The 112,163-nt window shown below is 40.9% G+C and overlaps 3 protein-coding genes and 2 non-coding genes across 15 annotated transcripts; 3 read left to right on the forward strand and 2 right to left on the reverse strand.

The window, feature by feature from the left end:
• The first annotated feature begins 1,259 nt into the window (after positions 1–1,259).
• On the forward strand, positions 1,260–14,510 carry LOC133451871 (transmembrane protein 200C). The gene is made up of 2 exons (XM_061731020.1): positions 1,260–1,367; positions 12,204–14,510. Exon 2 carries the CDS (start codon positions 12,237–12,239, stop codon positions 13,779–13,781), a length of 1,545 nt encoding a protein of 514 aa, XP_061587004.1. The 5' UTR covers positions 1,260–1,367; positions 12,204–12,236; the 3' UTR covers positions 13,782–14,510.
• A 5,029-nt stretch (positions 14,511–19,539) lies between these two features.
• On the forward strand, positions 19,540–97,229 carry LOC133452449 (protein 4.1-like). 11 transcript variants are annotated; one of them, XM_061731768.1, is made up of 25 exons: positions 19,540–19,637; positions 49,623–49,771; positions 55,510–55,653; positions 62,026–62,130; positions 62,309–62,351; positions 62,459–62,534; positions 62,670–62,888; positions 63,469–63,556; positions 67,139–67,291; positions 68,550–68,647; positions 69,720–69,895; positions 70,891–71,090; positions 71,445–72,020; positions 76,328–76,378; positions 78,267–78,302; positions 79,789–79,977; positions 82,332–82,388; positions 83,413–84,108; positions 84,931–84,963; positions 85,139–85,216; positions 87,353–87,436; positions 89,516–89,614; positions 90,095–90,175; positions 90,548–90,663; positions 96,383–97,228. In XM_061731768.1, exons 3-24 carry the CDS (start codon positions 55,597–55,599, stop codon positions 90,656–90,658), a joined length of 3,306 nt encoding a protein of 1,101 aa, XP_061587752.1. In that variant the 5' UTR covers positions 19,540–19,637; positions 49,623–49,771; positions 55,510–55,596; the 3' UTR covers positions 90,659–90,663; positions 96,383–97,228. The 11 variants fall into 11 exon arrangements, with proteins under 11 accessions (XP_061587752.1, XP_061587747.1, XP_061587748.1 ...); XM_061731763.1 differs by lacking the exon at positions 19,540–19,637 and adding an exon at positions 19,814–19,913 and having other exon boundaries at positions 49,596–49,771; XM_061731764.1 differs by lacking the exon at positions 19,540–19,637 and adding an exon at positions 38,141–38,313 and having other exon boundaries at positions 49,596–49,771; positions 55,516–55,653; positions 96,383–97,229.
• Positions 97,230–102,339: 5,110 nt separating this feature from the next.
• trnal-uaa (transfer RNA leucine (anticodon UAA)) lies at positions 102,340–102,437 on the reverse strand. The gene has a single exon. It is a non-coding gene; the product is annotated as a tRNA-Leu (tRNA).
• Positions 102,438–106,669: 4,232 nt separating this feature from the next.
• trnal-uaa (transfer RNA leucine (anticodon UAA)) lies at positions 106,670–106,752 on the reverse strand. The gene has a single exon. It is a non-coding gene; the product is annotated as a tRNA-Leu (tRNA).
• Positions 106,753–108,563: 1,811 nt separating this feature from the next.
• LOC133451872 (zinc finger and BTB domain-containing protein 14-like) lies at positions 108,564–111,906 on the forward strand. Its single transcript, XM_061731021.1, has 2 exons — positions 108,564–108,693; positions 109,814–111,906. The coding sequence occupies exon 2, from the start codon at positions 109,837–109,839 to the stop codon at positions 111,007–111,009; it is 1,173 nt and encodes a 390-aa protein (XP_061587005.1). The 5' UTR covers positions 108,564–108,693; positions 109,814–109,836; the 3' UTR covers positions 111,010–111,906.
• Positions 111,907–112,163: the final 257 nt, after the last annotated feature.

Consider the following 112,163-nt stretch of genomic DNA (forward strand, 5'->3'; position numbering starts at 1 on the left):
TCATCCATGCAGGGATTTGGGGCTACCATGCAAGCAATTACAGCAATGTAGCCCAGGAGGAAAAGTAATGGATGAGGATGAATGTTATGTAAGAAATTATAAATCTGAGGTATATTAATATGCCTTTCTCTGACCTTGCAGTTAGGAATGCAGAACCGTAAGTGTTTATTTATTCATGCATTGCACTGGGCTTTTTTTTCTCCATATTCATTAGAAATGTACATATGTAAAAAAAAAAACCCTGGCCTTGCATTTTTGTTTAAAAACAAATAATCCCAGCAAGATGTTATATAAAACCTTTTAGGTTGGCAAAAGAAGCTCATTGAGCATAGTAGACTCTTGCATTTAGGCAGGGGCGAAAATCCCGTTTCATAGTTGGGGGGGACAATAAACAGTAACATTTTAGAGAATAAATCCAGGGGGGGACAAGGAATAAAAGTTTTAGCCTTCCTTTAATACAATATTTTGACATTTTCAACTCTATCTCGCAAACAGGCAGAAGACGTTTCTTAAGGTAAGGTAAAAGTAATACAAAACAATGGTATTAGGCGGAAGGTGGCAATAATACAGCACATCTGACATAATACACTGCAAAAACCCAAAATCTTAACAAGAATATTTGTCTTATTTCTAGTTAAAATGTCTCATTTTTAGTTAAAAAAAATCTCATTACACTTAAAACAAGACTAATCACTGGAAAAAACAACAATTTTCACCTGTTTCAAGTAGATTTTCACGTAAAATAAGTAGAAAAATCTGCCAGTGGAACAAGATTGTTTTGCTTATAAGATAAATCTTGTTGCACTGGCAGATTTTTCTAATTATTTCAAGTGAAAATTTACTTGAAACAGGTGAAAATTGTCAAATAACAAGTTATTTTTCTGATGATGACTCTTGTTTTAAGTGTAATGAGATTGTACTGTTTATTATTATTTTCGATTTCGGTTTCGGCCACAAATTTTCATTTTGGTGCATCACTACTAAATACTACTGCATTGTTCCAAAATTATTAATTCTGTCTCAAATTATTCTAGGGGGGGACAGCTTTACTAATGGGGGGGACTTGTCCCCCCTCTCCCCCCCGGGATTTTCGCCCCTGCATTTAGGTAGGTATCTGGTTTAAAAAATACATATATTTGGAACACGAAGCATTCATTTTAATGTTCCTCTCTTTTTTCCCCCCCACGTTGCCCAATAATCAGCAGCCGTAGAGATGCGGTCGGCCCGCCCCTGCCGGCTCTATTGTGAATCCGCGTTCATCTGGAAACCACTCTTCCATCCTCGGCACCAGAGTGGCGCACACCGCCGTGCACATCTGAGCAGGAGCGCGCCTTTGAAGATGCTCGATTGTCAAGACACAGTCATTGGTAAGAAAAAAAAACGCGCTGTTTCGTGATTTAATCTCTTTCCTCCTTTTGCATCTCGCTGTTTTTGCCAGCAGTTCCTGCGCTTTTACCTCCAGCTGATCACCAGGGCGCCCGCTTTTTACGGCCAGATATTAACATTGTTTCCAGGTGGAACCTATTTCGGAAGTCCTTCGATTTGCGCGACATTTTAGTTTGATAATATTATTTTCATACGGAATATATCGAGTTTTTGTGTCAGGAGGGCGTTGGACTTGAAGCCCTTCGCGTTGGAATCAATTTACTTTTTCCGTGTAATGGTTTTTCCTGGTTATTGTCGTGCATGTATAACATATAAACGTGGATCTTTTCATCCTGGCCAACTTTTTTGTAGCCGTCATTGCCGTTGGATACTTATTTCTAAGAAACTCGGGGGGGAAAGGACATATTTAGTGAATGATTTAGACAGAGGGGCCATACTATAGCGCACAGCCCCGAGTTGCAGTAGTAGTTATGGAAGCATGGGCTTCATCAGGCCGTGGGAGGAATGGATGTGTTTGTCATGTGTCTTCACCTTGTCAGCCGCCCCCCCACCCCTCCAAAAATAATAAAATAAAACTGTTAGTCTTTCAGCCGTCGCCGTGCATGGCTCTGGACATTTTCAGGGACACCTCCAGCTCCGCGGCGGCTTGTGTTTTTTTTTTTCTTCGCGGGATTTTCCAGCAGAAGGGAAACAGATGCGCCGTAATGTCAACAGACGATTACTCATGCAACACTGCGCAAAAAAAAAAAAAAAAAAAAAAAAAAAAAAAAAATGTGCGCCCCCGCAGCTCGGACGAGCTGAGCGTTAAAGGCTGATTTATGGTCCCGCGTTACACTAACGCAGAGGCTACGCCGTAGGGTTGCGCGTCGCCGCGTACCCTACGGCGTCGATTTAACGCAGAACCATAATTCAGGCTTTATCAGAGCTCCCCCCCATCCTCTGTCCAGGAAGACGGAGCGAGGGACGCGGCGGCTTCCTGCTTCAGCACCGCGGACAGAGACAGCACCACAGTCCACACCCACCTCCTCCACGCTGCGATGATGCCCCGCTCCCTCCACACACACAGCTCTGCCCACGCCTTAAGCCCAAATTATGGTTTCGCGTTAAATCGACGCAGAGCCTACGGCGTAGGGAACGCAGCGACGCGCACCCTACACCGTAGGCTCTGCGTTGGTTTAACGCGGAACCATAAATCAGCCTTTGTCAGCTCTAGTGCAGGTCCACTTGCTCTCGCCCAGGAGGCTTTTGAGTGCTTATTGGACGTGATATATAAAGAAAGTTGCTATAAACAGCACCTGAGTACCTGAGTACCTGAGTACCTGAGTACCGGTGTCGTGCCAAAAAGTGATTGCCTGCCAGAATCTGATTTCTCCCCTGAAAATGGGTCTACAGTTAATGAAAGGTTGTTTCTACCTAAATATGATTTGATCTCATTCTTGAGCTTCATAATACAAACACTACAGCTCACAGGGTTGCTTTTAACTCTTTTAAAGGACCATTACAACACAAAATAGGCATTTTCCCCTGCCAAAAATGGATTGAAGGCCAAATACAGTTAATGAAAAGTTGTTTCTGTCTAAATATGACTTGATCTCATTCTTGAGCTTCATTATCTGAAAATCTGATGTTTTAGCGCTATCGCTCAACGGGCTGCTGTGCGCGCTCCCACGGCCAGAAATCAGAAGAAATCAAATCCTGGCAGGCGATCACTTTTTGGCACAACACAGGTCCACTTGCTCTCGCCCAGGAGGCTTTTGAGTGCTTATTGGACGTGATATATATAAAGAAAGTTGCTATAAACAGCACCTGAGTAGCCTACCTGAGTACCTGAGCACCAGTGTGGTGTTTGCAGAAGCTCAGGTGCAGAACTCCATGTTATTATCCACTTTTATGTGGAAATGCGTGTCATAACTTCAATCATAAAGAGATTTCTGGGCCTTCGTCGTGATTGTTTTTGAGAGCTTAAAACCCCTCCACGAGTTCCCGCTTTGAAAATAGAATTGTGAAAGAAGTTAATTGTGAAACAAAAGCATACGTCAAGCACAGTTAAGTGAAATTAGTCAAATTAAACATCCAGCAACAGCACAATCAAGGTGGGAGACAGAGATCTTAACGTCGTGTGGCTGTAAATCATCTGCAGCTGTTTGTAATCATGCTCTAATGGAGAATCTTGGATGTTCTAAGTACGGGGGTTAGTATCTGTACATCATCCTTGCACACAATCCCTTTTCAGATAAGGTGTGTATACATTTAACCAGCAGCAAGTCGCATCTTGTTCAAACATTCTATGTAATTAAAATCTAAATCTTTGATAATAAAACTCCATAGCCCTTTTAAATGTATTTATACTGTGCATAGACAAAATAATAGGTAATTGTTTAGTAATAGATAGCGGCTGTTTCATATGGTGCTTTTCTTTTTAAGTCAGAAATCAGAAATGGGAATATTGTCACAAACACAGCATCAGACAGTGAGTCTTTCCAAATGTCAAACTAGTCATTGCTGCTGTTGCCATTGCAAGCAAAACTCAGTTAAAACAAAGTTGTATCAAGTATAGCACATGCAGTATAAAATAAATTCCACTGACACAAAGTAAATTACTATGTAAATAAAATAATAAAAACCTGGCGTAAACAGTGAAGTTTGCTGAATGTTTTTCTCTGTTGATTCAGGTAGCGGAGATATTAGATTCGGAGTGTGGGGTAGTTCAGGTTTGTCTAACTTTCCCACTTAGAACTCCAACTTCAGGTTGGAACTATACTACTTGGATCCAGTTGAAACTTCCAATTTAGAGTTCAGAGTTCTGAGTATAAATGGTATAAAGTGAATTAAATGTTTGTCAGACTTGAGCTGGGTAAATAAATGAAAGGCACCATGGGGATTTGTGACTTACCAACTAACTCCACGTCACCTTGGCCGTCATTGTTTGGGATAGAGGCTGGTCAGTCTCCACTCTTCCTTTTGCCGCATCATTCTTCTTCTGTAAGCTTTTGTGCCCTCGGGCTCTTTTATTTCATAAATGCCACCAGCTGTTTGAGTGTGGAACAGCTCAGTCCAGAATCCTCAGTGTATTTTTAGATAATAAGGAGTTGTAACCATTGTTAATGAATAAAACAACATCAGTTTTTGTTTTGAGGCCATTCATTCTTTTGGAGAGTGACAGCAGTTTGCTTAACACTGGTAGTCGACCTCAGCAGATTTATAACAAGGTGGTAGTGACCCAAAGGAGACGAAGTCCTTGTTCAGCCTTTTATGTACACTTATAAAGGTAAAATGACTTCAGGTTGTCTGTAGGGATGCTAGCCACAGCATCACTTACTGTAAGTGGAATGATAATGTTTTTGTCTTGTCAGAGGTTTAAAATAGCAGTTTATTTTGACTCGGGTATTGCTCTAAGGCCAAACGCTAATTGCTATTTTGCTGCAAATACATACTTGGTTCTCACTCAAAACTACTTCAATTCATGTTGTTTTGGACCTTTTTGAAAGTTTCCATCAAATAATGGACACAGGATTGTTTCCAAAATGTTCCTTTAAGGTGGAGCCAATCCCCCTGTGGCCCTGCCTCTAAAACCATTCAGGACGGTTGTGCTTCTTCCTTGTTCCACAGTTTTAACAGCATCGTCTAGTCTGAAATGAATAATCATAAAAAGCAAAGAAAAAAATGAAATGCAAAAATGAAATCTAACTAAAGCTGTTATGGTGTGTTGTTGAGTGGTTCATGGTTGCTGTTTTCCTGTGTAATGTGCTGAATGTGAATGACGCTGTCATCTTGAAGCATATCTGTGCTGGTTGATGGATTTGGGTGAAAATCAGGAAAGGGGACGGTTGGTAGAGTAAATCGGAGGGAGAACAGAGTCAGGAAGAGAAAGGAAGCCAGAGCGAGGTGGAGACAACATGCCTGCTGGCTTCTTGTCTGGACATATTACGTTTTCATGTGTTGATGAAACACCAGGATGCAACAAGATAAATGGCACTCTTGTTCTCTCCCTACAACATGGGTATTTTTCTCTGTTATTCCGTGCACTAATGTGCTTTCAGGGGGTTTAGTGCAAAAGCAAATTCTATCTGTTGAATAATCTCCGATACAGGGCTGGATAAAGCTGAGAGCAGCCCACTGGGCAATAAATAGCCAGTAAACCTCCCTCCCCCCATTTTTATATGCCATAATTAATTCATTTCATTATCATTTTAACCTTGTGATCACTATCATTGTTACTGTTTTATTCCTCTTAGAGATTTAATCATATTACAGTTTTTAAGACAAATGAAAATTGGTTGATAAGACACTCTCCTCAGTTCAATTTCATATGCTAATTTGCATTAACATTTGCATTTCATGGCTATAACACATTAAAAGATAGGATATGAGGGCAATTTTGTGCTTGTAAGTAGAAGAAAACATGATGATGTTACTTCAAAGAGATGATGTCAACAGGTGAATGTAATGATAAATGGGTACAAAAGCTGTATTCATGAAAGACTGCGTCTCTGAGGAGCGAAGATGGGTGTAGAGAATCTCCACTCTGACAACAAATGTGACAAAATCATTGAAATGCTGAAGGAAAATGTTCCTCAAAGAAATACTGGAAGGGATTCGTATATTTCTCTTTCTATTCTCTCTTCTATTCATCAATATAAACCGCATGAGCAGGCGATTGCTGTGGTAAACCTTTTGTCATACTCCATAACATTGGGCTGTATCCAAACATGGTACACAAAACTCTACCGACACAAAAGGAGCATTATGTGAACCTTTTCCAGGGGTAGCGTCTCTGGAGGCACCTGAGAGGAAGCGTGTATCACGGTCAGATAAATCATTATTCCAGATCGTTTTTGGAAGAAATGAGCACCATGTGCTCAGAGGAAAGAAGAAAAAAGGAGGTCCAGACTGTCCTTGGCAAAGCTCATCTGCACTCCCACCGCAACATTAATACAGTAAAGTACAATCAGAGTTTGAGGCAACATATGCTGCTTTCTAGCTGTTAACTGAGAACAGAAATTATTACCGTTGTCTCTGTAAATAACAAATGATGAGAAAGAAAAATAGGTTAATCTTGATGATAAGAGGCACACAATCTAGAAATATGGGTGAGGCTTAAAGCTTAAACAGTTCTTTATGATTATATGGACTTGCAGTGACATCATACTGGATGATTGATGACTTTGAAGGTAATGCAGATTGTTTTTTCTTTTCGACGCATATATGAATCAATCACACTGACTGCTTTTTTTATTAGTGGCTCCTGAACTCGAAATCCAGTGCTGAACAGGAACGAGTTAACAAGGATACGTCCATGACTTACAAATGTTGATGTTCTTGTAAACTCCAAATAGATACACATACACGAGGGAGATGTTCTTAAAATAATCCTTTTGTTTCCATTCAAGTAAACAACTGAATCCTACTTTTAAAGTGAACTTGTTCCAGGTTCAGGTCAGGTGGCAGCAGCTTTAGAAGAGAGTCCCAGACCTTGTTCCGGCCAGCCACTTCCTCCAGCTCCTGTGATCCCAGGCCAACCAAGAAATATCATCTCTGCAGCTTGTTCTGGGTCTGCCGCTGGGCCTTCTGCTAGTTGGAGATGGCTGAAACAACTCCCCGGGCGGCAGAATAACCCGAACCAACTCAGTCAACCCCTCAAGATGTGGAGGAGCAGCAGTTCCTCTCAGGGTCCTTCCTCGGTACCCGAGCTTCTCACCCTGTCTCTAAAGGCCCAACACACCAAGCCGACTGTCGGCCGCCGGGCCGTCGATGAGCGTCGGTGCGCGTCTGTCGGCCTCAGTGTGTCCCGCACGTCGCCACAGGTCGGCCGCCCGTCTGCAGCTTTTCAGCCGATTCGACATGTCGAATCGGCGTCGGCCGTCGGTCAAACAGCTCACTCTGTGATTGGCTGTTCAGGTAGCGAATCAGTGCACGAGAAGAGAAACGGAAGTGACGAAAGCAAACAAACAAACGGCGAAGGATAAGAGGACACACACAGATGGCTCTGCTCCCATGTAGTGCGGTTTCTTCTTATTTTTCGCCTCCGCCTCCTCTTTTCTTCTTCCACAAGCTGAAGGCCAGGCGAGGGCTGACAACGCCAGTGCCAATTCTTTATTCTTACGCATTGTGGTAGAGAGAGTGGTGTGGAAATGTGGTGTGAATATGAAGCCTATTTGTTTTGTTTACTGCTTCCCAGAGCTTCCGGTTTTCCCTTGTTTTTGAGTGAATACAGACTACCGCTGCCGGCTGGTATGGAGGGGAATAACCTCTCACGCATGCGCAGAACGTACGTGCTAGTTGGCCGTTGGGTGTCGTCTTTGCAGTGTGTCCAAGTGCTTCTTTTTGAGCCCGACACAGGCGACGCGAGGCAACACAGCAGTCGGCCGACAGCGGGCGACGTCGGGTTGCTGTGTCCTCGGCTTAAGGGAGAGTCCAGCAATCCTGCCGAGGAAAGCCATTTCGGCTATTCACAATTTCGTTATCTTAATCACTCCCCACAACTCCATAGGCAGAAACATAGAGCCTACCCTCACCTGAGTCTTGCCTTTTGGCTCAACTCTCTTCCCTACAACAGAGTCCATTCTACTATGGATGTAACATAAATCCAGCTATTGATCTCCATCCTTCCCTCACTTGTGAGCATGACCCCTCCATGTGAGTTTTGGAAGCCGAGGGTCAGCACGTTGTGGCCTACGCTTTTGACTGCCAATCAAACCACATGGAAGCCACGCCCATGCTCATCATTCGGACCGAGCCCTGCCAGATAAATATTTAGTGAAGGATTATATTAATAACATCTCACTATAACTGTATGTGCATGTATTTGGAGTTCACAAGAACATCAACATTTGTAATGACTCATTACAAAAGTTTACAAGTCATGAAAGTATACTTGTTAACTCTTTTCTGTTCAGCGCTGGGTTTGGAGTTCAGGAGCCACTAATGAATAAAGCAGTCAGTGTGATTGATTCAGATATTCGTCAAAAAGAAAAACCAATCTGCATAACCTTCAAAATCATCAATCACCCAGAATAATGTCTTGTAAATCACTGCAAGTCCTTGTAACCATGATGAATTGTTTAAGCTTTGAGCTTTGAGCTTGGAGCTTTTCCCGTTTTTCTAGATTTTGTGCCTCTTATCATCAAGAGTAACCTACTTTAGAACATGATTTAATCCACAAATCCATAAAACGAGAACATTTTGTAATGTTTAAGAGTTTAATGGCCATGCGATTACTAGCTTGTGTCGTTTACATCTTACTCAGATTAATTAGAAACCACTCATGAATAAAGTGATTTGCATTGATTCCCAGATATTCACAAACTAATTATCTGTCAAGCATTAATTAAGTAAAGGATCTCTCAGTTTGTTTTCTGTCAATCATCATTGCCTGTTACATATCTGTGATTTTTAAGATATTTCTTTAACAACCAATCCCTGCTAAGCAGTTCCCGTGGCCACTGCATTGTTTCTTAATAAACTGATCATTAACTAATGATAAGTTGATTAAAACTTGCTTAGGGGTTGCCAGGTAACAAATGAGGGACATCTTCTCACAGGGCTCTCGCTCGACTTCCGCTGTAGCTCACTGTGTGTAAGGAACAGAGCATGTTTGGTCTCCATTTCAGAAAAAGTAAGTCTGTTGAATTTGTGAAGCATCCCCCAGGACTGCGCTGAAGTTTAGTGACATGTACCAAACTGACACATGACGGTGTGTACGTTAATGGATGTTGACATCGCTGGGGTCGTCACAATGCTGAGCTCCTCATCTGAATGCCCATCAGCTGTCGAACCAACTTCAGTGAAAACATGTAGCCTTACTGCCTCCAAAGTTTACATAATTCAAAGTGAGTAGCGTTAAAGCCCTAAGAAAACTTGTGTTGTTCATTTAAAGGTAGGCTAAGCAATTTGTGGATGATGTCACATCTGTTGTTATTTGAACAAATCAACAGTGAAACAGGGCGAGCCAACTCCTCCCTCTCCCTCCTGTTTGTCACGGGTGTGGTTTGTTAAGGACCCAAATGCAGGAGAGCAGGAGGCAGGAGTTGCAAAAAAACAGGATTTATTTATCAAAAACAAGAACCAAAAACGCTGCAGAGCAGGATTAATAAAAACAAGAGAGCAAAAACCAAAAACCTGACAGGACACATGGAGGGAGGAAACAGTACGGACCGACATGGAGCAGGGAAAGACAAGACCAGATATACCAAGGGGATAACGAGACACAGGTGCGGACAATCAGGGCAGATGGAACACAGGAGGAGCAGAACTGAAAACACAGACTGGGGGAAATGTCAAACCCTGACACTGTTGCTCTCCAAGAAATATTGTCTGGAGCAATGTTTGTTATGGTTTTAGGGATTACGGTAATCCCTTGTTTTTCACGGGGGTTACGTTCCAATCCCCGTGATAGGTGAAATCCACAAAGTAGCAACCTTTGTTTTTTTTTATACAAGGCTTCAAATTGCGGAGATCAGCCCCGCCCCACCGCAACCCGAGTAATTGGATTTGAACGGGAGAAAATAAAAAATTATTAAGAAAAAAAAATACAATACGTACAGTAGGACAAATTGTGACTTGCGCGTATTTCACTGCTTTTTTGACTGCCGCTGCATCCTGACTCGCTCTGTAGCGTCTTTTTCTTCTAAAGCCCCTGATGCAGGTGTGTTTTTTCGAGAAAAGAAAATAGTTATGGGTAGTTGTTGTCGCTCTTTTTTCTTCTGGGGAAAAAGATTGACATGCCACCATTGGTTATATCAGAGACGTTCAATAAACGAGACAGCCCACTAAGGTTCGAGTTCCTGTATCAGTGTCACGTGACTGCCCCGCCCCTTTAGGAGACTAACAGCAGGTCCTGAGTCTATTGAGTCCTATGGGAAAAGTGAACGTGAGCACAGAGATTATTACCAATTCCCTCACCCCATAGTAACCTAAGTAAATATGGGACCCATTTTTCAAAAGCCACAAACCTTCTGAACATTCTGACACCAAAATGGCAATTTTCAGACCGACAGATTAGGAGAAAATGAACTTTGTTTGAGACCTGTCTCTGTCTGAGCAACGTACTCTCGCGAGATTTGGCTCTCATCGTTTTCCCATCGGATAAAATGAAGTTTAAAACTATAAAACTTGCTTCTTTGCCTAATAATACTGTTATTTTTATTATTTAAGTCTTTCTGGAAGAAAGTTGTACTGTACTGAAGTGAGGTCAGAGGGGCGACCACGCCCACTTAGGAGACAGGAAGTGTATACCATTTCATACCATTGGCAGTAATGGTAATGCGCTATGTTCTGTATAGAGGATCTTTGGTTATATTTGAGAACTGTAATGAACGATTCATCAAAGGGTCCCGTTCTTGAGCTTCTCGTTGAAGTTCATTGGCCATTTTCAGCATTGTTGCTAAGCGACCATCGTTATTGACACAGGAAGTGAAGAAGCGGGGAGACTGTTTAGCCAATCAGAATGCAGAACCTGATGCACAATGCAAATCCGTGAAGCAGTGAGACGGTGAAAGGTGAAGTGCGTTATAGCAAGGGATTGCTGTACACTCCTCGCATGCTGTTTCCAGTGCACCGAGATTTTTCTTTTTTTTGGATGTTGGGGGGATTTTCACCAAATGAGATAAAAGGTGTTCTGTTGTAAAACTTGTGTAGAATCGCGTACCCTACCTTTAATGTGCCTAAGTACAAAAGAAAGACACTGGCTGTTTTCAAAAATGCACACTGTGTACTGTGCAAACAATGCAGTATGAAATGTGTATTGCAAACTGGGTCATAGCTGTACACACCAAATGGTAGCAGTGCACTGCTTTATGAGACACAATATGCAAAGTAGTTATCTATTGTACATTGGATATTTTCCCAGAAGTAGACACCAGTGGCAGAAGACGCTAGTGCATACTACATGTGGCAAAATCAGTGTACACTGGCACTGTAATATGCGATTACTGTACGTTATTTTTGTTTCTTTTAGTCACAGTTCTTTTTGTCAAACAAAGAACATGATGCCCTTGACTGCTTAAGCTGAGCCAAGTGGGGGTTTGTTTTAAGAAATGGAGTCTAAACTTTACAGGCTTTTGGGCCAAGGCTCTTTTCCAGGCTCTCACCCACCAAGCTGGTGTTCTTTTTAAATCCCTTTTGTTCCCCGAGCTCCACCTGTAGGCTCACCGTCTATGGAGAAGGATTGAGTTATATTTGTTACACCCAGTATCTCTGTGTACATCTAGGGATTTATTAGATTGGACTCCAATGCAAAAGTTCAAGCGTTTATCATTAAGAAAACCTTAGACGTCTCCATTGCAAGAATTGTGTGACAGAAATAACAGTTGTATAGAACTGACAGGATATTGATATTCCCAAAAATGTTGTATTATTCCTTTAATACCTTCATCATTTTGATTAACACTGTGTTTCAGGGTGCAGAGTGCTTATTACCAATTGGATTTTCAACTAATCCAGTTACAACACGGTATTTCTTAGAGTGAACCCGGGGCCTGTGAGGGATGTGTGATTTAGCCGTTAATGTGGGATATATTTGCATTACATGCAGAAAATACAAATACATAGCCTCAGACCGTTTCAATCCCCTCGTGAGTCCTGAGTAAATCTAACATTCTTGGCACACACTCGATGTTTAGATAGGAAAAAGTTCTTAGTTAGATTGTGGCTTGGTGAGTTGGGCGTAATACTGGTTTGTTTTGGCTCGGATATGATAAGATGACACAATTCCCCAGTGTCCAAAAATGTAAAATGGAGCTGTTTTACTGTGGGTGACTGTGGGAATCTGCTAGTTTGCCTCCTGTGAACACCCTCCTCTCTGTTTTGTGTTCTCACAGACTGAGTGGAAAGCCTGCTGTCCAGTCGGCACCATGATCGCCACCGGGGGCCTGCTGCGCATGAACCGGCGCCAGGACTCCCTCCGATCCAAAAACCGGGCGGAAAACAAGCGGAAGCGGAAATCCAAGAAAAAAAAGAAGAACGATGTGGTGGTGGTGAAGGGGAAGCTCAATCTCTGCTCTCCGGCTGGTTTTGTGGCCGCCGTGGGCGTGGCGGTTCTCGTGGTGGGGATTACCATGGCGGTACTGGGCTACTGGCCCAGCCAGAGCCAGCAGGAGTACCAGGAACGCCGGAGAACGGGAGCTTCACACGGCAGCAGGACGAACTCCAAAAGTCCACCCGCGTCCACCAACGTGACCCTGGATAAGCTTTCCTCTGGCCAAGCGAATGCGTTCAACCACAGCCAGTCCAACAGCAGCGTCTCCGAACCCTCGTCCCGCTGCGGCTTCCTCTGTGACTTCCTGGATAACTACCTGTACTCAGACAATCTCAAGGTCTTGGGACCTCTGGTGATGGGAATTGGCATTTTTCTCTTTATCTGTGCCAATGCCGTCCTCCACGAAAACCGAGACAAGAAAACTAAAATCATTAACCTGAGAGACATTTACTCCACGGTCATAGATCTGCACAGCATTCGCTCGAAGGAATACTCGCCTCTGAACGGCCTGGTGAACTATTCTCAGTCCAGGAGTGCCGAGGACTCGTCGGCATCGTTCCCGGCCAGCGGGATGCTCACCCGCAGCTCCTGGCCTTCCACCGGACTCCATTTGAAGGGGGAGTCCAGCTCAGATGAAGTATTCAGACGCGCCTCGTTGGCCAGCAGGCCGCGCAGCTGGTCCAGAGACGTCCAGACCTTCACGGACACCGTCTACAGCATCTACAAAGACTACAGCAATAGCAGCGAGCAGGCCCCGCAGCCGCGGCAGTGGGAGACCACCTCCATCGTCACCTCCTCCGTGAACGCTTTCACCCTCCCCGTGATCAAACTCAACAACTGTGAAGTGCAAGAGTCTGGGGGAGCGGGGGCGGAGCGACGTTCGGAGGAAGGAGCTTCCGCTTCTGAGGCCGCTGCTGAAAACCTCGCTGAGGAAGGACAGACGAGCAGCAGACAGGCCGACGAGATGGGTGGCGAGCAGAGGGAAGCGGTGATGATGTGCTCCCCGCCTCCCCATCTGAGCCAGGACGACATAAGCACAGAGACAGTTAATCAACGGGAGGTGTTGCAGGCTCAGCTGTTCCCCCACGTACCTGTTGCTACGGCGATGGGGTCAAACATGTCACTCCACTCCCTCACGGATCAGCCGAGGCTGGCGCGCCGCTGCAGCCTCACGGTGTCGGGGGGTCGTCAAGGTGACAGAGCCAGGCGTTTCAGCTGCCCCCGTCTGGAGCGCTCCAACAGCAAGGGCTACATCAAACTGACTGATCTGGGGGGCGAGTCCTTCGAGGCCCCCGACACGCACTCTTCTTCAGCGGCAGCGGAACAGGAAGCAGCCGGCACGGACGCAGCGGCGGCGGCAGAGGAAGGAGCTCAGGGAGAGGAAGACCTGGTGACGCCCAGCACCTCTACAGAATCCTAGACTTTTCTTTTTTTTAGCTGAAGAGAAACTCTGACATCTTGTTCTTTGCTTCGTACCTTCTCCTGCGATCGGTGACGAGTAGCCGGTCACGAAACAGGAAAGGAAACACAAAGAGCAAGCAACTAAGGACTATCGAAACATAGCCATGAACGCTCCGGAGCGACGCTCTTTATAAATAAATCACATCCACTGCTCAACATCCAGATGTAATTTTTCTATATTTTCAATGTAGCAGGAGCAATACTAAAGACTTGAAGGGAGTTTTGGTAAAGATTTGTTTAAAAAGACAAAGAAAAAGACTAGGAAATCCAGTGTGATGAGTTTTAACATGTTTTTTGTACAAGAGTAGGGCAAACATTGTAGCTTGTACACCTGCCAAAACTCTCACTGAGACCCGCCGTCCGACGTGTTGTACTGTAGCATCTCACCAATGCCGCAGAAAACTAACTAGTCTAGATTTGTTTGCTCTTCATAGTTCTGTGAATACCACGTGGATAGGTGAACTGAACTGAATCTCAGGTAGAAGTTTGGTTTAGGACTGAGACCGTAAGGACGAGGTCTTCCCTACATGTGCACAGGTGTTTGTTTAAAACATGCGTGGTTGAATAAATCTGACTGTAACACCTCTGTCGGGTCAAGTGAGTGTCCTTGTGTGCTATTAGACTCAATGCAGAACAGGTTGCTTGCTCAAAATACTCTTACTTATGGCATGGAAATTTGAAATAAAAAAGCTGAATCAAGTTGGAGTGTGAGTGATGACGTAGCGAACGCACGGATGATGTCGTACTCCTCACCTGGAGAGCAATAGTTCATGGTATTGCCTGCATTGTTTTATTAGTGACATTTGAAGCATAGAAGAATCTGCTGATTTGAAATGGCTGCAAGTTAAAGTGTAAAGTTGTGTCTGTAAATCAGGGGGTCAGCGTTGGCTCTGGAGAGTGCTGTCAAACACCAAACCAAACCAATCTTCTTTGTCTGAAACATCATTTGCAAAACTGGAGTAATGCCTTTTGTACAGGTACATGCATTTTTTTTTCTTTATCTTCTTTTTCTATTACAATACAAGTTGTCTCTAAGTGCTTTCAGAGCCAGAACATGACCCCCATGCAATTATTACATTAACAATGTCAGGTAAAAACTCCCTTGGTGGGAGAATTACCTTAAACCAAACAGTGGCAAGGAAAAACTTCCCTTTAGGGCAGGACCTGGGTCCTGCCAAAGGCTAGTTGGGCAGAGCAGGAAAAGGGAGATAGGAAAGAGAGAATGAAGAACAGAGAGAGGAAAGACATAGACATACTGTCAGGATACAATACATTAGTATGAAGGCTGTCCCAATTGACCCCCTCGCCCTCGTTTTCTTCACTACCCCTAAATTTTGCGCGTTCCCGTGAGGGTAGTGGTGTCCCAAGTGAGGGGCTATGAAAATTTCCCAGAATGCTTTTCGTCGTCATTTGCGGACTGAATCAAAAAAAAAAACATGGTGGACATTTCTTAGTGAATAAATCAATATTTTGAGTTAGTTTCTGCATAAAAATGCGTTTTGATTACATTTCTTGCAACAAATGTATATTTTCCTTTAATAATATTCACTCAGTGAATGTACATAATCCCTTTTTTGTCCGTTGTTCGCGAAGAATCGCGCCGGAGTAAAGGCTGTTAGGTTACGCCGTAGGCTACGTAAGCTACGCCATAGGCTCTGCGTCGATTTGACTCGCCGACCGAAGGCAAACAGGCAGACTCATCTCGTGACCAAGGGAGCAAGCATTTTTTTGTGAGAAATAGAGAGAAATAATCCTGTGACTCGTCAGATTTGTTTTGGATGTTTCTGATATAATAGTTTTCAGAAACCACAAAGTAATCCAGCTGTTATCTGGGTAATTTACACACTTTCAGATAAAGTTGCCGAAGATCACGCCAGAATAAAGGGATTTATGGTTCCGCGTTACACCAACGCAGAGCCTACGGTGTAGGTTACGTGTTATTTGGATAAACTGAGCCCAGGTTGGGGATCTTAACGGTTACTTTTACGCCTGAAAAAATATTAAAACTTAATAAAGTGCCATATTAACAGCGCTACAGCTGAAATTAAAACAGCTTTTGGGTCTCAGCTTCCTGATCAGGGTAGGGATGAAAACGAGGGGGAGTAGGAGAAATGGGACAGGCACCTGGGCCAAGTGCCCTTGATTTCAAGTGCCCTAAAATCTCCCCCTTCTTTTTTAGGGGGTAGGGAAGAAAAGAAGGGCGAGTGAAGAAAAGAGGGGCGAGTGAAGGGGAATTGGGATTGGGCCTTACTATCCGTTAACTGGAGAACTAAGAACGTATGAGTGATACGTGGTTAGCTGGTGGACTACATACACGACTGTATAAACGGGTGTAAACAGCAGACAGTGAGGTGGTCAGGATGTTAGTAGATATCCAACAGAGACATCTATATAGACAGATGGAGGTAAACACGGGGATGGGCAGAGGGCGGGACTGCAGGTCAGGATACAGCTCTGGAAGCTCTGGCCTGTAAACACGTACTGAAGAGAAAAGGACGGGCAGACCATTATTCTACATATATACACATACACACACAATGTTTTCTTTTTCTACAGAGAAAGTCTTGCTTATTTAATCAAGGCCGCTCTAAACATAATTCTTATATATAATACTATATAATAAACATGGTGTATAATTGCACCAAACATTTAGAAACTCTTGAAAATGGTCAAATGTTCAGCCTCAGAAATGTAACAAATGTCCCCAAATGTGTTTTTGGAAAAAAAAAGGTGATGATTTGTGGTGGTTCTTTGCCCAACATTTGGTATCACGTTGTAGGCATCAACTTCAAAACTAGCAATAATAATTTCAAAAACATAAAACTTTCAATAATTGATATATTGCCATTATACTATTTAATCAAATAAAGGGGATTACTATATACATCTGCATTTTGTTAAATCTATCCAACAATCTATTAAACATCTATTAGGCTTCAACCAGAATAAAATAAGATTAAAATTAAAAATGTGTTTTCTTTGACACCTTGAGATGAGCCTTTCGGCCTTCTTTTATTTTACCCATAATACTTTTATTGGACCAACTGCTCTTAAGTGAGTGGAAGTTAAGTGCCTGTTTGCACTATAGTTTAATGATATTAATTAATGACTGCTTGTACATTTTTTTTCCAAACTTTATTGAAAAACTGCAGGCATACAGACATTAATTTTGTATGTAAAATAAAACATTTCTCAGTGTAGATATTTACAATTGGATAATACAAATATAAAAACATAAAAAAACATATAAATTAAAATAAAATAAGGCACAAAATATCTCCTTATTCTAGAGTTACTGAGAGTAAGCTATTAAAGTACAGCAGTGTTTGTTCACTTTTCTTATTTGACATTAGCTCTAAAGTGTTTATATAAAAGTTTAATTAAACCGTATATATATCAAAGTTTGGAAGGGATTTGGAGAACAACATCTTATGAAAATGAAATTTACCCATCAAAAGCATAAAATTTGTTATAAAGCATATTGGTTTGTCATCACATTCAAATTTCGAGATAATATATTTGGGTGTGATTGTGATGGACTGTCCAGTTTTATCACAGATACATTTTTCCATGTCCCTCCAAAATACTGTTGACAATGGGCAAACACAAAACAAATGTAGAATCGTCTCTGGCTCATCTCCACAAAAAGTGCAAATTTCATCCACTTCAGTAAACCTAGAAATTAACTTGTTACAAGTGTAAATACAATGCAAAATTTAAAAATGAACCTCTCTAATTTTATTTGAAATATAAAATTGAGAGGTACACAGCCATGTCTTGCACCAGTCTATACCGAGCAACTGTGAATCCCAAGAAAACTTCCCTCTGGGCGAAGTCTTATTACGTCTCTGTAATGATTTCCTTATATATGACTGCTTGTGCATAGAAAGTCCTCATTCATAGTCCATGGGCCAGAGCCCAAAATTTCACTTGTCAGTACAACTCAAGGTGACAAAACTTACTTATGATTTTTGAAAAGATCCATGTCTGTAGATCATTTTTTGGTATGATAACCCTTCCTGAGAAATCAGAAAAATCAGAAATCAGAAAAGGGTTTATTGCCAAGTTTGTTAACACACACGAGGAATTTGTTGTGGTGATTGGTGCAACACAATATAAATATAAAAACAAATATATAAGAGATAAAATAAAATGTATAAACAATACAATAAAATGTATAAACAGAAATGTACAATATGAGGTTTTAAAGTGCCGGATGAGTCTGTACAAAAAGTGACTTAGGATGACTTAGGACAGATAAAATGTATAGACAGAAATGTAAAAAAGAAAGTGGCAGCTGTATCATAGTTATCAACTCATGAAGTTACTCACCCCCTTCAGAAAATTACATGTTAGATGCTGGTGAATATCCTGGTTTAGACTCATGTACAGGATATCTGTCAATGTTTCACAATATTGTCTTTGGTATCATTTTAAAGGGGACCTTTTAAGCATTCATTCAAGCTAAGATGTGATACATTTCCTGAATCCTTATGGTCCTGTGAGTGTTACAGTTTTTGTATTTTGCGTCTCTGTTGTTCCTAGATGACACAGGGGTAGAAGATAGTATGGTATATCATTTAGGCGAAAATTGTGTAAAAATGTGCATTGTTTATAGTTTAAAGAGCTGCAGTGAGCTCTATGTTGGTCAGAAAGATTCACATCTTAGCTTGAATGAATTCTTAAAAGGTCCCAGCTGATAACCAGTACTCGAGTTGAGGGGGGATGACATCCACTGCAATAAAAACGGTCAAAATCATCCCCCCTGTAAAACTGCCATCCCCCCTTTCCATCCCTTATGCCATTTCATCAATTAATGTGGTTTTACTGCTATTTCAACATTTAGAGTCATCACCAGAAAAATAACACCAGAAAAATAACTTATTTGACAATTTTCACCTGTTTCACGTAAATTTTCACTTGAAATAAGTAGGAAAATCTGCCAGTGGAACAAGATTTATCATCTCATTACAAGCAAAAAAATCTTCTTACACTGGCAGATTTTTCTACTTATTTTAAGTGAAAATCTACTTGAAACAGGTGAAAATTCTTGTTTTAAGTGTAATGAGATTTTTTTTTACTAAAATTTGACATTTTACTAGAAATAAGACAAATATTCTTGTTAAGATTTTGAGTTTTCGCAGCCATCCATTTTACTTATCCTGTGAAGGACAGAGGCATATTGATAAGTTCGGAAAACTGTTTTTATTGTTGTGTTTTGATGTATTTGATGTAAGCCCAGTGGATATTTAAAGTTTACAGAAGGCTGCATTTAACTGCTGCTATGTCATTCCTGCAGTATTTCTGCAGGTTTTTTGGTCAGTGCTATTATTTGTAATATATTATATTATTTGTAATCAGCACAAATTATCTGTCCCCATATGATAAAATCCACCATCCCTGCTGATTTTTTTTTACAACTCGAGTACTGCTGATAACTATGATACAGCTGCCACTCAGGAAGGGTTATCATACCAAAATATCATCTACAGATATGGATCTTTTCAAAAATAAGCAAGTTTTGTCACCTTGAGTTGCTCTGATATCTGGTCTGGCCCATGGACTATTCAGCTGTCTGACCCGGCCACCTAGTGGTCATGTGACGTGAGGGCGGCTGTCCCACACCTGCCAGCAGGGGGCGCTGATTGGCTGCTCCAGGTGGAGGGGGCGGGGCCAGCCGGCTCCGCACTAGAGGAGCCCACAGGTGTCTGGTCCTTTCCACGCAGACACGCATCACGGCGGGGTTTCACGCTCCCTCCGGACTCTCTACCTGCTGACAGCTGCAGATCACCGGGGAGTTTGTTTCTCTCCTCAGGTAAAAAAGAAAGAAAGAAAGAAAGAAAGAAAATATTTTTACTTTTGCTTTCTCTGTCCTTTCATTTAACTTGTAAACTACCTTAAATACACAAGCAGTTTTGGCAGCATTGAAATAATTTTGACATAGAGACGGTGTAATTTTTAAAGCATAACACAATAAATATACAAAGAATAATATTCTGTTTTTCTTATTCATGTGCCTTTCCGTGGAAATCATCGGGATTTCCACTCAAATATGAGCCGCGCGCTTCCTGGTGACATGGACTGTTTAATGGTGAGTTCAAGTGTTCACGCACATAACTAGGAAATGTGAATTAAAAGTAGTAACACAAAATGTTGAAAACATATTCAGTACAAGTTACTTGTTTTCAGTCACAACAGTGACATCCTCTTTTTTTTTTTGTTTAGTTTTTATTTTATAAAGAGTAATAGAGCCATTGTATTTCAGTGTAATCTATTTAACAACAAAGCACATCATCACTGCTTTTAACTAGCCTCATTTTAACAATTTTAGCAGTGTAGTCTTTGGTTTAGCTGCTGTTCAGGACTTAAAATTATGTTCCCAGTGTTAAAAATACCGAGCAAATCCCTCGGCTATTCGGTTTGCAAGGTAACACTTTGAAATTAATTGTTTTTGAATGTGCTGATTTTGCTCTATTATGTCCATGAACTCTTGTCAGCATTTATTTTCTGTTAAGAAGCATTTCATCTCACTTCTTCTTATAACTGCTGAGAGAGCACAACTGGCTTTCCTTGGCAATCATGCACTTTTAAACACACAAAAGGTTTAAAGAAAGAAAAAAGACTGCTGGGCACAAGCTCTTTGGAAATGGGAAGTTGTCACAGCATGACATTTCCCTTTTATTTGGATAAAAATGTGAATGGGTGAAAGGAGAAAGAGCTCTGTGTTTTAGTCTTCTCTTTGACATGTTATGATGTTCACATTAATTATTTTAACACGGGACGCTGCACATTATGGGGCCTAATGGCTAATTTTTCAGCTCGGTTATTTTACCAGGTTTATGAAGTTAAATGATGAGCATGCAGGATGACAGATAATGATGGACAAAGTCCACGGGGCTTGCCATGATCTTTGGCAGCGTCCTATTTTGCTGACACTGGCGATCGTTTTAGTGGCTCTACCATGTAAAATTCACTTGTTTTATGTTAGGGAAGTAGGGTTTCATCATTCAATATTCATAGATAAGCCATAGCTTCCCAAGGATTGAAGATTTTTGTGTGTGAAAACTCAGGCGTCTGCATCTCCTGCCCTGGACTCTGCACACACTTTACCCAGCCAGCTTCCAGTGACAATGTGCAAAAAAATGTGGCATTGGACTTATATGGTCACAGAGCAGGTCCCGAGAGTTCACGGAGAGCGAGCATCTTTTCTGCTTGTCTCAGTGTTGTGGAAACGTCAAAGTACATGTTGTATTGATATCCATTAAAAAAACAGCCTCGATTACAGATCATGGCGGTTAATGCTTCAGTTTTTTTTCTGCTGCATGCAGACACTGTGTTCAAGTCAGAAACCTTGTCCTTCTTGATACGCTGTAAGAAAAAAAGGCTGAGATTACTTTTTGTGTCCACTCCTGGATATCTGGAGAATTTCCTGTACTTACTACTTGTCTTACTTGAATTGTCTTACTCTTCTGCCGTCTTGTACTAGCGCGTCCAGGCCTGCTTCTGGGTATTGTCCAGAGACCATGTGACAAATGTGCAGCCAGATGATATTATAATTGTATGTAACTTTCTGTGTGGTGAGATGAAACTAAAGGCAGTGGGTTCCCAGAGATAAGACATTTTGAATCGTGTTAATGATAATTTTTTGTCCTAACTGTCAAAGCCAGACACAAAAGCTCCTTCACTTAGAGGAAACACATTGCTTTTCACACACCGCAGCAGTCAGAGCCTCCTGAAATATTACAGGAGACGTATTGTTGCATTTTTCTCTGAATTTGACAATCTCCTGGGGTCTGAAATGAAATGTCTTTACCGCACGTCTTTACGGATCTGTTCATAGCAGATGGATTCAGGGGGTGCAGTGAAGCACTTCTCTCCCCTTCATTCCCTCTTTAACAGGATGTGTATCTTTTGAGTTTTGCATTGCAGATTGCACTTCCAAAGTACAGCCGATGCAGTGTGACGGAAGGTCAGATAGATGTAAAGATTGGGAGGCTGGGTAGTATCGGTCTGACCTCAGTTAGCAGCAACATGGGTCTGTGATGTACTGTGACATCACAGACCCATGTTGCTGCTAACTGAGTTGGTAATTGCTTCAGACATCCGATCACTTATTCTCTAGCACTGATAAACTAGATTGTTTTTTTTATATTCTCCCTTTTAAAATAGAATTATTGTTTTTATGTGAAATTTGAGTCAACAAAAATCTGTGTTTAACAGTTAAGTATTGCCCTCGATCATCTAATTGCTTATTTAGCTAGCCAGCATATTCATCCAATATCTATACACAGTCCATCTTATTTGGGGTCACAGGGGGCTGCCGGAGCTTGTCGCCGCTCTCTTCACACGAAAGCTGGGGTACATCCTGTACAGGTCTCCAGCATGTCCAACCTGACAATGTTAAGCCTATTATTCAATCTTATTTTCTTCCATTTGTGCTCACATTTATTTCTCAAGGAAGTGTCTTCTTTGGGGTTAATAGGCGGTTGCAAAATGTGTCTGTTTGGCCTTTGCTGTTGAGCAGATAGTTTATGTGCCATTTTAGGGCGGTTGAGCCGATAAATACTATGCAGGTTCTTTACCAAAGGCATCTCTTTCACACTGGTTCTGTTCAGACCCGGCTTTGACACGTTCCGGGAGAAATTACAACCTAAGTGCTGATCACAGGTTGCCAGCACTTACCGCATGTGTTTACACCTGGCATTGAAATATGTTTCTCAGATGATGTGTCGGGTGATTTGATCGGACCTTCCTGCTCTGTATGCAAATAAACATTTCTATGGAATCCATTTGTTTTAGCACTAAATGAATTGTTGTTTTTGTAACACCAGAGGCAGAAGATCGTAATAATACTGATGGCATGATGACTTTAGCTTTACAGGCCGTCCCTGAAGGGGGTCAAGGCACATTTTGTGTTCAGAATACTCATCCCCATTTATGCTCCCACTCATGAACACGCCACAAGGGGAAAACAACTATTAAGGGGAAAGAAAAGGAAACTGAAATGTACAAGTTTCAGTGTAACCTGCAAAGGTCCAAAAATTTGGAATGAGCTTGGTAGTGCTATAAAAGAGTCTGGATCTCTCTCAATTTTTAAAGAAAGACTAAAACAAAAATTGTTATTAAATTATGTCTCTTATTCAATTTTTTATGTACCAATACCTGATGTATTATTTGTATATGAATATATTTGTATCTAGGAAATCTGAGGAGGTCTCAGGGGTTTTTTTTTTTTCTTATTTAGGTTATAAGGTTATATATTGTATGTATATGTATTATATGTGTAATTTATAGTTGTTCTGCTGTGTGACTGGGGCCCTATTCATAAGCTACAGTTGCTTCTGGGGAGTCCCATTTTACAAACCTCAATTGATTATTATCTGTATTTGTGTTTTTTTTTTAATTATTTGTAAAATGAACTCTAAACTTAATACGGGAAGAATCTGGACACAAGTGACCCAGAGCGGCTACAAATGCGTCCTGAGATACAGATCTGAGTCCGTCCTGGGATGTGTTCACACCTTTCAATGCCAGGTCTGAATGGGGTCATAGTCACTTCTGCAATGCAACCCTCACTATCTCTGCTAATCCTCCCTTTGATTAATGGTGATAAAAAATCCACACAGTAATCAGATTTAACTCTGCTTCATGCATACAGTTATCTGACTTCCCACCTTTCCAGAGTCCCACATGTTTTAAACCTCTCAGAAGAACCAGATATACAAAAGTAAATCAGACATCGCCTACATTATTATATGACTCATATATGCTATCTTTGGCAGATTACAGTTGTTATCAATTCTAAGCCTTTTTAAGATGGATTTGAATAGGTGTTACTTACAAGATGTTTCCAAGATGCTCTTGTCTTACACCGTGTGAGTGGGCGTCATACTCTGGAAAAACTACCCTGTGAATTCAAAAGGGAAACTTTTCCTCTACGCGCTTGCCAGTAAACATTTTCATACATGCTGTAAATTATATGGTACGAGCTGTAATATGAAAAAGAGTGCCTAAATGTAGTGGGTGACTATTTTTCTTTTTTGGTATTTCAAGCTGGTCATCTAGCAACACAGGGAGGCTGTAATTACTGGCAAGCAGCCGGGAATCCCCAGATTTTGATTTGGAATGCAGCTTATATCTTCTATGAGCCACCAGGCATTAAAGATCTCATATGGTACAGTCGCTTAATCCAGCACAGATCAGCTGTTGAACTCTTTGCCCTTTTTCCTAGAATAAGTGATTGCATTCCTATCTATATACATGTTGGTTAATTTCTCACTGTCTGTTAGGCAAATCTGTACTTTATACAGGATGAAATAACAAGATAACATCTGATTTTTGCGGCTCAAAGAAAAAAGTCATTCACGTCAGGCTTTGAGGCTTTTAGGGGGCTCCGCAGGAGAGATTTGTTGCCGTTGTTTTGATGTCATGTAGCTGGTGATAAAGCCTGTCTCCAACTATTTATCTTAGGAATTCACATTGATGCTGCACTGTCAGTTCAGCTTATGATCAATAGCACTTGCTCTCCGGTGCTGTGACTCAGTGCTGTATGAGAAAAAACAGGAAGACTATGAAAGCATCACGAGCAGGACTCAGAAACAAGCAGCTGAAGGTTAAAATGAATAGTTGGTTCATGTCTGACATCATCATTATTTAGTAAAAGGATGGAGTAAGATGTGTGAATTATCAAGTCATTGGTAGATTTATAGGTTAATAAATATACCGAAAATAAATAATATCTACAGCAGGCCTACTGTAGATGGCAAATATTTAATAGTTTGATGATTTAAATCTATTCTACCCATCAAAATCACATAGTTTCATACAAATACTGATTCATTGTTTCATCCCATTATTTCCTCATTCATCTCAAATCAAGCTCTATAATGTGCAATAACTGTCCTATGTGCAATACTCCAGCACTTTATTCTTAGCACTTTATTACCCAGCATTTTAGTACCCCAGCATTTTAATTTTAAATCTAATTTTATTTCTAAGTTATCTGTTTGTTTTTTTATTGGATCTGTTTTTTATCTTTGTGTTGAATGCATGCACGAAAAATGCACTGATGCTGCTGATGTAACACCTTAATTTCCTGCAAAGGATTAATAAAGTATCTATCTATCTACCGGTATCTAACTGTGATCCGAGGCCTTCGTGTCTTAACCATGTGTCACTTTAAAGTGGCACAGAGGAACCTTTGCAGTTTTAAACTCAGACACAGCGACAAGTTTTGGTCTTGATTGGTCACTCTTTTGTTTTTTCTTTTTTATCGTTACTTTTTTGATTCTTTTCCTCTTCCTCGGCCGTGATACCCCCGGTGGGGTTGTGAGCTAGTTTCATCGTTAGTGATGTATGGCCAAACTGAAAACGGTTAACCACGTGTTCTTTGCCTCCAGGTTTGCAGCGGTACGCCGCTGTCAGTTGAAAGGAGTTGTAACTGACACGTGAGCGTGTTGGTGGTGTTGTCTTCTGGGACTGGAACAGATAACATGTATGACTCAATCTTGTAGCGCGGAGTGATAAGCTTGTTGGGAGGATCGTTATCTCGCACCCTTGCTGGAAGGCTTGAAAGTGAAATGCTGCCGTCTCGTATTTATTAAAAACGCAGCCCCTGGGCCGACGTCCTGACAGGATATTTATTAGGAGAGACCGTCGTGTTTCAGTTCCCTTCCAGATGGGATGTTGAGATGTTGCTTTTGTTTATTTGTTTTGTTGTGTTGTTTTTTCTTTCTTTTCAACCAAAAAATCTCTCTACTGTATAGGTAAAAATAAACAGTAACCTTCAGTACTTTACACAGATTCTAACCATCGTTTAATCCCCTTTATGTTTAAATAATGAACAGGACATTTTAGAGTTCCAGATACTTATGATAAAAACATGACTGAATTTCTATTTTATTCTAAATCTTTGAAATAAATAAGCAAACAAACAAAACATCCAACTTGTACGACGGAGTATTAGGGCCAAACTAAGACAAAAAAAAAAAAAGGAAATTACGTGAATAAAGTCATAGCCTAATGTTACGAGAATAAAGTCGTAATATTACGAGAATAAAGTCGTAATATTACGACTTTATTCTCGCAACAATATGACTTTATTCTTGTAATTTTACGACTTTATTTTCATAATATTACGACTTTATTCTCGCAACATTAGGCCATGACTTTATTCTCGTAATATTACGACTTTATTCTCGTAATATAACGACTTTATTCTCTCAACATTAGGTTTTGACTTTATTCTCGTAATTTTATGACTTTATTCTCGTAATTTCCAAATTTTTTTTGTCTTAGTTTGGCCCTAATACTCAGTCGTAAACTTGTTTGTGCTATTTTTTTTTTTTTTTTTTTTCATTTACCTGAGTTGGAAGACTTTGATATCAGAAGTAGAAGCCACAGACCTTTGTGTAAGTTGCCGTCGTCATTCAGTAACAGTTGTATTATATTAAGGTGAATTTGCTTTTCACATGAACATTGTTTTTTGTTTGTTAGTTGTTTTTTGGGGGGCGGCTTAGTGGTTAGCACTATTGCTTCGCAGCAAGGAAGTTTTGGATTCGACTCCCGGGCCTGTCGGGAGGTTTTCTACGTGCAGTTTGCATGATCTCCCTGTGCTTGTGTGGGTTTCCAGCTTCCTCCCACAGTCCAGAAACATGTATGTCAGCTTGATGGATGATTCTGACTTCAGAGTGGGAGTGCGGAGGGGCCCCTGCTCCTCCACATCAAGAGGAGCCTGATGAGGTGTTTCGGGCATCTGGTGAGGATGCCTCCTGGAAGCCTCCCTGGTGAGGTTTTCCCCCCAGGGGAAGACCTAGGACCTGCTGGAGGGATCGTGTGTCCCAGCTGGCCTGGGAACACCTTTGGATCCCCCCAGGTGAGCTGGTTGACGTGGAGAGGGAAGTCTGGGCTTCCCTGATCAGGTCACGGCCCCCACGACCCGACCTTGTAGGTGTAGGTGTAGCCTCTCGCCTGTAATGAGCTGGGAATGGCTCCAGCAGACCCCAGGACCCTGTACAGTAGAAAACGGGTCTAAAAAAATGGATGGATGTTTATTTGTTTTAAGAGTTAATTGTGTTAACTCTTAAAACAAATTGTTTCACAACTTTTCAGTCTTTAAAGCTGAACTAACTAGCTGTTAGCAACAGCTAACAGCAACAACAAATGTCCCTCTTGTCTGTCTTTGACCATACAGGACTGTCTCAGAAAATTAGAATATTGTGATAAAGTCCTTTATTTTCTGTAATGCAAAAATGTCATACATTCTGGATTCATTACAAATCAACTGAAATATTGCAAGCCTTTTATTATTTTAATATTGCTGATCATGGCTTACAGCTTAAGAAAACTCAAATATCCTCAATATATTTCAGTTGATTTGTAATGAATCCAGAATGTATGACATTTTTGTTTTTTTTAATTGCATTACAGAAAATAAATAACTTTATCACAATATTCTAATTTTCTGAGACAGTCCTGTACTGTCTGCTCAGCACTGGATTAATAGCGAAGACCCCCTGAAATATATTCTTATTGCTTTCTTTCTCATTGCCTCAACATACTTCATGTCCAAAGTCACCTGAAGGACAAAATCATTAGCCTGCAGCTTTCCAAAGGTTAGACAGGCACATCTCATTTATGATTCCTCCAGATAAGATGTGCTTCCTCCATGTGAAATTTGAGAAGGGAGTGCCCTTCATCATGTTAATTCCCTTTCACATTAATCTGCAACACAATGTGCCCTTGGATCTACATGAAAGAGCGCCGATGTTAGAAAGACTTTTCTAAAAGGAGATGTGGCGTGCTGACTTGGTGCTGAAGGTGGGGGGTTGATTTGGGAGCTTTGGCCCAGTCTGGGGTGTCGAAATCAGGCTCTAATTTGGCATGTATGCTTGCTGACCTGCAGCCCTTTAGCAGTGAAAGTGTTCACAGCTGAGTAGAGCCGGGCCGCAGGGGGATAATGGCTTTTCCCAGTTAGAGGTACAGTTAAAAGCAGAGTTGAAGCCTAAAATCATTTCGAGTTCATTCAGTTCAAAGTGATTCGCAGCTACAATTAACGCAATAATGATAAAGCCTCGGATATCTCTAATGCATGCAAATGAGCTTTTTTCTGATGGGATTGTCAGCCTTTATCTGATTGACAGAAGTCGGTGTAAATGCATGTTGATAACGCTCTTTAGTCTTTTCTTACGGCGGTTCTTTGTGTTTCGAAACCCAAGATAGAGAGAATAGAAATCTGATTGGGACACATCCGCTTACAGTAGTAATTATTTTCCTGCAAACCCCAGGGATGGCAGACAATGCTAGCCCGGCCTGGCCTTTTCTTTCCCCCTAAATTGGATCACATGGGTGATTTAGTAGGTACTGTGGGGGACACGCTGCCATATGATTATGTTTTGCTGAGGTGCCAGCTGCCTTGTTTTGGTCACAGACCTGGAAATTAGATTGCTCTAATGAGGTTCAGAAGTTTAACAATTTCAGAGGGTCTGAGGAAAATGTTTAGTTGTTTTTTTTTCTCCCCTAAAATATAAAGTTTAATATTTTTTAATACTTGCAAATGTGTAAAATTTTAAGTTGTTGTATGTGTTGCATTGATTTTTAATTGGAAAACTATTTCTATGAAAGCAGATGTATACGAACTAATATTTTGTAATATTGCCAATACTTAATAAGATTCTGAGAAAAGCCAAGGTTTCAAGAGTTCAAGGTTAGAGAGCAGACGAGCACAGGAACTAATTCTCGCTACACAGCAGAAAAAAAAAAGTGAAGAGTTAAGCAGCCACATAAGCTAAGTTGAGTCCAGAGATCACATGCCGTCTGTCTTGTATGGTATTAATCATTCTGCTGACCAAGCTCTCCTTTGAAGGCTCTGAGCAGTCGCACTTATTTGTGAGTCACTACACGTATAAAGAAGAAATAAACTCAGGGTATAACTTAATCCTGACATGTGCTCTTTGTAACTAGTTGCCAGAGTTTCCTGTGGCCTTAATGAAACGTCTGTGACTTGCTCCGGTGAAAACACTGCACATATGGCGTACCCCATCTTCCTTTTCAACAATACAGTTTCAGCTCTTTTCGTAGCAACTGGTTTTACTAGAGTGTTTTGCAAATTTGTATAAATCTTGTGAAGTATCATCAGGCAAGACTTCTTCTATGATCATAACTCTGCTCGAATGTTGTCCTGTGAGACTTCTTAAAGCAAAGAAGATCTCAACTTTGAAGGAGACAGACGGAAACATCTTTACTTTTGGACAAATGAACGCGCCTGACGCTACAGCTGTGGCAAAAATAGCCAACAGAAGGGAAAGGCGAAAGGATAATCATTTAAATGTCCATGTGGTCTGGTCATATGACCCAAAACGTCACATCCAGTGATACCGGAGACGTGCAAATGCGGAAAAAGTATTTACATTACACTTTTGCACTAAACTGGACTACGGATACGACCGTAAATCAACCTCATGAAAGCGTTAAAAGGTTTTTGCAACATTTGACTATTTAAATTTTTTTTTTTAGGTTTTTCCATTCCAGCTTTTTCTTTGCAATATTTAAACTTTACGCAAATCTAGTGGTAATGGAAATGAGCTCATCTATTTATGAGTTATAGATCATAAAGTGGACTTGTCATGCTTTTTGTGTGTTTTTAGAATTTTTTTTTTATTTAACCTTTATTTAACCAGGCAAGCAAATTAAGAACAAATTTTAGACATAAAAGGTCTAAATTGTGTCAATGATAAACTCTTACCTTATGTCATCATAAGCTCAGAAAAAGATGTAGGTGTGCTTTTGTATTTCTACGCTACATTTTCAACAGCACACCAAAAAAGGCGTGATCAGCTTCTGCTTTTCATTTACATTACATCTTGGAAGAAATGTGTATTTTCTTGTGAGAACACAACAAACATTTTTGCAGCTTTAGCTGGGTGGATTTTAGTCCCCAACAGACATGTGGACGTATAATCTTTGTTGGTCCTGTTCCAGATTCTGGCTCAAACATGCATGTCTGGATTTATGGACTTCTCATTGCGGAAGACATAATCAACCTCTCAACGTTTTGTTTATCATAACTTGGGTTGGAGCTCTGCGTTGCTGTTCACGATGGAAGCTCCGCCCCTCACCGAAAGCCTGCAGAAATTGAACCAATCAGAAGATCCTGATATTTTTCAAACAACATATATATATATATATATATATCCTTTATTTAACCAGGTAAAAAAAAACTCATTGAGATTAAAACCTCTTTTTCAAGAGTGACCTGGCCAAAATGGCAGCATAAAAAGAATACAACAATACATACATACGAACACAGACATAACTTTTCTATTTATTGTTCTACAGTAACAACAAATCGTTTGGAGGTATGGATGCAAGACTAATGTGGAAGTATCCCAGATAAAACAAAAGTTACTGGAAATGACCATCTGATATCCACTTTAAAGGGGACCTATTATGAAAAACAAGTTTTTTTTCTTGCTTTAACATACAGTGGGGAGAACAAGTATTTGATACACTGCCGATTTTGCAGGTTTTCCCACTTGCAAAGCATGTAGAAGTCTGTAATTTTTATCATAGGTACTCTTCAACTGTGAGTGACAGCATCTAAAAAAAAAATCCAGAAAATCACATTGTATGATTTTTAAGTAATTAATTTGCATTTTATTGCATGACATAAGTATTTGATCACCTGTCAACCAGTAAGACTTCCGGCTCTCACAGACCTGTTAGTTCTTCTTTAAGAAGCCCTCCTGTTCTCCACTCATTACCTGTATTAACTGCACCTGTTTGAACTTGTTACCTGTATAAAAGACACCTGTCCACACACTCAATCAAACAAACTCCAACCTCTCCACAATTACCAAGACCAGAGAGCTGTGTAAGGACATCAGGGATAAAATGGTAGACCTGCACAAGGCTGGGATGGGCTACAGCAGGGGTTCTTAACCTTTCTGACCTTGGGGCCCAATTTTTTCAGTACAGAGTGGCCCGGGGCCCGTTAAATATTAACACTGTATAGCAGCGAAGGTCCAGAACATCATAATATATATATATATATATATATATATATATATATATATATATATATATATATATATATATATATATATATATATATATATATATATATATTCAAGTAGCCTCATAGTTGTATCAACATCTGCATCTGACTGTTATATTAAAAAAGTACATATTTGCCCATTAACATGTGTAACTTCAATTACACATTTTTTTCTCTTCAAAATAAAATAAATAAATAAGATTTTATTTTATTTTTCAAATGCTATCTTATTTTATTTCTTTACCAGCAGTTTGAATTTCCCCTTTTCTTTGTTAATTGTCTCAACACATTTTTATAATAAATTAATATAAACACATCTTAGCAATTTAAAAGTTTTGCAGTTTTTCCTTTCTTCCCCTTAATCTTATGCCCCCACTTTCTGTCGTTCAGTGAGAGAACTGAGCTCTAATTTCTCCTGCCAGGACTTTAAATCTGGGCTGGATTGTGTCAGGTTCTCATGCACATGTGAATGTGCTCATTGATGAACCTGGAACGATATTTAGTTTTAATTATGTTCATTGTGGAGAAAGCTGCTTCACAGCTGTATGTGGACCCAAACATGTTTAAGATGGTCAGCTTATTTTCTGTGACTTCAGTTCAGACTTGAGTGGATATGTTTGATGAAAAACTTTGTGTTTTGTTTCAGTGGCGTTTTACTTTCGCACTTTGAACGCCACGGTCTCTGAACGTATGAGACACTGGTTTTGTCCCAGTGGGAAGACTGAACAGGATGAATCTGTCCATTCTGGGTTGAACTTCCCTTTCCACCTGTTAGGCTTCTCATCTCTGTAAGAGTCAAGCTAATTACTTACTAAGTTTTATTTACATTAATAAGTTGTCAGGACTGCGCGTGTCGGATTTCATCCGAGCCTGATCAGCTGAGACGGCCGGGCAGAACCCGCAGCTCTCTGGCCGCTGCAGCAGAGTCACTTTCCGATGCTTTTGCGAGCCCGAACAACAGTCCAGTCCAGCAGACACATCTACATGTACAATCCTTCAGCAGTAACGACGGAGCCCACCGCCCGAGCGGCACCGACCTCCCCGGCTGCGCGGACGAGTCAGGATAAATGATCCCGCCGCGCTCGCTCGCTCTGGGCGCAGACCCAAGTAATCGATCCCTGATCCTGGCGGATCTAAACCTACTCTGTGCAAAATGAAGGATTTACTCTGTAAATACACACCATTTCTCTTACTATTACACCTAGAGCTAGCTGAGGGTCTTCTTCTCCTCATTTGGTTGGGAGTTTCTATGCAGTCCCGCGGCCCCCGCGGCCCACACGTACAAAACTGAATTTTTTTCGCGGCCCACTAGATGGCGCTCGCGGCCCAAGTGTGGGCCGCGGCCCTATGGTTAAGAATCACTGGGCTACAGGACAATAGGCAAGTAGCTTGGTGAGAAGGCAACAACTGTTGGTGCAATTATTAGAAAATGGAAGAAGTTCAAGATGACGGTCAATCTCCCTCGGTCTGGGGGTCCATGCAAAATCGAGCCATTCAGATTCTGCTCCTGTCGGGACGTCACGACGGGAGCAATGCGTGAAACCACGCCCACAACTAACTCCGTCGGCCGGAACTTCCACCATTTTTTCGTAGCGGTGTATTATGTCATTCGCGTCATCGCGTCAGGCAGCCAATCAGCAGAGTGCCTCATCATCATGGCCGCCCGCCCACTCAGAATCCTGCATAGAGAAGGAGGTTAGAAACTGGGAAGATAAAGACATGGCTCAGAGGCTGAATTTCTAATTTATTTAGCAAAAACAATCAAAAACTTGTTTTTAAGATATTCAAGGCCTGTTTAAAATAGGTATTAGATGCCATAATAGGTCCCCTTTAAAGTAATGTCACCAAAACTATAAAGGGTTAAAGGTCGTCTGACAAAATCCTATGACTTCTGGACCTTTCACAAGCCCGTATCATATCATTTTAGTATCATATTATATGAGACCTTGACATCAGCTTCATCATGGAACAACCGGAAAGATTTTAGCAGTTGCTTCTTACCCTCAAAGATGAACGGGAAAGAAGGAGGTGGATTTGATGAGGTGGTTAGCATTTCTTCTTACTGTATATGTGCGTTGAAGGCATCATAAAAAATACAAATTAAGCTTTGTTTTTAACAGATACAGATTGGCATTTTAGGATTGTTTACTGAACAGAAGCCACAACCCATGTGGCTAGACGGGCCCTCGTGAGAAATGTCAGAGGTCACCTGTGGGGTCGTGACAGGACGGCAGGAGACTCCACCTGTCCTGGATCGATGCAACTGCCGTCTGGCTGGTGGAGAAAAATACAGGACATTTGTGTCACTGCAGTGGCCTCCCGGAAAGATTTGTTTTGGTCATGTTTGGGGGATGTTCAGCATTGATTTGAGTGATTTAAAAACAAAGAAATGAAGAGGGAAGTGAAAGAATTACATGACTTGCATTAAAATAGTGGCAAAGCAATGGGCTATGGGTGTGTGTAAAAACAGATCCTCAGACAAACAAATCCACATTGTCTGAGTTCATTTAGACAACCTCCTGCAGCTATTATTCCTCCTCCCTGAGTCGAGGGTTACAGGGATATTGTGTTGCCTCAATTGTTAAGCCGCTGCAGCTTCAAACATCGAACTTTACTGGATTTTGTTTGTAAAGATGCCATTTTATGAAGCTACACTTGTAAATACTGCAGCAAACTCTCTAGCTTGTAACCTTTGTTTCTCTCACAATAGGCTGTGTCTGCAAAATCTGTGTCGCTGTCACTATTTAAGGAATTCACGTGTTACTGCAGCAGGGAAATATTCCCAGTACCGTTTTTTGACTACATGTGTAGATTTGTGTAATGTATGAAAGCAATTAGATTAAGTAAATGTCAATTGAGGGGCTGGGTTCCCACTGTGAGGCAAGAGGAGGCAAAAGCCACAAATCCTCAGAGGGAAGAACCCAGAATCAAATTAAAAACTTGCTCTCATGTTAGTATCAGACCATATGAAAAGGAGAGCGACAGATGGTTTTGTGGACTTGTGGTCTGCTTTCACTGGTGGTTTGTACTCTGTTCGGTTCTAGTTAAAATAGCTAAAATACACAATAAAGGTCCTTCATTGTTCAGAAGAAGTAGCCCCAAAATGTGTTCACATTATAAAAAAAAGTGAAAGTTCCCAGTGTGGGACTACAAAACTCCCATAACCTGTATAATCTGTTACTGGATTAATACTACAGATATATTAACTTCAAAATATATATTTTTTGTGTCTGGTTAATGCAAACTCTTTTTCACTACTTTTTATGTTGTTGAGTAGTTTAACCCAGTCACTATTTTATAAGCCCATCTAAGCTTTCGTATGTGAAATAGTCATTTGCAGAGAAACTGTGGCCGCTGAACAATTACAGTAAAGTAATGGCTGCAAAATATCCCTTTTTAAAATATGATAAAGCTGATCAAATATCCAAAATACTGAAGAAGACTACAGGAAAGTAGGTTTTATCTTGTTTTGTGGTCTCCGAATCTTCTTCAGTTCTCCAGTAATTAAAGAAACTGGTTCTTGCAACTGATTGGTTGGTTTTTGTTATTTGCTGGATAATAATTTTTAACCAGTGTTGTTGTTTGTCTGTCAGTAGTAGGCTACTCGTACTCGTTCAGCTCTAGTGAGGTCATATGCAATTTTAACACTTTAACTGTATTATAGTTGGAATGTTAAGAAAGCTTGACCTGTCATGCACATTCACTGCAAAAATGTTCTCATGAAATTGGTTCGATACGCCTCCCATTTATTTATAGCCATTTCCACCGACCAGGCGCATGGCAGTGGCCCACTGGTTTCTGAAGTCTTGAAGCCTCTTTTTCTTAGCTTGAGAAGCTGATGGGAACACGCCCGTCACGCCAGTTAGCTTTGCTCCCTGCTCCGTAGCCGAACCCGAAACTCAAAATATCTGCAGTTACTGTCGGACTTTTACTGCCGAATATACGGTTTAATATGTTGACTCAACATCGAATTCAAAAATGGCCGTCGCATTTAGCCGACAGTGGGATCATACAAATAGCTGGTTGTTTCGCTAAGCATGACGGTTATGGATGAGGAAGTGATGGTGGCTAGCCATTGGCTGAGCCGACTGTCAATCAATCATATTAGAAATACATTTTGGAAATAAAATCTGACAGGTTACAAAAGAATTCAACCCCCTCAGAGTTGTTGTGGATGTGAAATCAAGCGACTGAAACCAAAACAGTATTTTATTGCAGGTTGTAAATATGTTTATTTCTGCGCTACAGTTGGACATTTCAACATGGAGGTCAATGGAGATTGACCCGCTTTTGTAGCCACTCTCTGAATCTTATTTCTGCGTGAGCCTCAATCCAGATGTTTGGTTTAAACACGTGCAGCTCAGCGTCTCTTTCTGTCTAGCATTTTTAAACTAATTAGGAAAAGTGATGTCAAATAAAACAAGCGTCTTGAATTCCAAACTAAACCGCGGCCTAGCAGCGATCGAATGTCAAAATACAAGAATTGTTAGTGGTTGGAAATTTTAAATGCTCCACTTTTTTGTAAACCCATTGGGTGATATACCTGTCAAGTCTCCCGTTTTGGCCGGGAAACTACCGTATTTTACCCCTTTTTCCTGCTGTCCTCCCGTATTAGTATTTTCCCGTAAATTTCCCGTTTTATAATATAATTTTTCAACTGCAAACTGAATTGTCACTGGCCTCGCGAGAACTGCCACCTGCTGTAGCCTGGGTGGCAGTTCTGGCGAGGTTAGTGGCAACAACCGGAACAAACTTGGAACAACGAATCAGAGAGATGAATGGATGTAATGAGAGAGAAGACATTTCCGCCAAAAAACCGAAGACTTCATGTAAATATCTCTAAAAATGGGAAACCAAATTTACTTTCTTGAAGAGGAGCAGGATGGTGCACAGTTACGCGTTCTGAAAGATGTGTAACTGCGTTTTTAGTGTCTCTCATGGGGGAAGGACCGATGTCCTTCAGCGCCACCAGGGGGGCACCAGAGAGCCACATGAGTGAAAATGACAAATTAAAAGAAAATGTAAATGTTTCACTTTAGGACAATCAATGTTTATATAAACTGAAAATATTTAAAATACATATGTGTGCTTTAATTCCCCTTTGTGTTTTCATTTAGGCTCTATTATAGGAATGACATGCATAGGAATGTCCACAGCATTTCAGTGTCAACAAAGGTCGGCCTGTCAGATTCTGAGCTCATAATTGTAGCTTGTAAGTGGTTGATGGGTAGTTATTTTGGATTTTTCGTAAATTTGTCTTAAAATGTAATAATGAACCTCGGTTGGCCTGGTGGGACAGCGGCGGAAAATTTCCTGTATTTTTAAATCCAAAACTTGACAGGTATGGGTAGCCAGTTATGAGCGTTTCAACTTCTAAACTAATCTTATTCCCTCATGAGCCTCAATCGGAATATTTGATTTAAACACGTACGGCTCAGTGTGTCTCTTTCTTTCTAGCATTTTGAAACTAATTAGGAAAAATTGATGTCAAATAAACTAGCGTTTCGACTTCTAAACTAAACCGCGACATAGCAGCAATCGAGTGTCAAAATAAAAGTATCGTTAGAGGTTGAAAATGTAAAATACTCCACTTTTTTGTGAACCCATTGGGTGATATTACCGACCATAACAATATGCATGTACGGTGGCCAGTTATGAGCATTTCGACTTCTAAAGTAAACCGCGGCCTAGCAGCTATCGAGTGTCATTATAGAAGTATCGTTAGTGGTTGGAAATTTTAAAGGGGACCTATTATGAAAAACATGTTTTTTCTTGCTTTAACATATATATAAAGTGGTCTCCCCTCAGCCTGCCAACTCAGAGAAGGAGGAAAGCAACCAAATTCTGGATGAGCCGTCCAGTGTGATGTGGCTTCTACGAGCCGTTCAGATTCTGCTCCTTTTCATTATGTAACGAAAATGCGATTTACAGAGGTTGGCCTCCGATGCGTGAAACCACACCCACAACTAACTCTGCCGGCCGGAGCTTCCGCCATTTTTTCGTAGCGGTGTATCGCGTCATTCAGGCAGCCAATCAGTACAGTGCCTCATTATCATAGCCCCGCCCACTCAGAATCCCTCATAGATAATGAGGTTAGAGACTGGGATGATAAAAACATGGCTCTGAGGCTGAATTTCTCATTTATTTCGCAAAAACAATCAAAAGCTTGTTTTTAAGACATTCAAGGCCTGTTTAAAATAGGTATTAAATGCCATAATAGGTCCCCTTTTAAATACTCCACTTTTTTGTAAACCCATTGGGTGATATTACCTATTCCAGGGGTCGGCAACCCGCGGCTCTAGAGCCGCATGCGGGTCTTTAGCGCCGCCCTAGTGGCTCCTGGAGGTTTTTCAAAAATGTTTGACCTTTTTTTCCTTTTCTTTTTTTTCTTTTTTCCCTTTTTTTCTTTTTTCCTTCTTCTTTTTTCCTTTTTCTCTTTTTTCTTCCTTTTTCTTTTCCTTTTTGATCTCGAAATTTTGACTTTTTTCTCAACATTTTGACTTTTTTCTCGAGATTGTATTTCAACATTAATCTCGAAATTTCGACATTTTTCTCAACATTTTGACTTTTTTCTCAAGATTGAACTTCAACATTAATCTCGACATTTCGACTTTCTTCTCGAAATTTTGACTTTTTTCTTGAAATTTTGACTTTTTTCTTGACATTTCGACTTTTTTCTCGACATTTTGACATTTTTCTCAACATTTTGACTTTTTTCTCAAGATTGAACGTCAACATTAATCTCGACATTTCGACTTTTTTCTCAACATTTTGACTTTTTTCTCGACATTTCGACTTTTTTCTCAACATTTTGACTTTTTTCTCAACATTTCGACTTTTTTCTCGACATTCCGCCTTTCGCCATTTGCCTTCATTCTAAGGCTTATATAAGACTTTTCATTTTTTGCGGCTCCAGACATATTTGTTTTTTGTGTTTTTGGTCCAATATGGCTCTTTCAACATTTTGTGTTGCAGACCCCTGATCTATACCATGTATGCTGTAGCCAGTTATGAACAAAGTTAATCAATATTTTAAGTAATTACTTAAAGAATTCTCTCTGCTACATTCCGCACTGATTGGGTCCTAACTGAATCACCTTTCCTTAAATATACATGACAGCAGCTGTGTTTTTCCTCGCTAAAGCAACGAACCTCGTGCCCTTAATTGCTCGGCCCTGCCGCGCATGTGGGAGCGCACTGGTGTGAGTGGTGGGTGGGGGTGAAATAATGCCCCGGTTGTCCTGATATCCCACAATCCTGCTCTCAGCTGCACAGAGCAGCGTGATAGGCTGGTGTAGAGGGGAACTGCAGCACAGCAGCACCGCTGTGGGGGGAAACAGCAGCAGCTGAAGCAGCTGAAGCAGCCGGACGAGGACAGTCTGTCCCGCTAATGAGCCTCCGATCCGACGCTTTTCTCCGGAGACGCGCTCGCTTCCTGGTTCGTACAGCCCTCGGGCTTCGTTTGAGGCTTTTCTTTATATATATACGTCTTCTTTTCCCAAAGCCGATTACCAAATACTCTTGTACTGTATTCAGACTGACGATTTAAAAAAAGAAAAAAAAAAAGGGAAGGAAAGTGGACGTGGCGAGCCGCGTCCAAAACACGGGTCACGAGTGTTTTCAGCCGCGGCGCGGCGGTGCGTATTTGTCCGTCTGCCGGACAAATATAGCGCTTAAATGCGTCGTGCTCGGGGTTCATTCACTGAGCTGGCTGTTTCTGGTAGTTGTGTTGTTTTTCTCGCTCCAAGTCGGGGCTCGGTGGGAACGTTTCAGAGGTGAGGCTGTAGGGGGGAAAAAAATGGGTGAAACGAAACGACACCGTGGATGCCTTTAATCCGCGTGTATTCATCTCTGCGGGGCTGCGATGAGGCGCTCGATAGCCGGGCTTCATTTGCAGACAGTCGGGGGTGGGGGATTAAAAGTGCTTGATTATCACAGGTTAGGACGACATAGTTGGGTGTCTTTTTGATCTGCAGTGCGGTAGGCGTGGCTAAGGCCGGGATGACACGGTCTGGATCCTCTTTTAGCATCCTTACATCCCCTCCAGGCACAGCAGGCACAGGCAAAGGCAAAGGCAGGGTCTGACTAGGCACTTTGATTAGACTGAAGCATCACGGGCCTTGCTGGGAAGGGATTCATGGCTTGTTCACTGAAGATGCACAGCTTTAGTTTGCTCTGTGGATATTTGGGTGGAGGGGGCAATAGTTGTCCTTTGCCCACATTCTTGACATCTGTTGGAAAGACTTAAGCTCTATAGCAACAGAGAGGTGGAAAACATGAGGATTTATCCTCCTTTCCAAAGATCCTTCATCCAGATGAGGAAACACCTCCTTCTAGGGTGTAGGTTTGGTCTCAACATTGGTAGGGACGATATAACAGCATAACCTGCATGTACACTTTTTGCTGGGGACGGGACATTAATAAGACCAAACAGATTGGGTGAACGGGGGTCAGGGCTACATTTGTCATGAATAAGAACCTAATTAATTGATAGGCTAAATGATCAATGCAAAATAAATCTGTATTGACTTATACTAACTTTCATGTGTATTGGTTCACTTGATACACAGTTCGATTCAAACCTTTGTTTTCAAAAACTACTAAAGAAACATTGTGAAAACGTCCAGAATATTCCAGGATTTTATTAGCAATTTAAATTGCAATATTTGAACATAACTTAAATTATATTAACATACACAATAAATACAAACTTATTAATAATCTCTTAACTATTCAGAATGCAAAAAATAAACATTTGTCTTAAGACCACTCAACATTGTCTAAATAAATAAATACATTGAAATATAACTGAAAAAACAAAAATAAATAAAGTCATCAGCCAATCAAATGTGCGTTTGAGGAAAAAAAAATGGACCGGCAATTCAGCAAGTGAAAAGGGGTAAATGTGAGTCTGAACATAATGAAAATAATTCACTTAATAATGGTAGGGTCATTTCTATCCTTACAACATTTGGGAAGACAATCTAAATTACCTTTTATATCTGAACTCATTATATAATGCAAGTAAGGTTGCTTAAAAGTTGGTGGGGACAATTTGAGCCCCCTGAAAAGTTGGTAGTGTTATGTCCCTACCGTCCCTATGCAAACCTACGCCCTTGACCTCCTTTTTAGTAATAATCAGGTAGTAAAAACGAAAAGTTAATGTCGGACACCACAGAGGCTCAATGTGATACTATGTGTTGTTTTTCTTTTAAGAAGGAAAAAAATACTCATCTTCCCTGTGCAGAGTTAAAGGAGCATCCTACAAAATAAGATTTGGATCGATCCCTGTAGTGAGGATATTGTTTCATGCAATTTAATACAAGAAGGTCCATATATAAGATAATTTGGAGAAGGTTAACGTCATAAGCATATTACTAGTCACTCAACCACTGAGGTCACATAAAGGTAAATGTCAGTGTTTTGTGGTTTTCCTTTACTGTAAAAGTAATCTGTTATTAGATTATGTGCAAAAACTTAGTTATGAATCCCATGAATGTTCTTTCATGCACAAGTATCCCCCCCTGCTAAACCATATCCTACATATTTCCCTATTTATATTTCCCTTTTTAGATTATGTAGTCCTATATAAGGTATGGTTGTTGCCATTACTTCCATGAGAACTGTCTTTCTGAGTTCTTGACGTTAATGTTTCGCCATTCCCATGTTGGTTTAGGTGTTATTTCTGTCCCCAATGTCTATTTAGTTATGCACATACTAAAAGAAACTAATCGCATGAACACTGATCATAAGGAAACAAATCCAGCTGATGGCATCATAATGACTTGTGGGAAGAAGGTAGTATTTCCTCAGAGAGGTTGATGCTTTTATTTCTGGATGGGAGCTTCTGAGCATCAGAGATGTTTTGGATCCAGTGCTCGGCAATTACTAGTGGTATTACGGACATTAAAGTTTAAGGCACTTAAACGTCGACTTCAAGTCTGATGCCAGGTGATGTCCATCATTTATATACACTCTTATGTTTGTCCAGAAGCTTCACAATTCAGTTCATGTACACTGATTTCAAGAACGGCAGCATCACAGCTGAAACAGATGTTGATGGGTCATTATATGTTATTAACCAGTTTCTAATTAATATGTTTAACTCTTCATTTTTGGAATTGTGACGTAAAAATCTATTTGAGCCCCAGATTGAAAAGCCCAGGATGTGTTTTCACTATTTTATTGTAATAATAATCCACAGATGATCAAGCTGCAACCCTTTTGTATCTATTGGGTTGTTTTTTTTTAGCCTGTGATGCAACGTTTGACTACTGCCTAATGAGCATAGAGATGGTGGGTGTGTTAAACACTTGCCACAGGTGACGTAAACTACCTCAAAGTTCTTTCAACCCCTTCATTGTTCTTGCCAGTAGACATTATTAGCAATGAAGTCACAGCTGATTTGCAGATTACATCCAGCTAATCTCATGAAATACTTTAATGCCTTCTGGCCAGTCTCAGTTGCGGTGTAAGAGGTCATTATCTCATCATTAATGTATAAAGATTAAATTTTCAGATATTACATCAACAGGAATGTTCCATTGTCAAAGGAATATTAGAAGTTCCCGACTGCATTATTCCCCTCATCCCGTCAGACACTTTGACTTTATTGGTGTTGCTAAACTACCCCTGGGCTCAGGAAGCAGCACTGTGATGCTCAATCCAGTTAGCTTGTCTGGCTATTCGTATCCTTGTGTGCCTCGCTGCAAAAGACAGTAATGCAAAGAATGTAAATGCGGCAAGGCATGCTGTCAAGATTTATAGCCCCCTCAGCAAAAATGGTCTCTGGTTATAGTCACCTTCATGTGACCAGACTCCCTTCCCCAAAGTCTGCTGCAGGCTGTAAAATCAGTCTGAGTGCTCAGGAAAAAAATCACAAAATTTACTCTATTTAAACTGTAAACAACCAAATTTGTACTTTTTTTTTTTATTAGACTATTATCAGACTGTCCACAGTCTTAATAGTGAGTAGTTTTAAGTGGCTCAATTCCCCCTTTATTCAACAAGCAATACATTTTTAGTGCTTTGCTGACTCACTTTCTGCTCATTTTTCGCCTGGTCGTGGGCCTTGCTGAAGGGTTTTAATGGACTGTCACTCTACAGTGAAACACAAGACGCTGAACTGCTTTCATGCTCAGTTTGCTGTGCGCTGTGGCAAGAAAATCTTAAAGCTCAACCCACTATAGATAACACACAGACCCAGATTGTGTGTCTATATTGAATCTATCGATGCATGACTAAATTGTAAGGCTGGGAAATATGAACATTATTAAAGAGCCTTTTATCCTTGCCCCATGACTTCTTTATCAAGGAAGAAACACAGTTTTTCACAAGTGGCTGGTCAGCATTGCATAATTTTTGTCAACTTAAAATCTTGAGTCTCGAGTAGGGCTGGGCGATATGGACCAAAAGTCATATCTCGATATTTTCTAGCTGAATGGCGATACTCGATATATATCTCTATTTTTTCTGTGCCTTAATTGGGGTTTCCCCCAAAGCATTATAGCATAGCATCTCTGTTAGCTTCATTTTTTTCTGAGGCAAACCCTTAAAAAAACCTTCAGTTTTAATACAAAGCCTCGTGCCAAATGTCACACAGGTACCTTTATTAACAGAGGTCTGCACAATATCAAAATGTATAAAACAAATGAAATAAAAATAAACTGCCTGCATATATAGAATAAAATGCTTCTTGAATAAAATAAAACAAATATCCTTTTCCTGCATAACAATGAAATTAAAATACACTGTGCAATTAATTCAATGTAGACAGTAACAGGCCGACTTTTCCACTGAGGGTGACAGTTGTGCAAATAACAAAACATTTGTGCAAATCTCAAATAAAACATTCAAGTCAATTTGTCACAAAATAAGCTATATCAAAATCATTAAATTTTTTTTTTTTTTTTTTTTTTTTAGAAATCGATATAAACGATATTGTCTCGTACCATATCGCGTTTGAAAATATATCGATATATATTAAAATCTCGATATATCGCCCAGCCCTAGTCTCGAGTCATATTTAAAAATAAAATATTCCTGGTGAGGCCGCCTCGCATTGTTGCCACCTGTCACTGCCTTTGACGTGCAGGGCACTTTTATTCTGCTTGCACCTGTCTTTTCTAATTTTATTAGTTTTTTTAAATCTCACCTTTTCTGGAATGATAACGGGTGGCATTTTCAGACGGGTTTTAAAGCTTCACACGGTTGGTTTTGATTTATCTCCTTTAATGTTTTGATTGAGCCAGCATTCATCAGTCATACTCGGGATGTTTTCTTCATGCTTCTACATGATATTCTTCTACATGCCAGAGGAATTCAATTGTCTAACGATGGCAGATATCGGGGAAACAACTGTTGCCAACACAGAAGGTCACATTCATATCAAAATATTAGTGTTGCAGTAAAGAATTTGGGCATCTGTAACCGCTCCGTAGAGGTTTCTCATTTGAGAGGCTAAACCAGCCACATGGCATTCTGTAACAGTAGCTCTGACAGCTGTCGGCCCTGCAGCCATGCAGAGGGGTCTCATCATAGATGGCAGGCCGGCTTTGGACGAGGTCTTGACATGTCAGAAATACGACAACTATTCCCTTCCATGTAACCTCCATGAGCCCCGTGGCCAGGCAGGGGTGGCAGCGACGGGCCCAGCTGTGATGTACTCTGGCTAACGCACCCAGCACAGATGGCGGTCCCCTCATCCTCCCGTGTGTGTGTGTGTGTGTGTGTGTATGGCCGCTTTCCAACATCACGAATTACAATCACAAATGGACCTTAAAATGAAGATTTACACGCATCAAAACCGCATTTAGTGTCAGTGGCCAATAATGTAATGAAACTTCATTCTGATGAAACTCGGCTGCACTTTTTTTTTTCACAATATCTTTATTTGGGTTTTATAGCAGCACAAGACAATCAGTAAAAACTTTTCTTATAGATTAGCTGTCAAATATAGTAAAAAAGAAAAAAAACACAGCTTAAAACAAAACAATCACAATAAAAAAATGAACAATATGCTTCTCTTATTATTAGACAGATTATGAACATGGATTGTGAAATAATAATGATAAGCTACAGGCTTTGAAAGTAACAGAAAAATAAATATATATATGTATATATGTGTGTGTGTGTATATATATATATATATATATATATATATATATATATATATATACACACACACGCATGCATATACATACACACCATACCCACAGTTAGTGATCATTTTGGTTTTCTGTTAAGTCTGAGTTCTTCACATATTCAATAAAGGGCTTCCATATACCTTCAAATACATGCTGTTTGGCTTTCAGAATATAAGTAATTCTTTCCAACCGTAGGGTTGATAGCATTTGTTTTAACCATTGACTGGTACTTGATTGATGGGTTCTTTTTCATAGTAGTGCAATACATTTTTTGGCATTTAAACTCAGCTTCACTTTTAGTGTAAGATTGGATATCCATTTATCTTTCAGTTATGGTGGTGCTGTTTTTCCTCTTTTATTGATGCAACAAATATACATAAAACTTTCTGCATGGAATGAGGAACAATAGCTGGGTCCATCTTAGCCAGTCAACGTTAATATGGTACTTCAATGCTTGAATACTTCAATTCGTCAACCAACTCAAGCTCCTCTCACTGGAAGCTCTTTACCCATAAGCACAGCTTTTATTCAGCACAAACTCTGCTTTGTCTTGCTCTCAGATACCAACAATATTTGAAGCCAGTTGAGAAGATCCAGTGCATGATAAAGTGAGGAGTTTAACATTAGTGTGTCCTAATGATTGTAAGATTTCAGATGACTCTTTTAAGGTATCTGATGTTGACATATTATAGGCAGGTTGTCTCCGTTTTGATTGGTCGTGTAAGGTGGTATTTTTTCTTCCTAAAATATTTGAGATCAACTGTCAACTGTGTGTCAGATCAGGTCGGCTTACCCAGCAGGCAACGCTTTGTTGCACGTAGAAATTGATTACTGAAATTTTCAGTGGTGAATCAAATTATTATAATGACTTTTACATTTCCAAGGTTTAGAAACTTCAGTCGGCTGAGGGGGCCCTCTTCTGGGTGTTGACGTTAAGTCACTTTTATGAGATTTTATCTTGTTCAGTCTCTTCTTATCTCATCTCATTATTGACTCTCTTTAATCACCTCTGTCATGATGACAGTTGTAGCTCTGTGAGCTACATCCATCATTCTGTATGTGTGACAGTGTTAAAGTGATACACAATTGTTTCAAGAAGTGTTGGTGGTAGGGATGGGACGCTGAGCTACACGACATTTCTTAAAAATGTCCTAAATATTCCTCCAAATGACATTAAGACGGAGATTTTAACATTTAAAGTGTTGCTTTAATTGGGAAAGGTTTTGGTAGTTTAACTAAAGCTACTGTTTCTCTGCAGGACGGGTTGATAAGAACATAACGGCGTTCCCAGCTCATGTCCAGATTGCAGCGCTGGGTTGTAAACATTCCTCCTTTGCCTTCTCAACCAAGGAAATGTGAATAAACACATTTCACTTGTGGATATTTTTAGCCTTTTTAGTGATTTTTTTTTTTTTTTTCTCCCCACTCCTATCTCTACTGCAATTCTCACTTTCCAACAGGTTGTCTGCTGATGCTTATTTATTTTTCCTTGGTATTTTATACTTTAGCACTCTAATTTCACTTTTTTTTTTTTGGGAGGATTATTAAAATATTATTCACATCATTGTAAAATTCAGTAATCTGTTAAGATGATTGGGGTTTAATATGTGGATTACAATTTAACAAAACGCTTTTGGACTTTTCAGACGTTTTTCTTATTTAAGACCTCTGTGAGAGTAACTTGAGCGGTTGAGTCTCCGTTTTATTTTCTAAATGACCACGTATGATTAGATTTGAAATACTCCGCCTTTATCAGTCGCCGAGTCTTTAACGCAGTAAAACAAGGCTGTATTGGAGCTATCGTCAGTATATCATCTGTAAGCCAAGGCATTAAATGAGATGTGAATACAGTTTTCTGAATGCATAATGTATGTGCCAGTCCATGGTGAAGGCCACACACAAGCCCACTGTCCGGGCCGTTGTGTGGGCTGTGAAGAGTGCCTGTCACCACTGACTGAATGTATTCTTCCTCACTTTCTATGGTGCTAAGATGCTACTTTCCTCCCCCCAGTCCATAGTTCCTGTTCCATGTGAGGTTAACAGATGCAAAAGCTGCAGCTATTTTCCGTCCGCTGTTTACTGAGCCGCTGCTCAACTCTGCCGCAAACGATGCTAAAACCACGATTTCTTTAGAATTTTTCAGCTATTTTTAAAACTGCTCACCGTTTCTACTTTTGAAAACATGTTTTCCTGAAGGCCGGGGTCGGAATGCGGCTCTTGTGACTTCATTGATTCACTCACGTTGACGTGGTCCTGGCCCGTAATCTGGAATCACTAATCTTTATCGTGTTTTTATGGCAGCCGAGGTTGAGAAGAGTTTAATCAGCACGTTGCGTTCGTTGACCCTTGGACATTCAAACCTGTGCTTCTCACTTCTCGCTTGAGTCCAGATTTATTGCTGCTTTGTGTCAGCATTACTTTGATCCTTCTGACAACGTGTCGTACTGGAGCGGTGTCGTTACTCGGCAACACTTGATTTGGCATTTTTGATGTAATGGTGTTCTTAATAATTCCCCTGAATTCAGACCAGCTGCTCACTAGCAAAGATGAATCATCAGTTGGCCTTTCAGAGACTAGTTCTTTTCTTAGTGTAGTGACTATCTTTAGACTTTAGACGTTTTCTTCTTTTGACCAAACATCTTACTCACTTCATGAATGGTAATGACGACAGGAGATTTTTTACGCGTTGAGTACGTCAACAGAACGGTAAAACGCTGTGTTGCTCCACCGTCACTCGTTTATTCTTTTAACTGACAAAAAACACACAGTCCCGCACTTCCTCCCGCTACGGAAGCCCCACTGGCCCAAACTACCGAAACCAAAACAAATATCAGTAGTGAAATTTAAGTCTTAATCACTAAAGTATAAAATAATAACTCTCAAAACTTAATCTGAAATATATTCCCTCTCTGTAAACAACAAGGCATATTATGCAATAAAAGAGTTAACTATAAAGTAAACTATACATGGCGCTTACACTTGCACTTATAAACATATTTCATGAAAATAAGTGCTAAGTCTTAATCAATAAGTCCCTTTTTATGTCAGAAGTAGTTTCAATGTATATGTCCCAGAGTCTAAGAAGAACAAAGAAGTATGATGTCATGAAATTACGGCCTCTCGCTGTTAATAACCCTGCAATGTGGCTGCCTGTGGTAGCCACAGCAGGACAGATGTGGGGGGTCACAGTGTGCAGATTTGTAGGGACCCCCCTCCTCCTGCAGTGCCGTTGAGCCAGACGCTCGCGCTCCCAGAGAAGTCACAGATCCTCCCACCGCGTGGTAAACTCATCCCTATAAATAGAGCCGAGGGAGAAACAGCCCAGCAGCAGAATGACAGGCATCTGTACTACAGACCTCAGCAGACACCCAGTGTGGTGTCACACACACACACACACACACACACACACACACACACACACACACACACCCTCCCAGCCCAACATCCAGTGTCTGAGCCTGTGGGTTTGACTAGCTCGCGTCCCCCGGGGAGATCTCTCCCTTCAGTTTGTGAAAACTAGTCCGAAGATGTTTTTCTCTCCGTTTTCTCTCCTTCGGACAGACACGGTTGCTGTTGGTGTTATCCAGACGAGGAGAACGTTGTGCTATGAAAGATGTGCAGTGATGCAGTCTGGTACCTTTTTGGTTCTCATGTGTAAATACTGCAGTGATGGAGAGGAAGAGGATGGTGTTAATTTAGTCTTTTTATTTAATTTATCAGCACTGAAACAATGATGCTGCTAGCCCAGTAACATTTCATCCCATTTCAATTGTTGTAACAAAAATACACATTTTTCATTGGTTACACCCTCTATAATGTAATAATTTTTACTTTTTATTTATTTGACATAGACAAAGATGTTCAGCAATCATTCAACAAGGCATTTTAAGGCTTTCTTTTTATTTAAACTTTACTTTATTTAAACAGTCAAGTATTAAATTGCATATTTTCAGCAGGATCTTTGAGCAAGTCTTTTATCAAATTATATTTTCAGGTTTGGGGCCACGTATAGTCGAGGGTAAATGTGCCACATGGCGTCTGCAGATGGTTTTGTTTTGTGAGGTAATGAAGCCGATGTTGTGGGGTGCCGTGGTCGAGGGACGGCTGTGGTGTAGCGTTGGTAGTCCTGTGATCAGGAAGTCGGTAGATCAATCCCCAGCTCTGTCATGCGTTGACCCCGGCATTGCTCCCATTGGACAAAAAGGGGTTAGAAGCCGGACCCAGAGGGACTGTCTGAAAACTGGTGGGCCAAATCCACATGTAGAACACCATAATCTGCTGCGGTGCTCCTGGAAAAGAGGAGGAAAGTTGCTTTCCTGCTGGCATAGCTTGGTTAGATGATTAAGAGTCAACCTAGAGGGAGTGAAGCTGTTTTGCTGCCCTTTTTGTTTGTCCAGTGTCTTCAGTTCTTCACATAATTTTCAAACGCATCTCAAAATACGCGAGGCTTCTGCATCCAGGGTTAGGGTCCTCTTCCTGCTCAAATATATGCTGGCTTCATAGTCACCTCCCCGTCCGAGCATCACTCCTACCTAGGGCTGGGTGATATGGACCAAAAGTCATATCTCGATATTTTCTAGCTGAATGGCGATACTCGATATATATCGATATTTTTTCTGTGCCTTAATTGGGGTTTCCCCCAAAGCATTATAGCATAGCATCTCTGTTAGCTTCATTTTTTTCTGAGGCAAACCCTTAACAAAAACAGTCAGTTTTAATACAAAGCCTCGTGCTAAATGTCACACAGGTTCCTTTATTAACAGAGGTCTGCACAATATCAAAATGTATAAAACAAATGAAATAAAAATAAACTGCCTGCATATATAGAATAAAAATGCTTCTTGAATAAAATAAAACAAATATCCCTTTCCTGCATGACAATTAAATTAAAATACACTGTGCAATTAATACAATGTAGACAGTAACAGGCAGACTTTTCCACTGAGGTTGACAGTTGTGCAAATAACAAAACATTTGTGCAAATCTCAAATAAAACATTCAAGTCAATTTGTCACAAAATAAGCTATATCAAAATCATTTAAAAAAAAGCAAAAAAAAAGCTATATCGATATAAACGATATTGTCTCGTACCATATCGCGTTTGAAAATATATCGATATATATTAAAATCTCGATATATCGCCCAGCCCTACTCCTACCCATCATTGCTATCCATGTATTTGTTGTTAGATGATATTTTGCATTGAATTTTGAAATGAGCCTGAGCTGTAAAGGTGCAACAGGAGGTGATTGATTTAATTGGTCCGTCAACAGAAAAATAGTTTGGTAGATTGGTCATTATTCAATCAGAAACCTTCAATGATTGGAGCTTAAACTGGAAAGGTTTAATTTATTGCAGCAGACAGTGATTTAAAAACAAGATTTAAATGGATTAAAGCTGCTCACTTTTTTTGAATCATTATTATTATTAGGTATTTAAAGATATTTGCAGCAGAAAGGAGGTTATCTCTGCACACGCCTGAAAAGCAACGCTACATCAGTTCCAATCCAGTAATCTGACTCATGCAGTTTTTTGTTTTTTTTTCCTCCTTCCCCTCTTTTCCCCTCCACTCCAGTGTTATTTACCATGACAACTGAATCAGGCGCAGACTCGGAGGCGAAGCAGCCGCAGGAGAGCAAGGAGACGGCGGCCGAGAAATCAAACGCAGCAGGCGAGCCGACCTCCCCACAGAACCTACCGGAGAAGCTTCCAGCCGCCGTCGGACACAGCACCCCGGCCAAGAAAGAGCAGGTCAGCCTCCTGGACGGGACGCGATACCGACCACAACTCTTCTTTAATTACTCGACTGTTTGCATAACGGTTGTAAATGTGAAGCGAAAGACGTGCGTGGGTTTAGCAGTTGTAAAAACTCAAATCTGGGGAAAAAAACATTTCACACAATCCGTCTTTCTGCTGAGTGAATCGTGTCTTTGTGTGTAAAATGGAAATGAACGCGGCGGTGACGACGTGACCTCACTGTCCTGCATTGTAACAACCCTCCATCTGATCCTTTTGTTTGGACGTAAACTTGTTTTTCCTTCGGTCTTACGGGCTTGGTGTTTTCAGAAGTGAGGAGGGACAGATTGAAAGACCTTCAGCAAAGAGTAGATGTTTTATTTGCCTCTTTAAGATGTTTTATTGGTAAAAAGGTTAAGTGGACTGAGACAGGGATGGTGAGACAGGGACGGGCCACGCTTTGGGGCCGACTGCGATGACTCCTGCAGTCTCAGACAGCTGAGCCACCGATGCCCCGTGGATGTTTTCATTTGCAGCTTGCATCCCCCTGACTGGCTTAGCGCCACACAGCTGTGGGAAGGATGAGTAAACCGAGTTGAAGAAGTAGGTGGTTGGAAGTAAAACTTCACTGCTTTCAGCAGTTGATGATTTCAGACACGTATAAAGTTTTACTGTTGTGGTACTGTAGAGCTCATGAAACCCAATGCTGAACTGCCAAGGATTTTCTGTTTCGTGAGTTAAGAAGGGGAAAAAAGAAAACCACAAACGGCTGAATTTGTTTTTGTTTTTGTTACTTTTTATGTCAAATTAAATTTCTACTGATTTTCCATCTCCGATAATTTGGAAAGTGGGAAACACAACATTTTGTGTTTATATGAGCAGTAGGGGTGTAACAATATATCGTGCCACGAAATTTCGCGATACAAAAACGTCACGATACGTGTCGTGGAGGTGACAAAGTGTATCGCGATATTGGGTTATTAATATTAATCTATTGTGTTGCCTAGTAACGCGCATCCGACCGCGCCTCGACCCGTGGACCAAAATCTTCCTCCGCTCAGAAGAAACTAGTCCCGTTTTGCGGTCCCGTTTTGAGCTCTGAACCTTTACTTATGTAAGGCTGGTGTAGAGTTAAGCCTTCCCTTATTAAATTAAACCTTTTACGGGTCGTTAGTAGGATAAACACGGGGACAACTTCTTCTGAGTTCCAGTGTACTTTAATGTCCCTCAACAGTGTAGGATTTTAGAACATCAACACAGCACCTAGTGCTGTATCACTCCGTCCAATCTAAAACAGACTAATCACTACAGATAAACTGACTAGTGTCATTATAGTCTCTAATTTACAGAATATAAAGAATATATTTATAAAATAATGAACCCTGAATTACCAAAATAACCTTCTTAACAAAAATAAATCTCCTCTTACACTTATAAGGTGAGCATGAATCAATCTTTTTTATGATGTAAAATTGTATGTATTTATTTATTTAATTTTAGTTAAATTGTTAAATTTCTGGAAAAGAAAAAAGTCAAATCATACATGAGAGAAACTATTCAGTTTGTGGCAAAATATTTTTTCTTGTATGAAACTGAAGATGCATAATGCAAACCTGACATTTACGTTTAGTTCAGTTTGTGGAAAAAGGTTGGCCTGGCTTTCTCTTTAAAACTTAAACAGTTATAAAGCATTACAAACTGTAACAATAGGGCAAACACACAGCATTGTTTTGTATTTTGTGTCTTTCAAATAAAAGACCATTTTTCCAGTCATATATTCCTCATTCAAGGTTGTTAAAAAAATACTACTATAATATCGTATCGTTATCGTGACCTCAATATCGTGTATCGTACCGTATCGTGAGATTAGTGTATCGTTACACCCCTAATGAGCAGTGAAATCTGTCTTGACCGGTAGTGAGACCTGCAGCCTGTCTAGTTTATCTTTAAAGGAAGCCGAGGCAGCTTCTGATTTATATCTGAACGCTAAGTGCCTCTCGGTGGATTCTGACCTGAACGGTTATCTGGGCTCAGCAGCTAATCGATCTGCAGGTTCAGTTTCCAACACGGGGGCCGTCTCTGGAGGATTCCCTCTCGTTCCCTTCATTCTGTTCCCAAAAGGAAACCATCTTCACCAGCTTTGTCTGCTCACACATTCTGTCTCCAGCGTTTTTGAGCCTCTGGAGTCAGATTTGTACGGACGTGCCACTAGGCGCCGTTTTATCCTGAACAAATTACTATCACACCATTCTGTTAATCAGACAGCAGCTTCTTCCTGTTGTGTTGAATTTAATAACCACGTTTGAAGGCGCTCCAGTTTCATTGTAGGATGTTTTTTTGTTGTTGATGGCTGGAGAGTAGAGGTTTTGCCCTTTACTCATTTGCCTCCTATCATTCGACAGTTTTGAGCCCGTTCCACCTCTCGCAGCTCCACTGATCCAGCGGGATGTTACCATGATGCTAACAAACCATGAGACCGGGGTGGTGTGATGGAGAGGAGAGGAAATGGAGCATGAGTGTACATACGTCCATAATGAGAGGGCAGCAGAATCAGGACGAGGTGGCAGATCATTAGTTCCCGGGCAGCTTCAGGGGCGATTAAATGAATTAAATACATTAACATTAAGTGGTGCGTTTTTTTGCCTCATGTCTTTTAGTAAAGGAACCAGATTCATACGCGCTCCCATTAGGGCTGGGCGATATGGACCAAAAGTCATATCTCAATATTTTCTAACTGAATGGCGATACTCGATATATATCGATATTTTTTCTGTGCCTTAATTGGGGTTTCCCCCAAAGCATTATAGCATAGCATCTCTGTTAGCTTCATTTTTTTCTGAGGCAAACCCTTAAAAAAACAGTCAGTTTTAATACAAAGCCTCGTGTCAAATGTCACAAAAGTACCTTTATTAACAGAGGTCTGCACAATATCAAAATATATAAAACAAATGAAATAAAAATAAACTGCCTGCATATATAGAATAAAAACGCTTCTTGAATAAAATAAAACAAATATCCCTTTCCTGCATAACAATTAAATTAAAATACACTGTGCAATTAATACAATGTAGACAGTAACAGGCAGACTTTTCCACTGAGGTTGACAGTTGTGCAAATAACAAAACATTTGTGCAAATCTCAAATAAAACCTTCGAGTCAATTTGTCACAAAATAAGCTATATCAAAATCATATATATTTTTTTTAAATTTATTTATTTATTTTTTTTAATAAACGATATTGTCTCGTACCATATCGTGTTTGAAAATATATCGATATATATTAAAATCTCGATATATCGCCCAGCCCTAATTCAAAGGCGCTCGCATCATTTTTTTTTTATCCCATCCCAGTGTTGGATTTACATGATTATTTCCGTAAATGTCATGACGGGCCAAAACAAAGGACACCAAAAACTATTATGATTAAATCTTTGTGTTTTCATCTCTAGAAGGTAAACTCGAACAAGACATTAGACGGTTTCATGAAATTGCTCCTGTCTGAGTTCACGTCGCCGTCATGCGTGACGTCATGGCTAGTGCGACAAATCTTTGACCAGCCGCAGATTTCATTTCTGCTTTTAGTTGCAGTAATTATTACGCATTACTCCCCAACTGCAGTGTCAGCACGCCACCGTGCCCTTTCACCCCTGAGTGAATCACTGCCGATGAAAACGCACAGCCCCACGACTTACAAATGTGATCACATTATTGGTTTCCAAGTTTCCAACATTTGGAAATCCTCGTGCTCTCGCACAAATTGTAAAGATGCTTGTTGAGACACCGGGTGACACATTTCATGGCTGGTCTCACACATTTCTGAGGTGCGCGCTGAGCGTGAACAGAAACACGCCTCCTGCGGGCAGAAGTACCGACACAACAACATGCTTTAGGCTGCGTTTAGGCACAACAGAGCTTTAAATTATGACCTGATGCAAGTCTGTGCTTTTTTATTTTCCAAAATTATAGTAGTCCATATGTTTGCACTTAAATTAGACTCCGTGCTTCACATCATAATGATGTACAACGCAGCAAAAGGTTTAAATCTCTTACATGGATGAAGTTGTACCTGATAGGAAAATATCAGGTACTCAGTCGTGCAACCTAAGCTTTACCAAGTGGTCAACATTCACTACGTTTACATGCAGTCAAAATTCGGGTTATTGCTAATATTCTGGTTACTGAAACATTTGGAATATTCCGTTTACATGTGTGAGCAAACAGGGTTATCCCTGTTTACATGGTGATTAATCATTCGGGATATCTCCATCAAAACGCACGGAGAACGTGATGTTGCAATTAGCGTCATTTTCGCTTCCTCTTCCTGTGCCCAAATTCAAAACAAATGCTGCTTCGCGCAACTTTTCGCTCACCTTCTTGTAAATCTCACTATCCCCGTACTTTCTACCGTCTACAAATGCCAAAATGTTCATATCCTTCATTACATTTATGAAGTGATTAGTCTCCTCCTCACTCCAAAAGTGTGGCATGGTCTCGCGTTTCTCCATGTTTAGAAGAACTTCCTGGACTCAAAAGACCAGGATTCCTTGTGAACAGAGCATGCGCAGAAAATAAATTCATGTTCAGTTTGATCGTGATATTCCGTTTGGCGTTTACATGAGAGAATATTCGGGTTTTAAAAGGAGTGACCCAGGGGTCATCTTCGGGTTTTTAAAAACCGGAATATGAGCAAATTTGGGTTATTCAAAGGGGTTATTGGTGTTTACATGGCCGTGCAAATTCAGGTTATTGCCAATATTTGGGTTTTAAAAGGGTTATTGATGCATGTAAATGCAGTCATTGGTACATAAACTGCCCTAAAAGACCAAAGACGACTCTCTTTACATCATTCTCTTCATAACTTAGTTGCTCTCTTTAATCTCATCCATCCCAGCATCCTTCCAAACCCGTCGTTGCCCCTTTAACTTCTCTGATGGATGAGGCTCTGCCGCCGTCGGAGCTGATTAATTTGGTAAAAAACAAGACCCGGGTCGGTCGCAGCAATGACACAACGCCATCAGTCTTTCCTGTGATGCACGCTTTTCCAGAAGAGCGCGCGTATGCACGCACAAGTGAAGTGGAATCAGTCGATTGTTTCCCGAGTTGGTTACATCCTGAGTGTCGGGTCTCATCAGTCAGGAATCATCAATGAAATGTGTGAAAAGCATCCTTTGGTATTGCTTGGCGACGTTAGCTTCATCACGCCTGCGGACTCTCGGAGCAACTGTCTCCGGCCTCCGTGGTCGGGGTCGCAGTCGCAGCGGTGCGATCGATACAACCTGAGCAGCGAGATAAGAAATGGCAGCAGGCACAACATTAGCTCCACTTTGTGAATAAAAAGGAAAAATGCCTCGACGCTGCAGGCGTCTTTTTCAGGGTGAAGTCAGTCAGGAACGGCTTTGTTTTCGGCCAAGTGGAAAATTGGATTTTCTGTATTTAAGACAAAATGGTGGTACACTTTGAGCTCCTCTCAGTGGGACTCGATTACATTAAGTCAGGCTCCCGGTTCCTATTTTTAGGTTTAGGAATGTGACAGAACTAGTGGTTTTTTCTCAAGGACGGCTACTCTGAGGTACACAGGGGGAGCGAGGAGCGGGTAAGAAGAACGAGTCTGCTATGCAATGTATTCCTATTCTGAAGGAATACATTGCTTAATTGCCATATTACATCACCGATTTGGCAAACAGGAGCTATTAGGCAAGTAAATGAATGATTGTGATTGCTGCTGAGTGACCCGTTTGTTGTTTTTCTGTCAGGAGCAGCAGGGAGAGGATCAGGTGTCCCACAGGTCGTCCACCAGTCGTCTGTCCAGGTCTCCTTTAAAAGGAATCAAGAAGGTGAAGATGATGCAGTGTAAGATCGCTCTGATGGACGGCTCCGACTACATGGTCGAGGTGGAGGTGAGTCGATGCCGTGTGCTGTAGTTTACTTATGTTTTCATCAACATGGTCACTATGTGACGGAGATGTGACCAATATGAAGCCATTAGGGCTGGGGATCGATTCAAATGTAAAGAATCGATTCCGATTCTTAAGATTCAGAATCGATTATCAAGATTTGATTCGTTTCGATTCCGATATTGATTTGGGTTAGTGTTATTAAAACAGTTTTTTGAGCTGTTGCATGAATTATATGACTGTAGTTATGCAAAATATTACTACTAATATTATATTGAGATTAAACAGCAAGTATTGCAGCTAATGATGCTGTAAGGACCAATCAGCTCCCAGAATGCTGATAGAACTGCTTTCAGAAACATCATGTGGGTCAGAATTACCAAACAGATCCAGGGACGAAACAGAGACGGATGAAATCAGTTTTATTTTTTCCCACATTCCATTTTTATTTGTTCCTTTTTCGGTCTATTTTGGTTTTTAATTTTTGAGAATTTGGTTTTTAGCATTTTTTGCAAATGTAACCCCAAGACAGTAAATAAAGTAATGAAATATAGACAATTTATGCAATTATAACCTAACACTTTAATGTTTTCATACCTTTAAACATATTTAAAGGCAAAAACATGGCACCAGTTATTCTTGTGTCCAACAAAACATTCCTTTTTTCGGGATAAACAAAAAAATAACCAAGAGTTGTAATGTAATGATGAAAAAAAAATACATAAATAAATAAAAGAAAATAATTTTTTTTTTTTTTTAAATCGATCTTTAGACATGAATCGATTTTTAGGAATTAATATGAGAATCGATTTAGAATTGGGAAATCTAATTTTTTCAACACAGGCCTAGAAGCCATAACTGTTTTTGTTGTTTTTTTTTTTTTTTTTACCTTTCTAGGCTGGACAGTGAATCCTATTTCCTGCATCCTATTTTCTCCGAAATATCCAAGTACTGATCCAGTTCTGTGGAAGCAGAAGCCAAGGGGCTAACATGAATTGCCATTTTTCAACAAACGTATATTCTGTTCTTACCGAATTAGGCTTCTTCTCATTTCAATAAGAGGCCAGTGGTTGTTTTAACTCAGGAATGTTCCTTAACGCATCCACGTTTTCCTCCCTTTTGAGTTTTGCCTCAAAGCGGAGAGACTCGGGCTGCAGCCGACCCGTTTTCTTTAAAGCTCCTTTAAGCAGATTCCTCCCCACCAGGGGTTTGGACCGAGGGATTAGCCGACTGCTCTGGAGGCAGCGGTGAAGTGATGGGTTCTGACCGTGAAATGGGAGCATTTGTTGGGAGCAATCAGTGTCAGATGTCCCACTGTGGCAGTGGAAGGTTGTTTTTGTTGACGGTGATCAGGAACCTGGAATTAGGAGAAGTGGATCAGAGCTTGAAGACATTTCTGAATCAATGTTTTATAGGCTTTGCTATGATAAATAAACAAGTGTGTCCTCCTTTTTAAACCATCAAACACGTGGGAGAGCACCAGACGCCAACTTCCTCTCACCCAGCAGTTTTCTAACAGAACAATAACATCACATTTGCTTTGTTGAAAACCCAAAAACCTACTTTCTTATAAAATAATTTGAGTTGGATTTAATTATCTAAGTGAATATTGTTTCAATATTTGTAAATATCCTTTGATTTTTCCTCTGAAAAATGAATTATTCAACAAATGGGAGGTGTAAATATGCTACACACTAACCGTTTTTACAACTATCCCTAGTTATTTCTATTCATTTGTTCATCTTATGCAACTATTCCTGAATGTCTGGATGGAATATCGGCTGATGGAGTTGCATTCACCCACAACGTCCCATCTGTTTACTAATCTCTTGAGTGCTAAATCAAGCTTTGCTTGGTGCCTTAAACCTCAAACCACCACCTCACTGTTCCACACCGACACCATCATGAACAGAACCTAGAGCCGGTCTTGGATTAACGTGCATTATGGGAGACGTTACAGGGGAGGACCGGATGAGTGAGAAATGAGGAAAACGCTGTGTAACTGAAAGGATGGTGTCATTCATCCAGACACATGAATAAAATAAATATAAAATATATAAAATAACCTCTAGCTGCACCTGAAGCTCCCAGAGTACCGGTGACAGTCTCCATTTGTGTGCATTTAACTGTTATTTCCAGATAATTGTATTCCTTGTAGTAAAAAACTGGCAATGAACAGAAAATTAATGGAGGAATTTCAGTTGTTGCCAAATATAATTTGAAAATTACCATTTACTGTTTCATCTGCCTTCTTTCAATATTACAATTGACACATTTTACCCAGACTTGTATCCCTATGTCTGTATGTGTTGGTCAGATGAATGTTTTTATTAGAGGAAGGTAGGGCTGGGTGATTTTGGACAAAAATAAAATCCCGATTTTTTTTTTTTTTTTTTCTCTGAAAACCCGATTTTCTTTTTGGTAAAAATACAAAAGACAATGGAATAAATTGTTTCAAATATTTTATCTTTATTTTTAAAGAAAAATAGCTAACAAATTTCCCTATTGGGAATGAAGTGCAATTGAAAGATACTGTAAATCCTCCTTGAGTTTAGTAATGTGACAACATTTACAATTTTCTTGACCAAACAAAGATGACTAGACAAGCTCTGTCTGTAATGCAGCCAGCTACAAAAAAGGAAAATCGATTTTCCGATTTTCCTTTTTTTAACATCGTCTTGATTAATAAATCCGATTTAGATTTAAAATCGATTAATCGCACAGCCCTAGAGGACGGGTTTAACTGGAGATGATGTTCACAATCCTGCTGATGGATATGAACACAACAATTTCTTTTAGTATCTTAGGGTAAGCAGTTCTTTGCTTTTTCTAATCCACAGGGTCTTTGGTCATTTGTTTAAGTAATACCACATTTTATTGTAACATTTGTGGATCTTCATTGGGTGCTGAGCAGCCAGGCCACAGCTTGTTTCCTCCCATCTATCCTGACAGGCTGAGTGATTTAATAAGATGTTTTTATGGTCTGGTAGAGGCCGCACCAACCAAACTTTCATGTTCAACTCTTGGAGAGAAAAAAAAAGGGAATTTTTCCATCTGTCCCCTTTTTAATATCATGAAATACTTAATGAAGATAATAATTAAGAAAAAGCCTCTTGAAAGCACTGAAGCGGGACCTCATGTCATCCCTGTAATCTGCAGTTTCTTGGTGCCACATTTGTATCTCAGAGGTAACAAACCAAACTTTTCATCTTGAAGGCTTAAACCTTCATACCATCAGTTATTTCTGAGCCTTTTTCCTTTTTTTCTCCATGTGGTTGCAGCATAGTTTTACAGATCTTATTATAAAGATACAATAAATTCAGGCATTATCTGAAATCATTTTCATAAATCAAAATGACTCCCATTAACATGACACTTATTTTTTATGAGTCTTTGTTCTCTGATTGTCAAACAAAATGTACAGCAATCGCTGCAAGATGGAAAAGATGAGAGATAATTAGTCACATCAACCAATGAAACACAGTCATGAGCAGACATTTAATGTGAAACGTCCCAGCAGCTGAGCTTGAAGCACAGCAGACATTAGACGCTTCATCTCTTGATGTTTGACACAGTAATACTTCTGAGGTCAGAAGACCATCGGATAATTGCCAGGAAACTTCTTCCTCCTCCCAGTCCTATTTGAAATCGGTCCAGGATGTCAGGACCTGACACTTTTATCCCCCGGGCCCTTTTCGGTTTTTCCTGCTCAACTCAATTTCTTTCTCTTGGGAAAAATGTCCAAACTAATCATTTTCTGTGACCCGGAGCTGCTGGGACATCAGATGGTGTTGGGTCTCGGTGGGGATGAAGTCCCACATCTCACTGTCTCACTATTTTCAGAGAATTCTCTATATATATACAGGACTGTCTCAGAAAATTAGAATATTGTAATTGTAAGTCCTTTTTATTTTCTGTAATGCAAAATCGTCATACATTCTGGATTCATTACAAATCAACTGAAATATTGCAAGCCTTTTATTATTTTAATATTGATGATCATGGCTTACAGCTTAAGAAAACTCAAATATCCTATCTCAAAAAATTTGAATATTCTGGGAATCTTACCGTAATCTTAAACTGTAAGCCATAATCAGCAATATTAAAATAAAAAAAGGCTTGTAATATTTCAGTTGATTTTTTTTAATGAATCCAGAATGTATGACTTTTTTGTTTTTTTAATTGCATTACAGAAAATAAAGAACTTTATCACAATATTCTAATTTTCTGAGACTTTTGGCTTTGTACTCTCTATTACCACTTAGTTTACTTTATTTTCTTTTATTTAATATTATTGTAAAATAGACATCTTTGGTTTAAATTTACTGAAAGCATCTTTTTTTCCAAGACTTTGGGGAAATTAAAAGTTTTAAAAACAAATCCAGTGGCAACGATGATTCGTTACATGTTAATGCTGGTTAGGCATCGGTTCCAGGTCTTTACATAATCACCACTAATCTTCACACAAATACTGTTGTTTACTCTAAATTTAGACGAGTATCCTGGAACTGATCAGAGCTGATGCTCCTCGTTTGATTTGGGATCAGGTTACTGTCATTTTCCTTTCTCCAACCTCTCCCTCCTGGGAAGACGGAGTGCACCTAAACCTGATCAGTCAGCTGTTTATTTACCCCGGTCGCCCTATCTATCCGTTTGACAGCTTTTTGCCCGATCCATAAGGTTTTTGCACATGACAGCCTTTTAGTTTGTGTCAGCAAAGCCAAACTGAAATGCCGTTTTGAGAAGCGACCGTCACAGCCAGGCGGTCGTCTGACATGATCGAGCTAATTCCCTCAGAGATGTCAGGCTAGGATTAACTCTGCAGCCGACGGCGCCGTGTTTGTATCACAATCCCGTACAAATATCAAAAGATGATTTCGGTTATTGTGTGCAGTTTATTTCCTAGCCGTCTCTTGCGCACACACAGGAATTTGAACTCTGCCTTAAACCTGTCACAAGTTGTAAACTCACTAGATGCATTAAGGGTCGTAAAGACGCATTAGAAAACGGGGACGACGGCACCTGTGGAGCAATTACGGACTTTGCCTTGCTCAAGGGGCTGTCAGCTGTGACTGCGAGCAGAGTGGGGCAACGTCTCCTGCTGGTCAGGAAGCAAAACTTGTGACCTTTTAAATCCTAAATTGCCTCTCGAGCTTCAGCTGCAGATGGACTCGTACGACTGTGACGTTTGTGTGTGTGTGTGTGTGTGTGTGTGTGTCAAAGACTTGAGACCGCCAGTCACGTCGGTGCAGGGGAGTGTGGCGAGCATACGTGCGTCGCTCTGCCTACATGCAAGTGTGACAGATGGATGGGCGGCTTGTAACTCCTGCTGCTACAATAATTGATGGCAAAGGTTTTAGCCTCTTCAGAGCTGAGGAGCCGGCTCCGGCATCTGTGACCCTGAAACGCTCCCGATTGAGCCTCATCATGTCGGGGACAGAAGGTCGGCTGGTGAAGCCTGGCACTCAGATCTGCACATCAAATGCGGGAAAGCTTTTACGAAGCCAGACTTCACCTTGAGCTGAGGAACTTTACACTTTGTTTTTACCCCAAAAGGATTTACGTGGAGGGAATCTGTCCCTGCAGACGGGCCACGCTCTGGCGGTGGCATAATGTGATCAATAATACGCTTGTACTTGAAATTGTGCTCTCGGGCTGTTGTTTTACAGCAGTAGTTATTTTAGACTCGACCATCTCAAGATAAATATGTGGAAAGAAGGTCAACAGGGTTGACTGCAACCTCATGGCATCGTAAAGGTGCACAGCAGGCTGCAGCGGAAGAGTTTAATAATCCCTGACTCAAACAACTCAAAATATAGCTCAGATCTGAAAATCCAAAAATAATCTTTTTTTTAAGTTGATCATTTCAATAATTCACAAAATTCAGATACTTTTTTTTTTTTTTTAGTAATTTGTGCAGCTGTTTATTTATTTATGGTATAGTTTAGTTTCTACTAATTGAAAAGCTCTTTGCTGACATCCACGCAGTCAAAATATAATTATTGTTGCTACATTTATCAGCTTCTCTTATTTTTTGGGGGACTTTTCTTCCAGTAAAGCACAGAAAATCAAAATAAAGAAAAGAAACAAACCTTGAACAAACCTGTTTCTTGCTCAGTTTTCAATACTGCACCAACCAGGCGACGAGGCAGATGAGCTGCTGAAATCAGTGTGTGAAAGAGGAAAAGAGCAAAACCTTGAATAAAACACTCCAAAAAGAATCTGCAATGAGTTTTAAAAACTCAAATCAATCTGTTCAAGGAAACCTGTGGCGATAAAGAACCAGAATCTAAACCTGTGCAGTCCTTTTTATAATGATGCATTATGCTCGAGTCTACATTCAATACATGTTTTCTTTTTCTCTCTCTCTCTCAGAAACGGACCAAGGGTCAGGTTCTCTTTGATAAAATCTGTGAACACCTCAACTTGTTGGAGAAGGACTACTACGGCATCACATACAGAGATATAGAGAATCAGAAGGTGATTGGGGGGGGGAAATATTGCATAAAATAAGTGGGAATTTATGTTTTCTTGCTTTTTATTTGCAAAGTGGCAAATGATATGAAGCTAAAACAGAATAAAATACTGTCAATGCCTCTCTCAAGACAATGCCTGCTGAACACGGCAAGATTAACGCTTTTGTTTTGATTGTCTGCAGAATTGGTTGGACCCTTCCAAGGACTTGAAGAAGCAGATCAGGAGTAAGTCCAGTAACCCAGTGAAGGCAACGTTGTTTAAAATAACAAAGGACGTGAGTTCTGTGGCGCATTCCTGGTTTTGATAAGTCCTTGTCCTGTCTACATCTCAGATGGTCCCTGGAACTTTGCTTTCAATGTGAAGTTTTACCCTCCAGACCCCTCGCAGCTGAGCGAAGATATCACAAGGCGAGCATCAAACCTTTAAATCATTTAAAAGCAATGTCTGATTTTTCTCAGCCAGAAACTGCAGTTTTATAAGGGGGAAAACAAAAAAGAATCTTGCAGTTGAGATGTCTTTGTTGTGTTTTCCTCCGCGCGCAGGTACTACCTGTGTTTACAGCTGAGAGACGACGTGGTTTCGGGCCGCCTGCCCTGCTCCTTCGCCACCTACACGGTCCTGGGCTCGTACACGGTCCAGTCGGAGCTGGGAGACTACGACCCCGAGGAGCTGGGCAGCGACTACATCAGCGAGCTGCGCTTGGCACCAAACCAGACCAAAGAACTGGAGGAGAAGGTCATGGAACTCCACAAGACTTACAAGTTAGTTCCTGCAAACTCTGACCTTAAACGTGTCCAGTCATGCAGAGACTTCTGTCAAAAGGAATAAGGACAAATGGAGGGGGAAATGATGCACATACGAATGAGAGTTTCATTTTTATATTTATTTATTTGCCACTAAGGAGTTAGTAAGCAGCACTTTCATGATACTTTCCTTCCAACAGTCGGAAGTGATTTAATCTAACTGGGTGATTGTTCTGAAATCCTAATTGCCCGGAAAGGCAGCGTTTTTATAAACGGCTCTAGCTGGCATCCCGCTGTATTACAACGATCTGCGTGTAATTTGATGCAGCCTTATCGAGTCCACTGGGTAGACATGACCATGATCAGAGTCTGTAACAGCCATCTCTAAAAATGAAAGCACTTACAGTGCTGCTGCTGAGGGCATCCATCAAAACAACCATTTCACAAACTGTTTTGGATCAGAAAAACAATCACAAATGGTTTCTCTTCAAAGATATCAGGAGCCGCTGTACATGTCAGATGCTGCATATAAAAACTATAAGGGAGGCAAAAGAAAATGTGTCTTTGTGACTTGTAAACGTCTGACTCGTCCAATCAGGGGGATGACACCGGCTGACGCAGAGTTACACTTTCTGGAAAACGCCAAGAAGCTGTCCATGTACGGTGTGGACCTCCATCATGCCAAGGTAACGGGTCACGACGAACTCAAGAATCCATGTTTATATGTTACTATTGTCTGTCACAAGTTCAAGATTATGTGTGAGAGATGATCTATTTATGCACGGCGTTTTGGCTAAGAGGTCAAATAAAGGGAAGTGGTGTAACTTCTCAGCCGGTACGGTTGCTTTTAAAGAAGACGCAGAAAGTAAACATGCAGGACCCTTCAGAACTGAGTCGTGTGTCCATTACACTTTTGTGCCAAAGAAAATCGAATCTCTTAAGTTTGCAATAAAGGTGGAGCTTCAGGGGGTCGGTGTTTCTATTGAACTGCGTTTTTCATATCGGCGTAATTCTCGTCAATCTCCGTATCTCGTCCTGCGAGGCTTCTCTTCAGAACAACACTAAAGAAAATCTCAACGTTGTAGAAGAGGGACAAAAACATCTGTAGTTTCTGACAAATTGTTGCGATGGTAGCTACGCTGTTGAGAAAATAGTCAGATGATGAAAGCTGCGACTGATCATTCAAATGATTATTCAGAGGCAAAGCTCTGGTAATATAATGATTAAGTAGTGACACAGGACAATTACATCCTATCAATGAGGCCAAAAACAGCTGGAAACTAGATTTTGACGACTTTAGATCGACCAACTACGTTTCTACGACACGTCTGAAAAACTACCTTTGGAAGATGTTGAAAAGGTTTTTTGCAATATTTAGAAATGTATTCAAATTAGAGCTGGTTCCATTAAAGGTTTTCTTTTTCAGCATTTGGGTTTTGCACAAATCTAGGGCTAAAGGAAACACAGCTACTGTGGTGATGTCAGAGCTGCGTTAATGAGCAAAAGCAAAGTTAAAAATATTAAGAAGTGGTCGTCTTCATACTGAAACCCAAAGTGTGAAAATAGTATGTTGCATCCTTTTTATGTCCCATTTCTTGCCCAGGAACAGATATAAAGCTTCAGTTTATCAAGTTACACTTTTGTCCTGTGTGCTTTGTGTGGGGAAAAAAAAAACCAATACATCACCTGTCCATTCTAACCTTGGGAGAGATGTGTGTTAACAAATACCTGCAGACCTCAATGAACTGAAACACGGTTGTTAAGAGGAGTAAACAAAGTTCCTCCAGCGATGTGAGAGGCTGATAATGTGACGTAGACAACAATTACTCCAAGTAATTACCTCTGAAAGGTTTGTGTCCTTCTGCTTCCCGCCTTAGTTGTTGCTAAATGGATAAAGACGTGGCGTAATGGGTCATGCGTTGTTCATTTGAAGTTGTTTATACAATTTGAAGATCTAGTGAGGACGAGATGATTATGTTTAGAGTTGCAGAAGTTGCACTTTCCTTTTTATTTTAGTTTTTAACAACACGAGTAACAAAACCCGAAGCCGAAACAGCCATTAAAGAAGCATAAATATAAAATACACCTTTAGAGGTGAAGACGGGGTGATCATGTTACATGAGGACGCCGTCGCTGTGGCAGCACCTGGGATGTAAAAGTCATTATATGTATTTATGGGAAACTCAACTCAATTGGTTTAAAGAGATTTCCAGATGACCATGAAACTCCTATTTCTTTTTTTGATGGGTCATTAAGAAGAAAAAAAACCTGCTAAAATGAAAATAATTCAATGTGCGTTTTGACAGGTTTCCTTCGTACGGTGGCCGAGACCCGCCATTGCTGAAAATAAAAGTAACGCTGCAAACAGAAACAAACGCTGCTGCAAATAAAATAAACGCTTAGCAAATAAAATAAACGCTGCAAACAAATAGAAACGCTGCTGCAAATAAAAGAAATGCTGAAAATATAAAGAAACCCCGCTTCAAATAAAAAAAAAAACGACGCAAATAAAAAAGCCACAACGGAAGTGAATTACCCGGGGCTGTTTTTGCCGATGCACCAGTGTTTTTATGTGAGAGGTTTTGTTGTTTTTATCATTAATAATAATGCCAAGAATAATCTAAAGCGTGGGTAACAATAGTTATTTGTATGAATGTGAAGTTGAAGCTGTGTGTGGTGGTCAGGGACTTCTCCTCTCACGTAAAAAACACCGGTGCATCAGCAAAAATAGTCCCCGGTAATTCACTTCCGTTGTGGCTTTTTTATTTGCGTCGTTTTATTTTCAGCAGCGTTTCTTTTTATTTGCAGCGTTTCTTTAATTTGCAGCTGCGTTTGTTTCTGTTTGCAGCGTTACTTTTATTTTCAGCAATGGCGGGTCTCGGCCACCGTACCTTCGACTGCTCTGATAACATTAGATGGAAGAAGAACAAACCAAATCATAAACGATCAATTAAAAAGAAAGAAAGAAAAAGCACGGTCCCCGTACATTTGCAGTCGTACCAAAAGCTGCCTAGCATGTGAAACAATGGGTGTCCTCCACTGTCTTAATTATGCACGTTACAAAGTGTGCATGTGGCTACTGCATCCTTTAAATGGAATCTGTCGTGAGCGTATTTCACTCATGCAGTCACTAGCGATGCTTCCCACCGCACCTCCGCCGCTTCACAAACATCATGGCTGCAGCAACGCCTCAGTGTAACACGCCGCCGCTGCTCACTGACCGACACTGTAACCCCGCTGGGGGGGGGGAGGTTTGGAGCCCGGCTTGACTTCTGGCACCGTTGCTGTTCCACGGGCGTCAAACGCATCTGGAGAGCTGTCAGCATCAGAGAAAATTACAGTCCCCCGTCTCCCTGATATGAATCGGTTATCAAAAGTGCTTTGAAAGTCAAAATGGGTCTGGATGTGAGCAGTGGGCGGAGGGGGGGTTGGGGGGCGGATATTGCCCTCACAGATGTAGATCAGAATGGACGAGATGAGAGATGAGGAAGCGGCTTTGATCAAACGGAAGAGGCATTCATGCTCCGCGTTGCTTCTGTGAGTCATAGTTGTGATGCACCAGACGAATCTGTACATGTAGAAGAGCCTCCTTCTTTTGTCTTCTCTCCTCTCTCATTAAATGCAAAGTTGGTAGGGAATCTCTATGAAAGCTTGGCTCCGGCTGAGGGAGAGGTAAGAGGCTGCTTTCCATGCGCTTGTCGTACCCGAGTGAGTGTAAGCGTGCGTGCTTTTTTCTTCCCGTGCATGGTTAAACAGCACCATTTCCAACGCCGTCCCATTCACAGCGTGAGACTGGTTCCTGCTTTGAATCGCAGCTGTCCCCGTTTAAAGACGTCACCATTGGTTGAACCTGCTCTGCTCATGTCATGCTTTGTTCAGTGAAGAGCATCATTTTTACGCTTCATTCGCCATTTTTCCACTTTTTTCACTTTTGCCAGCCGGCGCTCCTTCTTTAATCTTTATTGGGTATCACCGCTGCGAACATAGCGGTGATCAGAGCTGCCTGAATCCACTCGCCGCCTGCCTGCCCGTCCCTCTTGTTAGCGTTATTATCACAAACCTTTTCTTACACTTCTACTTTGTCCCGCTGTGCACTGGCGCCTGAACACTTCCTTTATATCCCGTACAGTTTATATTTTGAAGACCACAATAGGGAACAGTGTTGTGGTTGGTGAACTTCTCTCTCAGCATTTACACAAACACACGGCGTAAACTTGTCCATCAACCCTCTGTCTTCCCCTTAAAGGCTCGATGTGTTTTCTTTGCAGGACTCCGAGGGAGTGGAAATCATGCTGGGGGTTTGTGCGAGCGGCCTCCTCATCTACAGGGACAGGTTGCGGATCAACAGATTCGCGTGGCCCAAAATCCTCAAGATTTCGTACAAGAGGAACAACTTTTACATCAAAATCCGGCCCGGCGAGGTAAAGACTTGTAGCAATGCAGATATCAGCAGGAGCGATGAACTGATTTCTTCAAATTGTTTCTCCAAGAACAGTGACCAGTACCTCCATTTGCCTGAACTTCAAACTTTAATGTATTATAAAACCGGACTTTTTATACAATTTAAATGTAAATGTACTTTATTTATATAGCCCTTTACAGCCACCTCTAGGTGAGCCAAAGTGCTTTACAGAATAAAACATACAGAAATACAACATACAATCATAAGACGGAGCCAAAAATAAATAGAATAAAAGAAAAAGAGCAAAAAGTGTCATCACACTACTGGGTATTGAAAGCCATTCTAAATAAATGGGTTTTAAGCCTTGATTTAAGAAGGAAATAAGGAAATTTAGACCTGGTTTTTGTTCGATGGATTCAGATTTTCCTCTAACGTACAAAACACAAATTATCTTTGTTCATTTACAACAACAAAAACAACAACAAAATCAGCTGTTAAATGCATTGACCACAAATAGCTTTTATATTTTCTACAAAGCATGCAGATTACTGGGTCTTTGCTCTCTACAACTGCAAATCGTTTGTTTTTTTAAATTTCATTTATTGTATAACTTGTTTTTTTTAACTCACCTTCAAGTTTAAATAAAATGTTTTTTCTGATTTTGCAAATGAAAGCAGATGTACCAGGTAATTGAACACAAAGTAATCAGACCTGACATGAAATGGAACAAGGTATGCGTACGTGCACATGTTTGTGACACAACAAAATGGAGAAAGTTCCGCCTCTGCGGCGTCTGCTGCATCGCCGGCTCAGTAATGTGCACTTGGGGCTCATGTGGAGCCTGAGGTTTCTGAAATCCTCGTCCAGTCCTGCAGAAAGTGACAGAGTCTCCGGGGCCAGAAATCCTTCAGTTTTCTTTGGCTTTAACTCCATCATTGATGCCGGTGAAAGACGGCTGCAGGCGGTGCGCCTATTTTTACCGTTGTACAAATATCTATCTTTGGGTTTTCTGTTTCTCATTACTGAAGTGTGATGTTGACTGAGCAGAAACTGCTTGATTTGAACTGATTCCAGTCGCCAGCTGAGCAATCAGTGCATCTCCAGTAGTTGGCTGCTAAACGTATCTATTATCTCAATTTTCTCTGCTGTTACCAGAATCAGTTTGTTTAATCATTGATACTAGTATTAAAAAAGGGCACCCATCAACATTAATTAGTTAACATTAAAAGGTTGGAATTAATTAATCAGTCTGATCGTATCGTTGTGATTTGTTACAGTTTGAGCAGTTTGAAAGCACAATTGGCTTCAAGCTTCCGAACCACCGTGCTGCCAAAAGGCTGTGGAAAGTCTGCGTGGAGCACCACACCTTCTTCAGGTAAGATCTGTGGGGGACCTTTGTTTTTAACTGGAATTATTGTACGATGCTACACTAGTAGGTTTTGACCTTTGACCTCGCTGCCGCTGTCTGAGTGATTGTTACGTCATGGCTAGGCCTGTGTTGAAAAGGTCGATTCTCCGATTTTAAATCGATTCTCATATTAATTCCTAAAAATCGATTCATATGTCTAAAGATCGATTTATAAAAAAATATATATAAATATTTTTTGGTTTTGTTTTTTTTCATCATTACATTACAACTTTTGGTACTTTTTTGTTTATGCCCAAAAAAGGAATATTTAGTTGGACACGAGAATAACTGGTGCCATGTTTTTGCCTTTAAATATGTTTAAAGGTATGAAAACATTAAAGTTTTCAGTCATAATTGCATAAATTGTCTATATTTCTTTGCTTTATATACTGTCTTGGGGTTACATTTGCATAAATGGTAAAAACCAAATTCTCATAAATGGGGAAAAAATAAAACTGATTCATCCGTCTCTGTTTCCTCCCTGGATCTGTTTGGTAATTCTGACCCACACGATGTTTCTGAATGCAGTTCTATCAGCATTCTGGGAGCTGATTGGTCCTTACAGCATCATTAGCTGCCAATACTTGCTGTTTAATCTCATTATAATACTAGTAGTAATATGTTGCATGACTACAGTCATATAATTCATGCAACAGCTGAAAAAACTGTTTTATTAACAGTAACCCAAATCAATATCGGATCGAATCAAAGCGTGATAATCGATTCTGAATCTTAAGAATCGGAATCGAATTGATTTCTTGATATTTGAATCAATCCCTAGTCATGGCTTCAGTTCACTTGCAAGGTACATGATTTTTTAACTAATCCTGAGGCCGTGTTAAAGCTGTTTGTAGTTCAAACCTCACACAGAGTTGCTGCTTTAAGCAACAACTGCTCCCCTGAGTTGTTTCGTGTAGAAAGCGCCGCCCGAAGGCTCCTCGGAGATTCACGCAAATGAGTTTCAGCACTTTTCCCTGTTCGGGTTGATTCTGTTTCATCACCGGTTTGATTGAACGCACATGTTTGTGGCTCGCTGCAGGCTCGTGTCTCCAGAGGCCCCGCAGAAGAAGTTCCTGACCCTCGGCTCCAAGTTCCGCTACAGCGGCAGGACACAGGCCCAGACTCGGAGGGCCAGCTCCCAGATCATCAGACCGGCGCCGTTCTTCGAACGCTCCTCTAGCAAACGCTACAACATGTCCCGCAGCTTAGACGGAGGTGAGGAGCCGCTGGTCCAGCGCCACCCGACGTGCACGTTTCTCAGTGTCGACGTTTCTAATTACGTACAGGATTTACTGTGAAAACAAGTCTTTTGTTTCTCCTTTTTACTTATTTCAATAAGAAAAAATAGATTTTTCTCTTGAAAGCTGGCAAACCTTGAATGTTATGAAGGCTGTCAGAGTCACAAGGGATATCACAACAACCATGTGCAGGAGCAAATCAAACCGTTTTAGCTGCACATGTTTTTTTACCAGAAATCCAGACCAAAAATGGTTAAAAAAAAATGGTACCTGTTAGGGCTGGGCGATATGGACCAAAAGTCATATCTCGATATTTTCTAGCTGAATGTCGATACTCGATATATATCGATATTTTTTCCGTGCCATAATTGGGGTTTCCCCCAAAGCATTATAGCATAGCATCTCTGTTAGCATCTCTGTTAGCATCTCTGTTAGCATCTCTGTTAGCTTCATTTTTTTTCTCAGGCAAACCCTTAAAAAAACAGTCAGTTTTAATACAAAGCCTCGTGCCAAATGTCACACAGGTACATTTATTAACAGAGGTCTGCACAATATCAAAATGTATAAAACAAATGAAATAAAAATAAACTGCCTGCATATATAGAATAAAAATGCTTCTTGAATAAAATAAAACAAATATCCCTTTCCTGCATAACAATTAAATTAAAATACACTGTGCAATTAATACAATGTAGACAGTAACAGGCAGACTTTTCCACTGAGTTGAAAGTTGTGCAAGTAACAAAACATTTCTGCAAATCTCAAATAAAACATTCAAGTCAATTTGGCACAAAATAAGCTATATCAAAATAATTTTTATTTTCTTATTTCTTTTAATAATCGATATAAACGATATTGTCTCGTACCATATTGCGTTTGAAAATATATCTATATATTAAAATCTCGATATATCTCCCAGCCCTAGTACCTGTCCAAGTCTGTTACATGTGTCTTTGTCCTCCGTTGTTTCAGCTCCAATTACAGAGAACCACGAGACTCTGATGAAGGACAGCACCGCTGATGCCAAAGTCATTGCCAAGGGAGACATCATCACCACGGTAACAACGGAGAAAAAGGTGGAGGAAGAGAAAGCGGAGCAGGAGGACGTGAAGACGGAAGCCACAGAGGTGCCAGAACCGGCCGACGCCGCCGAGCTCAGAGCAGACGCCAAGGTAACGTGCTGACTAACGGCTACATGAAGGGGTTATCGATGCATTTCTTTTAGATTTTTTTTCATTTTATTTTAATAGATTTTCTCCTTGTTTATTAATAAAATTCTAAGTGACTTTTTCTTTGAATATCTCCAGTTGCTTTCACCTTAACTCGCTGCTGTAGACTAGGCCTGAGTGCTTCTCATCCTGTGTGCCGCTATACTAATTAGCTTATTTTTTTTCTTGTCCTTCCTTTGACCCCCCTCACATTATACACGTGTGTGCTGATGCGAATTCACCTCCTTTCCCCTTCGCTTCTCTCCATTCACACACACACGTTATCTGTCTGTATCCGTTGACATTTCCCTCCATCAGTGTGTGTACACAGCCGAGCTGTCCCTCCCCTCGTCCCCCGTCCTGTCCACCAAAGTGCGGCGGCGGCGCAGGGAGAACGCTCACAAGCGGGCCTCGTCCGTCAGCCCGGCCAAGAACACGTCGGGGTGCCGGCGGCGGCAGGCCCGCGCCGACCGCCGCGCCGCCCTGCTGGAGGAGCAGGCGCTGCTGCTCTCGGCCCGCAAGCAGCGGCTGGAGCAGGGCGGGCATCGCCACCGCGGCGTCGGCGGCGGCACGCTCTTCTCCTTCTCCCTGCACCTGCCCGACCTGTCGGCCGTCCTGGACGAGGACGGCTACATCACCTTCCCCGACCTGTCCGAGATGCACTTCCTCCCCAAGTTCGCGCAGAACTTCCTCCCCATCAAATCCCCGTCGCTCATCCCCTGCTTCCTCTTCATCTTCTTCTTCCTGCTCTCCACGTCCTTCTCCGTCCCCTACGCCCTCACTCTCTCCTTTCCACTGGCCCTGTGCCTTTGCTACCTGGAGCCCAAGGCCGCCTCCCTGACCGCCTCCATAGCCCAGGGCTACCATGACCATGACAGTTCAGAGGAAGAGGAGGTGTGTGTGCGTGTGTGTGTGCGTGCGTACGTACGCCTGTGTGTTCCAGTACCCGCCTCTATTAGTCCATTATTCCGGTTAACGCATTATTCTGTCCCGTAACTGTTCCACCAGTTCAGAGCCGACCTGTGGACCGCCAGTGTCCCACAGTCTCAGTCTCCGACTTTCAGAACCTCATCTCTGCCCGGTCACGCTCTCATCCTGTAGAACACACCCCCATCCGCTTCACCACTACACAGAGATGAACCTGCCACTCCCATCACGTCATAGTCGATTGGCTACTTCACTCTAACGAGAGGGTTAGACACAAGTTTACTCATATTGGTCGGAATAATTGGCTGAAGACGGTTTAGCAGAGGTGTCAAAAGTATTCACATTCATTACTCAGGTAGAAGTATAGATACTAGAGTTTAAAAATACTCCTGCAGAAGTTGAAGTATAAACTCAAGTTTTTTACTCAAGTAAAAGTATAAAAGTACTGGTTTCACAACTACTTAAAGTATAAAAGTAAAAGTAATGTAAGGGGGAAAAAAGCCATTAAGGACAAAAGCCATTGAAAATGAATGCATCTTAGTATAATGCAAATATATTAAAGAACCATATATGTGTACTATTGAGCATTAACATGTGTTTCAGAGAGCAGAAGATATGATGACTAGTTGCCTATAAGTATTGTAATGGTGCAAAAAGTCAAACTTCAGAGGCATGTTATCATTTATCCTAATGTTTATTGGAATGTACATCCAAGTTTAGTTGCAGGAATCTGAGGGAACGGATGTAAGAACAAAACTGGACAAGAACATCTGAAACAACCACAACCAAATTCACTCTATCCGGATGGAGCAATTTAATTGGATACCATATTTTCTGGACTATAAGCCGCACCTGTATATAAGCCGCATCCGCTCTATTTTTAAAAAAATAATAAAAAAAAGATATACAAGCCGCAGATATTTATGTTGTTAGATTAGATATTTACTACATGTACAGAACCATTTTGAACTGTAAATGATGTACATGTTTGTACCTAAATAGATCCTTTCCTAACAGTGTCTTTTAACACGGCAGCAACTTTACTGATTAAAACGGGACAGAACCAAGAGAAAATAACCAGTATTTATTTATCTGTTTATCTGTTTGAAATCTGCTTCTACCTCCTCCTATCTGCTAAAGAAGAAGTAGCGTATTCTTCTTTGCATTTATTTTGTCTTAGTTTTTATTCTAATTCCAGTTAGAGCGCCCCGAGCGGTGGAAGAAAAATCCACAGAATAGCCGCACCTTTGTATAAGCTGCACGGTTGAAAACCAATGAAAAAAGTAGCGGCTTATAGTCCAGAAAATACGGTAGTTTTTTTTTAAAGGCTGAAATGAAATAGAGTAACGAGGCTGTTTTTAAAATGTAAGGAGTAAAAAGTACAGATAATTGCGTGAAAATGTAAGGAGTAAAAGTAAAAAGTCGTCTGAAAAATAATTACTCCAGTAAAGTATAGATAACCAAAATTTCTACTTAAGTAAGGTAACGAAGTATTTGTACTTCGTTACTTGACACCTCTGCTGTTTAGAAAGCGTTAAATAACTTGATCATCCTTCTCTAAGACAGAGCTTTGTGCCTAACCCGTCTCTGTGTTATCACCTACAGTACCAGTCAAATGTTTGAAGGGTTGTTGACTGCTACTGTACTTCCAGGTCTTTGCAGCTTATAAATGGCACTTTTCCACTAGTACCTACTCGGCTCTACTCATCTCAGCTCGGCTCGACTCAACTCGGCCAAGTTTCTTTTCCATAACAATTCAGCATCTGGAGCAGAAGTAGGAGGTTGGAGCGAAGCTGCTGTGACGTATTTGATTGTGTGAACCTAAACGAAGAAGACAACACCACTAAAGATGTAGAACATGGAGGAGATGATACATCTGCTGCTGGGTCTGTGGCTTGTGTTCGATATCAAGTTAAAAAATGAGAGTGAGAGAAGCTTCAAGCGGCGACGCTTTTTAATTTTTTTAGTTTGTCTCTGCGCTGCTGAAAAGCCTGTTGGGAGCCGCGAGCAGCTATGAGGTGACAGAGCTCCTGGTGGATCTGGTCGTTCCTTATTAGGGGTGTGCAAAAAGGGGTACCTCACGATTCGATTTCGATTATTGGAGCTTCGATTCTTCGATTATAACGATTTTCGATTCGATTATTAGTGCCACGATTCTTCGATTATTGTGATTTTTAATGCTTTTTTCCATACAAGATTGATTTTGTCTTCATCTGTGGCTACATTTGTAAATAAATAGCCAATCAATTAACTCAGTTCCTCTAACAACACTCATTAAGTAAATAACAAGGTTTTTTGAACATTTGACATGTATTTTTCAAAGACACAAAATAATTTATTTTATGACTATGTAAACATTTGCTCTTTGACTTACTTAACTTTGACCAGGGAAAGCTGCACTTGCATGAGAGCCCCCTCTATTGGCGGAAAACACTGAAAACGGTCAAGCCCTGGATTTAATGAGTTCATTAATTCAAGTAAACAAGATATGTACTTCTATCAAATGTATTTAGTGTAAACATATCTGCCATATTTCAAGTGAACAATAAGAAATGTGCATTCTTGAAAATGAAATGATTCAGCAGCTTATTCAGTCTGGAATCTCGATAGGATAACTTAAAAAAATATATATTTTAAAAAAAAAATTTTAATGAATCGATTCCAAATCGAATCGTGACGCATCGCGGTGCATCAACACATCGATGAATTGCACCCACCTCTACTCCTTATCGCCCGTCTAGATCTCTTTAATTCTCTCCTCGGCCACCAGGTTTATGAACAAATGCAGCTCAGAGTTGGATAACGAAACAGACTTTTACGCTGCCATTGCCTGTCGAATAAAATGAACAAGAAGCCGCCGTCAGAGTCGCTCTTTCACTGATTTCCGCCTCCTGACTCAGACGTCTGACTCCCAACTGGTGGCATGTAGTGTGATGACGTCAGATACAGCTCGACTCAGACGCTTAGAACCTCGGCAGAGTAGTTACAGAAAAGTATCTACCTTATTGTCCCGAATATAAGACGACCCCGATTATAAGACGACCCCCTCTTTTTCAAGACTCAAGTTTGAAGAAAGACTTTTTGAACACCAAATTCAATTTTTATACAGAAAATAATTGCAGTACTGTACATCTGAAACAAATCATTATAACAATATATTAGAGAGAAAAAGCATGTTATTTTGACTATTTGAAATCATCATCTTGAAGTTTGCATCATAACTTCTCCTCAGCTGCCGGTTAACCTGCCGGGCTTCCACTCTCTTTTCTCCAGATTGTCGCTACGTTTCTCCACTTTCTGTTATCTCTTCTCTTATTTTCTTTTCTTTCTTATACTATTTTTTATTTTTCTTCTTCGTGACAGGGGTTCGCTTTAGCCTGGGGAGTTAAGTTCATTATTCGCTTTAAAGATATCTGGCGCCATCTAGCGTTGTGAATGGGTATGATGTCTAGACCCCGAATGTAAGACTACCCCCACTTTTTCAGTCTTATTTCAATGCAAAAAACACCGTCTTATATTCAGGCCAATACGGTACTCGGCACGTTACACCCCTAGTGGGAAAGCGCCAAACCGAGTGGAGGCGAGCCGAGTCGGGCTGAGTAGGTTCTAGTGGAAAAGTGCCAAAAGTGACCAACATCAGCTGCATGCAGACACCTGCCATTTCTACCAGACCATATTTCTTCATGCTATCAGTCCCTGCATTGCTGTCTGACTCAAGCGAAGCAGCACGAACGGCAGCTTGTGCCACGTAGCGCTGCTTCCAGCAGCTTTCTGGATGGGTGTAGTTAGCGTAGGCCGCCATGCAGACGGACTGACGGCTCCATGCATCCATGCATCCTAGTGTTGACAATGAGAGGAGGGGGAGGGCCTGAAAGTCAGGTTACTGCTCAGCCACAAAGTCTAAAGTTTGCTCTGCAAACGTCAGATTTACCTGGAATACAAACTGAGGTGCAACCTTCTCAAATTTTAACTCATTTGATAAATGTCGAGGTGACCGACTGATGGTTTCAACTTCCTCTGAGTCTGTTTTGCTTGCTTCTTTATTTCTGATTTCATTTGCCTTTTATCTCTCTGTTGTCTTTGATACCTTGTCTCTAGTATTGTCTGATAACGTGTAGCTTACAGTTCCAACAATCAGAGCATTTCCATTCGTCCCCATTCGTGGTTTTTATTTGGAAAATATATGTTGTGCATTTTGCAAACTTTTACAAGTTGGGTCCTTCTTGTTTTTCTTGCTTACAATTGGGACGTTTTGGTGTTGTCTGCACATGCAGACTGACAGCGAACACACTGACTTTGCCTTTGATGAGATGACTGCCACAGAGGTTTGTACATTCAGAAACCGTTTCCCTTTCCAGGCATAGAAAACTGCAAAATAGAAGAAAAAAAAGCCCTTTAAAGCTCCATGAAATATAAGGAATGTGTTTACTTTAGGTCCTGCATGTTATGCATGCAATTGATCCTGTTCTGCACATTTTGTTCTTGTTTTCTTTTCTCTTTTTTTTTCTCTCCTCCGACATAAATATTCTTCCTTATTTCTCCTCTTTTCAGTGTCTTTGACGCTGGCATTGACGCTGTTGGGCCTAGCCTTCCTCCATTATTTATTGCTGCTGTTCTCATTAAGTCTTTTTACTGCAGCATGCGACGGAAAGAAGTCCACACTGAAACACGACAGCCAAAAATGTCCAACATTTTACACAACATGCGCTTGTTTTCAAAAAGTTGACGGACTTGGACGTTAAAGTCTTGATTTTCAGGTCATGAGCACGTGATCAGCTGCTGCTGGTTAAAAGTTAGCACCGTTCAGGTTGGCACGTTTACAAAGTTCTCCAGCTTAACTTCCCATGGGAGGTTTCTGGAAAGTTCCTGCCCTTCTGCAGACCTACATGAGAGAATTCCTAAAACATCTGTACATACCATCACGTAGTGGAAAAACATATGTGCTGTATGTTACTTTTTTTTCTTTACTGTATACAGTATAACCACCTCAGTTATTTGCAGGGCCACAAAGTAATGTTGGTCCTGATGGGAGTCATAATGACACACACACAGAGGCAAGTTGTTGTTGTTTTTAAAGGAGACAAACAACCTTTTCCATATGTTACTTCTACTTGTGTAGAAGTTGGAAAAAAAAAAAAGCATCAATCTCTATACCAGGGGTGTCAAACTAATTTTGCTTGGCGGGCCAGATTTGACCAATTTTTTTTCTCGCGGGCCGCACGCTCAAAATAACAAAGACGGTGCGAACATTTTTTTCAGTTTAGTTAATTTTAAAGGAAATATGCACTTTGTTTACACTCTAATTATGTAAAATATATTTCTTAGGGATCTTTTCTTGAAATTTCTCGTTTTTTTTTCAAATTATGTAAGATACTTTTAATATAATTTTACAAAGATAAACAGAAACAAGTATGTTTTTTTTTATATTTAGCTTTTTTATAGGAAATTTAATTAAAAGCAAAATCTTTCTTATTACATCCTAAAGTTTCTTTGTGATTTAGAGATTTTTCCAGTACAATTAAGTGTATTTATTTTTATAAATATTTACGCCAGTGTGCCGAAAAAGCCAGCACTTCTTTTTTAACTGTTTTACTTTGTCACTATCCTCGTATTCAAAACTGAAATTCTCCAAATAAATATCTTCTATCATCTTTTTTAGCAGTGATATCTTTCCTGCAAAAATATATAATAGTAGTCAGTTAATAAAAATAAACGACCGTCTAAAAAGAAATAAAATCGGCAAATGCATTCTAGAAAACAAAAAAAATAATAATAACTGCTCTCTTTGTGGAATAACGATGGATTTGTAGAAGAAATATATTATCGGATATGCTGCGATTCATGGTAATTATTTATGCCTTCCTATTTAGTAAATTAACATTTCGTTTTTTTGCGTTGGAAACTTCTCGCGGGCTGCATGAAAATTTATCTCGGGCCGCATATTTGACACCCCTGCTGTATACTCTTTAAATGTATGTAATCCACCTAAGCGTGTGTAAAACTGTTGGAGCCTGGAGTCGGTGGTGATTAGATAAATCCTGCTTGTTGGCCGGGATCAGCAGACGCTCAAGTTCTGCTCCTGGTTATCTTTTTTTTTTTCTAAAACAGTTTCCTCTGTCCTGCCTTTGTTCCCTTCTCCGCCTTTTACGTCCCTCCTCTTTAACTGCCACCCTGTCTGACTGTCCCTGTGCTCTCCTCTTTACTTGCCGTCAGTCTGAAGCGGACGAGGAATCCGAATCGCGGACGCAGGTAGGCCGGGCTGTCCCTGCTGCCCCGCTCGCCTCAGTGCATCGCACCTCATCAGATGTACTGAAAAACCAAACATCCATCATTCCTCCACCTTAACTTTCCTGCTTCTGTCCCGTTCAGTCCTGCCTGAATCCCCCTCACCGACTGCTGCCGCAGGACTTGCTGCCGCAGGACTTGCTGCTTCCTTTCTTTTCTTTTGTTGTTGTTGGGTCATGCTCATAAATCCCGAGTAAGATTTCACGTTTTATTTTTTTAATCCATGGCTTCCACTGTGAATAAAATGTTTTCTCTCCCATCATTGTTCGTTATGCCGTAGAGGACAAAGCTCCCACTTTCTCTCAACAGGAATTCCAGTCAAACACGTTTGGTAGCATCTAATTACCTTTTTTTTTTACGACTACTCTCCCCTTGTCTGTTTCTGCAGTATAGTTTCATAAGACGGATAAAAGGGGAGAACGTTTTTATCAGACATAGTAATCTGATGCTAGAGGTTGGTAAGAAAACAGTGACTGAAGTATGCATGCAGGTGCTTTCTTGGTGTGAAGAAACTGAACATAACCAGTAGTTGGATGCTTCTTTAGTAGAGTTTTGAATTGGTCTTTGATGCGAGTTTTCAAGATGTACAGGACTGTCTCAGAAAATTTTAATATTGTGATTTTCTGTAATGCAATTACAAAAACAAAAATGTCATACATTCTGGATTCATTACAAATCAACTGAAATATTGCAAGCCTTTTATTATTTTAATATTGCTGATCATGGCTTACAGCTTAAGAAAACTCAAATATCCTATCTCAAAAAATTTGAATATTCTGGGAATCTTAATCTTAAGCTGTAAACCATAATCAGCAATATTAAAATAATAAAAGGCTTGCAATATTTCAGTTGATTTGTAATGAATCCAGAATGTATGACATTTTTGTTTTTTTAATTGCATTACAGAAAATAAAGAACTTTTATCACAATATTCTAATTTTCTGAGACAGTCCTGTATAACAAAAATACTGGAATAAGTCTGTGTGAAGGTCTAATGAGATGTGGGAGTGTTGTGCCTAACAAAAACAATGACACCAAACCTCAACCCCTGCATGAAAACGTGCATCATCTTTGAATTAAGCTGCTCTTAAATGCTTAAATGCGTTTAAGAATAAGTTTGGTCATCCGCTGCCCTGTGGTTGGACATTTTGCTTTTATTTAGTTGTTTTAGTTTTTCATTTATTTTTGCCTGCTGCTGCACAGGTAGCCTGCACTGTCTCCAAAAAAGACCTGTGAACTACAAACGGAAGTAAATTTAGTAATGCAACCGATGTTCAGGTCTGCAGAAGTGTGCCTTTTGTCGGAGCTGCATTCATCCATGTGGCCTGACCTGTTTTGAATAACCCGGTGGATTTGCAAGCTACTGTTACGCACATAACGCATGGCAACCGTTGCCTCCGTGCTGCTCTCGCCCTCATCTCCCTGTATCACGGTTCGTTGGCTATTTTAGGACACCGAGCCTCCCCCGGAGGTGGTCAAGCACCAGACAAACATCAGTGAACTGAAACGCTCCTTCCTGGAGACGGATGGCAGCATCATGCCAGGGCTGACAGAATGGGAGAAGAGGCTCTCTTCGTCCCCTCTACGCTCACCCAGAGCAGACGAAGCGCCCATGATAGAGCCGCTGGAGCCGCAGGACGTAAGCTGCAGTTACAGCAGACTGAATGATGGCATGTGTGTGAAGCATGGCATCATCAGGGACGGTTCATGAAGTCTCAGGATTAACGGTGCAGTAGGTTTTAGGACAGCAGAAACTCTTTTTCTGTATCAGTCAGACAAATTCAGTACTCAGGGCTGCTCCAACCTACGCTGGTTTTAGTTAAAATAGACTTCAATTTTTACAAATTTGGATAGGACGAGTCGTCTGGACAGTTGCAGGCGTTGCAGAGGAGCTCTCCCTGGTTCAGGTCCAATTTCTACAAAGTTTTTCCCTGAAGCTGCCGATGGTTTTTCTCGGCTTGTTGATTTGTTGAAATGTAAGTCTGAGACGGCTGAAGTTCGGTTAGAATAAAAAAATAAGGCCAAAATACAGAAAATCGTGGCCAACCTATGACACAAATCAGCGCTGCCTTTTATTTATTGTTATTGAATCTGTCCATCCGTCCTCCTTTCAGATGTTTCAAATGTCATTGATAAAATGACTTTCAAGCGCTTGCATTTTGACCCCCACTACCACCTACAGGTCGACTTGGGGGGTCAGTGGAAACGTGACTTACTTTTGGAACCAGTGGGGACCACGTCGCCACAAATGGACCAGGATGTTGTTTGTAGCGTAGCTCAGGATTATGCTACAAAGTGTGTGTGTTTCCATCACAGCACACTACGGTTCGGTTTCCTGTATCTGCGTCACGTTGGTTTCCCCACTGCCCCGCCCCTTTAGGAGACTAACAGCAGCTCCTGAGTCTATTGAGTTCTATGGGAAAAGTTAACGTGACCACAGATTATTACCAATTCCTTCGCCCCATAGTAACCTAAGTAAATATGGGACCAGTTTTTCAAAAGCCACAAACCTGAACATTCTGACACCAAAATGGCAATTTTCAGACCGACAGATTAGGAGAAAATGAACTTTGTTTGAGACCTGTCTCTGTCCGAGCAACACACTCTCGCGAGATTTGGCTCTCATAGCTAATAATATAATATAATATAATAATAATACATAGCTCTGCTCAGAGTCGTCAGTCACTGCAGAACTGCCAAAGTCGTTTTCCCATCGGATAAAATGAAGTTTAAAACTAAAATAAAACTTGCTTCTTTGCTTAAGAATACTGTTATTGTTATTATTGAAGTCTTTTTGGAAGGGGAAAAAAATATTAGACTGATCCGATGATCTTGTACTGGGTGGGCGAACACGCCCACTTAGGAGACAGGAAGTGGATACCATTTCATACCATTGGCAGTAACGGTAATGCGCTATCTTCTGTATAGAGTATCTTTGGTATCGTGTGGCCATTTGAGGAGACATTGGGGGTATTATGGGGTTAAGATGGTTTCTGAAACAGTTTCTGTGTGGGTTTGGACCAAGAGTGTTTTCTTGTTGCTGAATCCACCTTCCAAGCCAACGGGGCCGACCAGGTGGTCATTTGAGTAGCTATTTATCTTGGTACGTAAGCATCGGTCTCACCTCTGACCCCTAAGAGGAAACTTATTCTGGCCTCCACAATAAAAGCCTCCCTTAAGGACGATGTTTCCATGTTTATCTGCTGGGATGTTATTCAGCAGGTAACAATCGGTGCTCGGTTTCCTTCACTTACCGCTGGGAACTTTGGCTTCAGTCTTCTTTTCATCTGGTCAGACTCCTTTTTGTGCGACTACCACAGATTTAAGTTTTCCCATCTCTACATTTGTTTAGGAGTTTTATTGTATAGTAATGATTGACAGGTAGAGAATGAAGACATCACGCATGTATGTTGGTGTTGCAGACTTCTTCCCGTTTATAAATATGAAGGCTAATATGATTCAGGATCCTTGAAATGCACCTCAACACCACCGCTAGATTGATAACAAACGGTCTAAATGCCTGTTTAACCATCTTTTCTGTCCTTTGTAACTAACTAAGACATAAAATGTGGAAAACGTTGCAGTATTTAATACTGGCTTCAGGAATCATTTAAAGAATATTTGGGCTCCATAGAGGGACTTCAATTTTTGTTAAGATGTTCATAGTGCATGAATAAAATCCAACGTGTGTTTTATCCTGTGAGCGTGTTTCTGTACGTTCCTTTGCATCTGACTATGATATGGATTTAGGACGGTAGTGGAAGGAGAAGTTATGAGTTTCCACCTTATTTGTGTTGCATGATCTCTTGAGCAGATGTTGGACTAATGAACGATGTTACACGTCTGACTGAAACGACATGTCGCTGTTCCTCTGACTGGGCTTTAAGATATTAGCACATGGTTTTAAGATCTTTAACTTCCTTATTCTAAATATAAGTCAAGTCTCTTAGTCTGAATGTGTCTGACCCTTTTTCTATTTACTTCCCTCTGCAGACTAAAGATGAGCTGCAAACCGAGACGAAAGGGGAGGTGGGACCTAAAGGAACCGAGGTAAGGAGCTCCCCGTTAGTCACACGTGTTCCTGGTCGGGGCGTTATGTCCTCTCTTTTGTATCTTTCCATTCTCACCAGTATGTGGAAATTGTGTAGACCTCACTTAGGGCTGGGCGATATGGACCAAAAGTCATATCTCGATATTTTCTAGCTGAATGGCGATACTCGATATATATCGATATTTTTTCTGTGCCATAATTGGGGTTTCCCCCAAAGCATTATAGCATAGCATCTCTGTTAGCTTCATTTTTTTCTGAGGCAAACCCTTAAAAAAACTGTCAGTTTTAATACAAAGCCTCGTGCCAAATGTCACACAGGTTCCTTATTAACAGAGGGCTGCACAATATCAAAATGTATAAAACAAATGAAATAAAAATAAACTGCCTGCATATATAGAATAAAAATGCTTCTTGAATAAAATAAAACAAATATCCCTTTCCTGCATAACAATTAAATTAAAGTACACTGTACAATTAATACAATGTAGACAGTAACAGGCAGACTTTTCCACTGAGGTTGACAGTTGTGCAAATAACAAAACATTTGTGCAAATCTCAAATAAAACATTCAAGTCAATTTGTCACAAAATAAGCTATATCAAAATCATTAAAAAAAAAAGCTATATCGATATAAACGATATTGTCTCGTACCATATCGCGTTTGAATATATATGGATATATATTAAAATCTTGATATATCGCCCAGCCCTAGACCTCACTTTTATATATGTGTATATAAACAGGAACAAAAATGAAGTTTCAACATTGATTTCCATTTGTTTGACCACTCTGACGTCAAAACAAACTGTTTTTTTTTTTCTTGCTCCTTTGGTCTCAGGATCAGATGTAATCAGTTACTGATAGAAATACAGTCATTAGCATTCGTCTTTCATGGGTTATAGTTCTGTCTGTGCAGAGAAACTAGATGAAATACTCAGCTTTGTCCAAACTGACGTTTTTATCCACATGGTTGTGCAGCTTATTCTGTAAAATCTTTTTACAACAAGTGGAGTCTCTCCTCAGGCGGCAGGATATCTGGTGAAATACGTGGCGGATAGTTTCTTTACTGATGGGGCCACCTCCTCGGGGCCTCACGGGATTAGCTTGTCAACAACTATGGACGATGACGTCTTCATGGACGGGACCCTGAGGGAAGAGGCCCCAGAGAAAACCCCCGAGTCCCAGGACGAGGTGTCGGAGAAGTGGATGGCCAAGGTCAGCCCCGGAGCCGTCCGGCAGGAAGTGTCCCAGGCCATCAGCGACAAGAAAGGCACGCTTATTATCTTGAAGGAGGGGGAGGATAAAGCAGACGCAGAGGGCGAAGAGGCGAGTGCTTCAGTCGGAAAAGAGCAGCCTCTCGTCCCGGGGGATTTGGAAACTGACCCCAATGAAACCCCGTCTGCGTCTAAAGAGACTGAAACTCCCACAGAAGACACTCCCGCTGCCGCGCAAGGCCACGCTGCAGCAGTCAAGATAACTGGCCCGACGGTGGAAATAATAGCCGACGACATGACTCAGACTAAAGCTATTGACTCTCCTAAGAAGGCCATGGCATCGTGGATTTCCGAGGAGATGAAGACGGAGGTTTCCGAGGTTTCCGAGGTCGTCAGCGCGAAGGCAAAGGCAGCAGAAGATGTGGAGACTGCAGACGTGCTGCAGCCGAAGTCCAGTCTGACTCAAATTACACTTTCTGAATCTCCAGCGCCGTCCTTAGCAGTGGTACTGTATGAAAACCTAAAAGCAGCTATTCCATTTTGGCTTGGTCCCCTCACATCTCCACCACCGCTGCCTGTCCCATTGCTTTCCCTGCGGCGGCAGCAGCAGCCCAACCAGTCTAACCAGTGTAATCCGGCCCCGTGCATGGCTAATGGTCTCTTAACACCCAGCGTCACTCTCACACTTGCTAAAACCGTCGGTTTTTGTTGCAGTTAAGCCCACAGCTTCTTCTTTTTTTGTTGATACAAACTGGTTTTGGGTTTATTTAATTTGACATTTTAAGTTGACAGCGATAACAGCTTCTCACACCTGAGCCGCCGACTCCCGCAGCCGATAAGGAAAGAAACGGGAGCTCTGACCGGCTCTTGTTTGTTTTCTCCCGTCGCGCTCAGCTGCACCATTTCTTCCTTTCAGTTTTGTTATCAGTTCCACTGAAAGTGGTGACTTCATAGCTCTGGCTGGGCGCCACCGCTGCAGCTTTCCCCGACTCATCCTCCAAAATCCAAAATCCCCCCTCGGCCCCAGAGACAAGTCGGGGGAGGAAAGACCAAATTGTATGGATGTACCTGAAGAGAGATTTTCTCTGTCGTTAAACGGCTTTCAGAAGCAGATTAGCAGAAATTTGTTCCCGTTGGATTCTGCAGTTCTAAAACTGGATCTTTCATTGTTCTGTAAGAAGTTTAATAAGCTGCATACTGGTATTCCATACAATCGTTACCTTTCAAGCATTTAATTTTTCCACCTTCTTTTTTTTCTTTCTAAACTGTTCTGTGATGTGTTTTCCCACTCTTTACCTTTGTCTTTCTTCTTATGTCTGTCCGTCAGTCCACGCTGGGATGGGTGACCTCCTCTCTCAAGGTGACCACAGCTCTCTCATCCTCTCACATTCTCTCCTCCGTCATGTCCTTCTCTCTGTGAGCGTCTCTGAACTCCCAAACGTTTTTTCTCGGTGTCATGTGAAACTGCTCTGTCATGTTTGCGTTGTCAAGGGGATCCGAAGAAACGATGCTCACCGTGCCATTATCATTCACAGGCATCAGCTGATCAGGAGGAGAAGGAGGTGGTTGCCACGGAAACAGAACTGGAGCCAGCTAAGTCAACAGGGCCAACGGTAAATATCCCCTGCAGCAGCAGCAGCAGCAGCGGTAGCACAAGAGCAGGGAGCCGGGCCGCGTAGCGGTCACGGTTCAGCACTCGCCCTCGTGGCCTCAGGGGGACGTAAGAGTCGAGCAGCTTTAGGTGCTTTCAGTTTGTCGCCTGCAGGTCGGTCGGTTGGTGCGGCGAGGTTAATTCAGTTAGTTCAAGCATTTTAAATTCACTGTTAGCCCTATTTGTATCAAAGATTGTTGTAAGGAGTAGAGGGCTGCATTGGGATTGGATCCCGTCCAATGCAAATCTCACGGGAGCGGGCGGTTTGAACTTTGCTGCGGGCAGCTAAAAAAACGAGAAAAAAAGGCAAACAAAAGGAGAAAAAAAGAGGGAAAAAGGTGAAAAAAAGAGGAGAAAAAGCGACCTGGACTAGAGCGACCTGAAAAGCTGAAAAAAACCTGAAAACCTGAAGAAAAAAAACTGAAAAAACCTAAATTATAGGATCTGGCAGCCTTTCCTTAACTTTGTGGAGGGTATGGATGCTGATAATATAATGCAGGAGTCTTCATTCATTTTCATTTGTGTTGGCCCTTTGTCTGATGGTTATCTGGCAATATATTATTTAATTTCTTTTTTTTTTTTTTTGTCTGGTTTTTGGGGGTTATTTTTCTTGTTTTTGTTTCTCTTTTCTCTTTGACTGTACAGTCCTGTTTTAATGATAAAAAACTAATAAAAAGACTTTGATCAAAAAAAAAAAAACCTAAATTATGCAGGATCGGGATGTAGTCTAGCGACAAGATGGAAATCAATGACGTGGAAAAGAACCTCAAACAAAGTCTTTACAAAACAAAGACAAAGCAAAGCAAGTCAGACATTTGGAGAAAACTTTGTTTAGTGTCTGTGGGCGCATGTTGGAAGAGAGATGCACGGGATCGGGACCGCAGTCGGTCATCAGCATTCTCTTCCTCCACAGCAATTACTTTAATTAATTTGTTTCATTTGTTAACTTTGTTTATTTTTATGTTATTAGTGTTATTTTAGCCACTCACAGCCTCGTTGCTATAACCTCTATCACATAATTGATGCGTGCGTGAAAGACGAAATAGCTTGTGCAATAATGGATTTGCATCTAACTTTCGGAGAGACAATCAGTCACACATTCCGGGGAAACGATAGTAAAACAAGAATAAAATTTACACAACGAGGCAGTTACAAGAACCGAGAGAGCTAATTTCTCTGTCTTTTAAGATTGATTTGAATTTACCCAAGGATACTAGATCAACCAATTTCAAGTCCTTCTCTCATCATTCCAGGTTGACTTTTTACCCAGTTCAGTTCTGGCTCTCGGGACCTGCATTTGAATAAAGTTCTGTGAGTGCAGGCCGTAATGGCTGACGTTTCTACACATGTGCACGCACAAAAATGTAGGGAGACGTCCCAAAATGGATTTATAAATAAAAGTCAGCCAGTGGGAGAGTCGGTGATAAAACGCAAAGCACAATGATACACGGTATCTAATTTCTTTAAATACTGCTCAGAAGCGTTCATAAAAAGTAGATCGCCATAGTCCAACAAGGGTAAAAAAGTTGTTGTGATCAAAGAACATGAACCGACCAATCAGAGGAGATGGGGCAGAAGTCGAGGGGGATCAATTAAAAAGATACCATAAGAAATAAAAAGAGATGAAAGTCCTAAATCGAGACCAGACGTCCGGTCAACACATCATGACTCAGCACGAACCCTCACATCCCCCAGAGGGAGTGACTTTTCTCGCCCTCCTCGCTTCGGTTTGCGGATCAGAGGACCTTAATGTGATGCTCCGCACACTTGATGAAAACCTTGTGACTTGCGTTCCTCGGCGCTCTCTCCTTCACTGGATTAGGGACTGTAATGCGTGACTGCGTGCTCGTTTTAAAAGTGCGAGCCCTACACTGGCCGTCTTTGGCTCGGTCGGTTAGCATGTGGTGCGTATTTGTGTCAATTTGATTTCGTGTGCATCACTGGGGTGTTTATTTTTAAGAACAAAAACATGCAGCAGAGAGTAAATACCTGCGGTAGTTTTTTTCAGACGGGACATCTGAAAGGATTTAAAAATAAAAGCTGGGCTCTCTCCACAGGCGCTTATTTGTACCTGTTTTTGGCTTTTTTTGTCCACCAGACTGCCGATAATGTGGAGGCGGCTGCCAAAGACCTGCCTGTGGTCCACACGGAGACGAAAACCATCACCTACGAGGCTGCAGAGGTAAACGGGAATGCAACATAACAGTTACTCATAAAACTGTCAACAATTGATTTCAAGTCTTGTCTGATTAACTTAGTTAGTATTACTTTGTTCTTTACCACTTCTTGATGAAAATAGTTTCCTTTTTTGAAGCTACTTGCACGTCTGCAGTGGATTAAATCTTGAAAGATGTAACCTGCAGAGAGCTAACCCCTGAACTGCTCAGAGAAGCTTAAGGGTTTGCTTTTTTTTTTAGCTAAAAATTAGCCTGGAAAGGGGTCAATAAACGCTTTGCACCTCCAGTTTATTCTAAAAATGTGAAACTGTGCAGAGAGAACAACCACATGGTAAGAACAATGCCCACCTTTTACCCAGTTAGCACAGGGTTTGAGCTCCGCCCATGATGACCAGTGATGCTTAAATGAATCCATATCCAGTCTGTTGATCCAAGCTCGTCTCAGTCACTGACGTGACGTGAAACAAGGACTGATAGCGGTGCAGCTCTCCGACCTGGAGGGGTCTGCAGGTGAAGGGCTCAGGTGAAGCTAGCAGGCTCCATCAGGTCAGCCTCCTTCACCCCTGCACCCTTCAAGACCAGAGCCACTCGCCCCTGTCTCTTCACATGTCTTTATTCAAAGATTTGAAGTCAGCTTAACCAAAAAGTAAAGTGATGACAACTCGCCGTTTGATCTGAGCTGTCACTCATACAGCCGTGCCCGTAATTTAATATAATTTAAACTAATGAGGTATATTAAAGGTTTATCCCCCATATAGTGATGATGATGGATGTGAAATCTAGCAGTTTGATTATTTTAACATGATCAATGGAAATGTATTCCCTGCTCCCCCTGGTGGTCACTCTGGGAACTGCAATGCCTCATATTTCTGAGTCTTTGCTGCTCAGAAATGAATCCAATCATCAAACAGCACAGTTAACAAGTTTGTTGTTTATTTATATATATATATATATATATATATATATATATATATATATATATATATATATATATATATATACTGTCTCAGAAAATTAGAATATTGTGATAAAGTTCTTTATTTTCTGTAATGCAATTTTAAAAAAAAAAAAAATGTCATGTATTCTGGATTCATATTTTAATACAAGATCATATACATCATACAATCATATTTTTAATATTGCTGATTATGGCTTACAGTTTAAGATTAAGAATCCCAGAATATTCCATTTTTTTGAGATAGGATATTTGAGTTTTCTTAAGCTGTAAACCATAATCAGCAATATTAAAATAATAAAAGGCTTGCAATATTTCAGTTAATTTGTAATGAATCCAGAATGTATGACATTTTTGCATTACAGAAAATAAAGGACTTTATCACAATATTCTAATTTTCTGAGACAGTCCTGTGTGCATACATACATACACACATACATACATACATACATACATACATACATACATACACACATACACACATACATACATACATACATACATACATACATACATACATACATACACACATACATACATGCATGCATGCATACATACATACATACATACATACATACATACATACATACATACATACATACATACACACATACACACATACACACATACACACATACATACATACATACATACATACATACATACATACATACATACAGTTTGTTGTTTATTTAAATATATATATCTCTCATTACATTATGGATCCATTCAGATATAAAAATCATAAGTTATGGTGCCTGCGGGGCACCTGATATTTCAACACAGTTTCATATTTTTAGCCTTTTCCCCTTTTTTGACACTGAAATTGTCCTGAAAACGTGCGATCAGCTCAGTCTGGACGTCCGTCCTGAGTCCGATCTGTGAGTTCAGTCCAACAGTTGTAGAGATGTGGGAAAATGTGTTTTTTAAACAAACTGAGTGAAAGCTTAATACCAATTAAGAAAATAAGTGTATATATGTATAGACTTAACAGTGAAACTTGAATAAAAATGTTAATTTCAGTTCATTTTGTGCACTTTTACATCATCGCTGAACAATGAAACTATACAAATGTGCCCCATTGAAGTTTATTCAGAGTACAAATACTGAGACGTTTCCTGATTGACAGGTGGACACGAACGGCGATGCAGACCCGGGGGTGTTGATGAGCGCTCAGACCATCACCTCGGAAACCACCAGCACCACGACCACCACACACATCACAAAGGTCAGGGGTCATCTGTTTTCACTTGAGCCTCTAACGTCTCCTCAGCTGCTGCATGTCTGAGCCTCTGTTTTATGGGTGAATAAGAAAATAATGATGAAAACACATTTTATGCCTCACTCAATTGAGGAATCTCTTAAATCTTTGATTTACCGTAATTGTGCTTTTCTTGTAAATGTGAGCCCACTCCGACTGCCATACCTATATTTTGTTGTCAAATTATGGTGTTTTACATAGATGACCACAAAAATAACAACATTGTTCTCAAAATGAACACTGAGGAGTATTTTTCTCGAATTCTCCACACGGTTAAAAATGCCCATAACGCAGCTTCTTTGTGACCTAAGGCTCCACCGGCGGTGGATTTAAAGTGAACTTGGAGGGCGGATTGACCTGTGTGACACTGTGAATGCAGCGTAACTAATACGCCTGTGATGCAGCTTGGGATGTGTCTGTTAAGTGCTTCTGTTTTCTGCTGGTCAGACGGTAAAGGGAGGAATATCAGAGACGAGAATCGAGAAGAGGATCGTCATCACAGGAGACACAGACATCGACCATGACGAGGTCTTTTAAAGCTTTTCATGCCATTCATCATTTACCACCCTCATTAACTTTCCTCCAGTCAATTTGATTTGAATAATATTGAATAATAACTTTGTGAAAGTGCTGAACAGTAACCTCAGCGGCGGCCAGGGGCCTGTAGTTGCACTTTGAGCAGCCGCGTGATGCAGACATGTGACACTCACAACCCATTATTAACTCATAATGCAGCTTAACAAATACTGGAACTATGACAAATGTGACTAAAAGGTGACTTCTCCGTTGGCATACTGACTTACAATCCCACATCCCCCCCCGCCCCGCTCCCTCCCTGCCCTTCCCCGTTCTCTGTCTCCCCCCTGGCGGTCCCTGCCGGCGCTGCACTCCCGTACATAGGCCCTGGCTCAGGCCATAAAGGAGGCTAAAGAGCAGCATCCTGACATGTCAGTGACCAAAGTAGTGGTACATAAAGAGACAGAGATCACACCAGAGGAGGGGGAGGACTGAGCCAGGTAAGACAACAAGACCCCAGTCCTGGTCCTGTCTGGTTTAGTTTGGTCTTCTTTTTGTATTTGGGTCCTCTCAGCGGTCCTCAACGCTCTGCTTCTGTAGCACTAACAGCTTATGCATCATGCTATCGTCATTCCAGCTCCACCTTTCCCCCCTCCTCCTCAAAGGAAAAGGCTTGTGTTTGTGTACACAAAGACCTCAGAATAACAAAGGTCTAAAAACTTTGGCCTTCATTTTTGGCAGACTCATCCAGTTTCTGTGTCATTTGACGGCAACGTCGCCCCCTGCTGGACAGAAGCTTCAAACAACTCCTTTGTATCTAAGACGTTTGCCTTTCAAGAAAGTGTTTAACTTATGTTGGATAAAGAATGAATAATGCAAAAAAAAACACTGACAAATTGTTAAAGAATCCATCATGGTGCGCAGTTTCCTGCTGAAGGATTTTCTATGCATCGTTGTGTCCACATTGTGGAGAACTGGAGTGATGAGAGATTAAATACTGGCTGAACCGGCTTCTGCTCCGCAAGAGATCTCGGCGTCCCAACTGAAATCTGATCGAGAGCTTTCTGTTTGTAGGAATTCTTGACATTAACTTCAGCAGCAGTTAAAGATCTAAGCTGTTTAACCTTCGTCTGTTGTTCGACCCGTTCTTAGGTTTTAAATTCATAAAAGTACCACAAAAATGCGTTTATTGCATTATTGCTTTATGACTTTGTCAGGAACCTTTATTTCAACAAAATAATATCCAACATTTTTTTTTCACTAAATTATAAAATGCTCTGGTTGAAATTGTTACCTTTTACTTTTTTTCCATTTCCTTGAAGTAAATGGGTCGAAATTTACCCATAACACCATAGATGTTACTATAGTTAATAATATTAAAATGAAAAAATAAATGGAACAGATTTATTTAAGATATGTGTTCTAATACCTCTCCGTAATAGCCAGGTAACACAACAACCTTTTATTTATTCATATGATTCTCTTGAGGCTCATTTTACCAGTTTTTAAAATTGAAATAAAGGGCTATACTGACAAAAAAAAATGCCCAGAGTCCCATACCAAAAATATTAAAACCAATATTTTCATGGATAAGGAAGCCTAACAATGTAACCAAGAGATGAGAAACAAATTGGATGATGGATAATTGCTTTTAGTGTATTTTAGAGATAATTTAAAACACAGGTAACATCGGAGATGGTAACAGAAAGTTAACACCAGACAAAGGTTAACATTTTGAAGAAACTCATTTCTTTGTGTTGTTTTTGCACAAAATCTCCTGCTTTAATCAGGATGTCAGATTCAATGACTTTTATAAAACAATGATCTTGTTATCAAAAAGCCCTAGTTTCACACATTGGCAGCGAGGATACGGAGCAGCAAGAGCCCGCTCGTCAACTTCTTCCTCAGATTCCTGCGTCTGCAACCATTTGACGCACTTCACCATTGGGTTTATTTTTTTTTCTCTCTGTAAAGCGGAGAATTAGGTCAGCTGCTTCCACGAACACAAACGCTGCCGTTTCTGTCTCAGCTTGTCCGCCGTCTGTGTTGTGAGTTTTGGCTGCCGTGAAGCTGCATGAGGGAACTTGTCGGCGGCATGTCATCAGAACTCCCTCACTGTTTTTCTGTGTGGAAGCTGCTGCTCGCCGGCAAGTTTAGTCGGGTTTTACCTTTCTCTGGCCCCGGAGCACGTTCCTCTGCTCGCGTCTTGTGAGGGGTGAGCAGGCGTGCATGTCTGCGCTTGTGTGACTCACCAGATGGGAACGCTCTGCTTTGTTTCTGCAACCTTGCCCACAGTTGCGTGTGTGTGTGTTTTTTCAGTGTGTCAGCATGGCCGTGTTTGAATAACAGCACTATTAACATACACTAAATGTTCCCCCTGTCTTGTTTTGATCCTCCTATGGATGCACACGGTATTTGAGCCAAAATCAGAGAAAAATGTGGACAGTTTCCTGTGTCGGCCGAGCCCGTGGCGAGGCGCCGACCGCAGCAGATTCAGTGAAAGTCTTCACATCCAGCTTCAGTCACTAAAAGTTTTCTGCTGGTTCCTTTAAACGCAAGCAGGAGTCGTCTGGCCAGCAAATGCCACCTTAAAAACAAATACAAAGGGCAGATGTATATCCGTTTTAGGAGTAAAACTGTGGAACTCATTAGACAACGACCTTAAACTAGCAAATTCAATAAAAACATACAAGATATTATTCAAAGCAAAGGTAATGGACTCATATATAGAAACACAATAAGCAAACAAAGAAGAATGCACACACGCATGAGATAAAATGACAACTTAAATTGGTTTTGTCGGTTTCCTTAGCATCTTTTCACTTTCTGTTTTCAGAGCTATCATTATTATTATTATCATATTATTGCTATTATTATTATCATCATTATTGTTGTTATTATTATTATTACTATTATTATTATTTTGTGTAGACTTATGATACTTCATTTGTTCTTTTTGTATACTCTATTCTGTTAAAAGGTGGGCAAGATAAGCTTTATGCTTCAAGCCCAGACCTTTTCGGTCAAATAATCACAATGTTGACCAGGGAAAAACCTGTGTTATCTTGTTTGTTGATTTTTGTTTGTGATTGACCGAAATAAATATAAACTAACTAACTTGAGATAATATGTAAAGAAATGCTGTTAATCTCAGTTTGACATCTAAATGGCCACAAATATAATAGAATATAATAGACTCTTTTTCCTACAAATGTATCAATTAAGAGCAAAATGTGTTTATTTTTTATATAAACAACAAAGTTTAGCATTTAATAGTTTAAATTTGTCAGCTAATATATCTTTAATATCAACTTATTGTATTTTCTTTCTCGTGTGTTAATTCAACATTAATCAAATACTTCACTCAACCTTTTATGGGGAAGTTTATAGATGCTATTAACGTATTAAACAGCGTTGGTCACATCTGTTAGGCCCAATCCCAATACTCCCAATACTACTCCTACTTTCAGCACCACCACTAATCAGGAAGCAGAGAGCCAAAAGCTGTTTTAATTTCAGCTGTAGCGCTGTTAATATGTCACTTAAGTTTTAATATTTTTTCAGGCATAAAAGTAACCGTTAAGATCCCCAACCTGGGCTCAGTTTATCCAATTAACGCCTATTAAGAAATTTGACCGATGTTTTCGGAGATGAGAAGAGCCACCGGCTCGGAGCAGCAGCAGCCGGAGTACAAACGTGATCGCCAGGTCAACCTGCGCCGTCGTCCCGGGAGAGAAACCTGCAGCTCTGTGGAGAATTACCGCTGGCTGAAATAAATTATTTAGGAAGATAAATGTTGGTTTAATAGATGAAATCTAACAGTTGTAGCTACGCCTGTTAAGAAATTTGCTCCGAAAATTTCGAGATTTCTCCCTGCCTGGCGGCTCCGGAGCTCATTTATGGTTCCGCGTTAAATCAACGCAGAGCCTACGGAGTAGGGTACGTAACCTACGCCGTAGGCTCTGCGTTGGTGTAACATGGAACCATAAATCAGCTCCGGAGCCGGCAGGCAGGCAGAAATATCGAAATTCTCAAAAAGACTTTGCAACAACGGGTAAACGAGTGATTATGTACATTCACTGAGTGAATATTATGAAAGTAAAATATATATTTCTCGCTAGAAATGTAATCAAAACGCAATTTTATGCAGAAACTAACTCAAAATATTGATTTTATTCACTAAAAAATAAGAAATGTCCGCCATGTTTTTTTTTTTGATTCAGTCCGCAAATGACGACGAAAAGCATTCTGGGAAATTTTTCTGTCCCTAGATCAACTAGTGAGGATCTGAAATCCCTACATCCATAGGGACAGATTCATAGCCACTACAATACTTTTCTTCACTACACCTAGGTGGAAAAGAGGAATTGGGACACCACTAACCTCACGGGAACGTGCAAAATTTAGGGGTAGGGATGAAAACGAGGGGTAGTGGTAGGATTGGGACAGGGCCTTAATACTGCTGAGTACAGGTTAGTCACAGCACGTCTTTGACGCTTCTCTGGACCTCCACACATTTAAATTTAAGATTTAATAATCGAGCAACGAGGGTCAGGCCGATAGACTTTAATGTTCAGCACTTAAATTAACCTGGATGTTCCTGGTGACGTCTAGTCTCCTCTGTAGCTTCAGGAGCATGAACGTGGGCGCTTTGTGGTTTCTGCTGTGGTATCTGGCAGCTGAGCCTTCACTTCCTGTGGGTTGCTGCTGGTTGTCTCCTCGGATCAAAGGATTTGTTATACAGAAATACAGAAAGTATAGGTCTAAAAAAGAATAAAATGGAGAAAAGGCGAGTCTGAGTTGAACGTGAAGACATCTAGCAGCCTCTGGGATCTGCATGTCCACCTCTCAGTCCTCTCACCACCAAAGGTGTTGTTAGTCCTTGAGCATGTTCTCCTGAGCTGGAGGGATTTGTGGAAGGTGACCTTCAGCCCAACGCTCCAGACTGGACTCTACGTGAGGTCACTTCCCTTGTCTCCTGATGAGGACGGAGCGAAGCAGCTCGGGTTACAACACACACACCAGGAATGTGGCAGGAGCTTGTTCTTGTGGTGCCATCACTCCTGTTTGCTGCTACATTAATATTAAAACCTTCTTTCTTTCTTGTTGGTTAGTCTGACCTTCATACTTCCATCTATCGGCTAAATTTCTGGTTTTATATTTGAATCATTAAATTATACGTGGAGGAGCCGGAGCGTAACTCCTCCTTCAGTCCACAGAGGCTTATTGACAAAGATGAATGAGACTTTCACATGAAGCAAAATGACACAGCTTCACGTTTTAAAGCCTCTAGATCAAGGGTGTCAAATGTGCGGCCCGCATGCGGCCCGAGAGAGATTTTCATGCGGCCCGCGATAAGTTTCCAACGCAAAAAACCAAAATGTTAATTTACTAAAAAGGAAGGCATAAATAATTGCCATGAATCGCAGCATATCCAATAATATATTTCTTCTACAAATCCCTCGTTATTCCACAAATAGAGCAGTTTTCGACATTTTTTTAGTTTTCTAGAATACATTTGCAGATTTTATTTCTGCGCCAATTTTTAAAAATAAATACACTTAATTGTACTGGAAAAATCTCTAAATCACAAAGAAACACTCAGATGTAATAAAGATTTTGCTTTTAATTAAATTTCCTATAAAAAAGCGAAATAAAAAAAAAATGATATTAAAAGTATCTGACATAATTTGAAAAAAAACGAGAAATTTCAAGAAAAGATCCTGAAGAAATATATTTTACATAATTAGAGTGTAAACAAAGTGCATATTTCCTTTAAAATTTACTAAACTGATATTGGATTAGATAACAATAGTAAAAAAAAAAGAATTAGAAAAAAAAATCTTCGCACCGATTTTGTTATTTTGCGTGCGGCCCGCGAGAAAAAAATTGGTCAAATCCGGCCCGCCAAGCAAAATGAGTTTGACACCCCTGCTCTAGATGGACAGCAAGACTTGAAATACAAGTGCCAGTGGATGAGTTGTTTGTTATCCTGCTAGCCTGCGTGTCCCCCCCCCCCCCCTTTTTTTTCTTTTTTTACATCTGTGTGTTTGTGCGTGTAACTGTGTCATCCTCTGATTTTATTCACCTGGGTTAAACTGCCCTAACTTTTCATCCAACTCATTTCCAGTGTCATTCAGGCTGCACTTTGGCAGTTCAAGCCTCAGAAGTGATAAAACAAGCGGGATGTGCTGACGTCTGACTCCTCTGCTCCTGCAGGAATAACGACACCGAGGGCTAGTTTCTCTCCGGCCTCCATCAACCCAACATCCCCATCTCCAACATACTACGTCGGGACTCTCGGAAGAAGAAAGGCTCCTGCTCTCCGAACGCTGCAGCTCGCTGCTAGTCGCAAACATCACCTGCAATACACATCAATGCATTCTGCATGATGAGGACGCAACGTCGCATTATCAAACCAACAACAAGATCATACCGAAAACCGTCTGATTTCCAAAATGGTCCTCAATCCGTCTGCATCCTGAATCCCCGTTTGCAGCAAGCAGACCGTTTGCTTTCACTGCCTTATGACTTTGATGCATTTTTATGATTATTAAGAATAATTATTGTAGCAACATTTTATTTATGAGAAAAAGCCATCACTCCAGAAGCTTAAGATTGCTGTAGGCTGTATATGTTAGAGAGCATACACTACTTAACCTTGCTGTAGAAGTGCAAACATCATTTGCAAAAGTGAGTCTTGCTTCACTCCCTTAAACACGGCGATGATTTTCCGTCAGGTATTACCACTACACCGATCACCGCGCAGCACTGTACATATCCAAGCTTCCCTCTGGAAACAGCAAATTATCTTCCACGGTTCAGTTGTGTTGTCTACTTGAATTTCATTCTCCTTTTTATTGCAATTTCAGTGTTTTATTATTGTTTCTCATGAATTGCTCACATCACTGCACCTTTTCAGGTCTATTTTACCAAAACCTAAGGAATCAAGATGATTTTTTTATTTTTTCTTGTTTTATTTTTTTTTTTTCCTTGTCTTTTGTTTTGTTACGTGCTTTGTTCAGGCTTTGAATGATTTCCAACAGAAGCCCGGCTGCAGCAGGTTCTAGGTTTGTGTCACTGCTCGGCCTCGACCCAAAGCAGAAAGAAATGTCACCCTTCCCAAAAAACCATGGTGAACATGCCAGCTGTGAACCTCCCTGATCTGTTCAAATGTATCCGACTAGTGTTCGTGTTCAGCCGTGTTCTCAGCAGAATGGTGAAATAAAAGTGACAAATGCATTTACTCTTAATTTGCCATTTTCCTCTAAAATAATAAATAACCACAGTACCAAACCTTTTCTGCATTGGACCTGTTGATTATTGCGTTCTCTCTTAATATGTGAGGTCAAATGTCACATGGTGAATTTACTCAACTGTCATCAATAAGTCTTTTAAACAGAGACAAAAACATAAAATGCATTGTAAACTGCAGCTGCAGCTGTCCTTTTTTAGATTTCTTAACCTCAAACACAAAACTAACTAAATGAAAAAGCTCCAGAACAATTATTGAAAGTTTGAGTAGGATCATGGATTATTCATGTCATCAAACCCTGTACTGTGTAATTAGGAGGATCTCCAGTCCAACCAACAGGGTTTTCCTGCCTGGTCCTGCAGGAGAAGCTACAATGCTGGGAAGCCCCCGGTGACCCCGCCCCTCTGGTGACGTCACTGCGTAACAAAGAGCCTGGCAAGCCGAGAGGTCTCACTCTGTCAATTTCTTAATCCTGGAAGTGTGAAACAACGTTTAAATACAGCTATTTCACTTTCAGGCCTTTTTTCTTTTAAGTTTTGAGTTGCTCAGCACATTTCCCCAAGATATTCAATTATGAGGTGTATTAGGCAAGGCAAGTTTATTTGTATAGCACAATTCAACACAAGGTAATTCAAAGTGCTTTACATCAACATTAAAATGTAAATTTTTTTTTTTAACAATTTTTTTTAATTATTTAAAAAAAAATATATATATATATATTTTTTTTTTTTAACATATAACATAAAAGGTCCGGGTAAAAGGATTTAAGCAAACTGATGTAATGTTTTGGAAAGTCTCATACATGATTATGATAATACATTTTTATATTCTATTAATTCATCAAAATAAATTGTCAAATTTAATTGAATTAGATTCAGATTCAGATTCAGACGACTTTATTAATCCCTTTGGGAAGTTCCCTCGGGGAAATTGATATCTCCATCTCAGTCACTCAGCACTGTAATATACAAGAACCAAGAAAGGAGAAATAAAACACACCAAAAACCAACACCCATATAAAAGATAAATAGCAATAAATAGAATTATATGAATAGAAAAAAAAGAAATAAAAAAAATTGAATAAAATTATGTGCATATATGCATGTGTATATATAGAATAGAATACAATAAACTTTATTGGTCAACTATGAACATGCATGACAGGGAATTTGTTTTCGTTTTTTTTTTTCGCTCACTGAACCCAGATTTAAATAGTTACAAACAGTAAATAGACAAATGGCTCTTATTAACATATATACAGTTAAAAAGTGAAAGGTGCAGAGTTAATGTGGGTGGTCCCGAGGCCCCGAGTGATTGTGGATCCAGGAACCTGAAGGAGTCGGTGGTGGAGACAGGATGGTGAGGGAGGAGCTGTTGCTCTGATCAACTCTCATCTCTCAGTCTCAGAGTAATCAACCACTGTGCAATAATAATATTAATAATAATAACCACATTCATATGCTGGCCGGGCCATTGAAAGACGAGTCAAATCATCCGGCCTGGTGGTGCACAAGCTGGCCTACAAAGACCATCAAAAGGCCTATGCAGCAGCCCTTAAAGAAGCCCGGTCCACCTATTATTCAAACATCAACAACAGCAGTCCAGGAAATTCAAAACAGCTTTTTTCCACTATAAATCTTCTCCTTATTTCCAAAAACCAAACCCAGACAGACTCCACAGCAGAACACTGCAACAGGTTTCTTGCATTTTTCAAGGATAAGATCAATTCCATCCGGTCTCAGCTCGCAGGCTCCTCAGCCCAATTTCTGCCACCTGCCTGCCCTCAACCTGCACCCTTTAGCACCTTTGCTCCTGTCACACAGACCGAAGTTGAGAGTCTCATCAGAACAATGAAACCCTCCACCTCCACTTTGGATCCGATTCCTACAACACTCATCAAATCCAACCTGTCTGTTATAAGCCCTCTTATCACACAAATAATAAACCACTCGTTAAACTCCGGCCATGTCCCGCCGTCACTCAAGACTGCCATTATCAAGCCTCTTCTGAAAAAACCCAGCCTCGACCCAGAATGTCTTTCCAACTACCGGCCCATTTCCCATCTTCCATTTCATGGTGCTTGAAAAAGCTGTTGCCACACAACTACAGGAACATCTTCAACAACATTCTCTATTTGAAATTTTCCAATCTGGTTTCCGTACTGCCCATAGTACAGCTTTATGAGGGTAACCAATGACCTTCTCATCTCCGCCGAGTCAGGTGGAAAAAGAACAAAAATATTGTACTTAAGTAAAAGTACAAATTTTCTGCTTGAAAATTACTTAAGTAAAAGTAAAAAGTACCCATTAAGAAAATTACTTAAGTAAAAGTATAAAAGTACCTCAAATTAAATATAATAAAGTACCAAAAGTACATGGTGTAAAATGTACTTAAGTACAAAAGTAAAAAGTACAAAGTACAAAGTACAAAATTCAAAGTACAAAATTATTTTCAAAAGGATTGCAAAGAAATGAAGAATCCAAGAATTTGCTTACAACTCTAAATAATGGTGATATTATTCTGACCCCTTTAGCGTTTGTTTCCATTAACCCATTTTAATTTCGTCGGCTTGAGCGTCGGCTGCCGCTCAAGGCTGATTTATGGTTCCGCGTTACACCAACGCAGAGCCTACGGCGTAGGGTACGCGGCGACACGCACCGTACGGTGCGCTTCGCCGCGTACCCTACGCCGTACCTTACGGCGTAGGCTCTGCGTCGATTTAACGCGGACCGATAATTCAGGCTTCAGTCTTCATCGGTACTCGACGCGACGGCGGTTCCTCCGGCCTTTCCGGCCCGCCTCTGCGGCGCAACTCTCCCAGGGGCTGCGGCTCCTTCTCGGGGAGGCCGAGTCTCCCCCGCCGGCAATTCACTCGCCCCCCCTTCCTTCCCGTCCGCCTTATGGTTCAGCGTTAAATCGACGCATACCTACGCCGTAGGCTACGGCGTAAGGTGTGCGTCGCCGCGTACCCTACGCCGTAGCTCTGCGCCGGTGTAACGCGGAACCATAAATCATCCCCCGCTGTGCTGTTCTCATGGCTTTAATTTGTAGCGAGTAACGACGTGTCCAATTTTAAATGTAGCGGATTAAAAGTACGATTTTTTCCTTGAAAATGTAACGAAGTAAAAGTAAAAGTACAGAAAAATGAAAGTATCAATAAAAGTACAAATTCTCAAAAATCTTACTTAAGTACAATAACGAAGTACTTGTACTTCGTTACTTTACACCACTGCCGCCGACTCTGGATCCCCCTCCCTGCTCATCCTCCTTGACCTTTCAGCAGCCTTTGATACTGTTGACCACCATATCCTCCTAAGCCGTCTGCACACCGACGTTGGTCTCCATCACTCCACACTGGACTGGTTCACCTCCTACCTTGCTGACAGGACAGAGTATGTCAGCTTGGGATCTTCCATGTCCCAAACAGCCCCTGTTAGGTGTGGTGTCCCCCAAGGATCTGTCCTAGGACCTCTCCAGCCGGCACGGCATCTCTTTTCACTGCTATGCCGATGACACTCAGCTGTACCTCCGGACTGACCCCAACCTACGTTCCACCTCAATCCTCTCATCTTCACCCACTCAAGCCCTCTCCACCTGCCTGGAGGAGATTAGGGCGTGGATGAGTCACAACTTCCTCCAACTAAACAGTTCCAAACCGAAGCCATACAAATTGGCACCCCTCATCAGGTCCAGTCATCACCCATAACCACCATCTCCTTCTCCGGTCAAGACATCCCCCTCTCTACCTCTGTTACAAACCTCGGTGTGAAGCTGGACCCACAACTCACCTTCATAAACCACATCAAACATCTGTACAAAACTTGCTTCTTCCACATAAAGAACCTATCCAAACTCCGCTCCTTCCTCACTTTCCCCGATGCAGAAAAACTCGTCCACGCTCTAATCTCCTCCAGGCTTGACTACTGTAACAGCCTGCTCATCGGTATCCCCAACAAACACCTTCGGAAACTCCAACTCATTCAGAACTGTGCTGCCCGAACTCTGATGAAAACCCGCAAATACGACCATATCACCCCTATTCTCCAGAACCTACACTGTAACCATAACCTCAAGAATCCAATTCAAGATCGCCCTCATCACCCACCTCTGCATCTACAGCACTGACCTCATCACCACCTCTGCATCTACAGCACTGCCCCTCAATACCTCAAAGACCTCCTGACCCCTCACTCATCCACCCGGAACCTCCGCTCACAAAACACCAACCTCCTCTATCAGCCCCCCCACGACTCCGCTCCATGGGAGGCCGAGCCTTCTGCCCCGCCGCCCCCCACATCTGGAACTCCCTCCCTGAGCAGATACGTCAACCCCAGTCCGTGGACACCTTTAAAAAGGGGCTTAAAACTTTCCTGTTTAGGAAGGCTTTCCCAGGTCTTTTTTAGATGTTTTTATTATTTTTATCCTTTTTTACTTCTAGTCTTTTATGTGTCTTGATTTTTTTTCCCTTGTTTATGTAAGCACTTTGAGATTATTCATGAAAAGTGCTCTACAAATAAAATGTATTATTATTATGCTGTAAAATGCACCTTTCAATAACCATGTCGGCTGCACCGTTCACTTTTTCTTAATTGTATGTTAATAAGAGCTGTCATTTGTCTATTGATTGTCCAGTGAGCAAAATAACCGAATAAATAAATAAATTCCCTGTTTTGTTTGACCTGACTTGGCCAATAAACCCAATTCTGATTCTACTACTGTCATTTAGCTGATGCTTTTATCCAAAGCGACTTACATCTGAGAGAACAAACACACCATTTCGCCCATTAAGTCTGTAGCCAGGCCTGTAGCTAGACTAGACTACCACCCACTTTTAACCAAACACATTATTATTACTGTACTAAACTAAACATGTAAATTTTAGTTTAGTTTAGTACAGTACAGTACTAACCTCCTCATTGTTTACCAGGAGTGGGGTTTGAACCCACGAGAGCATTTGCTTAAGATACATTTGCTCATTGGATCTTAAGTCCAACGCCTTAACCACTCGGCCATCCTGGTTGTGACTGGCTGTGCATCCTTGTAGATTAACCATGCAGATTTCCACCAACACCCAGTTGTGCATCGTCTCTGATGTCGCCACTAGTGCCATAAAAGTTTATTTATTTTTAACATTTTTTTTAATTATTTAAAAAATATATTTAAAAAAAATATATATATATATATATTTTTTTTTTTATTATTATTTTTTTTAACATATAACATAAAAGGTCCGGATAAAAGGATTTAAGCAAGCTGATGTAATGTTTTGGCAAGTCTCATACATGATGGTATTAATACATTTTTATATTCTATTAATTCTTGAAAATAAATTGTTAAAATAATTTAATTATATTCAGATTCAGATTCAGATTCAGACGACTTTATTAATCCCTTTGGGAAGTTCCCTCGGGGAAATTGATATCTCCATCTCACTCACTCAGCACTGTCATATACAAGAACCAAGAAAGGAGAAATAAAACACCAAAAACCAACACCCATATAAAAGATAAATAGCAATAAATAGAATTATATGAATAGAAAAAAAAGAAATAAAAAAAATTGAATAAAATTATGTGCATATATGCATGTGTATATATAGAATAGAATACAATAAACTTTATTGGTCAACTATGAACATGCATGACAGGGAATTTGTTTTCGTTTTTTTTTTTCGCTCACTGAACCCAGATTTAAATAGTTACAAACAGTAAATAGACAAATGGCTCTTATTAACATATATACAGTTAAAAAGTGAAAGGTGCAGAGTTAATGTGGGTGGTCCCGAGGCCCCGAGTGATTGTGGATCCAGGAACCTGAAGGAGTCGGTGGTGGAGACAGGATGGTGAGGGAGGAGCTGTTGCTCTGATCAACTCTCATCTCTCAGTCTCAGAGTAATCAATCACTGTGCAATAATAATATTAATAATAATAACCGCATTCATATGCTGGCCGGGCCATTGAAAGACGAGTCAAATCATCCGGCCTGGTGGTGCACAAGCTGGCCTACAAAGACCATCAAAAGGCCTATGCAGCAGCCCTTAAAGAAGCCCGGTCCACCTATTATTCAAACATCAACAACAGCAGTCCAGGAAATTCAAAACAGCTTTTTTCCACTATAAATCTTCTCCTTATTTCCAAAAACCAAACCCAGACAGACTCCACAGCAGAACACTGCAACAGGTTTCTTGCATTTTTCAAGGATAAGATCAATTCCATCCGGTCTCAGCTCGCAGGCTCCTCAGCCCAATTTCTGCCACCTGCCTGCCCTCAACCTGCACCCTTTAGCACCTTTGCTCCTGTCACACAGACCGAAGTTGAGAGTCTCATCAGAACAATGAAACCCTCCACCTCCACTTTGGATCCGATTCCTACAACACTCATGAAATCCAACCTGTCTGTTATAAGCCCTCTTATCACACAAATAATAAACCACTCGTTAAACTCCGGCCATGTCCCGCCGTCACTCAAGACTGCCATTATCAAGCCTCTTCTGAAAAAACCCAGCCTCGACCCAGAATGTCTTTCCAACTACCGGCCCATTTCACATCTTCCATTTCTGTCCAAGGTGCTTGAAAAAGCTGTTGCCACACAACTACAGGAACATCTTCAACAACATTCTCTATTTGAAATTTTCCAATCTGGTTTCCGTACTGCCCATAGTACAGCTTTATGAGGGTAACCAATGACCTTCTCATCTCCGTCGACTCTGGATCCCCCTCCCTGCTCATCCTCCTTGACCTTTCAGCAGCCTTTGATACTGTTGACCACCATATCCTCCTAAGCCGTCTGCACACCGACGTTGGTCTCCATCACTCCACACTGGACTGGTTCACCTCCTACCTTGCTGACAGGACAGAGTATGTCAGCTTGGGATCTTCCATGTTACGTGTGGTGTCCCCCAAGGATCTGTCCTAGGACCTCTCCAGCCGGCACGGCATCTCTTTTCACTGCTATGCCAATGACACTCAGCTGTACCTCCGGACTGACCCCAACCTACGTTCCACCTCAATCCTCTCATCTTCACCCACTCAAGCCCTTTCCACCTGCCTGGAGGAGATTAGGGCGTGGATGAGTCACAACGTCCTCCAACTAAACAGTTCCAAAACCGAAGCCATACGAATTGGCACCCCTCACCAGGTCCAGTCATCACCCATAACCACCATCTCCTTCTCCGGTCAAGACATCCCCCTCTCTACCTCTGTTACAAACCTCGGTGTGAAGCTGGACCCACAACTCACCTTCGTAAACCCAGTGGTGGACAGTAACGGAGTAAGTTTACTTGAGTACTGTACTTAAGTACATATCCAGAGGATTTGTACTTTACTTGAGTATTAGATTTCTTTGGTACTTATTACTCTTACTTGAATACATTTCCAAGAAAAATATTTTTACTTTTACTCGAGTAAATTTCTAGGAAGGCTGAAAAGTACTCGTTACTTTCAGGTCTGCTCTTTTTTCTTCTTCCCTAAAATCCTATTGGACACAAGCTGTTTTTGTCAAAGGAGGAGACCTATCACAGTGCACGCTCTCCACTGGGATGTACGTAAAGTGGAAATACGTCACGCCTCCTCAAAACGATACCGCCAAAGTAGCCTGTGTTTGTCAAGACATATAATAGCCGCAACAATGGCTACGCCTGCTTTTTTTGTAAAGCAGTGGTCTTTGAGGGGGATCCAGACTTAGTTGGATGGTGCAGGTTCATTTGGTTTCAGTTCATGATTGTTAATAAACTCTGCATCATCTGCTGTCCTCTTATGATCCCATTCATTTGATTTGTTTTTGGTGTTTCTGCAGGTTTTATATAACATTGTGGTTCTAAAAGCAGCACATCAGTGCAGCTGGTTTCAAAGAGTTAATTCTCAGAAACAAGAGTTAAAAGATCCTTAAATTAATTTAGAAAAAATATAGTAATTTACTGATGTGGAAAATAAGAAATTTACTCTTACTCTTACTTTTACTTAAAGTAAATTTAAAAGCATTTACTTTTGGATACTTAAGTACCTTTAAAAGCAAGTCCTTTTCTACTCTTACTCGAGTAATATTTTGACTGAGCTACTTTTACTTGTAACGGAGTAAATTTTGACCAGTAGTATTTGTACTCTTACTCAAGTACTGGGGTCGAGTACTCTGTCCACCTCTGCGTAAACCACATCAAACATCTGTACAAAACTTGCTTCTTCCACATAAAGAACCTATCCAAACTCCGCTCCTTCCTCACTTTCCCCGATGCAGAAAAACTCGTCCACGCTCTAATCTCCTCCAGGCTTGACTACTGTAACAGCCTGCTCATCGGTATCCCCAACAAACACCTTCGGAAACTCCAACTCATTCAGAACTGTGCTGCCCGAACTCTGATGAAAACTCGCAAATACGATCATATCACCCTTATTCTCCAGAACCTACACTGGCTTCCCATAACCTCAAGAATCCAATTCAAGATCGCCCTCATCACCCACCTCTGCATCTACAGCACTGCCCCTCAATACCTCAAAGACCTCCTGACCCCTCACTCATCCACCCGGAACCTCCGCTCACAAAACACCAACCTCCCCTATCAGCCCCCCCACGACTCCATGGGAGGCCGAGCCTTCTGCTCCGCTGCCCCCACATCTGGAACTCCCTCCCTGAACAGCTACGTCAACCCCAGTCCGTGGACACCTTTACAAAGGGGCTTAAAACTTTCCTGTTTAGGAAGGCTTTCCCAGGTCTTTTTTAGATGTTTTTATTATTTTTATCCTTTTTTACTTTTTACTTTTTTACTTCTAGTCTTTTATGTGTCTTGATTTTTTTTCACCTTGTAAGCACTTTGAGATTATTCATGAAAAGTGCTCTACAAATAAAATGTATTATTATTATGCTGTAAAAATGCACCTTTCAATAACCATGTCTGCTGCACCGTTCACTTTTTCTTAATTGTATGTTAATAAGAGCTGTCATTTGTCTATTTATTGTCCAGTGAGCAAAATAACCAAGTCAAATTCCCTGTTTTGTTTGACCTGACTTGGCCAATAAACCCAATTCTGAAGCTACTACTGTCATTTAGCAGATGCTTTTATCCAAAGCGACTTACATCTGAGAGAACAAACACACCATTTCGCCCATTAAGGCCTTGATCAGGGCCTCTCCCCCTCTCCCCCTCTCTAGACTAGACTACCACCCACTTTTAACCAAACACAGCCATTATTATTACTGTACTAAAACATGTACATTTTGATTAGGTACACACCCAGCAATCATTAACCTCCTCTCGTTTACCAGGAGTGGGGTTTGAACCCACGAGAGCATTTGCTCATTGGATCTTAAGTCCAACGCCTTAACCACTCGGCCATCCTGGTTGTGACTGGCTGTGCATCCTTGCAGATTAACCACGCAGATTTCCACCAAGACCCAGTTGTGCATCGTCTCTGATGTCGCCATAGAAACAACATTTAAAACAGGAGCTCCAGAGGCCCTGGATAGCTCAGTCGGTTGAACAGGTGCTGTTTGTAGAGGCTATAGTCCTCTTGTGGGCAGTAAAGGTTCGAGTCCCAGCCTCTCGCTCTATTCTGCAATGTCTCTACCTGTTTCCTGTCTAGCTAGTTTCTAAATAAAGGCCACTAGTACCACAAAAATGTAGTTTATAAAAGTTTTTTTTTTTTTAACATTATAATTATTAAATATATATATATATATATATATATATATATATATATATATATATATATATATATATATATATATATATATATATATATATATATATATATATACATATATATATATATATACATATATTTTTTAACATATAACATAAAAGGTCCAGATAAAAGGATTTAAGCAAGCTGATGTAATGTTTTGGCAAGTCTCATACATTATGGTATTAATACATGTTTTATATTCTATTAATTCTTGAAAATAAATTGTTAAAATTAATTTAATTATATTCAGATTCAGACAACTTTTTTAATCCCTTTGGGAAGTTCCCTCGGGGAAATCGATATCTCCATCTCACTCACTCAGCACTGTAATATACAAGAACCAAGAAAGGAGAAAAAAAACACCCACACAAAAGATAAACAGATAAACAGCAAATAGAACGATATGAATAGAAAAAGCAAGTTTATTTGTATAGCACAATTCAACACAAAGTGCTTTACATCAACATTAAAAGCAGCAAGACACAATTTAACAGTAAATAACAAATAGAATGATAAGAAAAGAGGTAAAATAATAAAAAGCACAAGTTGTAACAAAGTAAGGGCAGTAGAGTACAGCAGCAGGTAATTATTTAATTTAAGAGTAGGCTTCAGTAAACAGTAATGTTTTTAGCCCTGATTTAAAGGATAAAAAATATATATATTCAGGGTTCATTCAATATATTCGGAGTCTCATTAAATATATTCAAATATTAATTTCCTGAAAGGCATGGCATAATATATATATATATATATATATATATATATATATATATATATATATATATATATATATATATATATATATATATATATATATATATATATGTATATATATATATACGGAAGAGTATTAGGGCCAGGCAGGAGAAAAATACAAATATTTTAGAGGAAGATTTTTTTCTTTCATTATACACTTCGAGAAAAAAGTCGGAATGTCGAGAAAAAAGTCGAACTGTTGAGAAAGAAGGCGAATTTTGACTTTATTCTCGAAATTGTACTTCAACATTAATCTCCACATTTCGACTTTTTTCTCGAAGTGCACAATAAAAAAAATCTTCCCCTCTCAAATATTTTTTCTCCTTCATGGCTCTAATACTCTTCCCTAATACTCAGCAATCAGCAATATTAAAATAATAAAAGGCTTGCAATATTTCAGTTGATTTGTAATGAATCCAGAATTTATGACATTTTTGCATTACAGAAAATAAAGGACTTTCACAATATTCAAACTTTCTGAGACAGTCCTGTGTGTATATGTATATATATATATATATATATATATATATATATATATATATATATATATATATATATATATATATATATAAATTAAATTAAATTAAAATGTTGGCCTATGTGCATCTTACACACATATGATTTTGTGCATGTGATTTTCCGCGCCGGAGTGAGACCTCCTCCTGGGCGGAGACGATCCGGGCTGCAGTTCCCGCTCCGGCGCTGTAGTTGGCGGCAGAGCGAGGCCGCGCTTCCTGTGGCGCCTCGGAGTCACAACAAGAGGAGGAAGAGGAAAAACGACAGCTCTGGATCGTCGTCTTCTGCCCTGCGTGACAACATAAGGCTCCCCGTTCAGGCTTTTAGGTAAACACGCTTTCACTCCCCGCGCTTGGCGCTCCTGTCCGCGGCTCCGCGGGGCCGGCTGGCCGGCCTGTTGGAGCGGCGGCCCCGCTGCCGGAGCTGCAGGAGCTGCAGCTCCAGCAGCGGCGCAGCCTCGCAGCAAAATGGCTGGGCGCAGTGAAATGTGAAATACACCCGCTCAGCTCGTCCTTTCTGCTTCAGCTCGGCCTGACATGTAAACACCGCGACAGAAATGCGTTGTCCGTATTAATAAAAGCCCGTCTGGTTGCTCAAGTTTTTGTTTTGGTTATTTTTATTTTTTTTAATTGGCACCAACTGCGGCTGGTTTGTTTGCCTTTTGGGCCTGTCGTGTTTTTTTTTTTTTTTTCTTTTACTATATCTTTTTTTTAATGCATGATTTAATTAGAAAAACTCCTGCAAACGTGCTTTTGTCTGTAACTTATTTTGGTTATTGTTATTCTTTGCTCCACCCCTCAGGTGTGCAGGATGCATGCCCTGATTTTGTGTTTTTAAATCCTCAAATTCGTGACTGAAGATCATTTTATTTATTTTTATTGAATTTATCTGTCGGCCAATTCATTGCATTTTTAGCCTAGTTATTTTTGTGGTAGAAGTATCGTATCGGGACTCGGTATCGGCAAGTACACAAATGAAAATACTAGTACTCGTACTCAGTGTGAAAAAAATGGTATCGGGGCATCCCTAATATATATATATATATATATATATATATATAAATATATATATATATATATATATATATATAAATCCTTTAAATCAGGGCTAAAAACATTACTGTAATATATTAGGGCTGGGACTTTGTCGCGTTAATTACGATTAATTAATTACAGAAAAATAACGCAACAAAAAAAAATAACGCATTTAATCGCAATTTACTTTTGCACTCCAAACAGTGCAGAAGTTGCACGAGTTTGTGGAAAAAATGATTGTTATTGTTTGCTCCGCCCCTCAGCTGTGCAGGATGCATGCCCTGGTTTTTGTGTTTTTAAATCCTCAAATTCGTGACTGAAGATCATTTTATTTATTTTTATTGAATTTATCTGTCTGCCAATTCATTGCATTTTCAGACTAGTTATTTTTGTTGTGTTCCCTCTCTCTCCAGGTTGCTCCTATTTGACCTGCAACATGTCTGATCTACTGAGGTACATCGACTACGACCACAAGGCCACCTTCCTGAAGATGCTGAACCAGCAGCGGATGGAGGGCGAGCACTGCGACGTGGTGGTGGTGGTGGAGAACATCGAGTTCCGGGCTCACCGCTGCGTGCTGGCCGCCTGCAGCAACTACTTCAAGAAGCTCTTCAAGAAGCAGAGCGAGGAGGACAACTCCATCGTGGAGCTGGACTTCATCCGCTCCGACATCTTCGAGGAGGTGCTGAACTACATGTACACGGCGCGGCTGGCCGTGAGGAAGAAGGACATCAACATGATGATGTCGTCCGGGCAGATCCTGGGCATCAACTTCCTGGACAACCTGTGCACCCAGAAACGGGAGCTGACGAACATGAAGACCCGCGAGAACCAGGCTCCGGGCGACCACGGCCTGCGGGCGCAGGACGCCATCCTGAAGGAGCTGGCCATGGAGGAGGTGAGGAAGAACAGCTTCTACGACCAGGGCATGGACGGCATGGGGCCCGGCGGCTCCCACGTGGCCCAGCCGCACAACTACAACACCAACATGGCCAAGGACCCGCACGGCCACGGCTGGGGCTCCTCCACCTCCGGAGACATGAAGCTGGAGTACCTTCTGTACGGCCACCGCGACCACAACTCCTGCCAGACCGCCGGGGCCAAGCCCCTGGACCACAACGCCAAGAAGGAGCGGCTGCTCACCGCCAACCGTCCGTACGGCTGCGAGCACTGCCCCAAAGCCTTCACCACGGCCGCCCACCTCAAGGAGCACCTGAAGATCCACTCGGGCTTCAAGCCGCACCGCTGCGTGGTGTGCGGCAAGGCGTTCATCCGGGGGCCCGACCTGAAGCGGCACGAGAGGGTGCACAGCAACGAGCGGCCGTTCGCCTGCCAGCTGTGCGAAAAGGCCTTCAAGCACAAGTCCCACCTGAAAGACCACGAACGGCAGCACCGGGGTGAGCGGCCCTTCAACTGCGGCTCCTGCGACAAAGCCTTCATCAAAGCGTCGGATCTGAAGCGCCACTGGAACACCATGCACAGCGGCAACCCCCGCAGACAGATGTCCCTGTCCCCGGTCGCCTCCCAGCACGGCCAGGGGGACGCCGCCGACCAGAGAGACTGGAAAATGGAGACCGGGCCACATTCGCACAACTCTGGGGACTGTTGAGCCTTTCCGGACGCACACGCACACTGACATACTGACATCCATACATGCACACTTTAAACAAAAAAAAAACCCAACCCAAGTATCCACACTGACACAAACGGGAACCTGTGACGGCCCGCGGTGGCCCAGGTCACACGGACGCTGATCGGAGTGAGTAACGACATCACGGCATGTTCATGAGACTGTGGGGCTGTATTATTATTATTATTATTATTATTATTCTAAAGAGTTATGTCAAAGCGATGTTTCCTTTCCACCTGTAAAGTCATGTAAATGTTTAGTTCACTCTACTATACATCTATTTTTCACAAAGCATCGTTGCTATCTAGACTGAGGGTCCTCATAACGTTATTCTCTTTTACTTTAATGAGATATGTAACATTTAAATGTTTGTTTAACCTTTACTGGATTTTATGGAGATAAAAGAAAGACACAGATGTTGGGGATGCGGGGGGGAGGGGGCGGGACGGGAGGGAAGAGTTTTTCTGCATAACATTTCTTGCATTGAGTATATTCATGTGGATGTTTTTAAATGGATGTGTTTAGTTGTATTGATTGATATTACACTGTAAGAGTAAGAGTCACCATTTTGCATTTGAAGCAGATTATACCAAAGTCTTGGGCGTCTCGCGGATCGTCTTTTAGGGACCGTCCTGCCCAAGCAAACCGGCCAACTAGATTTACTGTTATACAGTATAACTGTCATCCAGCTATCAACAGTTAATGATAGATGTCTGTATATACTGTAGCTTAGTTTGTTGCACAGCTAGAGAACACAATAATGAATTATGCACATATAACATTGTCCTACTCCCACACTTTGACAATAAACACCATCGGCTGTGTTTTATCGTTGTTGAAAAGTTTGTTTTTTGTGGAAGACGATTGCTGTTTTACCAAGTCGACGACCGCTACTCTCAGGAAAAGTCGAAAGGAGCCGATGAGAGGATTTTAGAGGGCGTGATTGTGTTTTTTTAAATCACAGCGTCCAGTTTTTCTCCAACATAACTCACTCAAAACTTCTGCTGAGCCTTTTTGGTGAGAGGAAAAAAAAACCCGTTTACGGGGTCAAAAATTCTCCCTGCTGTTTCCATCGGTACAAAACGTACCGGACGGATGGCGACAGGTGTTTATGCGATGAGGCGTACGGGAGC

Source organism: Cololabis saira, chromosome 10 (assembly GCF_033807715.1).
Source record: "Cololabis saira isolate AMF1-May2022 chromosome 10, fColSai1.1, whole genome shotgun sequence".
Lineage (NCBI taxonomy): Eukaryota > Metazoa > Chordata > Actinopteri > Beloniformes > Belonidae > Cololabis > Cololabis saira.

What these genes read in the sequence shown, in the direction of transcription:
- LOC133451872 (XM_061731021.1), top strand. Translation starts at nt 109,837, where the DNA reads ATGTCTGATCTACTGAGGTACATCGACTACGACCACAAGGCCACCTTC.
- LOC133451871 (XM_061731020.1), top strand. Translation starts at nt 12,237, where the DNA reads ATGATCGCCACCGGGGGCCTGCTGCGCATGAACCGGCGCCAGGACTCC.
- LOC133452449 (XM_061731763.1), top strand. Translation starts at nt 49,607, where the DNA reads ATGACAACTGAATCAGGCGCAGACTCGGAGGCGAAGCAGCCGCAGGAG. An exon ending in GAGATATAGAGAATCAGAAG is followed by an intron (nt 62,131 to 62,308) that starts GTGATTGGGGGG and finishes GATTGTCTGCAG; the next exon opens with AATTGGTTGGACCCTTCCAA. An exon ending in GGGTGACCTCCTCTCTCAAG is followed by an intron (nt 84,964 to 85,138) that starts GTGACCACAGCT and finishes TATCATTCACAG; the next exon opens with GCATCAGCTGATCAGGAGGA.